Source organism: Dama dama, chromosome 9 (genome assembly GCF_033118175.1).
Source record: "Dama dama isolate Ldn47 chromosome 9, ASM3311817v1, whole genome shotgun sequence".
Lineage (NCBI taxonomy): Eukaryota > Metazoa > Chordata > Mammalia > Artiodactyla > Cervidae > Dama > Dama dama.
Window position 1 is genome coordinate 11,225,450 of NC_083689.1, and position 121,896 is coordinate 11,347,345.

Here is a 121,896-nt window from a genome sequence, read left to right on the forward strand (position 1 = left end):
GAGAACCCTTTGTCATGCCCACTCAGGTCCTGATGGCCTTCGCTGGTGGCTCAGACAGTAAAGAATCTGCCTGCAAGGCGAGACCTGGGCTTGATCTCTGGGTCAGGAAGAGCCCCTGGAGGAGGAAATGGCAACCCACTCCAGTGTTCTTGCCTGGAGAGTCCTATGGACAGAAGAGCCTGGTGGGCTACAGTCTATGGGGTCACAGAGTCAGAAATGACTGAGCAACTCACACACATACACGTGCTTATTCTGATAGTCATCAGCTTCTATGCCCATGGGCGTGGTCTTTCAGGAAAATATTGAAAAACATTGAATGTGGCTTCGGACAAATCTAACTTTGGGTTCCAGGGCTTCCTGCTTCAGCCAAGTGTGACTTTGCTGGGCTAAGTTCCCTCTCCTGTCTGTGCCTCGGCTTTCCTTTTCTGTAAAATTGGAAAGGCTTTGGGAACTCCCAAGGGCACTATGAGCTGTAGGGAGATGTTGTGGTCCAGTGGCTAAGACTCCACAGTGTCAATGTAAGGGGCCCCGGTTCGATCCCCGGTCAGGGAACTAGAACCCAGCTAAGAGTTCGCATGCTGAAACTAAAGATTCCGCTTGTCTAAACTAAGACCTAGCAGAAATATATATGTATATATTTAAACGGAGACGTTGATAGAAAGTGACTTAAAAACCCAGGCTCACTGTGGGCAACCCGCAGATGTGCTGGATCCCAGCTGCCGGTGGTTCTTAGAGGAAGATTGCTTTCCTTTCCTTGGAAGATTTGCGACGGTTTACAAGCGCTGGGCCTTGCCAACATATTTCAAATATGTGCTTGGCCTCCCAGCCGCATCCACATTCCCCTTATCACTCCGGTGGAGGAGTCGGAGATCCCAGCCAAAGCGTCACTTTCCCTTCTCCGCGTCCGCCTGTTGCCAGCGGAGCCCTCCGCCCCGCGCTCGCTCGCAGCCTCGGATGTGTGTCCAGGGGCCGGTTGCATAAACTCTGTGTTACGTAAGTCCTGAGCTGAATTCTGGAAAACTCCCACCCCCTCCTCCCAGCACCTTTTTTCTTTTTTTCCTTTCCCTCCAGATTTTCCAGTGTCACCCAAACACCCAGCTGCAGGAGGGGGATGGGGAAGGGGTTGTTTACACGTCTTGGACAGAACAGCGTGTCTGGAGGCCCGGCCAAGATGTGTGTGAGCGCTTTCGATTGTGGAAAAACAAATGTGATTTGAGAAATCGAAAAAAAAAAAAAAAAGAGGAAAAATGAAATGGAAAACAACTGCTGGCAGAACTGGAACTTGGAGGCACGGCCCCGATTGTAGGATTTCTAACGACCTGGGGAAGAATGTTCCGGAATACTCTAGGAGGCTCTTGTGCTCTTGGCAGGCTGACAGCTCGTGCCCCTCACCCCCCACACCACATCAGTCGGCCACTCCGGACGTGCTGAGGACGACAAACGGCTGCTTCTTTTCCCGGGTTGTGAGCATATGTCCCCAGGCGCTTAAAAATAGCCACGGTTTATTGCAGACCTGAGTCTAACAATCAGGGTTTTCTTCAGATGTAAAAACTTTTCCACCGCAAGGGCAGTTTTTTTGAAAATATGTGTAGTAAGAGTTTTCCTTTTTTTTTTTTTTTCCTCCCAAGTGTAGATATGAAGGCTTGAGTTTAAAATGGCCAGCCCAGTGTTGTGTGTGTGTGTGTTTGAGGGACCTACTAATATTGAAGACCTACTGTGTGCCAGTGCCCGTGTGGCACCCCCACTGGGCCTCAGGACTCAGACAGCCATTAGTTTTTCTGGGTGGGGGCAGGAATCGGAGGCACCGCTGACCCTCCGCTGAGCCAGGAGTTCCACTGTCTGAGTTTGAAGTCTCTGATCCTGACCCAGGCTTGTTTCCCTGTATGAACCTAGCCTCCATGGACCCCCTGAAACTGAAGGTAAGTTGCTGGCGTATGTCTACCATGAATAGTTCCAGCTTTCATCACACAGGGCCCCAGGACATCAAAAAGATACAAAACCAGTGAAATTCCCCTCTCAATGCAGGGAGCCTGGATTCAATCCCTGATCAGGGAACTAAATCCCACAAGCTGCAACTAAAGATCCCATGAGCTGAAACTAAGACCTGGGGCAGCTAAATAAGAAAATATTAAAAAAAAAAAAAATTCAAAACCACGCCTCCAAAGAGATTTTTTAGAAAACCATGGCCTAGAGCTTGGGTCAAGTTGCTTCTCTTATCCAGTCCTCAGTTTTGATATCTGAGAAATGGGTTTATCTCCTGATACTTGCTAGATACGTGGTCCATAGTCCCTCCCCACACTCCACCAGATACTGACATGTCCAGCAGAGGAGGCTTTTTCCTGCCTTTGTAGTGCAAACATGTAACGAGGCCACCTTGATCTTTGGGAGAAAAGCTCAGGGCTGAAATATTACCTTTGTGAGGGACTTCCTGGTGGTCCAGTGACTAAGAGTCCATGTTCCCGATGCAGGAGGCCTGGGTTCAATCCCTGGTCAGGGAACTAGATCCTGCATGCCCCAACTATTGATCCCATGTGCTGCAACTAAGACCCAACGCAGCCAAATAAATACTTAAAAAAAAAAGAAAGTTACCTGTTTATTTTTAAGAAAAAGAGAAAAAGAAAATGTCTTCAGGGGGTCTAAGGCGCATTTCCTTTTTTGTTAGTTTTCTGCCTGGCTAAGAGGTCTGAGTGTTACCAGATGATTAGGTCATCAGATTTAACATCACAGAAATGTAATGTCACAAATTTAACCTCGTCAGATAAAACATGAGGTACCCAGTTAAATGGAGATTCAAATAGCACATTTTTAGCATAAATATATACCAAATTTCATATGAAATGGGACATACTTCCTCCATTAAAAATTTTTTTTTTTAGGTTTTAGAACCTAAAAATTTCATTCTCACCCTCTGAAGAAAGAAAAGATAGAACTTCTCTTTTCATCTGCCCTAAAAATTTTTTTTCTTCTTATTTTAAAAGATATCAAGGGACTTCCCTGGCAGTCCCAGTGGTTAGGACTTATCCTTCCAATGCAGGGGGTGCGGGTTTGATCCCTGGTTGGGGAGCGAAGATCCCACATCCCCTGAGGCCAAAAAACTGAACCATAAAGCAGAAGCAGTGTTGTGACAAATTCAATAAAGACTTTAAAAAGAAAAATGGCCCACATTAAAAAAAAAAAAAATCTTAAAAAAAAATTTAAAAAAAAGAAAGAAAGAAATTACATTTCTGTGAACTCCTAAACGTACCAGGGCTCTGGACTTCCTGTCCATGATGTATCAGCTCGCCCTGGAGAAGGTGGCCTTCAGTTAAGTCCACATTCCCTGGGTGGACAGTGACCGCAGAGATTCCCTTAAGTGACACCGTCCAGCATCTCCCAGGCCTCAGGCCAGTTCTGGGAAAAGTCGAGGGGGAGAAGTGTCGCCGGTTCAGGCCGCTCTGCCCCTCGCAGAGATGCTTCCGGTCCTGAGGGGCTCTGTTTGAATACAAGGAAGCGTGAATCAGACCTCGGCGCCCCGGGAGGCAGACCCAGTGAGGTGTCTTTCCAAGGGGCTACCCTGAATGCTCACCCCTTTGCTCACTGGCCTTCCGGCAGCCTGGGGTTTGAGGACAAATTTAGATCATTGGTCATCTGACCGAAGTGGACCTTCAGCAATTTCCCAGGGTTTTAATAAGTTGTCACCAGACCTTTCTCAAGGAGCCAGTAGAGGATCAGAGCCATCTTGGAAGCTTGGGCCCCAGCCGGGTTTTGAGGAAATGAGCCAGGTAGATCAGATATTTGGGGCCCCAAATAACGAGAACCGCCTTTGATTTCTGTCTGGCTATGATGTCTATGATTTTTGCGTGATTTCTGCCTGATTGTGAGGAAGTTCAAGAGGGAGGGGACATACGTATATCTATGGTTGGTTCATGTTGATGTATAGCAGAAAACAGCACAATATTGTAAAGCAATTATCCTCCAATTAAAAAAATAATTTTTTAATAAAGGAAACAAGCTGTAACAAAATGCAGTCGCCAGATTGAGAAAATAAAAGGCAGGATACCCAATTAAACTGGGATTTCAGATAAACAACAATTTCCCCTCCCTCCACCCCCATCGCCACACGGCATGTGGGATCTTGGTTCCCTGACCAGAGACTGAACCCTCACCCCTTGCATTGGAAGCGTGGAGTCTTCACTGCTGGTCCACTAGGGAAGTCCTAAACAAAGATTTTAAAATGTAAGTATATCCTAAATTTTGCATGGAATGAGATATACTGAGAAGTCACCCAGTGTTTATTGAAATTCAGATGTAGCTGGGTGTCTTGTGTTTTGTCTTAGGACACTGCAGGGGAGGGGATGGGGGTGGGGGAGCACGCGTCCTAGCTTGAGGTGGCAGTGGGCGCCAGGCCAGCAGTGCATTTCCTCATCACCACAGCCAGTGAACAGATGAGGAGGCTGAGGGCAGCGGGATGCTGGTGCAGAGTGAAGGTCTTTCTGGTAGGCAGCTGTAGGTGTGTCCACACAGGCATGTAGAATTCAGGCTTAATCCTGCCAGGGCAGAACTCCTCAAATAATTAAATGTAGCATTACAACATGTCACAGCTATTCCATTCCTGGAGATCTACCCCACCCCACCCCCACCAAACTGAAAACAAGTGTTTTCATGAGTTTTTGCACACACGTGTCCCAATCGCCAAAATGTAGAAATAAAGGAATCTCCTGGCAGTGCAGTGGTCAGGGCTTCAAGCTCCCACTGCAGGGGGCTCGGTTCAATCCCTGTTTGGGGAACTGAGATCCTGCCGGCTGTGAGTTGTGGCCAAAGGAGAAAGGGAGAAGGTAGAAACAACCCCGATGTCCATCAGTGGATGAATGGATAAGCACAATGTGACCCATCCATACAAAGGAATATTACTCAGCCATAAAAAGGGATGGAGCGCTGATTCATGCTATGATGTGGATAAACCTCAAAAACATCATGCTGAGTGAAGGAAGCCCAGACACAGAAGTTTATATGTGATTCCATTTATGTGAAAGATCCAGAATAGGCAAATCCACAGAGACAGGAAGTAGATTTGGTGGTTGCCAGGGGCTTGGGGAGGGGGCATGGGGTGTGATTGCTAATGAGATGGGCTGTCCTTTTGGGGGTGAAGGAAATGTTTAGGGGTGAGATAAAGGCGCTGATTGCCCAACACTATAATTGTAATAAATGGCACTGAAACACACACTTGAAAATGGTTAGAATGGTAAATTTTATATTGTTTATTTGTTTGTTTGACCACGACTTTCTAAAAATATTAGAGAGGGGCTGGCTAAGAGGAAACTTGGGCTATCATCAGGCCTGTGGCCAGATTCCTGGAAAAGTTGTGGGCAGGGACCCTCTTTGGTGGGCTTTCCAGATGGCTCAGTGGGTAAAGAAACCACCTGCAATGCAGGAGACGCGGGTTCAATTCCCCCGGTCAGGAAGATCCCTTGGAGCAGGACATGGCAACCCACTCTAGTCTTCTTGCCTGGGAAATCCCATGGACTGAGGAGCCTGGCGGGCTACTGTTCACAGAGTTGAAGAGTCAGACATGACTGAATGACAGAGCGTCCATGCAGGCACGCGGCCGCTTTGGTTGGTTAATTGCTGTCAGGAGCCGTGCCGGATATAGATGTCAGGCTCCACTGAATGCTGGGAAGCAGGACCACTGGTGTGCTGCCCGCTTACAGAAGTGGCTACTGAGGCCCTTGAGGTCAGGGAACTTGCCCAGGGACTCGGTGTGAGCAGCGGGGGTTGCCTGTGGGACCTCAAGCCCAGCAGGTCGTTCCAGGGTAATACCATTTGCAGGCCAAGGGTGCTCAAGTCATCCTGGGGGTGGGCCCAGGAAAGTCTTCACGGGACATTATACTGGGGAGAGCCAAGGGCTTCTTCTCTGACAGCCCCTGGCAGGCCCAACATACAGGGGCTGACGGAGGATCAGAAAAAGGCCGGAATCCCCATAATCAGGAGATGCTTTGGTTAAGAGCCTGGTTTTTGGAACCAGGTAGCTGGCTTTGTTGGGCTAGGGGAAGGGCTTCACCCCTCTGAGCCTCAGTTTCCCCTCTGAACCTGACCCTCCCCCCCGAGGGTTGGCATTAGCAGAAGATGGTGCTATACGTGGGCTGGTGCGGTGTTGAACCCAGTCCCTGGAGAGTTCACCGTACCCCAGGGCATCTCAACCAAGCCTTGAAACCCCTCCCCCGAGGGACCTGGACATCTAGTTATCTGTATGAGAAATGAGAATCACAGAGAGGACACCGGCCCATTCTGAAATGTTTAAACAGGACCGAAGTCAGTCCGTCCACCCTGCTGAGAACTGGGGGCTGGCAGACAAGCACACACAGGGTGCTCTGGGTAGGAGATTTAGGATAATCCATCAATTGATGGATTGATTGATGGATAATACTTTCAAGAAAATGAGGTGGCAGATTGGGTCATCTTGTTCTTGCAAGAGAGAGTGGTTCCCTGCTCAGGCAGAGCTGAACAGAAAAGCATAGCATCCCATGGAAAGGAGAGTTAAAGGCAGAGAGAGAGAGAAACAGAGAGGGAGCTGCAGAGAGAGATGGGGAGAGATAGACAGAGAAAAAAAGAAAGAGAGCCCCAGAGGGAAAGAGTGAGAGACAGAGACAGAACTGCAGAGAGAGATGGGGAGAGAAAGAGACAGAGAAAGCAAGAGAGGGACCCTGAGGTTGGTTGATAGAATTCAGCCTTTGAGCTACTTTGAATTGAAGCCCCTGATGGGATTCAAACCTCCACCTGACAGATGCAGAAAGAAGCTGAGAGCTGGAGGGGGTACCCTCCATTCATCACTCACCCATGGACGCAGCTCTGGTGGAGCCCCCGACTGGCCTGCCACAGCCCCCAGCCTCACGGATGCCCTCTGTCCCCACTCCTGCATCCCCCTGGCCCACACATCCAGTTAAAAATAGCTAGTGGGGGACCACGGTGACTTCTGAAAGGGGCCTCAGCCCAGGCAGCCACGATGTGCAGGCCACAGCCAGTGACGGCATTCACTGTGGCAGCGCTCTGGGTACAAAGGCGCCTTCAGGGGAACCGGCATGTCTGGATCGGATTTCTGGAGAGCAAACGCTTCTTTCATTTCCCTGAGCCCCGGCAGGCATCTGCCCTAACGGCAGAAGAAAACATCCCCTGGAAGGGAACAGGATCTCTTTGGGGGTGTGGGGGGAGCCCCAGGGCTCTACTGAATGCTGGCACAGAGAGAAGCCCCTGGGGCACCCCAAGGCAGCCCCCTTCCCCCATTTAGAGTCAGTTGGGAAGACTTCCTTCTCCAGTGTTATGAAAGCGGCTGTGGAGCACTGGCATTCTTTCTTTCCTAAACGCTTGGGGAAATTTACCAGTGACGCTGTTCAGACCTGGCTTTCTACGCGGGAAAGTTCTTCACCAGCCCATGGGTTTCTTCCATAGATTGCAGGGCTATCCTGGTGATCTCTGTCTTCTTTTTAAGAATATTTGTTTATTTGGCTGAGTTAGGTCTTAGTGGCAACAGCCCGGATCTTTAGTTGCCACGTGTGAACTCCTGGTTGCCGCATGTGGAATCTAGTTCCCAGACCAGGGATCGAACCCAGGACCCCCTGCACTGGCAGTGTGGAGTCTTAGCCACTGGGCCACCAGGGTGGTCCCCTGGTGATCTGTTTCTTTTTGAGTAAGTTTGGGGCATTTGAGTCTTTCAAGGAATTTGTCCGTGTCATTTGAGCCATTGGATTGACTGGAATCAAGTTGTTTGTAGAATGCCCTGGTGAACCTTTTGATACGTGTAGGATTGCCCCAGGGTCCCCTCTCTCCTTCCTGACATTGATCATCTGTGTCTTCCTTTGTTTTTCTGATCCGTGTGGCTCAGCCCAGGATGAGAAGCCCCATACCTTGGTGTTGAGTTTGTCCCAAAGTTCGGGCAGTAGAGGGCTTTGTTGTCCTCACTGTTCTGACGGCACTGACATCAGAGGTCCTTTTGGAAAGGCCACCCCGCCTGTGTATGGGGTGTGAACAGCCTGCCTCTGTAAAGGTGATGGTCATCCGTCTTCTTGCTGCACCCCTTGTGCTCCCTGAGTTTAAATAGCTTCTAAGCATAGAACAGAAAGAACTTTGGGCCCTGGGAAGTCCAAAGTCCCTGGCTCAGATCTGTTCCTTTTTGTCAGGACTGGGCTAGGGTAAGGTGAGTGAGGCCTCCAAGTGTAAAATTGAAAGAGGTGTCCATCAGCAGGCTTGTGGAAGGCAGGGTTGGAAAAAGCTCCCTGAGACAATTTGGCTGCATCATCTTGGGTTACCATGACAACAGGTGATGCTAATTCCCTGCTTGCTACACCTGTGAAGAGGGGGAGGAGATGGAATTAGAACTGATGCATGGATTAAATGTATAATAATATAGGGATGCCACCCCCAGGAAAGTAAACATCCTGAAAATAACGATGGTGCGTGCATGCTCAGTTGTGTCCCAGTCTTTCCGGCCCCGTGAACTGTGGCCCTCCAGGCTCCTCTGTCCATGGGATTCTCCAGGCAAGGAATACTGGAGTGGGTTGCCATTTCCTCCTCTAGGGGATCTTCCTAACTCAGGGATCAAACCCGCGTCTCCTGCATTGGCAGGCAGATTCTTTGCCACTGAGCCACCTTGGAAGAATTCATAATAATTATTCAGCTTCCTTAGAGCCTCTGTGCTAAGTATTTGGTGCTTACAACAACGGAGGAACCATAGTTTGTTCCATTTTACAGACAAGAATACTGCGATCTAGAGCTCGTGGCAGAGACAGGATTCGAACCTTGGCTGTCAGCCCCCCAGCCTGTGTGCGCTTCGGTCATCATTACTGACTGAAATCACAGCTCCACCCGAGTTCCTCTCTGCTTGAGTTTGCATATTCGGCTGGAGAAAAGTGATTTAAAACAGGAACACCCACGGTGGCCCTGACTCTGCCTAAGTTCTGGAAGCAGGGCAGCCTCGGGACTCTGAATTTGGCTGGTGTTTTCCCCCAGCCCCAGGGGCCCAGGGACCAGGATTTGGCCTGTCTTAGGCCTCAAACCACCTGCTCGGCCCGGCATCCAGCCGGCCTGCGTGCGAGTGAGGGAGAGAGGGGACCCTCCGCCGTCCTTATATACCGGGGTTATTTTTAACCCGGCCTTCCAGAACATTACGGAGCTTCCTCTCTCCGACTCGCAGGAAGCCCTACTTGGCTGTGTTTCCTGCTAACACGCGGCCCCGAGATTGCTGAGAACAACAGGCTCAAGACTGCTCGGCTCCGGGGGGAGAAAAAAAAAAAAACCTGGCCCCCTTTCAAAGCCCTGACAAAACCCTTTCAGAGCCGAGAGCTCCCGCCAGCCAGAGCATGGCCCCCACAGCGCTGACAAATTAGTCCAGACTGCCCAGGGCCCGCAGGCAGAGGGCCCCCAACTCCATCACCCGTTCCCAAGGTGGGTAAAAAATGTGTGCCCTCCACCCCCTCCCACCCCCCTCCCCGTTGGATAGATGAATACTTGCCTCGGTGGATTTTTTTATGCTTCTGTATTTTTTTTTTTACCTGTGTATTTTTACTGAGGTGAAATTCACGTAACATAAAATTAGTCATTTTCAAGTGGAAAATTTGGTGGCATTGAGTACATTCACCATGTAGTGCAGCTATCACCTCTGTTGAGTTCCAAAACATTTTCACCACACCAGAATGAAATCCAGTCCCGATCAGCAGTCACTTTCCATTCCTCCTCCTCCAGAGCCCGGCAACCACTGATCTGCTTTCTGTTCCTATGGATCGGCCTGTCATGGACATTTCTTGTGGATGGAATCATGCACTGTGTGGCTTTTAGCGTCTGTCTTCTCCCACACAGCATCCTGTTTCGAGGTTCATCCACACTGCAGGATGAATCAGTGCTTCGCTGCTTTTAATGGCTGAGTACTATTCCACTGTACGGATGCCCCGTGTTTTGTGTTATCCACTCCGCTATGTTTTTTGTTTGTTTTGGCGGCAGCATGCAAGATTTTAGCTCCCCCACCAGCGATTGAATCCACGCCCCCTGGGTGGGAGCAGCGGAATCATGGAGTCCTGACTACGGGACTGCCAGGGAAGTCCCTACTTGTTGATGAATGGCTGTTGCTTTCCAACATACTTTGAAGGCTTAGGTTTGGAAGAAATTATTTTTGTCAGTGCTGTATCATTTTTTTCTTGGAAGTGTGGCCGTTTGAGAGCAGAGCGAGGCATCCGTGGTGTCTGCAATTTGGCAGCAGGTATGGAGGAGAAGTACTTGGCGACAGAGGCGTCTCAGCACTTCGTTCTGGTTTGACCTGTTCTTCCCGTGGTCTTCTGTGCGCAGTGATGGTTTCTCATGGGGAGGCAGTGAGCTGTGGGGGCAGCCAGGATCTGGCTCAATCCAGCCTCCTTCACTTAACAACCGTGCGACGCTGGACAAAGCCCTTTGGTTCTCCTAAAGCCTAAACCCCTTATTCTCTGACATCAGCCCCCAGTGTCCAGAGATCTTTGTGCTGGGAGGGCCCTCTCCTTTGCAGATGAAGGAACTGAGACTTAAAGAGGGCGTATGACTTGCCCAGGGTCTCAGGGGTACAAGAATCTCAGAGGTGGGGCTCCCCTGGTGCTCCGGTGGTTAAGACTCTGTGCTTCCACTTCAGGGGATGCAGGTTCGATCCCTGGTCGGGGAACCAAGATCCCACGTGCCATGTGGTGCAGCCAAAGGGGAAAAAACAAAAGGAAACAAACAAAAATGCCAGGGATGCAGCCCCAGCTTGATCTTGGGTGGGCTCCTCTCCTGGTTGGGGGCTGGCATCCTTGTGAGCAGCCCTTCTCCTGACCCTCCTGGGGTCCTTTCTTTGGCACCTCTGAGAAGCCACTGCCTTCTTTTCCAGCTTTTCTTGTCATCACCTCCAGGGGTCACCCATCCTGTTGTTTGCTCCTTTGTGGCTTTGTCTCAGATAAGATCTTGTCACCATGTCTAAAGACATTTGCCTGAGTCAGTGGTTCTTACCTGGGGGAGATTCTGCACTCCAGGGGATGTCTGGCAATGAATGTCTGGGGACAGTTTTGGTTGTCACAGCTGGGGGTAGAGAGTGCTATTTGCTTTGAGTGGGTAGAGACCAGAGATGCTGCTGAACACTCTACAGGGCCCAGGATGTCCCCTACCCACAGGGATGATGGACCCCAAATATCAGTAGCACTGACATGAGAGAGACCCTGCCTCAACATCTGAGAGACCCTGTTTGCTGTCTGTTTATCTATCATCAGTCTGTCATCTGTCAATCGATCATCTAGTTATCATCTTTCAATCATCAATCAGTCATTATCAATGATCTCTCTGCCATCCATCTAATTATCTGGCATCTATCTGTCAGTCATCTGTCTATGTCTGTCTACCATATTTATTCCTGTTGGCTCAGATGGTAAAGAATCTGCCTGCAATGCAGGAGACACAGGTTCAATCCCTGGGGAGGAAAGATCCCCTGGAGGAGGGCATGACAACCCCCTCTAGTATTCTTGCCTGGGAAATCCCATGTGCATGGGGTCCAAAAGAGTTGGACATGACTGACTATCACTTTCACTTTCACCATATCTATAATCTATCAATTATCTATCTCCTATCTGTCTACCTACTTAACCTATGACAGATAACAGTCCAGTCTCAAATATCAACAGTGCCAAGAAATCCCAACGCAGTGATGACTAGTGTGTCTGTAACAGAAAAGGCCAGGGTCTTCTGTGGGCTGGCTCCTTCCCACCTCCCAAGACTTGCAATCCTCCTACAGCCCTGTGAGGTGGGATCCTTTATCCCCAGGTGAGGAAACTGGGACCCAGGGAGGGGAGGGGCCTTGTGTGTGAAGTGGAGCTCAGGCTGCATTCTGAGGGCAGTAGGGAGCCTTGAGAGGTGTCAGAGCAAGGGAGGAAACCAGTTGAGTCTGTGTTGGGGAGATGGCTTTGGGGCCCGGATGTGGTCTTGACTGAGGCAGGGAGCCTCAAGGGGACCCCTTTGGGAGAGCTGAAGGACTCCAAGAGGGAGGGCCCGACCCAAGTAGGGTTCAGGAGAGGTACTGGAGAGAGAAAGAGAAGAGCAGGGCTGTTTCTGTAACACCAGCTGCAGGCTGTGGCCGCAGAAGGGAGGGGGCCAGCTTCATCGGGCTCCTCCACGAGAAGATGGGGGAAGGATGGCCATCTTCTGGGGGTCCAGGCATGGACTACCATATCTATCCCTGGGGAGAGAAGGTCCCCTGGAGAGGGGAACGGCAGCCCAGCTTGTCACCGAATAAACCTTCATCAGTGTTTATCTAGGCCAGGTATGGTTCAGTGGGGACACAGACTTCTGGTGAGGACCTGGCGTGGGGGGGCTCCAGTCTGAGGGGGCATCTGGACACAGACACCCCCAATTCTGTGGGATCAGGATGGGGCAGTGGGAAGGACCCAGAGCTGGGAGCACCCAGAGCGGGAACAGGGTCTCTGCCTGGGACTGGGGAGCAGCACCCAGCGAAATGGTATGTAGGTTCAGGCAGAACCTACAGACAGGCAGAGCGGCGTTCCAGGCAGAGGGCATGGGTCTGGAGGTGAGACTTTGGCAAATTTGGGAAACAGGAGGGATTCAGTGTTTCAGAAGGAAATCTAGGGAAATGAACCTAGATTAGAAAAGATCGTAATGTGAGTGGCTCTTCCCGGTGGCTCATCGGTAAAGAAACTGCCTGCAGGGCTGGAAACGTGGGTCCAATCTCTGGGTCAGGAAGATCCCCTGGAGGAGGACATGGTAACCCATTCCAGCATTCTTGCCTGGGAAATCCCATAGAAGCGCCTGGCGGGCTACAGTCCATGGGGTCGCAGTGAGTTGGACACGACTGAGTGACTCAGCACTGTGTTGGAGGTGGTGTGACGGGCAGTTGTGGGGACTGGATCCTCTCTCATCACCCCTCATCCCTGCCCCGGCATCTTGCAAAGTGGCAGCAGCCGTGGTTGGGAATCTCATCCCAGTAGGAACAGGGGACCTCAGCTCAGGGCAAGTTTAAAAGTTGCATCTAAATTTATACCCGAAGCAGCTTCCAAGCCTGCAGCTATTTCTCGTCACCCTATTTTGGGTCTGCTGCCCTGGACACCTAACCCTTTGTAGCTGGTTCTACCAGCCGGGTCCCAGCACTGAACTTAACCCTCTGACCTCGCATGGCCCCGGGTGGAGCCCCTTGTCATAGCTACGGGTTCCTGAAGTCACTCAGCAAACCCTCAGCCTTTGGGCTGTGTGAGGCTGGGGGATACAACCTCATGCAGGCCATGCCTGAGGAGCCCTGAGTCTGGGGAGAAAGAGCAGGACACAGACACCCCAGACTGTGCAGTCAGGGCTGGACCAGAGGGCGGGACGGGATGTGGGGAGGGGAGATAGCAGCCTCCATAATGGGATCTGACACATGGAGTTGAGATGTGGGGGCAGAGAGGCATCCCCCTGGTAGGGGAACCACATGTACAAAGACCTGGAGAGCTGAGGCAGCCTGGGCCAGCCAAGAGAGGTGGAGATGCCCAGGGCCAGGTCAGCAGTGCCTGAAGACTGGAAGCCTGGACTTGACCTGAAGGCAAGCAGATTTCTTTCTTTCTTTTTTTTTGAGTTTTTGTTTTATTTATTTGTTTATCTTTGGCTATGCCAGGTCTCTGGCGCTCAGCGCGGGCTTTCTCTAATTGCAGCGAGCAAGGGCTGCTCGCTGGGTGTGGTGTGCGGGTTTCTCGTTGCGGCGGCTGCTCTCGTGTTGGAGCACAGCCTCTAGGGCGAAGGGGCTTCAGCAGTTGTGGCACGTGGGCTCACTCGCCGTGGCTCCCGGGCTTGAGCGCTCTGGCTCAGTAGTTGTGGCCCAGGGGCTTAGTTGCTCCATGGCATGTGGGCGCTTCCTGGATCAGGGATTGAATCTGTGTCTCCTGCACTGGGAGGCGGATTCTTTACTACTGAGACACCAGGGAAGCCCAAGAGGGTTTCTTTTTAAAAAAAAACCAACAACTTTATTTGTATTGGGATATAGCCGATTAACGGGGCCTTTCCAGGTGGCTCTAGTGGTGAAGAATCCTACTGCCAATGCGGAAGAAGCAAGAGACTCAGGTTCAGTCCTGGGTTGGGAAGATCCCCTGGAGAAGGAAATGGCAACCCACTCCACTATTCTTACCTGGAAAATTCCACAGAGAGAGGAGCCTGGCGGGCTACAGTCCATGGGGTTGCAAAGAGTTGGACACGACCACAAGAGCACATGACTGACAGCATAGCGAATAGCAACGTTGTGATTGTTTCAGATGAATGGCAAAGGCACTCAGCCATACACAAACCTGTATCCATTCTCCCCGAGGGGCTTTCTTGACAGGGAGAGAGAGCTGGGTTCCATCCTACTTGGGAGGGTCCATGGAAGGGGATGGTGGGGGGGGCAGCTGAGCTGGAGGAATCTTGTTGCCTTCACCTAGAAGAGCTGCAAGCATCTTCTGGTTTCTCATTTCCATGACCCTCCAACCGTGGCTTGTCTAAATGAGGAGCATTTTACTCCATGATGGATGCTGGCAGCAGCCCCCTCTGCCTCCCACAATTTATCTCTGCACCCACTCACTCATTCCTTTATTCACTTACTGAGTCATCTCAGTCGTTCCTTCCCTGTCCCTAGGGAGCCTGGCACTCAGCCTGCTTTGGTCCTCCATGACCCCTGGCTCATCTACCAGAGCAGATGCGTTCCTCACCCAGTTTTGCTTCACGAGCAATTTCTCCTTTGATTTCCACTGGCCACCGCCACCTGGGATTCACACGCTGCTGATCCCAGTGCAACCCATGTGGGGTGGTCCAGGGGTCCATGGACAGAGGAACTCGGCGGGCTACAGTCCATGGGGTTGCAGAGCCGGACACAACTGAGCAACTAAGCCCAACACAACAAGGGGTCTATAAACAATAGCCTGGGGCAGAGGGCAATCCTGCCTGCTGCTTGTGTTTGTAAAGACTGGGAGCTTTGAATGTGTGTTATCTTTTCTTTTTAAAATTGTGGTAAAATATGCATAAATTGAAAGTGTTAGTCTCTCAGTTGTGTCCAACTCTTTGCGACCCTGTGGACTGTAGCCCTCCAGGCTCCTCTGTCCATGGGATTCTCCAGGTGAGAATACTGGAGTGGGTTGCCGTTCCCTCCTCCAGGGGATCTTCCCGACCCAGGGATCAAATCTGGGTCTCCTGCATTGCAGGCAGATTCTTTACCGTTCTGTCTGAGCCACCAGGGGAAGCCTGGTGCATAACATAAAATTCACCTTTGTAACCATTTGAAAATGCATGGTTCAGTAGCAGTATGTACGTCCACATTGCGGTGCCACATCACCATCATCCATCCTCAGAACTCCTTCATCACCCCAAACTGAAACTCTGTCCCCATTAAACTCGAACTCTGCATTCCCCCTCCCCCAACCCTGACACCCACCGTGCTCCTTCCTGTCTCTTGTGAGTCTGACTCCTCTAGGGACCTCATATAAGTGAGATCATTTAAGTGAGGTCATATAAGTGAGATCAGCATTTGTCCTTCTGTGTCTGGCTTATTTCATTTAGCGTAATGTCCTCCAAATTCATCCGTGTTGTAGCCTGTGTCAGAATTTCCTTCCTTTTTGAGGCTGAATAATATTGCATTGTACAGATGGACCGTAGTTTGCTTATTCATTCATTCATCAATGGACATTTGGGTTGCTTCCACCTTTGGCTATTGTGTGTTTTCTTTTTATAACAACTTTACTAAGATATAGCTCACATCCCATATAATTTCATCCATGATTTCTGTGTATTCACAGAGCTCTACCTCTGTCACCACAATTGATCTTGGAACATTGCCATTACCGTGAAAGAAACCCGTATCTCGTAACTGTAATCCCTTGATACAAAAGATTTTATGTTTTTTAATAGTTGAAAAAATACAAAAAGAAGCATACTATTTTGGGACACAAGGAAGCTCTCTGAAATTCAAATGGTGTCCATAAATAACGTTTTATTGGCACCCGGCCCTGCCCATTGATGTCCATCTTTTTTTTTTTTTAAGAAGTTTTTTTTTTTTTAAGTTTTATTCTTTTACCCACAGCATACTGACTTCTATCTCTCTCTCTTCTTCTGGTGGCATGGCATGTGGAATCTTAATCCCTTGAGCAGGAGTCGAACCCATATCCCCTACATAGAAGCACAGAGTCTTTTTACAACATTATTGATTTATTGGCTGCACTGGGTTTTCACTGCTGCGTGGGCTTTCCTCTAGTTGCAGTGAGTGGGGGCTACTCTTTGCTGTGGTGTGCTAGCTTGTCTTTGCAGCAAGTTCCCTTGTTGCCGCGCGCAGGCTCTAGAGCCCAGGCTTCAGTGGCTGTGGTTCACCGGCCTAGTTGCTCCATGGCACGTGGGATCTTCCCAGACCAGGGGTTGAACCCATGTCTCCTGCATTGACAGGCGGGTTCTTTGCCACTGGACCACCAGAGGAGTCCCAGATGTGTATCTTGTCCCCGGCTACTCTCAAGCCACAGTGGCAGAGTTGAGTTGTTTGGGCAGAGACTGTAGAGCTCACAAAGCTGAGCCTTGGTGCCGTGTGTATCTTTGCAGTGTGTACCTTTGCAGGAAAAGTTTGCCAACCCTGCAATTTCTCCTCACCTCATCATCCAGGCTCCAGTCCTGCTGTGTGCATGCATGCTAAGTCACTTCAGTTGTGTCTGACTCTTTGTGACCCTATGGACCGTAGCCCACCAGGCTCCTCTATCAAGAGTGGAGTGGGTTGCCATGCCTGCCTCCCAGGGATCTTCCCGACCCAGGGATAGAACTCATGTCTCATTATGTTTCCTGCATTGGCAGGTGGGTTCTTTACTACTAGGTCATGTGGGAAGCCCCCCAGTCCAGCTGAGCCCCCTCCATCTTGCCCAGGGATGTCAGCACCAGCCTCCTGCTTCCTTCCCTGACAGACCACATATGCCCAGGAGCGCAAGTGTCAAGTATGCCTCCTTCAAGGAGGCCCTGCAAACGTCACTGTGGATGGTGTGTTCAGAGTTCAATTCAGATGTCCCCTACAATGGCCCCCTTAGCTCAGGAATTCTTAGCATCAGCACCACTGACATCTGGGACTGGATTGTCCTCAGTGGAGGGGCCATCCTGTGCATTGTCAGGGTTCTTTTCTGAGTATTTATTTGTTTGGCTGCACTGGGTCTTAGTTGTGGCACTTGGAATCTTTGATCTTTGTTGCAGCCTGCGAGATCTTTAGTTTTGGCATGTGAACTCTTTAGCTGCAGCATGTGGAATCTAGTTCCCTGAGCAGGGATAAAACCCAGGCCTCTAGCCTTGGGAGCGTGGAGTTTTGGCCACTGGACCACTAGGGAAGTCCCAGATTGTAGGGTTTTAAGCAGGAATGTTGATGTCCGTCCACCACATGGCTGCAGCATTCTCCACCTGCCAGCGTTGATGACCAGCAATGTCCCCACGTAGCTAAATGTCCCTTAGGGGAAAAACTGCCCCTGAGCGAGGATCCCTGCACTAGAACTGCTTCATTTGTATGTAAGCAGTTTAATATTCAATATTATGAATATATGCACTGTAGATGTAGCTCTTTCCCTGCTGACAGATGCCTGTGCTACTTCTGGTTTTTCCCCTTTCTTAGAAATAATGTAACACACTTCCTGTGTGTAACATTGAGTCATATTTTAAATCAGAAAAGGACCTACATGAGACTCATCTGGCTGTTTGAGAAACACAGTATTCATCCCTGGTAGCATCTCAGCCCGGGCACTGCTGACATTTGAAAGGGGAGCCTTCTTTGCTGTAGATCTCTGTCCTGTGCATTGTAGGGTGCATTGCAGCGTTTCTGGTTTCCACCCACCAGATACCAGCAGCCGCCAATAAAACCTCCCCCACCAACATAACCAAAAACATCTTCTGACATTGCCCAATGTCCCCTGGGACTTAAAAATCACCTTCCCCTTTTGTCTGACCCCACCTGGCCTGGCTTGGTGGGTGGTTGAAAGGGAGTAGAGACCTCCCCCTCATCACACAGACACACCAGGGGATGGACTTTTCACACCTGACACCTCTCCCACTCCTCTGCGCCCTCCTGTGATATGTCCATTACTCGCCTCTTTAGCAGATGGGTAAACTGAGACCTGGCAAGGGAAGCCAGTAATCTATCCTCCTGCTCCCTCAGGTTTTCTCCAGGCAGCAGAAATTACAGGTCTCAGAGTCCCAAGTAGCTTGTTTCTCTCTCTCTCTCCAAGGCAGCCGCTGAACACACTAGCCTGTGGTTCAGACTCCCAGCTGCAGAGATTAAAAAAAAAAAAGATTCAATTCTCATCCGCTGGAGATCACAGGCTTTAAAGAAGGCAGAGCGGTCTGGTCCCTGATGAGGGGGCCCTGGTTGTGTTTGCCCACTGCAGTGGGGAACCATCACCACTGTGTGATGGGGGAAGTAAAAATGAGCCGCTGCCAGTGAACCCCACCCCAGGCAGTTCTGTTCAGTGAGCTCAGGAGGCTCCTTCAGACTTTTTGGTGAGAATGTGGGACCCTGAGATGGTGCTGGGTGCAGCTTTGGAGGCATGGCTTAGAGGCCACCTCCTCCAGGAAGCCTCCAGGAGTGCATTCCTTCCCTTCTTACCCGGTCTGCTTTACGAAACTCCTCAAGGTCAGGGAAGCCACTACCCCGGGCCCTGAGGGCTCCTCACCAACTGGCGAGACAAGATGTCAAGGAGAGGGAGCCTTGAGAAGGGCGTGGAGGCTCAGGCTGTTAGAGCTTCTCCACATTTTCAAAAACGAAAAGGCTGTTTGAGCCAGTTTAGGCCCGTTTAAGCTGTTTCCAACTCTGCCTGAGTATTCGAATGACCCCGGGGAGACATGAAGACCTCCGATCCCACCATCTGAACTCACTGAACATGGTATCACTGGCAAAGGGCTAAGCCAAGGTCAGGTGCCCTGGGATACGAGGGACCGTGGAGGACCAGCATGGCTCCTACAGATTCTGCCCCCAAGATGCACAGCCAAGCCTGGTCACCAGCGACCAGCAGATGTGCTTACTGGTGAATGGCTGTAAGATAACTGACTGCACCCTGCAAAAATGTCACTTTCTTGAAAGACACAGAAAGGCTGAAAAAAATGCTCCTGATAAAGGAGACTAGGTGCTGAAGAAGACTCTCGAGAGTCCCCTGGTCAGCAAGGAGATCAAGCCAGTCAATCCTAAAGGAAATCAATCCCGAATATAATATTCACTAGAAGGACTGATGTTGAAGCTGAAGCTGAAGCCACCTGATGTGAAGAGCCTTCTCATTGGAAAAGACCCTGATGCTGGGAAAGATTGAAGGCAGGAAGACAAAGGGGCGACAGAGGATGAGATGGTTAGATAGCATCACCGACTCAATGGATATGAGTTTGGGCAAACTGTGGGAGATGGTGAAGGACATGGAAGCCTGGCGTGCTGCAGTCCATGGGGTCGCAAAAAGTTGGACATGACTGAGCAACTGAACAACAACAGAAAGACATGAGAACAAAAGACAACCAGTGAGACACTTCCCTGGTAGTCCAGGGATGGAAACTCTGTCTCCCAATGCAGAGGATGCCGCTTTGATCCCTGGTTGGGGAGCTGAGATCCCGTGTGCCTCACAGCCAAAATACCAGAACATAAAACAGAAGCAATATTGTAACACATTCAATAAGGACTTTAAAACTGATGCATATTAAAAAAAAAAAAAAAAAAAAGACAACAGGTGAGTCTGGACCGGATCCTAAATGAGGAAAGAAAATGTTGCCATAAGGGATATTGACTTAGTCTGTGCAGCCATAACACAATATCAAGGCTTCCCAGGTGGCTCAGTGGTAAAAACCTGCCTGCAATGCAGGAGACAAGTGTTTGACCCCTGGGGTGGGAAGATTCCCCTGGAGAAGGGAATGACAACCCACTCCAGTATTCGTGCCTGGAAAATCCCATGCGTGGGGTCCTGGCGGACTACAGCCTATAGGGTCACAAAAGAGTCGGACATGATTGAGCACGCATGCACGCCACACAATACCGGAGACTCGGTGTCATATAAACACAAACTTATTTCTCACAGATCTGGAGGTTCGAAGTCCAAGTTCAAGGTGACAGCTGATTTGGCACCTGGTGAGGGCTTCCTGGCTCATAGTTGTTGCCTTTTCACTGTGTTCTTGCATGGTAGAAGGGGCGAGGGAGCCCTCTGGAATCTCTTTATAAGGGCGCTAATCCCATTCACAGGAGTTCCACCTACATGACCTAATCATCCCCCAAAGGCCCCACCTCTTTCCACCACACTGAGTGTTAGGATCTCAGTGTATGAATTTTGTGAAGACACAAACGTCAGACCACTGCAGCAGTGGGGTCATTTGACTACAAGATGTAAGTTTATTGTTTAGCTGCTCAGTCATGTCCAACTCTTTGCCACCCCATGGTCTGTAGCCTACCAGGCTCTTCTGTCCATGGGATTTTCCAGGAAGACTACTGGAGTGGCTTGCCATTTCTTTCTTCAGGGGATCTTCCTGACCCAGGGATGGGACCTGGGTCTCCTCCATTGGCAGGCAGATTCTTCCCTACTGAGCCACCAGGGAAACCCTAAAAAATGTGAGTAAGATCATGGCATTTCTCAATGAAAAATTTGGGGCATGCAACATTTGTCCTGGAGTTGTGTGGGAATCTCCTGGTTCTCAGGAATCTCAGGAATCTCCTGTATCTCAGGATATACAAACAGAAGAATTTAGAGGCCATGGAACATGATGGTCAGCTGTGTATTCTCAAATAGTTAAAAATGATACTATATTGCTATGAACTGAATGTTTATATCCCCCCAAATGCATGTATTGCAGTCCTAACCCCATGTACCTCAGAATATGACCCCATTTGGAGGTCTGGTCTTTAAAAAGATGGTTATATTAAAATGCTGCCGTACAGTGGGCTCTAACCCAGTCAGACTGGTGTCCTTATGCTTAGTTGCTCAGTCGTGTCTGACTCACTGTGACCGTGGACCATAGCCTGCCAGGCTGCTCTGTCCATGGAATATGGAAGCATCATGGTTGCAACAGCAGGGCCAGGGCCGGGGCCCTTCTCTGAGGGCCAGTGGGGATGGTGGTGCCAGGGTGGGCACAGGGTGCAGTCTGGGGCGGAGGTCCACACTGCCCCTTTCCAGCCTCTCCCCCACCTTGATGACCTCAGGCCCTTTCTCTGTCTGGCCTCTTGAGTTGTCCCTCCTGAGAGCAGTGTTTGCTCCATTTTGCAGAAGTGGGAACTGACAGGCCTGTTGGCCATACACTGATGTGCTTCTCACGCCTGAGGGCAGAGAAACCCCGTCCCTCCAAGCACTCACTCCTCATTGCTCTCCCCCCACACCTGGCACCTGCCAGTCTCTTTCCTATCGCAATGGATTTGCCTGTTCTGGATGTTTCATGTAAATGGAATCATGTACAATGTGGCCTTTCGGGTCTGGCTTCTATCACTCATCGGTTTTCAAAGTTCCTATGTGTTGGAGCGTGTATTAGTGCTTTGTTTCTGTTTGTTGTTGTTGTTCAGTCGCTAAGTTGTGTCTGACTCTTTGCAACTCGACGGACTGGAGCACACCAGGCTTCCCTGTCCTTCACTGTCTCCAGGAGTTTGCTCAAACTCAGGTCCGTTGAGTTGATGTTGCTCTCTAACCGTCTCATCTTTTGCTGCCCCCTTCTCCTTTTGCCTTCAGTCGTTCCTTTTTAGGGCTGACCAAATATGTTATTTTTTAAAATCAGGGCTTTGCTTATAGAAATGCAAAATGCTATATTTGGCAAACATCAAACGATGTTTGGTTTCATTTTTTTTTATCCCCTCCACAAATAGCTCAAAATTGACTCAAGCTGCCAAACATCACACACTCCCAACGCTCAACCACAAGCCCAAGGGTCTCCTATTGAAAAGATTTGGGGTTCGGGCATCCTTGGATGGCCCCCATGGGACTAACATTTTAATTAAAAAGGTCTTACAATGACAGACTTGAAATGTAAACTCCCAGGCAGCGAAGGCCCGGGCCATGCCTGACATTCCAGGCCAGTCTCCTTGGAGCCCAGCAGCCGCAGAAGTCCCCAAGCTGAGCCAGGAATAGTTCTGCCTTTTATTTGGAAAGAGAATTACAGGGCGTGCAGCCCAGCCCCAAGCTTGCTGCGTCGAAGCCGTATTTTTGAACACGACCGTAACCACACACTTGCCTTCGATAGTCCGTGCCAGGCTAACTGCTGCCAGCTGCCTAGACGCTCGGCTTGAGGCTCTAAACACAGGTTCTTTTTTATTCCTGTTTTAAGGTCTATCCGACTATTTCTGTGCAAAAACAGATTTAAAATCTCGCTGGCTCAGAGGCACTGGCAGCTGCCAAGGCCGCCCTGTTCTCTCAGCTCCCCCGAGGGGATCTCAGGTTCGCCTTGTCCATGGGGATTTTCCTACCTGGAGGAGCTGTCCCTGGTTCCCCAAATTTCCCCCTCCCCATCACCCCAAACCTGGGGAGGATGGGCCTCTAGGATTGACGGGCTGACTGGCTAGGACAAGATGAGCGATTTCTGGAAGGAGACCTGGGTGTTTCTACCAAAGAAAGCGGGATGCATGATGGGAATGAGAACAGTCAAGTGGTCACAGCGGTTGAGCCAAGATTTGAAGTTGGGTCCTAGTTAGGTGAAAGTCACAGGGTTAAACAGTGTTGAGCCCTGGCTGGTGGGAGTGTAAAATGGTGAAGTCACTGAAGTTTGGTGGGTCCTCCAAAAGTTAAAGTAGAATTACCAGCTGAGCCACAAGGGAAGCCCAAGAATACTGGAGTGGGTAGCCTAAGAATACTGGAGTGGGTAGCCTATCCCTTCTCCAGGGGGTCTTCCCAACCCAGGAATTGAACCAGGGTCTCCTGCATTGCAGGCAGATTCTTTACCAACTGAGCTATCAGGGAAGCCTAAAATTAGCTAATGTTCCATTAATTCCAGTCCTACTGCAAAGAATTGAAAACAGGGGTTCAAATAAAAAAGGACTTCCTAGGTGGCGCAGTGGTAGAGAATCGAATGCAGAAGACATAAGAGACAGGGGTTTAGTTCCTGGGTCGGGAAGATCCCCTGGAGTAAGAAATGGCAACCCACTCCAGTATTCTTGCCTGAAAAATTCCATGGACAGAGGAGCCTGGTGAGCTACAGTCCACGAGGTCACAAAGAGTTAGACACGATTGAGCGACTGAGCGTTCATGCACACGCTTCCTGACCTGGTCAGATAAAACTTGTACATGCGTGTTCACAGCATGGTCAGAGTCTCTGAAAGGTGGAAACCCAAACGTTCATCAAAGGATGAATGGATAAACAGAATGCAGTCCATGCATGCAATTGATCCTGGGTGGCACAGTGGTAAAGAATTCGTGTGCCAATGTAGGAGATGCAGGAGATGCAAGAGATGCAGGTTCAATCCCTGGGTTGGGAGGAGGGCATGGCAACCCACTCCAGTATTCTTGCCTGGGAAAGCCCATGGGCTGAGGAGCCTGGTGGGCTACAGTCCACAGGGTCGCAAAGAGTTGGACGTGACTGAGTATGCATGAGGTGAGGTGTACAGTAGAATATTACTCAGTCATCAAAAGAAATGAAACACTGATACCTGCTACTATGTGGATAAACTTTGAAGACATCATGCTGATTGAAAGAAGCCAGACACAAAAGGCCACATAGTGTATGATCCCATCTGTAGTCATTGTCCAGAATAGGCAAATCTATAGAGACAGAAAGTAGACTAGTGGTTGCCAGGGGCTGGGGGAGGGGGAGATGGGCAGTGACTGCTTGTGGAGACAGGCTGTCTTTTGTGGGTGATGAAAATGTTCTGGAACTAGGTGGTGAACTGGAGATGATGGCTGCCTAACCTTGTGAACCTACGAAACCCACTGAATTTACTTCAAAATGGTAAATTTCATGTTATGTGAATTTCATTGCAAAAAGAAAAAGCAACTCAGCTCTACCCTTGGGTTCAAGGAAAGGAAGTGTCTGGAAGCAGGTGGGGGAGATAACGGCATATCAGCAACACCTGTGAGAAAAACTTCGGGGTTCCGTTGGGTTGATATGACTCAGCAGGGGGAGGGGGCGGGGCCCGGGATGCAGTGAATCTCTGCCGCTCATCAGGGGTATGGGGTCCGGAAGAGGGAGGTGGGTTCCCTGGCCAGACCACAGCCGTGGAGTGAGGCAAAGACAAGGAGCAGGGGATTTGGGGAAGAGCTCTGCAGGGCTGAGAAAATTTCAAAACCCATCCCTTTGAAGAGAAATAGTGTGAACTCTACAGCTGGGCTGATTGCATTCAGATCCCAAACTCTGCCCCTTACCAGCTGTGGTGGCCTTGGGCAAGCCACTTGGCCTCTCTGAGTCTCAGTTTCCTCAACTGTGAAATGGGGTTAAGAATAGGACCTGTTTTGGTACGTCCCTGGTAGTCCAGTGGCTGGGACATTGCGCTCCCAATGTGGTCAGGGTTGGGGTGGAGGGTCCGGCTTCGATCCCTGGCTGGGGAACTGGATCCCACATGCTAAGAGTTTGCAAACCGCCACAGAGGTAGAGGATCCCAAGTGCTACAACTAAGACTCAGCATAGCCGAATGAATAAATAAATATCAAAAAGAAAATAAAAGAATAGGATCTGTTTCATAACAGCTGGGAGAACTCAGTGCCTTGGGGTAAATGCATTATTCCCAGCAGAGGGGATGGCAGAGGGAAAGCTCTGGAGATGTGAAGTTGTGTGGCAGAATGCTGATGAACCGTGAGCAGACCTGGAGAGAGGCTGGGTTTCCGTCTCAGATACACCCAGCACACAGTAGGCGTGCAAACGGCTTCAGATGCCTGCCCTCACCTGGAGGAGACGAGCCAATTCCATCCTCTTTGCTTCAGGTTGGCCCCTAGGAATTAAAGCCCCACCACCTCCCCCAGTTCTAGTCTAAAGAAGTTATACAAATGAGCAAGCACATAAAAAGATGCTCAACATCATTAATCATCAGGGAAATGCAAATCAAAACCACAAAGCAATACCACCTCACACCCATGAGGGCGGCTCCTATCAAAAACACAGAAAATAACAAATGTTATCGAGGATGTCGAGAAATTGGAACACTTGTGCACTGTTGGGGGGGAAAGTGAAAAAGTGCAGCTGCTGTGGAAAGAGTACAGGAGTTCCTCGAAAAATTAAAAATAGAATGACCTTATGATCCAGCAATCTCACTTCTGGGTAGATCCCCCAAAGAACTGAAGTCGGGGTCTCTAAGAGATCCTTGTCCACTCGTGTTCGTAGCAGCATTTTCCACAATAGCTGAAAGGTGGAAGCCACCCAAGTGTCTAGCAAAGGATGGATGAATAAGCACAACAGTCCATCCATACAGCGGAATGTTATTCAGCCTTTAAAAGAAAGGAAACTGTCGCACACTACATGGATAAACCTTGAAGACGTTATGCTGAGTAAAATAAGCCAGTAACAAAAGGATAAGTGGGCATGACCCTGCTTAGGTGAAGCTCCTAGGGCAGATTCAGAGAGACAGAAAGTAGAATGCTAGTTGCTTGGGGCTGGGGGAGGGGGAATGGGGAGTTAGCATTTAACCAGGACAGGGTTTCGTTTTTGCAAGGTGAAGGGCACTTGGAGATGGATGGTGATGATGGTGTGAATGTACTCAGGGCCACTGAGCTGTGCATTTAAAAATAGTTAAGATGGTGAATTTTATGTTACGTGAATTTTACCACAGTTTTTACCACAATTTGAAAAGAAACCACACACACTCCGAGATGTGTCTGTAAGAGAGTAGATAATTCATTTGTACCCAGGGTGGGGCTCGCTGGGTGATGCAGGGTGAACATCTCACTCTCTGGGTGACTGTTTCCTCCAGTGCAAACTGGGGGTGTGAGGCCACCCTCCGGTATCATTAGGAAGGTGAAGATGTCATGTGGGGAAGCCAGATGCGGTTGGGAAGGGGCGTCCCACATTTCGCAGGTCCTGCTTGGGAAATCAAACCTTGCATGTTCTGTTTTGGCTGATTGAGCACCATGCCTGCACTTCATGGCACAGAAAGATGCCAAGCACTTTGAGCAACCATAAAACTAAAACTTGGGGCTTCCCTGGGGGCTCCGTGGTAAGGAATCTGCCTGCCGATGCAGGAGACGCAGGTTCGATCCCTGGTCCGGAAAGACCCCACGTGCCGAGGAGCAACTAAACCCCTGCGCCATAGCTACTGAGCCTGTCCTCTAGAGCTTGTGTTCTGCAACAAGAGAAGCTGCCACAAAGGGAAGCCTGCATGCCCAGACTAGAGAGCAGTCCCTGCTCTCTGCAATGAGAGGAAAGCCTGGGCAGCAACGAAGACCCAGCACAGCCAAAAATAAATAAATAAAATTATTAAAAAAAAAAAAAAAAACCCCAAAGTTGCTGGTGTTTGTCCCGTGCCTGCCACGTGCCTGGCCAGCATTGTACCCGCCCATTTTACAGAAGAGGAAACTGAGGCTCAGAGAGGTGAAGTGTCTCGCTCCAGGTCACACAGCAGGATGTGACTGGGGTGGAACTAGAAGCCCTAATTTGCCTGAGCCCAAGCCGTGAAGGCCCTGAAAAACAAGGGAAGGCTCCCCTTGATGGGTCAGAGACATGGGCAGCGTTGGTTTCTTCTGACAACACAGCATGGTTGGGTGATCAGAACTCTGTTCTAGCTGTACAATGCTTTCATAAATGCAAAATATATTCATTTTCTTCACTATGGTGAGGAAGGGGGGGAGTGCTATTTTATAAAATGTGCTGCCTAAATGCTATCGTGGTGAGGAGGGATCATCCCTGATGAGCCCCTGGAACAGCAAAGGGGGACCTGGAGAAAATCCAAAAAAGGTCTGGAGTTTGGCAAACAGAATTGTTCCAAGGTTGTTGTTTAGTCAACAGTGTTACTCAAACTCATGTCCATTGAGTTGGTGATGCCTTCCAACCATCTCATCCTCTGTTATCCCCTTCTCTTCCAGCCTTTGATCTTTCCCGGCATCAGAGTCTTTTCCAATGAGTCGGCTCTTCAAATCAGGTAGCCCAGGTATCAGAGCTTCAGCTTCAGCATCAGTCCTTCCAGTGTGTATTCAGGACTGATTTCCTTTAGGATGGACTGGTTTGATCTCCTTGCAGTCCAAGGGACTCTCAAGAGTCTTCTCCAGCACCACAGTTCAAAAGCATCAGTTCTTTGGCACTCAGACTTCTTTATGGTCCAATTCTCCCATCTGTACATGACTACTGGAAAAACCATAGCTTTGACTAGATGGACCTTTGTCGGCAGAGTGGTGTCTCTGCTTTCTAATATGCTGTCCAGGTTTGTCATAGTTTTCTTCTAAGGAGCAAGCGTCCTTTTATTTCATGACTGCAGTCACTGTCTGCAGCTATGTAATTGCTCCATTTTGACAAATGGACTGCAGACATGAGGGAAGATGGCTTTGGGGAGGCTGAGGAGTAGAGGTAGGGGAGACAGAACTCTTTGTACATCATTGCAACTTTTCTGAAATAATAGCCTGGATGAGCTAAAATTATCCAAAGTAAAAACTTCCTTTTCATGAAGTCAACATGAATCTCGGCTCAGATAGGGCTGTGTCTGTGGGGGAGGCTTATGCTTCAGGCTGGAGGGTACATGGAGCCCTTTGTCACCCTCGAGAGTTGGTGATATCGGGTCAGGTGGCCTTGGCTCACAGACATGAGTGTGAGCCCATCTTGGGGCCAAGCGGATTGGAAGGAGGAGCAGGCTTGGGAACAAGAGGGACAAGTACCCAACCCTTTCTCTTTTCTCCCCCTCTCCTCCGGGTCACCGGAAAGTCTTGTTGGTTCTGCTTCCAAAATGCATCCTGATTTTGTTCTGTTACCTGGCACCACCCAGCCTTCATCCCTGCTCCAACCCACCCCTCTGGCCTCTTCACCTTCATCTCCTCCATCACTCTGTTCCAGCCACCCTGACCCCCTTGTCCAGGACTTTTCAGCCTCAGGGCCTTTGCACTGGCTGTTCCATCTGCCTGGAGCACCCTTCCCCCAGGAAGCCCGGCACCTCCTCCTCTGACTTCCCCCTGTTCTGTGTTCCAGAGTCGCCCTGAGTCACTCTGAATTAAACAGTCCCCTGTCATCTCTGTGCCGCTTTGCTGAATCATCTGTCTCTCCTGCCAGGTCTTCACTTTCCAGGAGGACAGGTGTTACCGACCAGGGTCCTTGGCCTTCCCCAGCCAATAGAAATTGACTAGGGGCCAGACAAAATACTCAGGCAAGGCTTGATCGGGGGCCCCTGCTGCAGCAGGAGAGAGCCGCCGCATGTACCAGTTTTCCTTGCTTACTTGCTCCCTGGGGCGGGGGAGTCAAGCTCATTCCGTTCATGGGATGAGGGCAGAGGATGTGTCCGGGGGTCAGGCTGGAGGGATGGCTTAGGTGGTTTGCCCACCCCTTAGGCGGTTCTGTGTGCAGGGTGCGTGCACAGTAAGCTGCTTTTGCCCAGACCCCTTGCTTTTGCTCCAGGCTCTTTAAAAGTGGAAGTTAGGTTTTTTGGTCTCTTTGCAGCTTTTAGAATTTGCCCTGACTGCTGGATGCACCCAGTTATTTTTAGTCCCACACAATTTCTTTGTATTTTGTTGCTTGAGGAGAGGTGCGTCCCGGTGCAAGCTTGGCAACACTGCTGCCAGGGGTCCCAGGTCCCAACCTGTCTCAGCTTGGTTGCCGCTTTCCTGTGATACAGTGGCTGTAGGAGGGATTGCCTGGTGGTTCAGGCAGTAAAAAAGCAAAAAAACGCCCTCAATGCAGGAGACCCAGGTTTGATCCCTGGGTCAGGAAGGGCGCCTGGAGAAGGGAATGGCAACCTACTCCAGTATTCCTGCCTGGAGAATTTCATGGACAGAGAAGCCAGGCAGGTACAGTCCATGGAGTCGCATAGAGTCGGACACAACTAACACTTTCAAACCATGCCCCTGGATGGGTTTTGGTAAAACTGCATGCACACAGTGGAACCGGTGAGCGTGTTTATGCCTGTAAAGTTCCCGAGTCTCTCGGTAATTCCTTTCTCCCCTCCCCTTCCTCACCCGGTCCCTCCCATCTCCACCCCTTCCCTCAACCCAGGCATCCACAGTCTGCTCTCTGTGACTATAGATTAGTTTGCACTTGCTAGGATTTCACATAAACGAAATCGTCCAAGAGTTTTCCTGTCCGGTTTTTTCCACTCAGCCTCACAGTCTTGAGCTCCCTCCAGGCCATCACGTGTATCTGCAGTCCATTCCTTCCTGTGGGTGGAGGAGGGTTCTGTGATGGCCACCGACACAGTTTCTCCCTTCACTGTTTGACGGGCATCTGGGTTGTTGCCGTTCTTGACAATTCTGAATAAAGCTGCTGTGAACATTCCTCTTAACATGTGTTTTCATTTCTCTTAAGTAAATACCTAGGCGTGGAATGACCGGGTCAAATTCTAAGTATGTGTCTAACTTTTTTAATGGAGGTAAAATTTGCACGCCATGAAATGAACCATTTTCAAGTGAACAGTTCAGCAGAGCATTCAGTACATCCACAATGTTGTGCAACATCACCTCTATCTAATTCTAGAACATTTCCATCGCCCCAAGATGTTTAACCTTTTAAAGCTGCCAGGCTGTTTTCCAAACTGGTTGTACCCTTTTTACATTCTCGCTGCAGTGTTTGAGAGTTCCAACTGATCCACCCGCTGAGAGTCGATGTTTTTTTTCTGCCTGTTTCACCCAGAGCCAGCCCTGGCTATTTGTTGAATATGTGAACGAATGAATGACTGAGAGGACTCCTGGGGTGGTTTCTGAAACACACAGATGGGACCTGGGCTGCGTCCGATGAGTGTTGAGCAGGGAGACGCCCTTGACGTCTGGAGACCTTCGGGCATCCGGGTCACAGTATAGCTCCATGATCTGGCGCCAAACAGCCCTCAGTTCATCCACAGCACAAGTCCCATTTTACAGAGGGGGAAACTGAGGCTCTGAGAGCAGCTCCGAGGAGGATGTGGGGTTAGCAAAGACTCTGCGAGGGCCCCAGGAACGAGGCAAGAAGGATCAAACTGCACAGAGGCCAGCGGTTGACCTGGTTTCAGGGGACTTGGTTCGAACTCTGGCTCTGCCTCTGTCATTGTGTGAGCCCGGGCAGGGCAGCCACCGTCCTGATCTTCCCTTTCCTCTGTTTTGGTTCAGACAGGTAAGAATCTGCCTGCAATGCAGGAGACCTGGGTTCGATCCCCAGGTAGGGAAGATCCCCTGGCGAAGGGAGTGGCTACCCTCTCCATTATTCTTGCCTAGAGAATCCCATGGACAGAGCTACAGTCCATAGGGTCACAAAGAATCAGACACGACTGAGCAACTAACACATGCAATTAATTAATTAGGCTGCACCAGGATCCTAGATGCAGCATGCAGGATCTTTTCTTTTCTTTCAGTTGTAACCTGTGGGACCTAGTTCACTGACCAGAGCTCAAACCTGGGCCCCCTGCACTGGGGTTCAGAGTCTCACCCACTGGACCACCAAGGAAGTCACCCTTTTCCTCTTCCATAAGGGATTTATTGACAGTCTTGTGCAAGTGGAGGTCATAGCTGTGACTAGGTCACTTGGCCCCATCAGGTCAAATTCTAGGAGGTGAGACCAAGAGGAGGGGCAAGCTGGGATATATCATGGCTCATTTATCTCCATTGTTTTTAACTAGCAAATATGCAACATCCCTGGTTTTCCTATACATATAGTATCAATATATAATTACCTAAACAAATATTTATAAGTATAAAATATATAAATATTTTCTTACATATTTATATATTTTTATATTTATATATTTTATACTTATATTTGTATATTTATGTATCAATATATTATATAAATTTTATATAACTTACTATATTTGCTGTTTTTGTTTAGTCACGAAGTCATGTCCGACTATTTGCAAACCATGGACTGCAGCATGCCAAGCTTCCCTGTCCTTCACTGTCTCCTGGAATTTGCTCAGATTCATGTCCATTGAGCCAATGATGTCATGCAACCATCTCATTCTTTGTCCTCCCTTTCTCCTCCTACCCTCAATCTTTCCAAGCATCAGGGTCTTTTCCAATCTCTTTGCATCAGGTGGCCAAATTATTGGAGCTTTAGCTTCAGCATCAGTCCTTCCAATGAATACTCAGGGTTGATTTCCTTTAGGATTGGCTGATTTGTTCTCCTTGGTGTCCATGGGACTCTGAAGAGTCTTCTCCAGCTCCACAATTATTACATGCAGATATAGATAGTCAATCCTCATTAGTCAAAGAGTCTGTGAATTCTCCAACTTGTTAAAATTTACCTGTAACACCCAAATCAATTCAAGGACACAAATCTGAATTCAAGGCGACAAATCTGAATCACTTGGTGCAGGATCCCATCCGAGGTGGGGCAAGGCGATGCTCTGCCTTCCTGTTCCAGACTGTAAACAAGCATCCTTTTCATGCCTTTTCAGTGCCACAGTTTCCCCACTTCTATGCTTCTTATTGATGATCCTGCTGTTGAGAAGGCCCCCAAGGGTAATGCTCACATACTGTCTGGTGTTCCTAGGAGAATAAAGGCTGGGATGATGTTGGGGAAAAACACATGTCACTTCATTCAGGTGTGAGTTCTGTTGGCCGTGAGTTGAGCGTGAACGAATCAACAATATATATTAAACAAAGTGTATTTAGGACTTCCTGGTGGTGCAGTGGATGAGAATCTGCCTGCAATGTTGTTGGACACAGGTTTGATTCCTGGTCTGGGAAGATCTCACATGCCTTGGAGCAGCTAAGCCCCTGCACCACAACTACTGAAGCCCACGTGCCTAAAGCCTGTGCTCCCCAACGGGAGGAGCCACCGCAACGAGAAGCCTGCACACCACAATGAAGAGGAGACCCTGCCCTCCGCACCTAGAGAAAGCCTTCTTGCAGCAACGAAGACCCAGCACAACCAAAAATGCCTTAAAGAAAAAACACCTATGACTGATTCATGTTGATGTTTGGTATAAACCAATGCAATACTTTAAAACAATTCTCCTTCAATTAAAAATTAAAAAATTTTTTAAAAAAATGCAAATAAAATTTTTGAAAAAGTATATGGAAATAGAAACATGCGGAAAACAAGGCTGTGTATTTACTGGTTGACAAAGATGTTGTGATCAGAGGCTTGCAGGAACCTAGCCTTGTATTTTCTTTAGGGGTATTGGTCCGGTATTGGCTAATTCAGTGTTTTTGGTGTATAATGAGAACTAACTATATGCATAGACACTATATGTAAACACGTGCAAATATATGAAAATACACGAATGTGTAATACATGTAAAGTTTTATATATAAACTTATATACATTAAAAAAATATATATAAACACATCATTGTATATGTGCTGCCGAAGCGAGCACTAAACACATCATTGTAAAGCAGCTATACTCCAATACAATTAATTTAAAAATTTATTTCTGCTTTGTTGACTATGCTAAAGCCTTTGACTGTGTGGATCACAACAAACTGGAAAATTCTTAAACAGATGGGAATACCAGACCACCTTACCTGCCTCCTGAGAAATCTGTATGAAGGTCAAGAAGCAACAGTTAGAACTGGACATGAAACAACTGACTGGTTCCAAACTGGGGAAGGAGTATGTCAAGACTGTATACTGTCACCCTGCTTATTTAACTTATATGCAGAGTACATCATGAGAAACGCTGGGCTGGATGAAGCATAAACTGGAATCAAGATTGCCAGGAGAAGTATCAATAATCTCAGATACACAGACACCACCCTTAGGGCAGAAAGCGAAGAAGAACTAAAGAGTCTTTTGATGAAAGTGAAAGAGGAGAGTGAAAAAGCTGGCTTAAAACTCAACATTAAAAAAGCTAAGATCATGGCATCTGGTCCTGTCACTTCATGGCAAATAGATGGGGAAACAATGGAAACAGTGAGATATGTTATTTTCTTGGGCTCCAAAATCACTGCAGATGGTGACTACAGCCATGAAATTAAAAGACACTTGCTCCTTGGAAGAAAAACTATGACTAACTTAGCATATTAAAAAGCAGAGGCATTACTTTGCTGACAAAGGTCCGTCTAGTCAAAGCTATGGTTTTTCCAGTAGTCATGTATGGATGTGAGAGTTGGACCATAAAGAAAGCTGAGTGCTGAAGAATTGATGCTTTTGAACTGTGGTTCTGGAGAAGACTCTTGAGAGTCCCTTGGACTGCAAGGAGATCCAACCAGTCAATCCTCAAGGAAATCAGTCCTGAATGTTCACTGATGCTGAAGCTGAAACTCCAAGATTTTTGCCACCTGATGCGAATAGATGACTCATTTGAAAAGACCCTGATGCTGGGAAAGACTGAAGGCAGGAGGAGAAGGGGACAACAGAGGATAAGATGGTTGAATGGCATCATTGAATTGATGGACGTGAGTTTGAGTAAACTCTGGGAATCGGTGATGGACAGGGAAGCCTGGCGTGCTGCAGTCCATTGAGTCGCAGAGTCAGATGCAACTGAGCCACTGAACTGAACTGATATATATATATATATATTTCTTTCTTACTGTTGGTTTGTTTGAATCCTGTTCCAGGCCGATGTGCATTGGGTTGAAATGTTTCTTTTGTCTGTTTAGCTTATAGTTTTTCCTCTCTCCTTTTATTTTTTATTTTCCCCTTTGCTTTCTATTTGTTGAGGAGCCGGGGTCACCTGTGCTGTAGTTTCCCACAGCCTAGATTTTGCCACTGGCGTCTGTATGTGTCACTCACTCTGCTGTGACTCGGTGTTGATTTCCCGGCACGGTTGACAGGCCCCCGGGCTCTGTGCCATCCGAGCGACCCGCATTGTCATGTCCTGTCCTCAAAGCCTCCAATGACCACCCACTGGAGCCCCAACCTCTGCGTGGGCCGCGTTTGGGGCCGGACCGCTGTCCCTCTAAAGCCAGGATTCCCCCTGGGACTGGGGTTAGGAGAGCAAGGTGAATCCCACCCCTGCTGGGTCAGACTCATCTTTATTTAGAAAGAGAATACTTTGTTCATCATGGATATTTTTGCACTCATTTGATTTTCAAAAAGATTGCATTACATATTATTGATCTCAAAGATGGAGATATTTTTAGAGCACTCTGGGCCCCCCACCTCCCTCCTCTGGACCCCCTTGACTTTGATCCTCATCTGCATGGGATAATAGTAATATCTTCCCACCTACCACCGTGGGGTTGGGGTGAGGTTGAAAGGAGCCCACAGGCAGGAGAGTGTTTTTGGCCCCCTCCCTCCCCCAGGATAAGGTGGTCCTGGAAGGGAAGTGGTTCAAACAGGGAAACTGAGAAAGAAGAGGGTCACCCGGTCACTGGGAAGAGGGGTAGGGGAGAGAGGACCTGGTCATCTTCCTGCCCTCCCTGACTCCGTTACTGCACCTGTAACTTGAGATGGCAGCCCTATTCTTCTGCTTCCCTCTCTGTCTACAGTCTTCAGGCTTCCAAACCTGGCATCCCCTGGTTCTCTGAGTTTCCTGAACACCTACTATGTGCTGAGCTCAGCCCCACCCTCATCCCAGGGCCACAGCAGTGAATAGGACAGGTTGAGTCCTGCCTGATGGTCCTGACATTCCAAGGGGATCACATCTGATGATTTGATGACAGGTCATAACAGAGATGGGGAATTGCATAAACAGGGTGTTGAGAGAGGGGGGATATGGGGACTATTTAGTAGCTAGGGGACCCAAGGGGGCCCTCTCTGAGGAGGTGACATTTAAGCTGAGGCCTGAAGGAGGTGAAGGAATACACTGTGTGAGAATCTGGGGGAGGGTGCTTTGGACAGAGGGAACAGCATCTGCAAAGATCCTGGGGTAGAGAACAAGCTGGGCTTTTGAAGAGCCTGTGGCCCAGGCAGGGAGGGAGTGGGGGTGGAGAGGTGGGTGGAGGTTTGCCAGAAACTTCAGGAAACCAGGAGATCAGTTTGGGGATAAACATTCGAATCAGGCTGTCAGATGTAATTTCTCATAGCATCTGCCTTTCTGGGGCCATTTGGCTGTGTAGTGCCTCTGAAGCCCTCCACCTACCCTCGCATCCCCATCTGCATGCCTCTCATCTTGGAGCTGTGCATTGGAGAGCAGAATCGGCTCCCCTGGCTTTGCAACGAGCTATAAATACTGCACTTAGTTAAAGCTTAGTTTTCAGTAGTTAGGTACGGATGTGAGAACTGGACCATAAAAAAGGCAGAGCGCCAAAGAATTGATGCTTTCAAACTGTGGTGCTGGAGAAGACTCTCGAGAGTCCCTTGGACTGCAAGGAGATCACACCAGTCAATCCTAAAGGAAATCAGCCCTGAATACACATTGGAAAGACTGATGCTAAAGCTGAAGCTCCAGTACTTTGACCACCTGATGCGAGGAGCTGACTCATTGGAGAAGACTCTGATGTCGGTGGGGGCGGGATGGGGTGTGGTTCGACAGAGGATGAGACGATTAGAGAGCATCACCGACTCAAAGGACATGAACTTGAGCAGACTCTGGGAGATAGTGGAGGAGAGGGAAGCCTGGCGTGCTGCAGTCTATGGGGTTGCAAAGAGCTGGACACGACATAGCGACTGAACAACAATAAATGCTCGAGGTGAGGGTGAGGGAAACAGTGAGCATTATGCTAGGTCCCTCCGGGTTTCAGGCGCATTTTGTGTGTGTGGCGGTGGGGGAGGGTGTAAGAACCACGGCAGAGCCCTAGAAACCCCCAACCTGACCCAGGATGAGCATGAGTATCCTAAGGGCGCCTCAGAGGCAGTGTCCAAACCGGGGCCTGCTCCCAAGCAGCCGCATGGGGTAGGGTCTTGCTAAGTGCTGTAGCTCAGGCCCCTGCCTGGAGCTCTGGCTGGCTTTGAGAGGCCCAGTGTTTTTGAGTCCTGGCTCTTCCTTCTTTCAGGCCTAGAGCTCCAGACAGTCCCTGAACCCCCAGGAGCTCTGAGGCACCCAAAGATCTGGAGGGAGGTGTCCTTTCCCATTGTTTTTTCCTTCCAGTTTTGGGACTATCTGAAGGCAGGGGCGAGACCAGGGCAGGCCTTGGGGGCTTCCCAGGGTTCTGCTGCTCAAACCTTGCCTCTTGGAGGTGGGAGGTGGGGGTGGAGTGAGGCTGGACCCAACCTGACCCACCTCAAGCAGAGAATTTCTTTGAGGTTTCAGGATGTATTTTGAAACATCTCTGAAGTTTTTGCTCACCCCCTTGACATTTTCTTGTTAACTTTGCTATAAAACCACATGCAGTTTTCTGTTGAATCTGTGCGTACACTTCCCCAGACGCAATCCTCTCGTTACTGAATGAATAGTCACTCAATCCGAGACAGGCCTGGGACCCGGGACCCTTTGCTGCAGTGAGGCATTCCTTCTACCTGGAAACACCTCTCTGCCAGCAACAAGATACAAAGAACCTGCATGGGAGAGGACTTCCCGCGCCGTCCAGTGACTGGGACTTCTCCTTCTCATGCAGGGGCTGTGGGTTTGATCCCTGGTCAAGGAGCTAAGAGCCTACCTGCCTCCCGGCCAAGACACCAAAACATAAAAACAAGCAATATGGGACGGATAGAGAGAGTAGCATGGAAACATATACGTTACCATCTGTAAAACAGGCAGCCAATGGGAACTTGCTGCCAGGACGCAGGGAGCTCAAACCAGTGCTCTGAGACAACCTAAATGGGTGGGAAGGGGTGGGAGCGGGAAGGAGGTTCAAGATGAAGTGGACAGATGGATACCTATGGCTCATTCCTGTTGATGAATGGCAGAAATCAATGTAATATTGTACAGTGATTACCCTTCAACTGAAAATAATTTTTTTTAATGTGAAGGAAAAAAAATGATGATAATAATCCTCAACAGCCCGTGAACTAGGTATCGCTATCATCAATTGTACAAATGAGAAAATCAACCTGTGGTCAATCTGTCTTCAAATTTGGTAAGAGAATGAAATGAGCTTTCTATCTTGCTTATGTTCCTGCCAATTGGGTTGTTCCTGTTCCTAAAGCCAAAACTAGAAGATATAGCAATCTTTGTTGCTATTCAGTTGCTGGGTTGTGTCCGACTCTTTGCGATCCCATAGACTGCAGCACTCTAGGCTTCCCTGGCCTCCACTGTCTCCATGAGTCTGCTCAAGTTCATGTCCTTTGAGTTGGTGATGCTCTCTAATCGTCTCATCCTTTGTTGCCCACTGCGCCCCCCGTCCCCCCGCTCCTTTTGCCTTCAGTCTTTCCCAGCATCAGGATCTTCTCCAAAGGGTCGGCTCCTCACATCAGGTGGCCAAAGTACTGGGGCTTCAGCTTTAGCATCAGTTCTTCAAAAGAATATTCAGGGTTGATTTTCTTTAGGATTGACTGGTTTGATCTTCTTGCAGTCCAAGGGACCCACAAGAGTCTTCTCCAGCCCCACAGTTTGAAAGCATCAATGCTTTGGCACTTAGCCTTCTTTATGGTCCAACTTTCACATCCGCGCATGACTACTGGAAAGTGTTAGTTGCTCAGTTGTGTTGGACTCTTCGTGACCCCATGGACTGTAGCCCACCAGGCTCCTCTGTCCATGGGATTCTCTAGGCAAGAATACTGGAGTGGGTTGCCATTCCCTTTCCTAGGGGATCTCCCTGACCCAGGGATTGAACCCAGGTCTCCCATATTGCAGGAAGACTCCTTTACCATCTAAGCCACTGGTAAACAGGCTCAGAAAAGAATTCTAGGTGTTGAGGCGCTTGCTCTTAGGGGCAGAGGGGGCTTTTTCATGCCTGTGGCTGGAAGGAGGCAGAAGGGCTTCTTCCATGAGCTGAGAGAGGTCAGAGGGAAGAGCCAGTGCAAAGGCCCTGAGCTCCTCACAGCCACCCTGCATGGCTGGCAATTAAAAAAAATTTTTTTTTTAATTTATTTTTTGGCTGTGCTGGGTCTTCATTGCTGCACGGGCTTTTCTCTAGTTGTGCCGAGCAGGGGCTGTTCTCTAGTTGTGGGACCAGGGTTTCTCATTGCAGTGGCTTCTCTTGCTGGGGAGCACGTGCTCTGGCATGCAGGCTTCAGGAGTTGTGGCTCAAGGGCTCAGTAGGTGCGGTTCCCGGGCTCTAGAGTACAGGCTCAATTGTTGCGGCCCACTGGTTTGGTTGCTCCCCACGCACGTGGCATGTGGGATCTCCCCTGTCCAGGGATCGAACCCACATCTCCTGCACTGGCAGGCTGATTCTTTACCACTGAGCCACCAGGGAAGTCCCCTCGTTGGCAATTTTAACCCCATTGCTCAGGTGAAAAAACTGAGGTTCAGCTATCCCAGAGAAGCTCTCCCAGGGGGTTTGTGGCAAAGCCGGCTCTGACTTCGGATCCTTTTTTCTGGAAAGAGGGTCAGGACTAGGCCTTCCTCTCAACTTGCCCCCAGTTCATTCTGGGAGGTCTTGCCAAGATGTCAGATGGAGGGTTGCAGGTGGGGGGCGAGGTGAAGGAGGGCCAGGAGAAGTCACACACCCATGAGCAGACAGACAGACAGGCGGGTGGCAGCCGGCAGCGGAAGGGGCTTAGCAGGTAGACAGGTAACAAATGCATGTAGACCGCAGGCCGGCCCGGCATTGTGGGCGGGCGGGGGGCCCGGGGCCCGCTGCCACATCTGAAGGGCAGCCCCTGGCACCTGCCACGCCAAGGAGAGGCAGGAACAGGTGTGGCGGCCGGGGTTCCCAGCGGAGGCTCACGTAGTCCTGGCTCAGGTGTCAGGGCGCTCGTGAGCTCTGTCAGCATCCCTCAAAGCATCTCATAGGAGCTTCACCGCTGCCTCCTGCATTTTCTGGCTCCAAGGAGGAAAAGGTCTCCTTTGCTTCTTATATTATTTGTTTTACTTTTGGCTGTGCTTGGTCTTCATTGCTTTTGTGTGGGCTTTTCTTCGGTTGCGGTGAGCGGGGCTCCTCTCCAGCTGCGATGCCCAGGCTTCTCTCGCCGGGAAGCACAGGCTCCAGGACCGCGCGCTTCAGTAGTTGCGGCTCCCAGGCTCAGTGGTTGAGGTGCGCTGATTTAGCCGCCCGGAGGCATATGGAGTCTTCCCGGACCAAGGGTTGAACTCACGTCTCCTGCATTGGCAGGCGGATCCTTATTCACCGCACCACTCGGGAAGTTCCCCTCCTTTGCTTTTAAGTTTTATTGAGATATAAATGCACATACCCTATAATTCGCCCATTTAAAGTATCCTATCCAACAGTTTCCAGTGTATTCACAGAGTTATGCATCTATCACCACTGTCCATTTTAGAACATTTTCATCACCTCAGGAAGTAACCCTGTATACTTTAGCTGTGTGCGTGCTTAGTTGTGTCCAACTCTTTGAGACCCCATGGACTGTAGCCCTCCAGGCTCCTCTGTCCATGGGATTTTCCAGGCAAGAATACTGGAATGGGTTGCCATTTTCTCCTTCAGGGGATCTTCCTGACCCAGGGATCGAACCCTCATCTCCTACATTGCAGGCAGATTCTTTACCGCTTAGCCACTGGGAAACCCTACTCTTTAGCTATCATCTCCCTATTGCTCCAGTCGCCTCCCCTGGCCCTAAGCAACCACTAATCTACTTTCCAGCCATATGGATTTTCCAGTTCTTTCATTCTTCCTTTCCTTTATTTATTTGGCTGCGTTGGGTCTTGGTTGCACCACGAGGGATCTTTGGTTGCGGCACATGTATTCCCGAGTTGTGGCTCGCAGGCTCCAGAGTTTGCTGGCCCAGTAGTTGCCAGTACAAGGGCTCAATTGCTCCCTGACATGTGGGATCTTACTTCCCCAACCAGAGACTGAACTGTCTCCTGCTTTGCAAGGCGGATCCTTAACCACTGGACTGCCAGGGAAGTCCCTGAAGTTTCCATTTCTTGACTGCGTCACCGGTCCAGCTCCCTCCAGCCTGTCCCTGCTTGGCACTTCTCCCTCCAGGCCACGTCAAGTGGTGTCGCTTTATCTTTACATCACCCGCACGGGGTGAGTGCTACCACTGTGCCCATTTCACAGATGAGAAAACCAAGGCTCAGAGACTACAAGCTCTGGGTCCTGTTACAGAGCCGGGGCTGGGATTCGAACCTTGCCCTCCCCAGCTTAAGCTCTGCGAAGTCCCCACTGCCCTTGAGATAAGGCCCAGCCTGTTAACTTCAATATGTCAAGTGGTCCTCACCTCTAAGCCTTTGCCCATGTGGGTCCTTCTGCCTGGAGCACCCTCCCCAGTTTCTGCAACTAACCCTCACTCTCTCCCGCTGAGACCCCCTTCCAGCGTCCTGTCCCCCAGGAAACCCTCTGGAGGCCCTGGTATAGCCGTTCCCTGCCCCCTCCCCAGCCCTGAGCCCTTGGCTGAGAGACCAGGAGGCATCCGGCTGAAAATTTGAAAAATAAGCCCTGTAAACAAGTCACTGGCAGCATTAAAGGCTCCCATAGGCCGGAATCGCGATGGGGGGGCCTGATAACCCAGCTGTTTTGTGCTAGCTGCCCTGTGATGACATGGGCCAACTCTTCTCAGAAGTACGCACATGGAGAGGCCCCCAAACCGCCCTCCCCCGCCCGGCGCTGATAGCAGATAACAGCGCCCGAGCTGTGGTTTTCACAGCAATCAGACTTGTGGTGCCAGGTCGACCGAACAGAGCGAGATCAAAACAGTATCTGGGCCCAGCCGTGGTCAGGCGTGAAGGGCCGCGCGTGGGGCGCTCAAGGACCCGAGGGGGAGGCAGGGGGCCCCTAGCGCCTGATGAAAGCAGTGGGTTGGTGTTATGCACAGTGGGGCTTTTTCCATCCATTTCACACTGAAGAAATTGAGGTCCGGGACTTCCCTGGTGGCCTGGTGGTTAAGAATCCACCTGCAAATGCAGGGGAGATGGCTTCCATCCCTGAAGATTCCACATGCCGCAGGGCAACTAAGCCCGTGTGCCGCAATTGCTGAGCCCATTCTCCAGAGTCCACGAGCCGCAACTACTGAAGCCGGTGCACGGAGAGCCTGTGCTCTGCAACAAGACAAGCCATTGCAGTGAGGGGCTTGTGTGTAGCAATGAAGAATAGCTCCACGTGCTGCAACTAGAGAAAGTCTGCATGCAGCAATGAAGACCCAGTGCAGTCAAAAATAAATAAACAAGTAAAAATAAAGTTATTAACACCAAAAGAGACATTGAGGTCTGGTTGGTCCACAAGCCACATCTCTTGGGTCTATCTTGGCCACGTGGGCATCCAGATGGGTCTCAAACACTCTTGGTTCATAGACAGGGTTCAGGAGTAGTGGAATGAGCTGCCATCAGGCCTGGAGCTGTCCAGGGGGACTGTGGATTGTCTAAGGGATTGGTAGGAAGTCCTAGTAACTTAGGAGACTATGTCTAGAATGGTGGCTTCTTTTCTGTCACACAGTTATGTCTCTGCAAAGGGGTGCTTCGGTCTTCCTGGGTTCAGGTTTGAGGATGGCAGTTGCTAGTCAAGGACTTGGGTCCTGGAGAGGCTGACTCAGCTGAACCCTGCTGGAAGCAGAACCTTGGCTCCAGAATGCATCCATGCTATTCCACACAGTTTCACACTGTTTCCCCCTTCTCAGGAAAACATGCTGCTGCTACTGCTGCTAAGTTACTTCAGTCGTGTCCGCCTCTGTGCGACCCCATAGATGGCAGCCCACCAGGCTCCCCCGTCCCTGGGATTCTCCCGGCAAGAACAGTGGAGTGAGTTGACATTTCCTTCTCCAGCACATGAAAGTGAAAAGTCAAAGTGAAGTCGCTCAGTCGTGTCCGACTCTTAGTGACCCCATGGACTGCAGCCCACCAGGCTCCCCTGTCCCTGGGATTCTCCAGGCAAGAGTACTCAAATTCCCTGCACCCTGGGGCCTCCAAGGATAGGCCTGAAAGCCCCCAAGCTCCAAAGGCAGGGTCTGTAGTCCATCCACCCACTTTGAGCAAATATTTCCAGAACAGCCATAGCATGCCAGGCCCTGTCCTAGGTATGTCCACAGGCATGTTTGGGAAAAAATCCAGACCCTGTGATCTGATCCCTAACGTCCTCTGACCCCATCTTCTCTCACTCCTAACACACTAGCCTCTCTCCTGTGCTGTGATCACACTGGGTTCAGTCTGCCTCTGGGCTTTGCATCAGCTATTCCTTCTGCCAAGAATGCTGTTCCCGTGGCTCACTCCCTCCAGTTCACTCCCTCACTTCCTGCAGGTCTGAGCTCAAACAGGGAGGCCTTCCTTGACCTTCTCAGCTGAAATAACCTCCCTAGTCCCGCCCACCTCCTTACCCTGATTCGTTTTTCTGTATTACAGAGATTTTTCCTGATGTTACGTTATGTTGACATGGATAATAAACCATGCAGTCCTAAAGGAAATCGACCCTGAATATTCACTGGAAGAACTAATGCTGAAGCTGAAGCTCCAGTCGTTGGCCACCTGATGTGAACAGTCGACTCATTGGAAAAGACCCTGATGGTGGGAAAGATTGAAGGCAGGAGGAGAAGAGGGTGACAGAGGATGAGATGGCTGGATGGGATCACCGACTCAATGCATATGAATTTGAGCAAACTCTGGGAGATAGTGAAGGACAAGGAAGCCTGGCGTGCTGCAGTCCACGGGGTCGCAAAGAGCTGGACATGACTTGGTGACTGAACAACAATGTTGATGTTGTGTTGCTTGCTATACATTTTTTTTTCCTCCGTTGCCAGGAATCTTACCTTTCTTGCTATCTGTGGTACCCCAGCCGGGCATGGAGCAACTGCATAGTAAATAGCTGTGAACAAGTCCAGGGGAGAATGGATTTATGTGTATGTATGACCGGGCCCCTTCCCTGTTCACTTGAAACTCTCACACCATTGTCTGTTAATCGGCTATACCCCAACACAAAATAAAAAGTTAAAAAAATAAAATAAATCGCTGTGAACAGATGGATAAAGTCAAGTGGAGGTGTGAGGTGGGGCTGATTTGGGTTTGGGAAGGTCTGCGGGGGACCTCTCTGACCTGACGTTGGAAAGGAGGCTTGCAGAGTTTGCTCCTGGGGAAGTTGGCCCAGGTGTGACTTGGGACAGGTACAGAGGCACCGGGAACTGCCAGGCAAAGGGGTCGCCGGAGTCCCCAGGCTTTGCTCAGGCCCCAAGTTCTGAGATTATCTCTTTCTCTGTTCCCCGCCCCTGTCCGTGGGATCTGGGCATTGATGTGTGTTCATGTCCAGCTAACTCTTTAGATAAACTTTTTATTTTGGAATAATTTCAGGCTTCGAGGCAAGTCACACAGGGAGTGCAGGGAGCCCTGCGGCCCTCCCCTCAACCTCCTCGATCGACGTTTGACATTTTCACAGTATCTTCGCCAAATGGAAGGGACGTTAATGTTTACCTTACTATTAATGAAACGCCACATTTTATTGGAACATCACCAGCTTTTCCACTGGCATCCATCTTTGGTTCCAGGATCCCATATTGAGCTGTTTTAAAAATACGGACACTAGGGCTTCCCTGGTGGTCCAGTGGTTGGGAACCCGCCTGGGGAACATGGGTTCGATTCCCAGTCTGGGAAGATCCCACATGCCGCGGGACAACTAGGCCTGTGAGCCACGACTGCTGAGCCTGAACACCTAGAGCTCCTGCCCCGCAATAAGAGAAGCCGCCACAATGAGGATCCCATGCTCCTCAGTGGTGAGCAGTCCTCCCTGCAACTAGGGAAAGCCCTTTTGCAGCAAGGAAGACCCAGCCCAGGCAAAAATAAATTAAAAAAAAATTAAAGAATTCTCTTTTCTCCCCGCAAATAAATAAATAAAATTAAAATATGGATTCCATGTATTGGAAGGGCTTCCTTGGTGGCTCAGAGGGTGAAGAATCTGCCTGCAATATAGGAGACCAAGGTTCGATCCCTGGGTCAGGAAGATGCCCTGGAGAGGGGAATAGCAACCCACTCCAGTATTCTGGCCTGGAGAATTCCATGGACAGAGAAGCCTGGCGGGCTACAGCCCATGGGGTCGCAAAGAGTCAGACAAATCTGAGTGACTCATACACACATATATTGGAAACCCAGCTGTGAAGCTGGAGAAGGTTTGAATGAAGGGCTGGGTGGTGTCTGTGGACTTCTGTGAGGCTGCCCCTAAGCAGGAAGTCCCTAAGGTCAAAGGCAGGCTGCGAGGAAGCCAGGGAAAAATTGAGGCTCCATCTGGGAAAGAATCTGCTAATCCTGGGAGCTGTCAGGGGTGAGAGTCCCACCAGGCTGCTCTGTGGGTAGTGAGTGCCCTGTCATGGGGGCATGTAAGGAAGTTCTGTTTGGGCTTCTGTTGTTGTTGTTCAGCCATCAGGTCATGTCTGACTCATTGAGACCCCATAGACCGCAGCACACCAGGCTTCCCTGTCTTTCACCATCTCCCGGAGTTTTCCCAAGTTCATGTCCATTGCATCAGTAATGACATCCAACCATCTCATCCTCTGTCACCCTCTTCTCCTTTTGCCTTCAGTCTTTCCCAGCATCAGGGTCTTTTCCAATGAGTCAGCTGTTTGCATCAGGTGGCCAAAGTATTGGAGCGTCAGCTTCAGCATCAGTCCCTCCAATGAGTATTCAGGGTCAATTTCCTTTAGGATTGACTGCTTTGATCTCCTTGCTGTCCAAGGGTTCCTAGAAGAGATTTTATGGCGCGCTCTGGCAAGCACAGGGAAGTTGGATGGGACGAGCAAATGTCCAATTCCCACTTGAGAAGAATTCCCTGGAGCACGTCCATCTTGTTCTCCTTGTGATCCACCCACATGCCTCTTTGCCTTCAAGTCTGAGGAGCTGAGTTTTCATGTTGGGCAAGCAGGTCCCTCTCTCTGAGCCTCAGTTTTCCCATCTATAAAACAGAGACTTCTCACACACTGGGATGACTATCTTCAAAAAGACCAAAATGATCAAGGGTTGGGGGGATGTGGAGAAATTGGAACACACGGAGGGTAAATTTTTTTTTTAATCTTTGGACTTCCCAGTGCAGCATGTGGGATCTTAATTCCCCGACCAGGGATTGCACCTGTGCCCCCGGCATTGGGAGTGCCGAGTCGTAACCACTGGACTGCCAGGGAAGTCCCCACACTGCGGAGGAGAATGTAAACTGGCTTAGTAGCTTGGAGAAGAATCTGGTCGTTCCGCAAAGTTAAACATCAAGTTGCCATATGACCCAGCAATTCCACTTCTAGGTACAGACCCAGGAGAAGTGAAAACACATGTCCCCGCAAACACTTGCACACACACGTCCACGGCAGCACTAGTCACAGTCACCGAAAAGCAGAAACAACTAAATGCCCATTGACAGGCGAATGTGGTCCCTCCATACAATAGAATATTATTCACCATGTGCATGTATGCGTGTACCTTCCGTGGTGTCTCTTTGTGACTCTGCAGACTGGAGCCCGCCAGGCTCCTCTGTCCATGGGATTCTCCAGGCAAGACTACTGGAGTGGGTTGTCACGCCCTCCTCTAGGGGATCTTTCCGACCCAGGGATCAAACCCAGGTCTCCTGCAGCTCCTGCGTTGCAGGCGGATTCTTTACTGCCGAGCCATGGGGAAAACCCATTATTCAACCATAAAAAAGGAATGAAGCTCGGATACATATTACGATGTGGATGAACCTCAAAAATATTACACCGAGTGGAAGAAGCCAAGCCCCAAATGCCACATAGTGTGCAATTCCATTTATAAGAAATATCCAAACAGGCAAACCCGCAGAGATGGAAGGCAGATGCGCGGTTGCCAGGGGTTGGGGGTGGGGCCATAAGGAGTGACTGGTGAGGGGGACAGGAGTTCTTTGTGGGGTGATGAAAATGTTCTGTAATTAGATAGGGGTGGTGATTGCATAACACTGAGTATGCTAGAAAACCACTGGATTGTATACTTTAAAATGGTTACAATGGTGCATTTTATGTTATGTAAATTTTATCTCGATTTAAAAAATCAGAGCTAGCCTCTATGACCATCCCTAAAGCAGGGGGCTGGTGGGGGGCGGACGGCCACAGGCACTGTCCCACCCCCCTTCCTTTGACTCAGTGACCAGGATAGATTTGGGGTGTCTATGACACCCCACCCGCCATGCCCAGGTGGCAGCCACTCAGGCTAGAATGGTAAAGGGGGAAGTGGGGCTTTTCGTGGTTCCAGGGCCCCTGGATTTGCATCAGTCACTTTTACATAAAAATCTTTCCAGGCTGTGCCCAGTGGGCCCTGAAGCCGGCCATGGGGAACACGGGCTGTGCACAAGGGGTGCTCGTTCATTTAGTTGCTAAGTCATGTCCAGCTCTTTTGTGACCCCATGGACTGTTCCCTGCCAGGCTCCTCTGTCCATGGGATTTCCCAGGCAAGAATACTGGAGTGGGTTGCTGTTTCCTTCTCTGAGGTTTCTTCCCAACCCAGGGATCGAACCCACAGTCTCCTGCATTGGCAGGTGGGTTCTTTACCACTGAGCCACCAGGGAAGCCCTCACTGCAAGCTTCTGCAATACCCAGTGTGACCCTCTGGTTCCTGTTTTGGGGGAATGTTATCACTACTGGCTTCTTAGAAAGAGCTCGAAGTGGAGGAGCCTGCCAGCCCCCACCGACTCTGGGCACCACCTTTGTCCTCTCTTTCCCCAGTGTGGGGGGGCAGATCGCAGTGATATCCTGGGGTCAGCAGGGGCTCAAGGCCAAGGGTTGGGGTGGGGGAAGGTCACAGGGCCCATTTACAGAGCACTTCCTATGTCCCTGGGTTTCTCTGTGCTGTGGGTCATCTCCTGGGACCCCCAAACGATGTGCTAGCCCCAGGCCCACAGTTCAGCCGAGAACATGGGGTTCCTAGAGGTGTGATGGACAGACCGAAGCCAGGCTGGGGTTTGAGGTGCTTGCCTGTTGCCAAGCCAAGGCTGATAAAGCCCCTGTTGAGATAAGCTGGGGAGACGGCCTGCCACCGTTTATTCAGGCAACAAATATTTACTGAGCTCCTCCCAGTGCCAGGGTCTGGGGCTGGGAGCCAGAAATTTGATGGGGAGCAAGCCAGAATGGTCTTACTCTCCCGATGACCAATGGCCTATGGCCAAGGGACAGATGAGAGAGAGACCAACGAGCAAAGTGATTCTAGACAGTTTGGTGGGCTGGTAGTGGGGTCCAAGAGCTGCAGTGAGGGCCTACCTGATGGGGGGAGACGGGCTGGGGGGGGTCTTGATGGTGACCCTCTGACAAGGGACCTGACAAGGCATCTCTTCTGTCGCTCTCTTTCCTGCTTTGGTTTCAGCCCCGCGGGTCTGAATTTGCATTATTGGGACATTTCTTCGTTTGAAAACTTCTACCTCCTGCCTTCTCTTGGTGCAGGCTGAGGTCGGGGGCAGTGTCGCTCCTACCACACGGTCCCCCATAAGCAGAGGAATTCCTCCTCAGCTTCAGGCTTCTCAGAAAAGCCACCTCCGCGGCCCCGGCTTGTGAAATGACTGCTGGGCTGGCCAGGAACACCCTGCTGGACTCGCCGCCTACCGAGCGCCCCCTGCAGCTGAGGCTGGAAAGGACACCTCCTCGCCAGCCCCATTTTACAGAGGAGACCCCGAGGCCAGCGAGCTCAGACCAGGACTCGAATCCAGGGAGCCTCACCTCTTGGGCGCAGTGAGCCTGCCTACCCTCCAGGCACACAAGGGCATCAGACTAGAAAGAAAGAGACCCTGGAAGGGTCAAAGAGGCTCACACTCCATTACATGGAGCCAAGTAGCCTGGCCTCACTGGGCCTCAGTTTCCCCCTCTGGCAAATGGACTGGGTACCACTTCTGCTTGTGGCTTTAGTGGCCTTTGCATGTGTCCACTCTATATCGTCAGCCTCCACTTTAACCTCCTGTTGGCATTGCATTGGTTTCAGAGTAATGTCCATGCTCTTGGTGGTGGCTATGGAGGTTCTATGGGGCCAGTCCCTGCCCCCACCTCAGACCTGGGTCTCTGCCAGATCCTCAAACACATCAGAATCCCCCCAGGACCCCAGGTGTTTGCATTTGCTCTTCCTGCATCCATCCATGTCTCCAAACCTCATCTAGTTATTGTCTACTTACCTGTCAGTCTCGGCCTGATGTCAAACTTTTCTTTCCTTTTCTTCTTTTAAATGTTTTGTTCAAGTATAGCATATAGACATCTACAGCTCGATAACTTTTCATCAAGTGAACACACCTGTGTAAGCAGCACCCAGATTAAGAAACAGAACATTCGCAGCCCTAATCCTTCCTGCCAAAATTTTTGAGTTGATGGTTAATGATTACATGACAGCCCTGCTGTCTGTGATGTAGCTGCCAGATAAACTGCTGGGTCCGTGGGTTGCATTAATAGAGCTATAGACTCCAGAACAAGGGAGGTGATTTCTCTCCTCATTTTGGGTTGATCAGAGCAGACAGACGGCTGCCCCTGCCACTTTGAAACGGGGTACACAGACAGAGGGTTCAGTGAAGACTGCCATGGTGTGTGTGCTTGTATGTGTACACTTCAGAGTGGTGCCCTGGGAGAAGACATTGGAGGCTTTGATGCATTTAACTTAGAGAAGGACAGGCCCAGGTCTTTGTCACCTGCTCCATGTGGCTCAACGGCAGAGCAAGGCAGGGCAGGGGCAGAGGGTCCCCTCTGAGGGATGTGTGGGTTTCCGGGATCCTTTAATGGTAGTGAGCATCCCGTCAGGAGAGCGATGGCAGCCTGCTTCCCCAGGACAGCAAGCTGATTAGGAGCTCATTACTGCAGGCTGGCCAAGACAGGGGTAGTCTAGCCTCTTACGTCACACCAGGCCTGGCAGAGAGGAGGGGGTGGAGGAGGTCTGCAGGAGACGTGTGGCTATGCTGGGACTTTTCTCGGGAGGAAGACAGGAGCCCAGAACCTACCCAGACTCACGGGGCTCAGACTGGCTTTCCAGGTATGGGCCGGCCTTGGAGTGCTGGTTTTGGGTGGAGTTCAGGTCGGGTTATATCTGGCGTGGCCGTTCCCGCTCGCCGGCTGCAGCTGCCCGGGGCGGGGGGCCACGGGCACGCTCCACCACCCGCACAGTCGGGGCGCTGCAGGTGCTGGGCCGGCCGCTTTACATAGCCACGCTTGGTCTCCCCCGCCTGGCTTGCCGGCCTGCCCCTCGACTCTCACCAGGAAAGGGCCCTGGGGTCTGAGAGCAGGAGCCGACTCCGAGCCCCAGTGAGCTCTTGAGTATTTTTATTTCACTTCTGCGTTTCACTTTTACTGGTCGTGGGTGACATGTACATGTTAGTCAGGCTGCAAGCAGTAGCTGCTGCGTCTGGGCTGGTTCCGTGGTGTGTCGATCAGGGGTAGGGATGGGGGGCGGGCACACAGCCCCAGGTTTGAATTCCGTCCCCGCCATTGGCTGGCTGTGTGGCCTCTGGAACGATCCTCAGCCTCTCTGAGCCTCCTGAGAGGGGTGTGGGGTGCAGGAGGGGACCTTGGGCCTGGGTTCTGATGCCACCCTGCTTCTGGCCCACCATGTAGCCTCAAGCAAGTCCCCTCTCCACTCTGGCCTCAGTTCTCTTCTCTGTAAGAGGGGAATAACTGTGACCACATCCTCGGAATGTTGCTTCTCTGATCCAGCGGTTGTTTGGGGTCTGGTTGGGTGGTTGTCTGGGGAAGGTGAGTTTGAACCAACGGTGCGTCCTTGAACTTGAGAAGCTTGAACTTGTATGAGGCTAGTTTAAAATGCAGATTCCTGAGCTCCCCCCTCACCAAAATCACATATATCGACCTCCCCACTCCCAGCCTCTTTGGAAGCAGATGTGCTGTCTCCTGGGCTGCAGTCCTCATTCTGTCCCCAATAAAACTTAATTCGTAACTCAAAAAATAAAAATGCAGATTCCCAGGCGCTTCCTGGGGTATGGAGGGAGCCGGGGACGGTTGGCCCTCAGGTGTTAGCAGATGCCACGTCAGGCCGGGAAACTTCAGGAAACGCTCTAGGACCCGTGTGTGTGGTTGGAGTCGGGTGTGTGTTTCCCGAGGGGCTTCCCTGGCGGCTCAGTCGGTGAAGAATCTGCCTGTGACACAGGAGATGCACGTTCGATCCTTGGGTCGGGAAGAGCCCCTGGAGGAGGGCATGGCAACCCACTCCAGTGTTCTTGCCTGGAGAGCCCCATGGACAGAGGGGCCTGGTGGGTTGCAGTCTGTAGGGTAGCAAAGAGCCAGACACGACCGAAGCGACTGAGGACACAGTTTCCTGGGACAGGACCGGGGAGGGCTAATGGGAGGGAAACCCCAGGGCCCGGGGAGGTGAAGTCGTTCGCCCCGGGTCGCTCAGCCAGCCAGGGGCCGCGCTGAGATTGAATGGGGTGGGGAGTCGCACACACGGGCCCTGGCCGCTCCCACGAGCCCGGCGCTCTGGGGCACCCCGCTCTGAGCATCTGGCCCAGGGGCCCCAGGGCTGCCGAGGAACGTGAAGCTTCGCGCTTCCCCCGGGAACAACCCGCAGCCCAGTCGGGGTTTATATAGAGGCTCCCAAAATATCAGGCCGCGGATAGGCTGAGGCAGTTGAGGGTGCGGCGGGCCAATGCCGTGGCTTCCTGTCCTGCCAAGATGTTTCCTGCCGATAGCTGGGCCCGGTGGCCTTATCTGTGACCCTGGGGCCGCCAGGAGGACACCCCCCCAATAGGGGGACAGACTGTTCTAGGCCCCAGGGAAGGGGCGTCAGGGCAAGCAGCCCTCTGAGGGTGGTGGGTAGTTAGGTCCACTCTCAGGTTTTGAGATGACGTGGAGCCCGACTGCCCGGGGTGGAGCTGCAGCTCTGCGCTCCAGCGACTGTGGGACCCTCAGGAGCTGGGTCCCTCTCAAAGCCACCCTCATCCATCAAATGGGGATGGTGGTGTCTCCATTTTCACTTAACATTCCCCACCCTAGCCCTCAAGGAGCCCCCAGTCTGGGGGAGATGCCCCCTGCACACACAGCCCTACAGTCTCAGGGCTCAGCTAGAAGGAGGCTGGAGGAATCAGGTGTCTATCTAGGGTGACTGCCTGGAGGAATGGTGTCATAGCTAGGGTTTAGCGGATATGTAGGAGTTCATCAGGCAGAAGGCATGGAAGGGATGACCAGGCTGAGGGAACAGTGTGTGTGAAGGCTTAGAGGCAAGTGACACTCTCCCTATGTCACAGAGAAGGAAGCTGAGATTCCAAGAGGGGGTGATTCCATGGCTCTGAAACCTGGCTCTTCCTCCTAGATCTGCCGACCAAGATCTGAGCTCCTGGGAGAGGACTTATTCCCTCTCGGTTGAGACCCTGGGATCTAGGGGATTTTTTTTTTTTAATTTCAAAATAGACTTTATTGCAACCAAAATAATAGAATTAGTTAATTCACACAATAAACTATATATATATATATGCACATTTTAAATTATAGGCAATTAAAGGAATAATATTTTCTAGGAAATAAAGTTCATTTTGGCAGAGGGTGTAAAACTAAAGTTGCCTTTAACTCAACATCCTCAATTTTGTGTAAGTGTGACACATTTTCTTGCCTTTCTGTGTCCTGCTCAGGCACTGTGTCTACTGCTTTGTCAGACTGATACACCGTGATCAAACATTATTCATTTCACTCTGATTCTCAAAAGAGTCTTTCACCTCTGACTCTCACTGGCTCCACCGTGGTCCTCTGAGCCCTGGTGCCTGAGTCTGGGGGTTCTGATGGGAGAAGCAGGGAGGGACCGGGGGCAATGATGCATCTCCAGGTTCCAGCTGAGGTCTGAGACAGGGTCGCTGGCCCTGCCGCTGTTTTGCTCTCTGGCTTCAGGGACGTGGTCCACACCTCCCTGCCCTTGGAGGCAGGGACCAAGATGCCATAGGACACCAGGGTCCCAGGACTGTTTCTCCAGGAGGACACAGCCCCTGCCTGCTGGGCCCATATCTCCCTTACTGGCTCAAGTTTAGAGCTTTTGTGCAAACACAGGGAGGGTCAATGGGGTGAGAGGTGAGGGAACTGCTGGCTTTCATCTCCTCTTTCATTTTTAAGAGACATGAGTGAAATATGGAACTTTGTTCATAAATCAGTGCTACCTCTGTGGGGCCTCAGCCATTTGGGTCTCCTGGTTGGATGACTCAAGCAAACGTGTGTGCGTGCTCAGTCATGCCCGACTCTTTGTGACCCCATGGACTGCAGCCCGCCAGGCTCCTCTGTCCATGAAATTCTCCAGGCAGGAATACTGGAGTGAGTTGCAGTTTCCTCCTTCAGGGGACCTTCCTGACCCAGGGATTGAACCCAAGTCTCTTGCATCTCCTGCATTAGCAGCTGGATTCTTTACCACTGCGCCACCTGGGAAGCCCCACTCAAACAAATACATGTACATGAATATTCACAAGAGCATTTTCACAGTAGCCAGAAAGTGGAAACAAACCAAATACCCATTGATGGGTGAAAGGTAAACAAAATGTGGTGCATCATACGAGGAAATATTACTCAGCCATAAAAATGAATGAAGCCTGATACATGATACAGTGTGGATGAACCTCAAATTCATCACCCAGAGAGAAAGAAGCCAGATATAGAAGGTCTCATAGTGCATAATTCCATTTATATGAAATGTCCAGAAGAGGCAAATTCATCAAGACAGGAAGCAGCCTAGTGGCTCCAGGGGCTGAGGGAGGGGTTACGAGAAGGGACTGCTCATGAGAACAGGGTTCCCTTTTGGGGTGATGAAAATGATCTACAATTAGATACTGCTGGTGGTTGCACAATTTTGTAAATGCACAAAGTGCCCCTGAAGTGTTTGTTCACTTTAAGATGGTTCGTTTCATGTCATGTGAATTTCAGCTTACTTACAAAAAAAAAAAAAAAAGATTTTTTAGCTGTGTGGCAGTGTCCTGGGGCTGGTTTCTGGGGGGAGGGCGGGTGCATAAAGTTTCAGATGGTGAAGCCTTGTGCTATGATCTGATTTTCTTGGTCGAGGACGGGATGTGCCCCTGTCCATTAGACAGTAAGTGCTCCGTAGGGAGAACTGCTTCCACAGCTGGGGCGAGGTGGTCCCACCCTGCTGTAATGAAATGCCTGCTTGCTTTAGCTCTGCCTGCCTGCTGGACCTTGCACTATACACACGCCACCCCTCACCCCCCGCCCAGCTCCGTCCCCTTACAGAATCCTCCTAAGGGCCATTGTGAGCCCATTTCCCAGATGATGAATTGAGGCTCAGATTCCCTCGGTCATCCAGACAGACGGCATGCAGCCGAGCCCCGGTGCATCAGGTCTGGCTGGCTCCAGCGCCGTGTGCTCGGTATACCCCCAAGCCCTTGCTTTCGGACCTAGGATCCCTCCCTCCCACAAGGGCGGTGTGGCAGGGGCTGGGGTGCGGCCACACGCCTCCGCACACACCCACTCACGTGGCTGGGCTCCTGCTGCCCTGGGTCTGCTGGGAAGCCGTGCCAGGTGCAACCTGTTTCCCTTGGAAGGGAGCCGAGCCGAAGTGGGATGGGAAATGCTCTCAGCGTCTGATTGAGGCGGGGTGGGCGATAGGCTCTGCGGGAACTGCTGGGGGAGCAGCGGGGAACATTCTGAGCTTCACGGGGAGGGGGGCCAGGGCAGCCCCTGCTGGGTGATCGCTAGGCACATCGCTCCTGCTCTCAACCTCAGTTTTCTGCCGTGAAATGGGCTTTATGAGAGCTACTGCCTCTCGGAGCAAATCTGAGGGATTACTGTTGTTGTTTAGTCACTAGGTCGTGTCCGACTCTTTGCAACCCATGGACTGTAGCCCGCCAGGCTCCTCTGTCCATAGCATTTCCCAGGCAAGAATTTTGGATCCCCTTCTCCAGGGGATCTTCCTGATCCTGAGATCAAACAGGTGTCTCCTGCATTGGCAGGTGGATTCTTTACCACTGAGCCACCTGGGAAGGCCAGTGTGAGGGATGGATGAGAGAACTAGGGCTTCAGGCAAGGGGGAGCCCTGCTTGGCAGGTGCAAGTTGGGACAGGAAGGACTGTTTGGAGCCTAGATGCGACAAGCAAGAAACACTCTGGGCTCCAGATGGTAAAGAATCTGCCTGAGATGCAGGAGACCTGGGTTCAATCCCTGGGTCAGGAAGATCTCCTGGAGAAGGGCATGGCAACCCACTCCAGTATTCTTGCCTGGAGAATCCCATGGACAGAGGAGCCTGGTGGGCTACAGTCCATGGGGTCGCAAACAGCCGCACACTGCTGAGCAATTAACACTTTCCCTGGTGGTCTAGTGGTTAGAACTGCACTTCCACTGCAGGGGCCCGGGGTTCGATCTCTGGTCAGAGGAAGTTCCGCATGCCTCACGGTGCAGCCAAAAAGAAAAAAAAAAAAAAAAAAGCCAACAGTATGTTTTGGCAGTTCCTCAAAAAATTGAAGATAGAGTTGCAACAGATGAATTGATAAACCCAATGTGGCATATATGTTTGATGAGCTATTATTCAGCCTTTAAAAGGAAGGAAATCCTGACACCTGCTGCAGGTGGAGAGAACCGGGAGGATGTCTCACTGAGTGGAAGAAGCTGGTCGTGAAAGGACAGATACTGTGTGATCCCACTTCTGTGGGAGCTCGAAGGTAGTCACGTTCGTAGAGACAGGAAGTAGAATGGGAGTTGCCAGGGAAGGAGGGAAATGAGGGGGGTTAGCATTTAATGGGGACAGAGTTTCAGTTTTGCAAGATTAAAAATTCTGTAGATGGACAGTGGTGATGGTTGCACAACAGTGTGAATGTACTTAATGTCATGACCTGTGGTCTTTAAAATGGCTAAGACGGCAGGACGGCCCTGGGGGTCCAGTGACTGACTGTGCTCCCCATGCAGAGGCCCGGCCTTGGGCCCTGGTCAGGGAACTCGATCTCACGTGCCACAACTAAGAGTTCCCACGCTCCTAAACCAAGCGATTCTGCATGCCACAATGAAAACTGAAGATGCCACATGCTGCAACTAAAAGCTGGCAAGCCGAACAAATAAATAAGTGCATGTGTGCATGTGTGTGCGTGTGTGTGTGCGCACGCGCTAGTCGCCCAGTCGGTTCCGACTCTCTGCAGCCTCACGGAATGTAACTCCTCTGTCCATGGAATTTTATAGGCAAGAATACTAGAGTGGGTTGCCATGCCCTCCTTCAGGGGAATCTTCCCAACCCAGGAATCGAACCCTTATCTCTTGCATCTCCTGCATTGGCAGGTGGATTCTTTACCACTAGTGCCACCTGGGAAATTTTACAAATTGGCTAAGCTGGTGAATTTTGTGTCTTATCATGATTTTAAGAAAGAAGAAAAGAGCCCAAAGTTCTGTTGGAGCTGCTCTGGGCTCAGACTGAACCAGGTTTGTCTCTCTGATTAGAAGACCACCAAACCATCTGCCTGCCAAGCTCCAGCACATCCTACAAAACCCAGCTCGAACACCCCCTCCTCCAGGCAGCCCTCTCGGATCCCCCAAGTAGATCCTGCTTTGCCACTGGCCCCCCAGCCCTCCCCTCTTCTGGCTCATCCCTGACCTCTCTGAGATGGGGTGTCTGTCTGGCTCAGTCAAGGGATGAGGCTGAACTGATGAGAAGTCGGGGAGTGGGGAATCCTGCTTTGAGGATAGGAGAGTACAGGGCGACAGTGCGGGAGAGAGGCTTGGGAACCAAGACCATTTGCTCAGTAGGCATTGACCGCCCCTCCCACACCTGCCACGTGCCCTGGGGAGCTCCCGCTGTGGGGGACACAGTAGGACACACAGCGTGTGGTCAGGACTGGGCCGGGGCTGAGCGGCAGGGAGGGACCTTTGGCTCTGCCTCAGTGATGCCGGCACCTGGCCTGGCCCTGCCAGAGGGAGCTGGAGGCCCCGGCCGGGAGAGAGAGAGGCAGAAAGGACTGTCCCTTCGAGGCTGGGCTGGAGAGGGTGAATGCGTGTCTGTGTCCTGTAGGTGTGAGCTGTGTGTGTGTATCCTTCTGTGCATCTGTGTTGTAGGTGTGTCTCTCCATGTCTGCCGTGTGTATATCTGTGTGTTGTATGTGTCTCTGTGTGTGTATGCATGTGTGTGTGATGCACCCGTGTGTGTGTGTGGGTGTGTGCACATGCACACGTGCGTATGTGGCAATTTTGAGGAACTGAATCCCCTGCTCAGATGCGTTTGCTGCCCAGAGACTACAGGAAGTCTCTCCACACCGTCATCACCCCTACACCCTCCCTATCCCACAGTCCCGTGTCCCCAAGCCTTCTTGGCTCTTGGGCCACACTCCAAATCCGACCTCTTCTCTCCGTCACCCAGCACCTCTGGCCTCCCCACCTCCCTCCTGCCTGGCTTCACCCCTCTCCCATCAGCCACCAGGGGAAGCTGTGAAAACCTCAACCTCTCTGGGACTCCCCATCCCCTTCCCCTGGGGCTCCTGGTCTTTGTTCTCCCTGCCACGCCCAGCCTCGGCCTCAGCCCTGAGCTCCCCGGGGATGTCTCCCCAGCCCGTGCCAGGCTGAGGCGTCCCTGCCCTCACACGACCCCCCACATGCTGTCAGTATGGAGATAACTGTTGTCCCCGCCCCTTACCTCATGCTCTCCAGAGTAGAGGTTTTTTGGTCTGGTACCGTTGCCTCTCTGCATTGAGAATGAGATCTGGTACACAGCAGGTGCTCAATAAATACCCAAATGAATGAATGAATGAATGAGTGTGGGAGGAGGGCCTGGAGAGGTCAGAGGAGCCAGATCCAGCAGGCACTCACCTGAGGGCCTAGGCAAGGGACTGATGCTCAGAAGCTATCTGAACACCTAAGGGGGGCCACAAGTGGTCTTAGAAGCATTGTTTTGGTGTGGGCTGGACAAAAGGCAAATGCCAGGTATGTGGGGTTGTGTCAGGAGCCGGGCTTGTCCAGTGGAGATGGTGGAGATGCAGGGGCTTGGGCTAGGTGGGGATGGGAGGCAGGGGAGAAGCGGGGGAGCTGAAATTCGGGAGGTGAAAAGGGCAGGACAGTCAGTGATACATGCTCCTTTAGTTCCCGTTTGTGCCTTGAGTTGGCTGGGCAATCGCTCACTCAAGCTGAGGAGGCAAAGTAGAATGTTGAGTCCTTCTGGGGATCCCTTGACTCTGTGGCCATTTCCTGCGAGGAGGGAGGACCTGGAGACTTTGTTTCCAGATCAAGCTGAGATAGAGGATTCCCCTGAGGGAATGGAGAAGAAACAGTGGTAGACAAAACACAGGAGATGGTGGCCTTCGGAAGCCAAGGACAGAGGCCCCCCACCTTCAAACAGGTGGGTGTGGTCTGCACTCCTGTACTTCCCAGACGGGATCTTGGCATAGAATCCAATGGGCAAGGACTTCCCTGGTGGTCCAATGGCTAAGACTCTGGGCTCCCAATGCAGGGAGCCTGGGTTTGATCCCTGGTCAGGGAACTAGGTCCCAGATGCTACTAAAGATCATGCATGCCACAGTGAAGATCAAAGATCCCATGTGTCTCAACTAAGACCCGGCACAGCCAAATAAGTAAATATATTAAAAAAAAAAAAAAAGAAAGAAAGAAAATCTGGTGGGCACAGAGTCCCAATGCAGTGGAGTTGGAACATGCATGAACCACAGCCCCACCTGCAGGCATGAAATGGAAAAGACTGGCCCCTAAGTGCTGGTGAAGGCGTGGAGCAGCTGGAACTCTCTCTCACTGCTGTGGGAGGTAAAATGGCCCAGCCACCTTGCAAGATGGTTTGGCAGTGTCCACGGAGCATAGGTCTCCCCCTCCTCTATAACCAAGATTTCACACCCTTCGGTATTTACCCGCAAGAGATGAAAACACACAGCAGCCACAAGACCTGGGCACACGTGCTTGGAGCAGCTCTGAGCACAAGCCAGACGCCCAGTGACAGGACTGAGCCCACAAACTGCCAAGTCGCTCCATCCCACAGTTGTGCGGTGGGACAGTATACAGCGAAGAAAAAGGATCGGGTGATGTGGGTGAGTCTTGAAGTTATGATGATGAGCAAAAGCAGACAGATCCCAAACAGGACACATGGTGTGAGGCTGTGTATCTGAAGTTCAAGAATAGGCAAAATGAACCAATGGTGTTGGCCAACAGGATAGTTCCTTCTGGGAGGCAGCATGAGAGATACGGCCCAGGGGATGGAGGGCTGCTATGTGTTGATTTGAACATCCACAGAGTTAAAAATGCATCAGGCTATGCACTCAGATCTGAGGATTTGAGTATTTGGCACAAACTTCTGTGTATCTCTCAATCCAAAGGTAAATATATACAGTCACTAAAAACTCAGATGGTAAAGAATCTGCCTGCAAGCAGGAGACCTGGTTCCCATCCCTGGGTCAGGGAGATCCCCTGGAGGAGGAAACAGCAACCCACTCCAGTATTCTTGCCTGGAGAATTCTATGGACATGGGAGCCTGGCAGGCTATAGTCCATGGGGTCGCAAAGAGTCAGACATGACTAAGCACAAACAGGCAAAAATAATTTGGTCAGCACCTGAAATACATGAGATTTGCTGGGGTAGGGAGGTTGGGCAGTGATTACTGAAAATAACTTGCTGGAAATTTCCAAGCATGATATTCCCAGCTTGGCCAAGAGCCGTGACCTTTTAGTCATAAAAAAAAAAAAAAAAACAAAAAAAAAAAACAACCAGTTAAATGCCTCAAAAAAACATGGAATTACCTTATGATCCAGAAGTTCCAGTCCTAGGTACATAACCAAAAGAACTGAAGGCAAGGATGCAAATAGATATTTTTGCACCCATGTTATTAAGAGCACAATTCCCCTTAGCCAAAAGGTGGAAACAACTCAAGTATCCGTCGACAGATGAGTGGATGAACGTCTGGTAAGTCCACCCAATGGAATATTATTCTGCCATAGAAAGGAAAGCAGTGACACGTCCTACAGTGTGGATGTATCTTGAAAACATCATGCCGAGTAAAAGCAGCCAGACAAAAAAAGACCACACAGTGCGTGATTCCATTTACATGAAATGAAGAGAACAGGCAAAACCACAGAGATGGGAAGCAGATCGGTGGTTGCCAGGGGCTGAGGGAGGAGGATGGGGAGTAACCCTCATGGGGACAGATTTCCACTTGAGGTGGTGAAAGTTCTGGAATTCGATAGAGGTTGCGGTTGCACAAAGTTGCTTGTCTCTGGTTCTTTATTTCTTCTAGGTCCTTGTTAGCTCTGTTAGTGTCCTTCCTTATCACATAATATTCTTTATTTTAAGGTCTATTTTGTCTGATATGAGAATTGCTATCCAAGCTCTTTTGAGTTCCATTTGCAAGGAATATCTTTTTCCATCCTCTCACTTTCAGTCTGTATGGATCTCTAGGTCTGAAGCGGGTCTCTTGTAGACAGCATATAAATGGGTCTTGTTTTTGTATCCAGCCAGCCAGTCAGTGTCTTTTGGTTGAAGCGTTTAACCCATTTACATTTGAAGTAATTATTGACATATGTGTTCCTATTGGTATTTTCTTAATTGTTTCGGGTTTATTTCTGTAGGTCTTTTCCTTCTCTTATGTTTTCTGCCTACGGGAGTCCCTTCAGCATTTGTTGTAAAGCTGGCTGGGTGGTGCTGAATTCTCTTAACTTTTGCTTGTCTGTAAAGCGTTTGATTTCTCCATCAATTTTGAATGAAATCCTTGCCAGGTAGAGTAATCTTGGCTGTAGATTTTTCCCTCTCAGTACTCTGAATATATCCTGCCACTCCCTTCTGGCCTGCAGAGGTTCTGCTGAAAGACCAGCTGTTAGTCATACAGGGTTTCCCTTTTCTGTTGCTTGTTTCTGCACAGTACTGTGCATGCACTAGGTGCCCTGGGATTGCCCACTTCAAAAGGGTATGTGAATGGTGAGATTATGTGAATTTCACCTCAGCTGAAAAAACAGCACTGCCTGCCAGTGCCGGAGACTCAGGTTCAATCCCTGGGCAGGGGAGATCCCCTGCAGGAGGAAACAGCAACCCGCTCCAGGATGCTTGCTTGGAGAATGCCATGGACAGAGGAGCCTGGTGGGCTACAGTCCACGGGGTCGCAAAGAGTCAGACAGGACTGAGCACACAGCACACACACACAAACAACAGTGCATTGGTAACACCGAGGTCTTACACCTTCTAAAAGGATCCTGGCCCCCAGGAAAGGGCAACGAGTCATTCCTACTTGGTGGACAACAACCTAGAACTGATTTCTTCTAACAAAATGGCATGTAGAAGCTCCCTGTGGTCATGGACTCAGGCCCAGAGAGGGTCGGGAGTCTGCTTGAGGCCACACAGCAAGGCTCGGCTTTGGACCGGGGCTCCCGGGTGAGCGTGAATGAGGCCCAGACCCAGCTCCCCACCTGTTGAATGGCTGGAAGGAAGTGGGTGAGGGGTACCCTGCCTGCTCTCCCCCAGAAGCCCCCCACGCGCCCAGGAGGCAGCACTGGGTATAGAGCACATATGCAGTCCTGGTGCCCTGGGGACTGCTCCAGCCTGTCTTTGGGTCTCAGTTTCCCCATGCGGGGCTGCGAGGTTCAGGCAGGTACGGGGCCACCTACATGAGCTAAGTTCCCCTGAGTTTGGGAGAGTCGGCCTGAGCCCTTGGTGGCCCTGACTTGATCCTTCCAGCCAGGACAGGCTGCTCAGTGGGTATCACAGGCCCTGCCTGAGATCAGAGTCCCCGCGCCTCTGCCCACCCTCCATCCGTCCGGGGCTGAGAGGGCACAGCCAGGCCATCTGGGAGCAGTCAGAACCCGAGACCTTTCCAGGACGCACCCAAGCCTCAGTCTCTACGTCTGTCCTGCTCAGGCGGAATAAGAATCCCTCACACAGGATAACAGGCGCTTGGGGGCAGCTCTGTGCTCAGAGACGGCCTGATCCTTCCCATCCCCAGGTCTGTCCCGCCCGCCTTTCTCTGGGGCCTTGGACCTGCACTATTCGAAGGTATCCAAGCATTTACTTATGACCTGTGGGTGCCTCCTGGTGGTCATGGCTGGCAGAGCCTTGTGGGAGTGTCCACAGGCTTGAAGCTCAGCTCAGCACTGCCCGGGACCCTGGGGACACAGCAAGGATAAACCAGACAGGGGATCCTTCCCTTCGGGGGGCTTCTAGGCAGATCAGGGACACAGGAAATGTGGAACAAAGAACTACTGTTTGTAGGAACAAGCTGGCGTGGCTGGGGGAAGTTGAGATTTCAGTTAACCTGTGTCAGGAAAGAGGCAGCCAAGAGATGGGTACACAAGGCAAGGCGGGGGGAACAGCGGGTGTACGGGTTCCAAGGCAGAAACAAACCTGGGGCAGAGATGTGGGGATGGAAGAAACACAGGGGAGGAGGGGAAATCTGGAGGGAATGGGGCCGGACACTCAGGACGAGAGGGACGGTCTTACTCTGAGGGCACTGGGGAGCCATGGCAGGATTTTGAGCAAGGGTGGGACATGATCCCAATTACAGTTTTATTCAGAGTGATCTTTGGGGACTTCCCTGGTGGTGCAGTGGATAAGAATCCACCTGCCAATGCAGAGGATGTGGGTTCAATCCCTGGTCTGGGAAGATTCCACATGCCAAGGAGGAATGTAGCCCCTGAGCCACAACTACCGAGCCTGCTCTCTGCCTTTCTCGCAACTAGAGAAAACCTGTGAGCGGCAATGAAGACCCAGCACAACCAAAAATAAATCTTTTTTTTTTTTTTTAAAAAAAGAGTGAGCCTAGGCTTGTCACAAAAACACTGGTGATAGTTTAACATGTGTGCACCACTGACCAGAAGAAATAAAACTTGACAATTGCAGTCGAGGTTCATGGTCCCCAGCTCAGCCCTGGACACTTCTGTCACTGCCCTAGAAGGTGATGTTGTCTAGAATTTGGAGTTAGTCTTTCTCTTGTGTGTGTGTGTGTGTATTAGTCGCTCAGTCATGTCCGACTCTTTGCGACCCCATGGACTGTAGTGTGCCAGGCTCCTCTGTCCATGGGATTTCCCAGGCAAGAAGACTGGAGTAGGTTGCCATTCCCATTCCATTCCCTTCTCCAGGGGCTCTTCCTGACCCAGGGATCCAACCCGGGTCTCCCGAATTGCAGGCAGATTCTTTACCATCTGAGCCACCAAGGAAGCCCGTCTTTCCCTTATATGATTTTGCATTTTATTATATACTATGTGGCCCTAAGGGCTTCCCAGGTGGTACTAGTGCTAAAGAATCTGCCTACCAATGCAGGAGACATGGGTTCATTCCTTGGGTTGGGAAGATCCCCTGGAAGAGGAAATGGCAACCCGCTCCAGTATTCTGGCCTGGGGAATCCCATGAACAGAAGAGCCTGGCGGGCTACAGTCCACGGGGTCCCAGAGAGTCAAATGTGACCGAGCATGTGAATCAGTGAACCACGTGGCTATAAATGTTGTAGTGCTGTTTTACGTGATTTTAAACTTTGTATGAATGGTGCGGGGGGGGGGGGGGGGGGACACATCCTCCTGCGGTTTGCTCGTTTCATCAACAAGGTTGATGGATTTCTAGTTGTCAGTGTGTTTCACTGGTATTTAGGCTTTGAAAGACCTAGGTACAGTAGGTGTACATCAAGGGTTAAAGCGCATGCCTCAGTGCACATGAGCTGCGTGCCCATAAGCAGCACCCAGGTGACTCTGTAGAAATCTGCCTCCCATCATTCCAGAAGGTTCTGTCTGGTCAGCAGCCTCCTGGCCCCAGCAGCTGCTGTTTTCGCGCGTGGGGTGATTCTGTGATGTTACGGGCGAGCTCCTGTGGCTTTGTCATTGCTGTAACTCTTCCATTGCCTGGCTCGTCCACACCTTGCGTTTCCAGTCTGACGCTCTCGTGTGTCTGGCTGCTGTGAACTTTGGAGCCCCTCTCTTTTCATGATATGTGTGCTCAGCTGTCTGGGATGAATGCCCAGGGGTGAAATGGCAGAATCGCAGCCTGGGCAAACAGTCAACTGTGGTAAGACTACTGGGCGGAGCGGAGAGATGTGTTAGCATTCCCAGCCCTGGGCCGTTCACTGAGTGAGCAGAATATTCACGTGTATGAATTGACAACAGTTCTGCCATCATCTCACCAGTTCCCATTTGGTTGTTTTCCATTGTTAGCTCTTACATGGCCATGGTGAGTGTTCTTGGACCGTTTGTGCTTGTGTGAGGGGCATGGGGTGGGGGGGCTGCGATGGAGTTTGGGCCTGGGCCAGGGGAAAACAATGGCATCCTTACTTTAAGTTAATTAAAATTAATGAAAATTCAGGCTTCCCATATGGCTCGGTGGTAAAGAATCAGCCTGCCAAGCAGGAGATGCAGGTTATATCCCTGGGTCAGGATGATACCCTGGAGGAGGAAATGGCAACCTGCTCCAGTATTCTTGCCTGAAAAATCCCGTGGACAGAGGAGCCTCTAGGGCTATAGTGCATGTGGTCGCAAAGAGTCAGACACCACTGCACTCAGCGACTGAGCACGCAATTAAAATTCAGCATTTCTGAGCCAGGGCTATGAAATCTCAAGCGGCTTGTGGGGGTATTGATTCCTGGCCCTTCTTCCCTGCTCTGAGCTCCTGCCAGAGAAGGCCATTAATGCACATTTACTTCTGTGCTTCTTGAAGCGCAGAACCTCCAAGGACTTCCAAGACGAGCGTTTTCTGATGTGCGTATTTAGATGCTCAGTCGTGTCTGACTGTTTGTGACCCCATGGACTGCAGCTCGCCAGGCTCCTCTGTTCTTGGGGATTCTCCAGGCAAGAATGGGTTGCCACGCCCTCCTCCAGGGGAGCTGCCTGACCCAGGGATTGCACTCATCTCTTAGGTCGCCTGCGGTGGCATGTGGATCCTTTACCACTAGGGCCACCTGGGAAGCACTTTCTGATGCTTGATGGTAAGCAGCTTCTGTCTATTCCTACACCTGTTCCTGTTAGAAATGTCTGCTATATCTAAGCGTTCCCTTCCCAAATTTACTGATGTGGTTCAGTTTGGTGGTGGGATGAGTTACGTGGCTCAATTAGACTCTGTGGGGAGATATCTTCCTAAGAGTAAACCCTGCTTAGTCATGTTGTAATACTGACTGCCGCTCAATTCTGATTGCTAATATTCTGTTTGGAAGCTCTAACTAAGGCTCGTCTACAGTTGCCTTTTTTTTTTTTTTTCTATCTTTAACTTGAGTATTTGAGTACTCAAACTTTAATTTGAGTATTCAAGTGCTGGCTCCTTCAAAGAATGAACTGGGGAGCTTTCCACCATTTTGACTGCCTGGAATTAGAGTCATCTGATTTTAATATGGACCTTCGTTGGCAAAGTAATGTCTCTGCTTTTTAATACGCTGTCTAGGTTGGTCATAACTTTCCTTCCAAGGAGTAAGCGTCTTTTAATTTCATGGCTGCAATCACCATCGGCAGTGATTTTGGAGCATAAAAAAATAAAGTCAGCCACTGTTTCCACTGTTTCCCCAACTATTTGCCATGAAGTGATGGGACCGGATGCCATCAGCAAAGGTCTGTCTAGTCAAGGCTATGGTTTTTCCAGTAGTCATGTATGGATGTGAGAGTTGGACTATAAAGAAAGCTGAGCGCCGAAGAATTGATGCTTTTGAACTGTAGTGTTGGAGAAGACTCTTGAGAGTCCCTTGGACTGCAAGGAGATCCAACCAGTCCACCCTAAAGGAAATCAGTCCTGAGTGTTCATTGGAAGGACTGATGTTGAAGCTGAAACTCCAATATTTTGGTCACCTGATGCGAAGAGCTGACTCATTTGAAAAGACCCTGATGTTGGGAAAGACTGAAGGCAGGAGGAGAAGGGGACGACAGGATGAGATGGTTGGATGGCATCACCGACTCAACGGACATGAGTTTGGGTAAACTCTGGGAGTTGGTGATGGACAGGGAGGCCTGGCGTGCTGCAGTTACGGGGTTGCAAAGAGTCGGACACGACTGAATGACTGAACTGAATTGATTTTAGTACATTAAATTGGGGGGATTTTAATATTATACTTGTAATGTTCCTTTAAAAAAATGTACAATTTAACAGAATTATGAGGCAACCATCTGTGTCACCACCACCCACTTGAGAAATAGAATATGGTGTTGTATGAAAGGAGAGAAGGTTAGCACTCCCTTTAACAAGGATGGAAGAGGCCCTTGGGCCTGACAACATCCATACCGTTAAGGCATTGCCTCCTACTTCATGGCATCTAACCACTGTTTTTATTGGACCTAATTAAACTTAAAAGTTTTTGCACAGCAAAGGAAACCATAAACAAGATGAAAAGACAACCACCAGAATGGGAGAAAATAATTGCAAATGAAGCAACTGACAAAGGATTAATCTCCAAAACATATAAGCAGCTCATGCAGCTCAATATCAGAAGAATAAACAACCCAATCAAAAAAGTGGGTTAGAAGATCTAAACAGATTTTTCTCCAAAGAAGACATACAGATGGCTAATAAACACATGAAAAAATGCTCAGCACCACTTATTATAAGAGAAACGCAAATCAAAACTATAATAAGGTGTCACCTCACACCAGTCAGAATAGCTGTCATCAAAAAAATCTATAAACAATAAATGCTGGAGAGGATGTGGAGAAAAGGGAACCCTCTTGCACTGTTGGTGGGAATGCAAACTGATACGGCCGCTATGGAGAACAGTATGGAAATTTGTTTAAAAACTAAAAATAAAACGACCATATGATCCAACAATCCCACTACTGAGCAAACTCCAAGAAGACCATCATTGAAAAACACAGATGTACACCAGTGTTCACTGCAGCACTATTTACTGCAGCCAGGACATGCACAATCTAGCTGTCTGTCTACAGATGAATGGATAAAGAAGTTGTGGTGCATATACACAATGGAGTATTACTCAGCCATAAAAAGGAATGGATTTTAGTTAGTTTGAGTGAGGTGGATGAACCCAGAGCCTGTTATTACAGAGTGAAGTAAGTCAGAAAGAGAAAAAACAAATATTGTATATTAATGCATACGTATGGAATCTAGAAAAAATGGTACTGATGAACCTATTCGCAGGGCAGGAATAGAGACTCAGATATAGAGAAGAGATTATGGACACAGTGGGGGCAGGAGAGGGTGGGACAAATTGAGAGTAGCATTGAAATATATATATTACCATACGTAAAATGGATAGCTAATGGGAAGTTGTTGTATAACACATCAACCCGATGCTCTGTGACAACCTGGAGGTGTGGAAGGTGGGTGGGAGATCCAAGAGGGATGGGACATATGCATACCTATAGCTGATTCATGTTAATGGATGGCAGAAACCAACACAACGTTGTAAAGCAGTTATCCTCCAACTAAAAAAAAAAGAAATAGAATACAACCAGCATCCCAGCCCACATCCTCTGGTCCTTCTCCTCTCCTCCCCACTCCCCCAGTAGCTGTGCTCTGACTTATCTTCATCTCAGTCTTCAGAGGTTTTCTCTTACCCTAGAAGCATCCCTGAAGAATACAGTTTAGGTTAAGCCTGTTTTTAAACTTCATCCCAAAGGAATCACACTATGTTATTTTGTGTCTGAATCACTGCTCACTGAGTAGGTCTAGGTGCCCGGCTAAGAAAGCCATCCCATCTTATTCAAGATTCCTCTTCTTGGCCCTCTGATCTTCTATGTACATTTAATTAGTTAATTTTTGGATGCACTGGGCTTTCCCCAGTTGCCACGAATGGGGGCTCCTCGCTAGTTGCAACAAGCGGGAGTGTCTCCTAACAGTGACTTCCCTTGCTGTGGAGCACAGGCTCTACAGTGTGTGGGCTTCAGCAGTTGTGGCGCATGGGCTTGGTTGGTCCAAGGCATGTGGAATCTTCCCTGACCAGGGATTGAACCCATGTCCCCTGCACTGGCAGGCGGATACTGAACCACTGGACCACTGGAGAAGTCCTTCTATGTCCATTTCCGGATTCATTTGTCAAGTCTCACAGAAACCTGATGCAGATTTTATTGGGAAATGCATTTAATCTGTAATTCAATTTGAGGAGTGTATTAGTTTCTCATTGCTGCAGTAACAAATCACCAGGTTAAAACAACACAGATGGATGAACGTAACAGTTCTGGAGGTCAGAAGTCTAAAATGGGTCTCACCAGGCTAACAAGCAAGGTTATCAGAAGGAAAGTATCCTTTCTGGGGTCTCTACAGGAGAATATGTCTCCTCAGTGTTTGCAGCTTCTAGAGGCTGCCTGTGTCCTTGGCCCATGACCCCTTCCTCCATCTTCAAAGCCCAGCAGCACTAGGCAGAGTCCCTCACACACGGCCACTTTCCGGTTCCTCCTCTTCTGCCACTTTCTTCCACATTTAAGGACTACTGTAATTATGCTGGGCTCACCTAGGTTATTGAGGGCAATCTCCCTACTGAGCTCAGCTGATTAGCAATCAATCCCACTGGCAAACTTAACTCCCCTCTGCCATGTAACTTAACATATTCATAGATTTGATGGTTTAGAACATGGGCATCTTGAGTCGGGGCAGGGGGAAGCACTCTTCTGCCTTCCACAAGAAGTGCTGCTGTTTAGTCAGTAAGTTGAGTTCGACCCTTTGAGAACCCACAAGGAGTGCTGGTGTCTTTGATATTGTGACTCTATACTCAGGGTATATCTAACCATGTGTGTGTGTTAGTCACTCAGTCGTGTCAGACTCTTGGTGACCCCATGGACGGGGGCGCACCAGGCTCCTCTGTCCATGGGATTCTCCTTGCAAGAATACTGGAGTGGGTTGCCATTCCCTTCTCCAGGCCAGAACTCCTGACCCTTCATGGCTGAGAGTTCAGTCTCAGTCGTGTCTGACCCTCTGTGACCTCATGGACTGTAGCCCACCAGGCTTCTCTGTCCATGACATTTCCTAGGCAAGAATACTGGAGCGGGTTGCCATTTCCTCCTCCAGGGGACCTTTCCGACCCAGGGATCGAACCTGTGTCTCCCGTGTCTCTGGGTGGGTTCTTTACCACTGAGCCACCAGGGAAGCCCTGTAGTTTGCTTAAGGGTTGTTAATTCATTTAAATCATGAATGTATGTTTAATTTCATCAACTACTTTATACATTGCCAGTGGATTGATACTCCAGTATGAAGCCAACTTTGCCTTCCCAGGATTTAACCTGAACTTAGTCACAATGGTATGTCTTTTCTATACATGACACCACCTGCCCTGAACCCCTGGAATTTTATTTAGGATTTCCACATCTCTGGTCACATCTAATCTCACTGAGAGAGATTATAATTTTCTTGTCTCATATTACTTCAGGGACATGCTAGTCTCATAAAATGAGTGTTTCATATTTATTTATTCTTTGGGAGAGTTTGTGAAATTTTTTTCTTTTTTCTTCGTAGAACTTTCCCAATAAAGTCATTTGGATTTGGAGTTCTGACTAGCTTAATTTCTTTAGTAGTTATAGTACTATTTAGATTTTAACTTCTTTTTGAGTTTATATTTTTTCCCTCCAGGAATTTACCCAAGGTATCTAAAATTTTCAAGTTTGCTTGCATAAAGTTGTTCATAATCTCTCTTTATTCAGTGTTCTTCTTGCCCATGTGGTTTAATTCAGGAGGATCAGAAAAACATACCTCTCCCCAGTGTGGATGAAGTCCGAGCTGGGCACACAACTTGGTGGCCAGAAAGTGGACTGAGTGTCTTTGTGAAGTGGCACATGCCCTGCGCTCATCTTTTTAATACTTTTAAGCTGTAATGATGTTTCTCCCCCATTTCCAATAACAGCCTTAGTGCCTTTATCTTGCTCAAAATTTACAGCAGATCTTCAATTTTAAATAGCCGGCTTGTTTTGTTGATTCTCTTTATTGAAAGCTTTCTATTTCCCTCATATCTGTTCTTTGTTATTTCCTTTATATGCTCGTAGGTTTATTTTTCTAACTTTTTGAGATGGATGCTAAGCTCATTCTTTTCATTCTTTTATATTTTATACACAGTGGGCTTTCCAGGTGGCTCAGTGGTAAAGAATCTGCCTGCCAATGCAGGAGATGTGGGTTTAATCCCTGGGTCGGGAAGATCCCTGGAGAAGGAAGAGGCAACCCATTCCAGTATTCCTGCCTGGGAAGGCCCATGGACAGAGGAGCCAGGCAGGTTACAGCCCATGAGGCTGCAACAGTCTTTCTGTTTTATACATAATGTCATAGTATATGGGAATCCAGGTGGCACTAGTAGTGAAGAACCTGCCTGCCAATGCAGGAGACAAAAGAGATGCCATTCCTTCCCTGGGTTGGGAAGATCCCCGGGAGGAGGGCATGGCAACCCACTCCAGTATTCTTGCCTGGAGAATCCCAGGCACAGGGGAGCCTGGCGGGCTACAGTCCATAGGGTCACAAAGAGTTGGACATGACTGAGGTGATTTAGCGTGCAGCATGCATTATATATTACATATATGCAACATACATTACATAAGCATATATTGTAATATCTAGTATTTATAAACCTAAGGCCTCACAAATTTCCTTCAAAGTGCTAGTTTAGCTGCATTGCACAAGTTTTGAAATGCAGTATTTTCATTACTTTTCTGTTAAAAATCTGTACTTTTCCTAGAATTCTTTCCTTGATCAATGGATTATTTAGAACTGGTTCCCAAAGAATGGATATTTCTCTCATTGTTTTTGAAACGGATTCCTAACTAAGCAGCATTTGGCCAAGGGATTATTTCCTTCAGTCTTGCTTTATAACACTGTGTGCTTCAAAGGAAAATGTATTCTGTAGTTGCTGAATACAGTGCTCCACAAATACAGGTCCGTTACATAAAATTCACTGTACGGTTCACATATTCTTTTTACTTCTTTGGGTTTACTTGTTCTATCAATTGCTGAGAGATAAATTTAAACTGCTCATTTTTACTGTGGACTTAACTATCCTTGTGGTTCTGTCAATTTTTGCTTTACGTATTTTGAGACCATGTTATTAGGGACACACAAGTTTAAAAAAGTTTTATCTTCCTAATGAAGTAAATCTTTTATTATTTTTATTATGATGTCCCTCTTTATCTCCAGCAAAGATTTTGCCTTAAAGCATATGTTGTCTAATATTAACTTAACCATTCCAGCTTTCTTTTGGTATTTCTATGGTTATTTTCCCCATCCTGTTATTTTTAATTTGTCTGCATCTTAATGGTTTTGCTGCATCTCTTATAAATAACAGAGTTGGAATTTTAAGAAATCCAGCGTGACAAACTGACCTTTAGCTGGAATATTTAGCCCATGTAAATTTAATGTCAGAACTGATCTGACACTTAAACCTAGGTTTAAATCTACTGTATTGTTTTGTTTGCTGTTTGTACCCCTTATGTTCCTTTTTATCTTCTCTGGCCATCTTTTAGGTTGTTTTGTATGTGTGTGGCTTTAAAAAAATCATTGCTTTCCCTCGGAACATTTGGAAATTGCAATTATTTTCTTATTTTAGTGATTCCCTTAGAAAACATAATGTGCTGCGCTTAGTCTCTCAGCCGAGTCCGACTCTTTGTGATCCCGTGGACTGTGGCCCACCAGGCTCCTCTGTCCATGGGATTCGCCAGGCAAGAACACTGGAGTGGGTAGCCATGCCCTTCTCCAGGGGATCGTCCCACCCCAGGGATTGAACCCAGGTCCCCCACATTGCAGGCGGATTCTTTACCAACTGAGCCACCAGGGAAGCCCTTAGAACGATAATGCATGCTTATAAAAATGCAGATTTCATCAGTGTTTTTACTGGCCTCCCTCACAATCATGCACTTGGAAAACTTTAACTCCATTTACTACCTCAGAACGTTTTTTTCCTTGTGTATATTTTAATTCTATCATTTTTCTTAACTTCAGGAAACATTGTTTTACACAATCTAGGTTTACATTTTCACATGTATTTACTTTATTCCTTGCTCCTTCTTGCATTACTTTTCTCTTGGCTGAAGTAATAGAACTTAATATTTTCTTGAGCGTGAGTCGGCTGCTGGCAAACTAACGGTTTTGTCTGAAAAAGTTTTTATTTCAACCTCAGTCTTGAAATGTTTTTGTTGGGTGGGCAGTTTTCTTTCAGCACGCTGAAAATGTCGCTTTGCTTTCATCTGGCTTCCTTTGTTGCTGACGTAAAGTAAGCTGTTTACCGCACTGTCACTTTTGAACTTAATATTTTCCCCCCTGGATGCTTTAAAGGTTTTAGTTTTTTCTGTAAACATTTTACTGAAATGTTATATACAGAAGAGTGAGTAATCATAAGTGGTTGATGCATTTTCAAAAGTAAGACTACTTTTGTAACCTGCATCCAGATTAAAAAAGTTCACTAATATTTTCTAATTTCCATTACATTTTCTTCTTTGACACATGGTAATTCAGAAGTGTTCTTTAAAAACTAATTATATTTGGAAATTTAAAAAAAAACTAATTTGTTGTTAATTCTAACTCAATTCTCTTGAGAATTTCTTAGAGAATGTAGACTCTAATACTAAGAATTCTTACAAATTTGTGAAAACTTTTTCAGGGTCTATCACTTTTTTTTTTTTGCCTGAGGTCTGTTTGATCTGATAATAATATAACTACGAGATTTATCTTGGTATGTTAGCATCTTTTTACTTTTAACTGTGCTGTTTTACGTAGTGTATTTCATAAATGGGCTTCCCAGGAGGCGCTAGTGGTAAAGAACCTGCCTGCCAAAGCAGGAGACATAAGAGACATGGGTTTGATCCCCGGGTCGGGAAGCTCCCCTGGAGGAGAAAATGACAACCGACTCCAGTATTCTTGCCTGGAGAATCCCATGGACAGAGGAGCCCAGCGGGTTACAGTTCATGGGGTCACAGAATCAGACACAACTGAAGTGACTCAGCCCATATTTCATAAACAGGGCATATAGATGGATTTGGAATTTTAGTTCAGTCTCTTTAACAGTATCTTATACTGGCACAAAGACAGAAATATAGATCAATGGAACAGAATTGAAAGCCCAGAGATAAATCCACGAACCTATGGACACCTTATCTTCGACAAAGGAGGCAAGGATATACAATGGAAAAAAGACAACCTCTTTAACAAGTGGTGCTGGGAAAATTGGTCAACCACTTGTAAAAGAATGAAACTAGAAGACTTTCTAACACCATACACAAAAATAAACTCAAAATGGATTAAAGATCTAAATGTAAGACCAGAAACTATAAAACTCCTAGAGGAGAACATAGGCAAAACACTCTCCGACATAAATCACAGCAAGATCCTCTATGACCCACCTCCCAGAATATTGGAAATAAAAGCAAAAATAAACAAATGGGACCTAATGAAACTTAAAAGCTTTTGCACAACAAAGGAAACTATAAGTAAGGTGAAAAGACAGCCCTCAGATTGGGAGAAAATAATAGCAAATGAAGCAACAGACAAAGGATTAATCTCAAAAATATACAAGCAACTCCTGCAGCTCAATTCCAGGAAAATAAATGACCCAATCAAAAAATGGGCCAAAGAACTAAACAGACATTTCTCCAAAGAAGACATACAGATGGCTAACAAACACATGAAAAGATGCTCAACATCACTCATCATCAGAGAAATGCAAATCAAAACCACAATGGGGTACCATTACATGCCAGTCAGGATGGCTGCTATCCAAAAGTCTACAAGCAATAAATGCTGGAAAGGGTGTGGAGAAAAGGGAACCCTCTTACACTGTTGGTGGGAATGCAAACTAGTACAGCCACTATGGAGAACAGTGTGGAGATGCCTTAAAAAACTGGAAATAGAACTGCCATATGATGCAGCAATCCCACTTCTGGGCATACACACCAAGGAAACCAGATCTGAAAGAGACACGTGCACCCCAATGTTCATCGCAGCACTGTTTACAATAGAAGCAGCACTGTTTACATGGAAGCAACCTAGATGCCCATCAGCAGACGAATGGATAAGGAAGCTGTGGTACATATACACCATGGAATATTACTCAGCCATTAAAAAGAATTCATTTGAATCAGTTCTAATGAGATGGATGAAACTGGAGCCCATTATACAGAGTGAAGTAAGCCAGAAAGATAAAGACCAATACAGTATACTAACGCATGTATATGGAATTTAGAAAGATGGTAACGATGACCCTATATGCAAAACAGAGAAAGAGACACAGATGTACAGAACAGACTTTTGGACTCTGTGGGAGAAGGCGAGGGTGGGATGTTTCGAGAGAACAGAATGTATATTATCTATGGTGAAACAGATCACCAGCCCAGGTGGGATGCATGAGACAAGTGCTCGGGCCTGGTGCACTGGGAAGACCCAGAGGAATCGGGTGGAGAGGGAGGTGGGAGGGGGGATCGGGATGGGGAATACGTGTAACTCCATGGCTGATTCATGTCAATGTATGACAAAACCCACTGCAATGTTGTAAAGTAATTAGCCTCCAACTAATAAAAATAAATGGAAAAAAAAAATCAGAAAGAACTTAAAAAAAAAACAAAACCAGTATCTTAAACTAGCAGGTTTGCATCATTTACATTTATGTTATGATTCCTAATGTTTGGATTTATTTTTACAACCTTATTTTGCAGTTTCTATGGCACAAAATGAAAAGTTGTAGTGCAGTTTTTTCTTTTTGGCCACGCTGCATGGCATGTGGGATCTGAGTTCCCCGACCAGGGATCAAACCTGTGCCCACTGCATTCCTGCGCTGGAAGTGTGGAATCTTAACCACTGGACCACCAGGGAAATCTCATGTGGTGCAGTTCTAAGTGCTGTTTATCATTAAAAGAGTCTTAAGACATGTGCATTTATTCTGATTTTCCTATGCTTCTCCTGTTGGTTCGTTAAAATTTTCTTTAAATCCTTTCCCAACCGCTGGTTTTTTTAGACTTTAGTCCATCTTCCTCCCAAACAGTATAAAGACCTTGGGAGCCACTGATGTCAACCACCTAAGCTGTGCAGAATTTTAGTTGTACCTTAGGTTACTACTCAGACATTACTTCTTCAATATCACGACTGCTTTATATACAGTCAATGATAGTTTAGATATTCCCAATGGCTTCCAAGTTTTTCAGCATTTCTCGTCTCTTTCCTTCCTTGTGCGTTCAATCTTTTTAAAAATAATTTTATATGCTCTTGGCTGTGCTGGGTCTTCGCTGCTGTGAGAGGGCTGTTCTCTGGTCAGAGAATGGAGGCTACTCTTCGTTGCAGTAAGCAGGCTTCTCATTGCGGTGGCTTTTCTCGTTGCAAAGCATGGGCTCTACAGCACAGCGGCTTCAGTAGTTGCGGTCCCGGAGCTCTAGAGCACAGGCTCAACAGCTGTGGTGCATGGGCTTAGCTGATCCTCAGCGGATCAGAGATTGAACCTGCGTTCCTGCAATGGCGAGCGGATTCTTTACTACTGAGCCACCAGGGAAGCCTTTGAATCTCCCTGAAGTACACACGTTGCTTCATTGAGGGTCTGTAACCGCTGAACGTTTCAACTTGCTCTCTTGCAGCTTAGCCGGGCACAGAATTGGTCATCAAGATGGGTCATCTTTGAGCAATCTGAGCACTGTTGCCATCATGAAGCCAGCTCTCAGCCTGTTTTTTTCTTCTTTCTTTTTTGTGTTCTGTGTTTTTAATCTTCTTTGCATTGCTTTTATATTCTTCACTGAGTATCTGATGTTCTGTGTTTTGACTGTGATGTGTTTTAGTTACAGACTTAGGTTTATTGATCCTGATTTGGGCTCACTGGTTTCCTGAATCTGAGAATTTAAAGATTTTCATTCATCTGGGGAAATTCTGGCCACTGTCTCTTTGTACGCTGTGGTTCCCCAGGGTCTTCTTGAGGGGGTCGCCAGGGCTTGCTGCAGATGCGGGCATGGCAGTGAGGGGTGGGGCATTAGGGGGTGCCCATAAGGGCTTTGGCCTGAGCCCTGGGCCAGGGCAGCGTCCCTTCCTCCATGTGGTGGACGACCAAGACTCCACTCGGGCTGACGCCCACTAGACATCCAAGGGGGAGCTGGGAGATACGGGAGAGGGAAAGGAAAACATGGTCCTCGGAGGCAGGAGGGGGCAGGCCTGTGACCGCAGTGGGAAGACAAGCTGTCTTCTGCCCACGCCCCTGCTGAGAACCCCCTCTACGGACCACGCAGCGGCCCTCAGACTCACATGCAGAGCCTGTTAGCCGGCCTCCTGGGTCCCATCTCCAGAGATGCCTCGGCAGATAAAGGGGGGCGCCTGTGAACCTGCACGTGCTGTGGGATGTTAATGCTGCTGGCAGCAGGACCACACTCTTGAGGAAGACCCCTGGGCTGGGGAGGGGAGCAGGCTGCTGGTGATCTGAGGGTTGAGGGCTGTAATGGTCATCTCAGATGAGAGGGGAACGTTGTGCCCGTGTGCCTTCCCCTCTGCAGCCCCTCTGGGAGGCCCCTGGGCAATGGCTCTGCTTGCTCATTGCCTGGTCCCGTCTTCCCCAGGGGACGTAGGGGCCTCAGAACTGGTGCCACACCCAGGCTGGCGTGAGCCCGCCCCTCTCCCGGGCACCCAGGAGTCAGCACAGCGCTGCATCAGAAGGAAGGCATGTTTAACGGATGGCGTTTAATGTACTCATGACACAAACACGGACCGGGGGTGGCGGTGTCCAAGCACACATGGGGATGGCCTGTGGCCCCACCCTCTGAGGCTGGGGGCCCGCGCCGGAGCCCGCTTCCCCTGGTGGGACAAACACTGCTGTGACTGAGGGACAGCGTCACGTGGCACGGGCCTGAGAAGGCGTCCCTATTCAAAGCTTCAGACCAGGAGCCTCCAGGCGGAGGGCCAGGTGCTGGGAGGGCGGCCCGGCGACAGCCTCACGGGGGAGGAGGGCGAGGACGGGGAAGCCTGTCCTCGCTAAGTGCTGCCTGAGAGCTTTAGGCCGGGGGAGGGAGGTGCAGACGGTGAGGGTCACGTAACCAGCGACGGACCGAGACAAAATCTAGGAATGCTCGATAAACCCACAACGTTCAACAGAATGGCAACACAATGGCGGCCCTGCCAGCCTGGCCGAAGAGCGGCCTGGGCAGTGCTTCCCAGTCTTGTGTGACTGGGAGCTGGACAGCACAGAAGGCTGTATTTGACCTCTGGAGGGAACGGTCTTTCCTGCCCCCCAGACTGACTCGGGCTGAGAGACAAGACCTCTTGAAGACGAGCCTCTTCTGGGAAAAGGGGACCCGGGAGGTGAGTGGAGATGGCAGAGCAGGTGAGCCTGGAGAAGGAGGGGCCCCTTGGTGGGGCCTAGAGGGGCGCCAGGGTCCAGGGGGGCCCCTCCTCCTGGCAGGCTGGGCAGGCGCTTCCACCAGGGGCCCCGTGCTGGGAGCGTGGGTCACCGCGGCCCCTCACTGCGTCCGGAGCTGGTAATCTAGAAAGAGGGAGGGGGCGTCCATTGTCTGCTCTGACCCTGGAGGAGGGGCCGCCCCCACCTGCCCTGACCCTGGGGCTGCTCCCCATGCCCACCAGGGACCTTTTCAGCACCCCCACCTGCCCCACGGGCAGGTCGCACGTACCTCCGTTCTGAGTGATATAACGGACCCACGGTAAGGCCTGGTAGCCACTCTTCTCGATGATCTTCAGGTAACGCACCTGGGGCACAACATCAGGGCCCTAAGCATGCACATACCGCCCCCGCTCCTGGCTGCCCACCCAGTCATTCCTCCTGGGGCTGGGCTGTGACCAAGAGGGCCAGGGAGAGGGTGAAGCACCTTAGCCTGTATCACACTCAGGCCGAGGGACAGTGGAGATGCTTCTAGAAGGTGCGGCAAAGAGCCAGATGTGCATTCGCAGGCACGACCCTCTAGCAGATTCCTAGAGAAGGGGCCAATCCCAGGGTTTTTCACCCCATACAGGTCTTCTGTGGAGGTGCCCAGGAAAATGGGCCCCATGGTGGCAAGTATGTGAACATTAGTTTTGGGGGCTGAATGCATCTCTGAGCTTGGAGCACAGCTCAGGTCTGAGTAGAACACTGCGGGCCTCTTCCCATCAGGGCCAGGCTGCCCATGGAGATGGGCAGGGCTGGGAAGCAGCTCAGAGCCCCAGGACAAGTCAGCTAGCACCCTTTGCTAACTGGCTGACTGGTGTCTGTCACCTTCAACCCTCTGAGCCTGGACTGATGCCTGGTCCCTGAGAGGCCCCACTGGGCCTGTCCATGACTGCTCCGGGGCTCCGGCAGCCCTGGTCGCACGTACCTGGATGCCAGAGGTAGTGAAGTAGGGGATCTCGAACTTGACGCTGATCGGGGGCTTGCCCTCCTTGTCCTCTGCCTCCACGCTGGGCAGGCCAAAGTGGGCCCGCATCAGGTACTCCTTGCCGCCCTGGGGGAGCAGACCACAGAGGAGATGGTCAGGCGGAGGCCCTGGCAGGCTCATCTAACAGCTGCCCCTGGAGAATGCCAGGTTGCAGGCCTGGCCAACGAGTCCCTTCCTGCATGGTCTGCGGTCACCCAGTGCCTTGGCTCCTGCAACACACTCATACTTATCCTCCAGGCTCCCTGGGCTGCCCACACCAGCCCCGCTGGGGAAAATTAATCCTCTAATTCTGAGGATGAAGAGAAACTTCTACAAGTTCCCAGGCACAGAAGCCTAGTTGCTTCAGGGAAAATAAGAACACTAGGCCTGGGGAGGAAGAAGAGAGGGGAAGAGCGAGCGCTGACAGGGGGCAACAGGGCTGTCTCGGGCTGATGAGCTGGCCCTAGGTCTTCCCCTGGAAGGGAGAGGCTCTGGTTCTGGAAGCTGAACAATGATTGCAGAGATGGGACTTGTAGTGGCAGAAGGAATGGCTTCCCTGCTGGTGCAGTGGTAAAGATCCATCTGCCAATGCAGGAGGCGCTGGTTCGATCCCTGGGTCAGGAAGACCCCTGGAGAAGGAAGTGACAACCCACTCCAGTATGGCTGCCTGGGAAATCTCACGGACAGGGGAACCCGGCGGGCTACAGTCCATCGGCTGCAAGGAATCGGACTCGACAGAGAGACTGGACTCTCAGCCGTGAGGGGTCAGGAGTTCTGGCCTGGCGGTCCCAGTGCCTGGTAACACAGAACTGCAGGGGGCAGTAGGAAATGCAGCTCTCATCACAGCAGGACACAGACGGTTTCGATCCTCAGGCCTTTGGCAACAGGAGTCAATGCTGACCAGGGCTGCCTCTGCATGGCCTCGGCAGAGCAGGGCAGAGCTCCACCTCCCCAGTGCTGCGTTCACCCTCCCCTTCCTGGGATGCAGTGAGTGGTCAGGATCTGCTCATCAGTGCAGGCGTGTGGACTCTGCCTGACTTGCTGCTGTGTGCTCAGTGGAGATTCTGGGACAACAAGGGGAGAATAATGCAGTCTCAGCAATAGACAAAGCAGGGCTTCCCTGGTGGCTCAGTGGTAAAGAGTCTGCTTGCCAATGCTGGAGACACAGAACCGATCCCTGATCTGGGAAGATCCCACAGGCTGTGGAGCAACTAAGCCCACGCTCCACAACCGTGGAACCTGTGTACAGCCTAGGAATTGTGACTGCTGAGCCCACACACCCTAGAGCCTGTGCTCCACAACAAGAGAAGCCACCGCAACGAGCAGCCCAAGCGCCACAGCTGGGGAGGGGCCCCCACTCCTGCTTACCGAAACCAGAGAGAAGTCCATGCAGCAGCAAAGACCCAGCACAGCCAAAAACAAATAAAATTATATAAAGCAACAGACAAAGCAGGCAGCAAAGGAATAAAACCAGCTCCATCAGTCTGTCTATGAAACAATAACCAGGCCAAAAACCTAAGCTTCATAAAAACCAAGTGGAAAATGAAAGCAAAAGAATATGTAGAGAGGGAGGCCCTCCACGGTGGGTGGCAGAAGTCTGCAAGGCTACCTTGTGTTGATCATGTCCATGTAAATAGGTTTAATTTCCTCTATTAATGAGGCTTGGAGACTGGCTCACAGACCAAAACCCAACTCTACACTGTGAAAGCAGAGTCAGAAAGACTAAGCCAGTAGAAAGAATGGGTGAAGGCACGCCGGCCACCATCAGACAAAGCAGAGCAGGGCTGGGCCTCCCTGCGGTCCAGTGGTGAGGAACCTGCTGGCCAACTCAGGGGACACAGATTTGATCCCTGTCGGGGAAGGTCTCATGTGCTGCAAGGCAGCTGAGCCCAAGCGCCACAACTACTGAGCCCACATTCTACAGCCTGCAAGCTGTATTAAACTACTGAAGCCTGCACACCCCACAGCCTGTGCTCTGCAACAAGACAGAAACCCCTGCAATGAGAAGCCTGTGCACCCCACAGCCTGTGCTCTGCAACGAGAGAAGCCCCTGCAGTGAGAAGCCTGCACACAGCAACTAGAGGGTAGCCTTGGCTCACCATAATTAGAGAAAGCCCATGCATAGCAATGAAGACCCAGTGCAACCAAAAAAATTTTTTTAAAAGATTAAAAAAAAAAAGCAGAGCAGGACTGCTGCCACTGGGGAGAATTAAGGGCAAAGAATTCCAGGTGCAGAGGACAACAGTTCACAGCCTGAAAGGCTACTGTCCTACAAATCCACAGGGAAGACACAATAGTTATGAGTATCTATGCACCAAGTAACAGGGCAGCACCTTCTGTTAAGCAGATGCTGCAAGAGAGGAGACAGGAGCCAGAGGAACCAGAGGAAGGCAGAGCTGACCCAGCCCCCAGTGGGGCTGATGCCGACACAGCATAGCAGACCTCATGCGCTTGTGTCAAGTTCTCTACCCCAGGTACAGAGGCCTCATCTTCTCAAGTACATATGGGATATTCACAAACTTTGACCTTACCTCAACACACAATGAATAAGTCAATAAATCTTATAAGCAGAATAGCATGAATAACCTCTGACCTCAATGCATCAAACTCAAAGTCAAGGTAAAATGGAAGAGAAAAGGACCTTTGACCAGAAAAACAGAAAACAAAACGAAAAAATACTCATTCGATTACAGAATTTCTAGATAATAGTATCAAATATTACATGCCCGTTCTATGGGTTATACAGCTAAGGCAGGGTTCAGAAGAATATCTGTGGCTTAAATATATCAATACAAATTTTAAAAGAAAATAATAAAATTTAAAAAACTTGAAAATCAGGTCAAAGGATGAACAAATTAAAATTAAAGACTTGTAAAACTGAAAAATATGGCAAATAAAATAAAAAGTGAATCTGGAAAAAATTATCAAACCACTAGGTAACCTTACCAAAGAAAAGAAGTAACAAAAATGCAAAATAAGATATAACAAGGGAGAAGTCACTGTCATAAGAGAAGAGGAGAAAGAGACCCCTTTCTATAACTCTGTGTAGGCAAATCTGAAACCCTGGTTAGGATGGATAATTTTGTAGGAAAATACAAATTTACCCAAACTGACTCCAACAGAAATAGAAGCTCAAAATGGCCTAATTTCCACAGATGAGTTAGAAAAAGTAACAGAGATACAGATGGTCACACACAGCCAACCAAATTTTATCAATCCTCTCAAGGCCAGATGATCTCAAGGCTACTTTAAAGCTGTTCTGCAGCATGGAAGAGGGAGACCAAAAAAATTACAAAACAGGTACAATATTGATACCTGAGATAGAGGTACCAAAAAAAAGTCAATCTCAGTCATGAATCTCAATGTAAAAATACTACATACAATATTAACCAACAGAATTAATGGCACATCAAAGAGAAGACATATCATGATCAACTGGAGTTTGCCAGAATGCAAGGATAGTTCAAGATCCATTCTGAGTTAATAGCTGAACTGACAGACACTGAAGAGGCATTTGGTTAAATTTGTTGCCCCTTTGTGCTAAAAACACAGCAAAGTAGAACTGGAATGAATTGCAGCCCAAAGCAGCAAGACACTGAAAAGGGAAGCCCTAGCAGTTCCGGTTGGAGGCAAAGCCAGGAGGCTGCTCTCCACCACCACGTACAGGCATGGAGACAGCAACGGAAGCAGGGAGATGCCAGGAGCCATAAGGTGCCCAAGAATAGGAGAGGAAAAGGGGTAACTGCAGCTGCCTGCAAACATATGAAAGAATATCTGAAAACCCATGAGAATTGAAAGAAAACTACCACAATCAAAAAAGATTACAAAGCAAAAATACTCCAGAGCCAAGGCTGAAAGACAAACACCAAACTAAAGAAAACCATTTGCAACTGCTATCAAAGGAAAAGTACTAACCTTGCCCATGTACAAACAGCTTTTGGAAACCAGCAAGAAAGTGACCAAACTTGACAGAAAAGTGAGCAAAAGGACAGCTACTACAGTTTCCAGAGCAAGAAACACAAACAGCCCCCTGAGACAAAAAGAAAAGGCACTACATCTTTTTATCACGAGGAATGTGCAGTCCGTGCAGCCTCCTTCCTGCCTTCCAGTCCCCGGGCACTCTGCCCACAAACCCAGACTCAAGTGCTCGAAATCTTGCACACCAGCCAGGTGGCCACACCAGCTTGTGGGTCGGGCAGCAGGCGCTGTGTTCCTGGAGCTGGTGCTGCTCTGGCCCAGGGCAGTCAGTCTGCTCCCCTGGAGGCAAGCTGAGGTCCAAACAGGAGCGGCAGGGAGAGAGAGAAGGCCAGCGGGAGGGAGGGGCGGGGGGCGCTAACCTGACTTTGAAGACAGGCGGGTGCACACACACGAGGAAGGTGGAGCACCCCCACCCCACCCCGCCCCTGTTCTCCACCCACCCTCCCTGCTGAGCCTCCCGGAAGCCCCAGGCGGGGACCGGCCCTGCAGCGGTCAGGTACCACACTGCGCGGGACCCAGCGAGCAGGTGGGTGTGGGTGGGGGTATGGGGGCGCCCGGCAGAGAAGGTGCTCACCGGGAAGGACTTGATGGACCACACGATCTCACTGTTCTCGGGCACCCACTTGACGCTCCCCACTGTCGTCTTGAACTTGGGTGAGTCGGCATCGTTGGGCACAGGGATGTGGATTTCCACGTTGTTGGCTGTTGATCGCCGCTTGAACTGGCTCTTGGCCTGGAGATGAGTGGGGCCAAAGATGCAGAGGGTGAAGGTAAGACAGCCCAGCTCCCACCCAGCCTGCTCCCACAAGGGCCACAAACCCCTTAGCCTGGCCTTTGAGATTCTCCACCCTCTCCTGACCCCTGAGATTTCCTTTAAGCTCAACTTTGGGAGGTCATCTCTGTCCCACTGTCTCCTCAGCCTTTGGGGCTTCCCATCCTCTGCGGTCCTGGCCTCCAGGGACAATGTCTGCATCACCAGGACTGGCCTGGGATGGATGAGGTCACTGGGTGGCAGAAACGTGCCGCCTGGATACTTGGTCACAGCCTGCTTCCACGGCGGCTGCACCTAGGACCTGGCCAGTGTGTCCTGTGTCCCAGGCCCACTCTCGATGAGCTCACGGGGAGACAACACGGGTGACAGCCACAGGTTTAGCTCCGAGGCAGGGGTCACAAGAGCCCCAGTGTGCCCCCAGTCCTGGGTTAAGATCTGTGTCAGAGGCCCAGGACAGGCCAGAGAGTCCGGAAGGCCCGTAGCGGGCGGGGCCACCCATGTCCCCCTCTCGTATGCCCTGCACACCCGGCGGACGCTGCGTGCAGGACGCACACGTACCTTGATCATGTACTCAATGCGGCTGTGGGAATGCTTTTCAATCACGGACTCAATCCAGATCAAGGGCTTGACCTGTCGGGGAGAGGGAGGACGGCGCGCTCGTTTTACAAAGCTCCCTTTCACAGAGGGGAAACGGAGCAAGTGACCACTGGGCCTGGTGTGAGCCCAGTGCCCGGCAGCAGGGGCTCTTGGGAGAATCCCAGCCGGTGCCAGGATGGGTCAGAACAAAGACAGAATGCAGAAAGCATTCCAGAGGACACTCTGGGGGTGCTGCCTGGGAGAAGGGGCAGTGGTGCCAAAGGGCCTGCCCCCTTCAGAGTTTGGAGCCTCGTGTTGACAAGCAGGCCCCTTGGAGCCTGGGCTGCCCCTGGGATGCTGTGCCCACCCCATGGGTCACCTCACAGACCCGAGACTCAGCACGGAGGAGGCGGCTCCCACCCAGAGGGAAGGGGGGGACTGCCGGGGCGAGGCGGGGGTGGGAGCCTGGGGCCCAGGCGCTGGCGCCTGTGCACTCACGTGCGTGTTGAGGCGATAGGACATGAGCTCGAACTCGCCGTCGGGTGGGATGAAGGAGATGGTGCGGTCATTCTCAAAGCGCGACAGCCGCACGCACTGGTGGAACTTCACGTCCTCCAGCTCCACGGACTTGCTTTTGCCACCTGCAGGGAGCAGGAGTGTGAGGGCGTGACAGACCGACCCTAGGTCCCCGGGCCACTCGCTCAGCGACAGTCCTCCGCTGTCTGGGGCCCAGGCTTGCAGAGCCGAGCAGCTTCCAAATCTGCAAGAGCGTCTTGGGCCCCGCATCCCCCCCTCCTCACCCCAGGAAGCCCCATCATACCCCGACGCTGGGCTAAGGGCAGTGCTGGTGGGCCTGCTCGCTCTAAGCCCCAGCCTGGGGTGCTGCCTGGGACGTGTGTGCTGAATGACCAACAGACCCCACTGGGGGTGCCCGGGGATGACTCGGGGTCCCCTGAGGGCCCTGGGCCTGTCATCCCTGGGATCCTATCTCAGTTTCTCAGCCCAGAGAGGCTGAGGGTTGGGCCCAGTCCTGGGAGGGGAGTTGCTCTGCTGGGAGGACATCTGAGAGGCCCTCAGAGCACTACTGCTGATGTAACCATGACAACCTTCCTGTGGGTGGGAGGGAAGGCTGGAGGTCCAGCTTGTGAACACCAGAGCTGCAGCAGCCCTGGGCTTCTGAGGCCACCCTGGCCGCCCTACCACAAAGTATCACATCCAGGACAGGCAGGGAGAGCTCGAGCCGCTGTGTGTGGTTTCTGCACAGCCCAGACCCAATGTCAGAGGTGAAGACAGAAACTGGGCCCAGGAGGAGATGAGGTCTGCAGTCCCTGCAGGAGGGCGGCGCTGAGGACCTACTGTGTGACCATCTGGGTGCTCATCTGCACCTCTGGCCCGAGAGGTGACTGGACTTGAGGATTTTTCACTCTCCCGTGTCCTCCAGGCCCAGGCGTCAGCTGATTAGTTTTCACCGTTGTAAACAACACGACAATGTTCCTAAGCCAATATGCTTAAGGTGAACTTGTTCACCACTCTGGCGGACACTCCCGGGCCTGGGCGGGGTACTCACGGCCCGTGTTGTCGAAGAGGACCTTGTCGTTGAGGCCCAGGCGCAGCTCGGGCATGCCGGACAGGAAGACGCGCATCTTGATGGAGCCTACGATCTCACTGCGCAGGACATTCCCGTTGGCGCTGACCTGCGGGGCGGGGGCGCCGGGGGTGAGGGGAGGCCCCGCGGCCACTGTCCCCACCACGCTGTGTGACCCTCCCGGCCTCTCCCACTCGCAAAGCCCTTCTCTCTGCCCCCTGAGCTGAGGAGGCAGTGTCAGGGCAGACCCGTGGGCCCCGCCCTCTAGGTCTCAGGCCACGCCAGGCTCCTCCCTCTTGGATGGGCCCAGGTGATGCTGTGTCTGTGATCCTTTTGAGGGCTCTTTCACGCACTGACCCCTCTGAGGTGCGCCTAGGATGGCCAGGGCAGACCTGGTGGCTGGCCTGGGCAGGGATCCTATCAGTGTCTGCTCATCTACTGAGATCTGTGAGGTTTTCTCGGAGCAGGGCGGACTCATTTTCCAGAAATCTATTTCTTCACTTGGGGCCAGGTGAGGCTACTTTATGCTCTAGGTGAGCCTAGGGCTTGTTGAAGATGGAGCTGCCTGGGTCCTGCTCCCAGGGCTGCTCTGAGGTCTGATGCAAAATTACACTTAAGCAAATACAATCCCAGCTCTAACACTGCCTGGGCTGTTCCTCCTTGACTGGGCGGGGCTGTGACTCGGGCGACTTTTAACTCCTGTGCAGACTGGAAAGCATCTGAGAATGCAACTGAAAATCACAGCACATACAGAACAGACTTGTGGACACAGTCGGGGAGAGAAAGTGTGGGATGAATGGAGACAGAAGGGAAACATATACACTGCCACATGTAAAATAGAGAGCCAGTGGGAATTTGCTGTGTGATAGAGGGAGCACAAACCACTGCTCTGTGACAACCTAGAGGGGTGGGACGGGGTGGGAGGTAGGAGGGAGGTTCAAGAGGGAGGGGACATAGGAAAACCTATGGCTGACCCATGGGTTTGCATATGTATGGCGGAAACCATCACAATACTGTAAATCAATTATCCTTCAATTAAAAACACACACATTTTTATAAATAAATAAAATAAAAATCACAGCAGGATGATGGTTAACCCAGGGGCTGTCCTGAGGGAGCCGAGCTGCTGCGGCACGTCTCCATGGCCCCATTTCAGAGACGAGGACACTGAGGCACGGAGCAGCTGGCAGAGGTTCTGGGGCTGCAGCCCGGCCCGCCACCCCCACAGCGCCGTTCTGTGAGGATGCCACATCCACACCAGCAAGCAAAACAAACTCAGAGACCCAGGGCTATACGGGCCACTCCCTGCAGGCCCTGACTTCCTGATTTCTGCGGAGAAGCAGGGAAATCTGTCCAGTCTTTAACTCAAATATCTGGAAGTGCCGTGGGCAGGCATGGAAGACCTTCAGCTCTGAGGGAAGTGGAGAACTGAGGCACCGAGTGGATGATGGCTCAGAAAAAGGCACAGAACAGCATGGAAGGCCCTGCCACCTCCTGTCACTCACTACCCTCTGACCTCGCTGTCCTTGCCTCAGCAGGCAGGGAGTGGCCTGACCCCCATCTGCCTGTCCATCTGCCTCCATCCACACTCTGGTGAGGGGTCGGGTCAGGCTGCTCACTGCGGGGTCCAGCCTGAGGACAGTGCCTGGGGCAGTGTGCACTCGTGAGTCCATGCAGACACGGTCCCGGGCCCTGAGCTCTGGGCAGCTGGCATGCCGACCGCCTCACTCTGCGGGTTCTCAGTGCTCCCCCCGACTGCCCTTAGTTCTCCTTCTCTGGGGGGCTATCCCCGCTGGGGGAGGGGGGGCTGCACAGCCCTCTAGAGCTGAATGATGGCAAGGGAGGCTTGGGAAGTGGAGACAAAAGCCACGCAGCCTTTAAGGCCAATGCTGGCCGTGACAGGCAGCCCAAAGCCAGCGCTGTCCCAGGGCAGGCATGGAGGAGATGAGTGTCAGCAAAACAGCTGCTAATTATACCCGTAGAACCAGATTTTCAGAATCTGGAGGCCAGTGTTGATTTTGGAGGCCGCCAGTTCTGCAGTCAGACTCAGGAAGGTGTGCTCTAACATGCCTGGGATGTCCACACCTGCCTCGTGCTGCCCCTTGTATGAGAGGACAGGGGTCCTTGGACAGTGCCCTGTGTGTGGACATAGGGGCTGGGGCAGCCCTGAACTCCCAGTGCTCTACTGGGCAGCTGCTTATAAATTGCTCCCTGGGATTTGCTTCTCCACCTCAGGACACCCGAGAACATGTTCCGGGCTCAGATCCAGATGAAGGTCCTCAGGCAGGAGGGGAGCGCAGTGAGCTCCTGTCGCCTCATGGCTTAGAAAATAAGATGGCAGATACATTTACATTCAGTCCACTGGAAGAATATTTTGGAAAGTGCTCTCACTCAGGAATTCCATGCCTGGGCACTCAGCCCTCCAGAGATCCTACCTAGGTAAGGGAGATGCCCAAACACACATGAGGATGAGCAATCATGCTCATTTCCGCACTGGCTGGAACAGCCAAAAATGGGCAAACCCAAGCAGCCCATGTGACGGGCAGCCCAGTCTGCCCTGGTTTGCCCAAATACTGGGAGTGAGGTCTTCTGTGTGGAGACAGGCAGGCTACAGGTGAGATGGAATTGGCTCGTATCACCCGTTATCTGCCACCAACCACAGCTATAAAATCTGGGCAGGGGGTTTCCCTGATGGCTCAGTGGTAAAGAATCCACCTGCCAATGCAGGAGACGCAGGTTTGACCCTTGCTCTAGGAAGATCCCACATCATCCCTTAGTTGCGGAGCAACTAAGCCCATACGCCACAACTGCTGAGCCAGTGCTCTAGAGCCTGGGAACTGTGACTACTGAAGCCCACGCACCCTAGAGCCTGCGCCCCATGACAAGAGGAGCCACTGCAGTGAGACGCCTGCGTGCTGCAACTAGAGAAAAGCCCAAGCACTAACAAAGACACAGCACATTAATTAATTAAAATTAAAGATCAACAGCAACAAAAAACCTGGGCAGAATACATGGGCACCTATTGGGAGACCAAAAAGGTGGATCCAGAAGAGCTGGCTAAATGAGCAGTGTCTTCCACCCGCTGTGATGTGAGCATGCAGCAGAAACCTGGCAGTGGAAGTGAGCGGTGGGGCGGAGCCAGAGCTTGCAGAAGCCTCTAGTTCTGACTCCAGGGCCAGAAGGGGAACTTCTGCCGCTCAGAGGGAGTATGGAAATCCCCCATTTCTCCCCCTCTTCAGGTTTTTCACGGCTGTCTGGGGCCCAGGCAGCTGAGCTGCTTTTCCAGGGGTGGCAAACCTAGGATTCCAGCCCAAGTGCAGACCAGCACAAGAGTGGGGCTCTAGAGCCCCAAATTTTTGGCCACAGAACCAAGAAAGGAAGCCCCAGGCAGCCAGAGAGCACAGGTATACAGCAGACAGTGAAAGGTTCGGGAAAGCAACCTCAGGAAGTTGTTTATGTCTCCAGACCTCTCTAGAACCAGGTGTGCACAGACAAGATCCTACGGCCAAAGGCCTTGAGAACCAAACTGTTCCCAGTCTCGGACGGACCGCTGGGCACTGCATATTTGGAACAGATGCAAATAGCAAAGGGCACAAAGGCTTTGAAAACTGAACTGATACTCATGGCTCATAGACTGGGGGTTGAAACTTGTGGCCTGAACCTAACCAGGTCAACTGTCAGCTAAAACAAACCAAAACAACATTTTCTATATAATTTAAATAAGACCTAGAATCCTACCCCAGGATATAACCTAAAATTACTTAGCATACAAAGAACCATGAAAATTTCAGCTCACATGTCACCAATACTGACATGGATGTTGGGATTCCATGAAGAAGACTTTAAACTGCTATGGGAAAAATCGCAAATACTCTTACAACAACTCTTACTCTTAGAAAGTCTCAGGAAAGAAATAAGGCTATAAGGAGAAGGATCAAATGGAAATCTTAGATCTGAAAAGTACAGTAACAAACTAAGAACTTACTGGATGGGCTCAAGAGCAGAATGGAGATAACACAGTAGGGAAAGGTCAGTGAACTTGAAATCTGAACAACAGGAACTATCCCATGGAATCAACAGAACGAGAGATGGAGCGGGATGAGCGGGAGTTATCCCACCTAAACAACAGAACGAGAGATGGAGCGGGATGAGCAGGAATTATCCCGTCTAAACAACAGAACGAGAGATGGAGCGGGATGAGCGGGAGTTATCCCATCTAAACAATAGAAAGAAAGATGGAGCAGGATGACCAGAGGCTCAGAGGCCCTGGGGACAATCATAAAAGGCCTAACATTTATGTTGCTGGGTCCAGAAGGAAACGAGAATGAAACAGTAAAAACATATTTGGAGAAATGATGAATAAAAACATCCCAAGTGTGGTGAAACGTAAGTCTATAGATCCAAGGAGCTGAACAAAACCCAAACAGTAGGAACTCAAAAATATCCATACCTAGACACATCATAAACTATCTGCTGAAAACTATGAAGAAATGATGAATGGAAACATCCCAAGTTTGGTGAAATGCATAAGTCTGCAGATCCAAGAAACTGAACAAAACCCAAAGAGCAGGAACTCAAAAATATGCAAACCGAGACACATCATAAACTATCTGCTGAAAACTAAAGACAAAGAAAAAATCTGAAAAGCGGCCAGAGAGAAACTACGTATTATTATTACCTACAGGGGAATACTGATGTGAGTGACTGTGGATTTTCATCAGAAATCATGGAGCCCAGAAGGAAGTGGTACAACATTTTTAAGGTACTAAAGGAGAACTGTCAACCCAGAATTTGATATCCAGTGACAGTATCCCTCTGGAAAGAAGGTGAAATAGACATTCTCAGATGAAGGAGAACCAAGGGAATTTGTAGCCTGTTGCCCTGTTCTGAAAGAACTGCTAAAAGAAGCATTTTAGACAGAAGTAAAACTGTACCAGAAGGAAACCTAGAAAATTGGAAGTGAAGGAAGAGCAACAGAAACAGTAAATACCTGGGAAAATATGGTAGAGAGTCTTCTTTTCCTCCTCAGTTCTTTAAAGTGTGCTTGGTAATTGAAAGCAAAAATGTTTAACACTGACTAATATGGTTTTCAGTATAGAGAGATAATTATATAGGACAACTCTACAATGGGGTAGTAAAGTTTCTAAATTTCAAATGAAGTTGTAAAATATTAAGTCTAAGTAAATGATAAGAAAGTATGTATTTTATAGCAACCACTAAAAAAAAAACTATACAAAGAAAAAATGGTAAGAGTAAAGAAACAAAACGGAACATGACAAGTGTTCAAGTTTAACTGGTATTTACAGAATACTCTATCCAAAAAGGGCAGAAAGTGCATTTTTTTCAAATGTACATGGACATTCACCAAGGCAGATCATATTCTGGATCATTAATCTTAAAAAACTTTAAAGAACTGACAGTAATATAAACTATATTCTCAGACAATAACAGAATTAAAAGTCAATGACAAGATAACAGAAAAATCTGTAAACATTTAGAAATTAAACAACACACTTTCATTAAATAATCCATGGGTCAATGGAAGGCTCAAGGAAAATGTGAAAATATTTTCAACAAAAATGAAAACCCAACATTATCAGTGTAGAATACAGCTAAAGCAGTGCTTAGAGAGAAATTTATAGCATTAAATGTCTGTATTAGAAAGAAGAAAGGCTTCAAATTAGTATCTTCAGTTACCACTTTAAAAAACTAGCAAAAGAAGAGCAAAGTGAGCCAAAATCACAAGGAAGACAAAAGCAGAAATCAGTGTAATTGAAAACAGAAAAACAATAGAGGAAATCAATGAAATCAAAGCCGATTCTTTGTGTAGATCAATGAAACAGATAAACCACTCATAAGACTGACAGAAAAGAAAGACAACATAAATTACCAATATCAGAGATGAAAGAGCGGGTATCAGTACAGACCTTGCACATGTTAAAAAGCTAATAAGGGAATACTATAAACAACACTATGCATATAAACTCAGTGACTTAGATGAAATAGACCAATTTCTTAAAAACTGCAAACTACCAAAACTCACTCAAGATGAAATAGAAAACCTAATCAATCCTATAGTTGTTATATAATTGAAATCTGTAGTGAAAAATATTCTGAAAAAGAAATCTCCAGGCTCAGCTAGTTTTACAGGTGAATTCTACCAAATAAAATTAAAAATAAGCAATCTGTGATAGCTTCCAAAAAATGAAATACTTAGGTATAAATCTAACATGAAAATTTGTACATGGTAAAAACTATAAAATGTTGATGAAAGAAATAAAATATTATCTAAATATATATAGAGAGACATATATTTCTCATGGATTGTGAGACTTAATATACTAAAGATATCAAATCTCTCCAAATTGATTTAACAGAGTTATTTAACTCAATACCAACCAAAATCCCAAGACTTGCGGATTCTAAAAGTCTATAAAAGGAACTAAAGAACTAAACAATTTTGAAAAAGAAGACTGTTAGGAAGATCACATTATCTGGTTTTCAAACTTACTAAAGGAACAGTTATCAAGACTGTGTGGTACTGGTGAAGGAACAGATATACAGATCAATGGAAAAGAACAGAAACTACAAATAGACCTGCACAATATAGCAAACTGATTTTTGACAGAAATGCAAAAGCAATTCAATGGAGAAAGGATAATCTTTTTTAAAAAAATGATGTTAGAACAAGGAAAAAAATTGTTCAATGTGCAAAAAATGGACATAAGCCTCATACCTTACAAAAAATTTAACCAAAAATTGATCATAGATCTAAATATAAAACTATAATCTTTTAGAGGAAAATTTAGGAGAAAAATCTGTGTGACCTTGGGTTTGGAAATGAGTTCTCAGACATGGCACCAAAAGCATAATCAGTTTAAAATTTTGATATTTGAGGTTTTTTCCCGAATATTTTTTTCCTGTGGACCATTTTAAAATCCTTTATTGAATTTGTTATAATACTGTTTCTATTTTGTTTTGGTTTTTTGGCTGAAAAGTATGTGAGATCTTAGATCTCCAACTCGGGATCAAACCTGTACCCCCTTCATTGGAAGGTGAAGTGTTAACCAACTGGACTGCCAGGGAAGTCCCTAAATACTTGATATGTGGACTTTCTCAAAAACTTCTGCTCTGTGAAAGACAATGCCACAGAATGAAAAGTGACAGACTAGGAGAAAATATTTGCAAATCACACATCACATTGGATAAAGACAAAAGACTTTATCCAATACAAAGAATTTTCAAAACTCAACAATCAGAAGACAAACTCAACTTAAAAATAATCAGAGACATGAAAAGACACTCCTCCAAAGACATATGGATGACAAAGAGGCATACAGAAAGATGCTCAACATCATTAGCCATTAGGGAAATGTACATTAAAGCCTAGCAGGATGACAAAAATAAAAACGCTGATCAAGGATGTGGAGCAACTGGAACTCTCATCCACTGCTGGTGAAAATGCACAAATGTTACTGGAAAATAGTTTGACAGTTTCTTAGAAAGTCAAACATACACTTACCATATGACCCAGCAATCCCACTCATGGGTCTTTGCCCTAGAGAGATGGAAACTTCTGTCCACACATAAATCTATACATAAAATGCTCATAGCAACTCTTTTCACAATTGCCAAACACTGGAAACAACCAAGATGTCCTTTGATGGGTGAATGGATAAATCAACTGTGATTCAGAATATAAAATAAATGAACCTAAGAAGACATAAACTTTTGATAAACAGAGCAACTTGGATGAATCTCAAAGCCATATATTGAAAGAAGTCAGATTCAAACACACACTGTACGATTCCACTCATAAAACAATCTCAAAAAGACAAAACTACTGTGATGGAGACCACAGCAGCACTTGCCAGGGGTTGGCAACAGGCGGGAGGGTGTGACTACTGAGAGGCAGCGTAAGTGAGGATTTTGAGGTGATGGAGCTGTTCTGCTTCCTGGTTATGATCACGAGTACACAAATCTGTACATGTGCTAATTCACAGAAAATATGGTCAATTACCAAATAACAATAACTTAATAAATAAAACTAAAGAAACAAACATGCAGAAAACAATAAAAACCAAAACCCAAGCAACTCCAAAAGCCAGCTGCAGGAGAACTACAGCTTACGCCGTCAGTTTTACACAGAACGTCTGTCTGTGAACCTACAGCGTGAGGGGCCAAAAGATGACGATGAATCCTTCTGTGATGGGGCCTTTCTGATTACGGAGCCCTGTGCTTGCTTGCTTGCTTTCTAATTATTGTTTTACTTTTGCCTGGAGGCATGCAGGATCCTAGTTCCCCAGCCAAGGTGGAACCCAGGCCCCCTGAAGTGGTAGCACAGGGTCAGCAGCTGGCCCACCAGGAAGTCCTAGAGCCCTTGGCTTTCTAACCCTATACATATATATACTTTTTAATGATATGCATAATTTGTTCTAAATAAGAACAAAAACTAATGAAGGTAAAACAGGCTCGTGTTGCAATGAGTAGCCCAAACATAATACCACTGATCTGCTATCACACAGAAACTGTTTCTCAGGGCCTTGCTAATTTTAAAAGTCAAGTTGCTTTTACTTCCAATCACAAAGAAGACAACATTTTTTAAAAAAGAAAAGGAAGCCTACCAGGAGATTGACGGACTCGATGACATCCAAGAACACCTCATTCTTCCGGTACTTGATGCCCTCGGAGCGCCAGGACACTGCGTTGGTGACAGTGGCCGGGGGCCGCGGGGCCCCCGTTTCCAGCTTGTGGCCTTCCTGAGTGATGTACCTGTGGGCCCAGGCTCAGAGTTAGGTGGCTCAGGCACTGACATTTTTGAAAACAGCCCCTCCCTATAGCAGGTGCCAGGAGAGGCAGGCTCTGGTTTCACCTGGGGCCATTTAACACAACAACATCACCATTTCCAAAACTCCAACAAACTTTCAGTTACAATGAATAGAGTGTTCTCAGTCTCAGGGCAGCAAGACAGCGTTGGTGAGTAAAACAAGCAGTGGGCATGAAATGCTTCCCTGCTGGGCATGCAGAGGAGACTGACCTCCCTGGGAGAGGAACCTGGTGACCCCGATTCCACTTGCTGTTATGTCAGGAAGTCATGTGCCACCTGACCCCAAGTCAGCAGCCCACCAGGCTCCTCGGTCCATTCCCAGGCAAGAACACTGGAGTGGGTTGCCATGCCCTCCTCCAGAGGATCTTCCCAACCCAGGGATCAAACCCACATCTCCTGCATTGGCAGGTGGATTCTTTACCACTGAGACCCCTGGGAAGCCCGTTTGCTTCTACTTGGGGAACAACAGATGTGGGGTGTGCTGAAGTTACACAGCTTCTCTGAGTGTCCCTCTGCTCCCCTGTAAAAGGGGAAGACAGCACCTCTGACTAACTGAAATGGAAAAATGTGCTCACAAAAGGCCTGCTTCCCAAGAAGTGCTTAATCAATGGTAATCATTATTTGGTGCACAGGATTCCAAAGGAGGGAGATTTTTCATCACAGTCTCATTTATGACAGTAAAAACAAAGGCAGTAGGACTTCCCTGGTGGTCTAGTGGTTGAGAATCTGCCTTCCAATGTAGGGGACGCAGGTTCCATCCCTGGTCAGGGAACTAAGATTCCACAAGTCACGGGGCAACTAAGCCCATGTGTTTACTAGAGAGCCTTCGGGCCGCAAACTACAGAGCCCACTCGCTCTGGAGCCCACGTGCCACAACTACAGTGAAGCCTGCAGGCTGCAAGGAAGACCTCGCGTGTCCTAACTGAAACCCAAAGCAGTCAAAACTAAACAAACATGTATAAAAAAACAAACAAACAAAAAAAAAACAGAGCAGTGGCAGGTGACTCCCTAAAAACAAGGCATTGAGCGCACGTCTGTGGATGGAAATGAAGACCTAGCAACAGGAAAAGTGCTCATGCCACGCAGTGATGCTGAGTGGAAAAGGACCCATAGCTGCCCCAGGAACTTAGAAAACTTCTGGTGGGCTGGAGATAGGCATGGGGCCAGCAACGTGAGTACACATTTGCCTCCTGCACCTCCAAACCTGCCCATGACATCAACACAGGGACGTTGCCCTGGCCTGACCCCCACTCACCCCTGTCCCCGGGCCCCATCCCACCCACTCACTCCTGTAGGATCTTGCTGTCTGTGGTCTGGGGGTAGCCGAAGTCCATGAGCTCGTCCAGCAGCTCGTAGATGATGACGAAGTTGTCTCGAATGCTCTCCTCCTCCAGCTCCTTGAAGTATTCTGAAAATACCTGCAGTGTTGCCATGGGAGGCAGATCGGTGAGATGAGTGACGAGGAGGGGATGAACACAAGTTCATTTGCACTTCTTGCCCTGAGGCCCCTGCCCACAGCCCTTCTGTCCACCAGCTGTGTTTGCCCGCTTCCCAGGAGTGCTCGGACGAGGGGCTGGGCTCAGGGAACGTGGGCAGGAGGACAGCAGCGGCTGCCTGGGATGCGGGAACCACACTGGGGGTGTGCAGGGGTCCTCTGAGACCTGCTCAGAAGCCCGAGTTCCCACCCCTGCAGGCCCACTCTCCTCCTCTCCCTGACAGACACCTCCAGGCCTGGGGCCCCTTCCCAGCTTCTCTTTCACCCTGACCCTTTGCCTCTGAGTCTGGAGTGATTCAGATGAGGGACAAGGGCCCCCGCGGACAGGACAAGCAGCTCTTTAGCCTCTCATGACCTCCCTGAACCCCGGTCTGTACAGTTGTGCCTGCAGATAAGCCTGCCCCATTTCAACAGAAAATTCAGAGATGAAAGCCGGGGCACCAGGGGAGCCAAGGGGAAGAGGAACTCAACAGAAGGCCTTTCAGGAGCACAAACACGGAAGCAGGAAGGCAATGCCAGTCACTGCAGGGAGGAGAACCTTCCTCCTTCCTGCTTCTCCATCTCTACACCCCAGGACTGCAACTGCTGGGCTGCTCCTTGGAAATCACAAACAGCGCCGATTGGCCATCCCCAGGGGATGCCGGCTACCCCTCAGCTGCACTTGGGGCCTCTCCTGCCCCATGTTCTCACCACCCTGCCGCCCTGTGTAGTGGAGGTGACTGCTGAGTGAGCTGCACACGGCACCATCTGGAGTATGAAAGCTTTCCTGGGCACACCCCAAGCCTCCTGGGTCAGACTGTCCACTCTCTTCAACCCCATGAAGCCCCCACTTCACCAGGCCCCTCCTTCCACCTCCTCTCTGGCCTCCCTGCTGCCTTTAGGTTCTTTTCCCACTCAGCTGCAGAGAGGATCTTAAATCAGGTCTTGCCAGTCTCCTGCTTAAAGCCTTCCACCATCTCTCATCAGACTTGTAATGAAATCTAAACGCCTCACTAGGCCCTGTGCCGCAGCCCCCACCCTGAGGTCCAGCCCAGCCACCCTACTGACAGAGCCACACTCTGTCCTGGGAACGCCGGGCACCACAGGCACTTCTGCCCCAGGGCCTTTGCACATGCCGCTGTCTCCCCGTCTCGTGGCAGCTGGGCCTGGCATGTGTCACCCCTCTCTAAGGTGGGGCCTCAGGCACTGTGCCTTTACAGCCCCCCCAAGGAGATTCTGAGCAGAACTTGGCTCCACCCTCCTCCTGGTTAACCCACCTGCCTAAGCCCTGACTCAGCGGGTCACTCTCCAGCCTTCCACAGCCAGCTGGGGGCACACCTGTCCCTCTTGGAAGCAGGGCACACCCCTAGCCTGAGCCTCTCCTCCCATTCCTTCCCCACTCCTCACCAGGCAGAGGGGCAGATAAGGCCGTGGCATCCCCCTCTCGGGTCTTCCTCCTGGGGTTCCAGCCCCCCCAGGGGCGCTGTGGCCCTCGGGTGGCCCAGACTGGGAGGCACGCTGCAGAGCCGGGTGAGGAGACCCTCTGTGGCCCCTGGGGCCCGACTCACCTGCACCACCTTATAGAGGAAGGAGAACACCAGCGACACGCACGCGTTCTTCTTGGAGGTGGCGACCACTGCACGGCGGCCAGTTAAGGAGCGTTCAGAGGGGGGCGACGCCTCCTGGACCCCAGCGCCCTGTATGCTTTGGAGCTGCCCCAGTCACCGACTCGGCCCTCAGGGTTCCCGAGCTCCCGGTCTGAGCTGGGCCTGGGCACCATGGTCACAGACAGGGGCGGTCCCGGCTCCCAGGGAGCGCTCAGCTGACAGACGGGCAGCAGGGGCGCAGGAAACCCACCCCAGCTGCTGGGTAAGGGGCACTGCCCGGGGAGGTGACGCCTGAGCGGAGGGCTGAAGCCCGAGGTGTGGTAGTGGGCACTTCAGTAAGGTGAGCAGCCCCGGGAGAGCAGTGCGCCTCATCCTGGAGCAGAAACCAGAAGCACCATCTGCCCTTCTCCAAAGCCCATCACCTACAGGACCTTCCTGACGCTCAGGGCCAATTCTGGCTCGAGCCTGTCTTTGAGTCTTTCCCCCTGAAGCAAACCTTTTGAATGAAGCCTCCTTTTTCTTACCCATGGGCTTCCAGATGGCTCAGTGGTAAAGAACCTGCCTGCCAAGAGGAGTTGTGGGTTCGATCCCTGGGTCAGGAAGATGCCTGGAGTAGGAAATGGCAACCCACTCCAGTATTGTTGCCTGGGAAATCCCATGGACAGAGGAGCTTGGCAGGCAACAGTCCATGAGGTCACAAAGAGCCAGACACGGCTTAGCAACTGAACAACAATAACCATGTAATAGGGGCTTGGGAGTGGATTCACTGAGGTGATGTGTGTAAACTGGCACACACTCCGGACACGGGGACGTGTCCCCAGCTCCTGGGGTCAGTGTGTACTGGGAACTTCCCGTTCCTCTTTCCCTAAGGGCTTGATCATCTGGGGAGAACAGTTCCTCTGCACTGCACCCTGGCCACCTGAGTGCCAAGCTGTGGGCTCCAGGAGGGAGAAAGGGGCCATCTCCACCCCACTTCCAGCCTCATCCCGGCCTAGCACAGGGCCTCAGGAAATGGACGCAGGGCCAATCGGGGAGTGCTGGCTTCCCTAGTACAAGCACCATAGGTTCCAGTGCTTTCTAAGGAGGGGCAACGGGCACCTCCAACTCTTTGGCTGGGCTTGGAAACTGCCACCTGACAATGGAACTGGGCTGGAGGTGAGCAGGCGTCCACTCGGCAGGACGCACGGAGCACTGGCATCCGGGGACGAGCCCTCGTCTCCTCGCCGGCTGCCCACGCATCGAACACCAGGGCCCCACCGGGAACTGGTCTGACGGCTCCGACTGAGCCGGCACCGCTGCTCCCCCACCCCCCACGGCGAGGCAACCATGCCCAGACCCAGGGCAGCTTCTCAGACACTCTCTTCCTGGCTCACGGGCTGCCTGCCGCACTCTGCAGAGAGCCAGGCCTCAGGGCCGTGGATAAGCGTCCCGGGCCAACACCTTCCACCCTGCAACGTGCACATACCTCATGAGGGATGGCCCTGCTCTAATGTAGCTTCTGACCTGGCAAGGCTGTATGGATCCAGGATTCTGCATTCCCAGAAAGCTCCCAGCATCCCAGGGGTGCTCTGGCCCGTGGACCACACCTTCACTAGCAAGGTCCCGTGTGTCTCCATGAACGTGAAAAGGGGACAGAGCCCATGTTGGCTGGGCGCGATGCACATGCACAGCTCAGCTGACCCCAACAGTGCTGCGAGGAGAGGATCACTGCTCTCACTGGACCAGGGCGGTGAGGAGCTGCCTCCAGTCACATGGCGACCGGAGCACGGGCTGTGGGCTGCAAAGCCTGGCTCTTCCTGCAGCAGTGTAGATGCCAGAACGCACCTAGAGGGGTTGACCAAAGCCATGGGATGGCCGGTCAGACCTCCTGAATGGGAACTGGCTGAGCCAGGCCTCCCCATGGGCCTGAGCGCAGAGGGCTCTGAGATCTGGGCAGAGTGGGGAGGGCTCCCTCCCCTTCTCTGTATCCCACCACCCCTCACAGTCCAGGCTTCTGTCCCCTGCACCCCACTTGCCTGCCAACCCCCACCACCTGTGGCAGACACCTGGCCTTCCTGCAGGTCTCCTCTGGGATGTTCCCTCCCCAAGGAACCCGTCCTGGCTCCTTGGACCTCTGTGACACTGGTCATCCTTAGGCAGCAGGGGGTTCCAGAAGACAGGGCTGTGCCTGGCAGCCCCCCGCTGGCCTAAGCCAGCCAGCCCTGGGGACAGCGGCTCTCAGTTGCACGTGTGTGTGTGTGTGTGTGTGTGTACTCACGCACACATAAGCCCACAGAGAAGCCATCGCCCCCACCCCCAGACAAAGGGATACGATACAGGTTGTTGTGCTTGATCCACATGAAGCGCACTCCCCCGTGGGCCAGGATGGGCGACAGCATGCCCTCCTCCTCCTTCTCCATCAGGATGGGCATGAAATGCTCCACCTCTGACATGTCCACGTCGCCGCGGTAGTTCCGGCAGATGAGCACCTGCGGGAGGTGGGAGACAGGGAAGGCGCTTTCACCTTGAGTTCCACCCGCCTCCTGCCCTCCAAGGAACCCCAATCACGCCTGTCCATCAAAGGGCCATTCGGTCTCCACGCCCCAGGGAATTCCTCAAGGAAAGCACTTCCCCATGTGAACATCTTCTGGGGCCAGTGAGAGTCTTCGTAGAGGGGCTGTGGGGCAAGAGTCCAGGACTGAATCACGTGGGTGACGCCAGGGTAAGCAACGTCCTGCAGGCTCTCAGTGCAGACCCTCTCCACGCCTTTCTGCGTTCATGCACCCTGCTCTTCTGTCTCTGCCAGCAGAGGGACACTGCTGAGTGTGCACACCTACTAGATCCCGCCTGTGGCCTAAAAAGAAACCCATCTCCTCATCCCTCTCTCATGGGTCCAGATGTGCATCACTGCTGATGGGAATGTAAAATGAGACAACCACTTTGGTAAAGTTTGACAGGTTCTCAGAAAGCTAAAATCAGCTTATAGCCCAGCCATTCCTCTCTTAGGTATTTACCCAAGAGAAAGGAAACCAGACATCCACCTGAAGACACATGTGTGGATGCTCACAGCGCATTATTTTAAGTAGACTCAGGTTGGCAACAATGCCAACATCCTCCAACAGGTGAGTGGAGACAAAAATTGTGTCCATCCACACTACAGAAAACTGCTCAGCTATGAAAAGGAATGACTATTGACACTGGTGACAGCACGAGGGAATTTCAGGATCACTGAGTCAAGGGGAAGAAACCAATGGAGACCATAACTGTGATTCCACTTAAACACACCCTGGGAAACGGTAACAGAAAATACATTAGTGGCTGTCTGGGGACAGGCTGGACATGGATGGGTGTGGGGAACCTTTAGGAAGTAACAGAGCGTGTGCCTATGGTTTTCTGGGTGTATACAATGACTGAATTCATCAAACAATATGCTTTATGTAAGCACAGTCTATTACATGTAACTAGCTGAAGGAAAGAAAAGGAGGTGTGAAGCTACGCCGTGGTGAGCACTGCTCTATTTGGAGATGCGGCCCAGGGCAGCTGCTGCTCCCGTGTGTCCCTGAGCACAGCCAGCTGCAGGACGCGGTAATGCGCAAATATGACACCACTGCGCCGACCAGCCTGGGGACTGCCTGCCTCAGAACCTTCGTTGTTGTATGCTTGCTGAGTCCTGTCCGACTCTTTTGTGACCCTCACGGACTGTAGTCCACCAGGTTCCTCTGTCCATGGGAAAATACTGGAGTGGGTTGCCATTTCCTTCCCACAGAGTCTTAGCTTCATAAAATACATCGTCTTACTGCTGCAAGCCAGAGAGAGAGAGTGGTCAAGTGAGTGACTGAGAAAGAACCTTCCTTTCCTAGTTTCTCCTTTGTGGCCTGTGGGCAAGGGACCCTGTGCACTCACTGCTGTTCGGAAGGCCCCTTAGAGACCCAGCACCCAGTGGGTGAGCTTGTGGGTACCTGGCCCAGGGACTACGACATACCCTCTCGTATATTCTTTGCCAGGAGTATATGCCGCCTCATAGAAATCCCCACTATGATGTAGGACTGGTATTTTTAAAGCGATGAACTGTGATGTCCAGAGAGGTGGGACCACCTGCCTGAGGCCACACAGTGAACAAAGGTGAGCCCAAGTTCTAACCCCACTTCTCACTCCCTGCAGGGCCACTTCCACTCGATAAACGTTGCTCCCCTGGGCTTCCCAAGCCTACCTTCTACTCCAGGTTATACAACTTTGGGGGATGCAATTGGCACGGAGCCCCTCGGCCCCAGTATATTCTGAGAAAAGAGCAGGGAGCAATATATTTTGCTCACCTTCATCACACGGGCTGCAGAGGCCCACTTGCTCATGCTCTCTACCATACACTGTGCTGGGCCTGGGAACACCAGGGTGACCAAGATAAATGGGTCCCTGCACTGAGCTATTTGCTTCAAGGGAGAGACTCTGCAAGGGTGTGACCTTCAAACTGAGGCCTTAGGATACAGGTGGGATAGAGCCAGAGGGACCAGGGGAGCTAAAGCCATGGGATGGGAGGTACCCATGGTGGGTACCTAGGAGCACCACTTAAGGAGAGTGAGGGCAGCCTTGGATCCTGGCCCTTAACAGCTACTCAGTAAACATCTCTGCAGTGAGTGTGGCGGTGAGGCAAATAAGGGCAGGATAATGCCCAGGTCTCTAAACGGGCAGTGTGGTTGGCAGTGTCACTCCAAGATGGAGAGAGACAGCAGGGCTGGGGGGTAGTGCGGAGCTCATCTGGGGAAATGCCGAGTTTGTGATGGCTGTGAGACTTCCAGGGTGTCCTAAAGGCCCTCAGATCTCCAGATGAGTGTTCCGGACTTTGATACAAATTCAGAGGTCATTGGCACAGTGACAGAAATCAAAGCATGCCCCTTGGGACTTCCCTGGCAGCCCAATGGTTAAGACACTGTGCTTGCACTGCAGGGGACACAGGTTCAATCCCTGCTGGTGAAACTAAGATCCTGCAGGAGGTGAGGCATGGCCAAAAAATAGGAATGAATGAATGAATGAATGAGTCAAAGCCTACCCCAAGTAGAGCAACAGTATGTGAGGCATGCCAGGCCCAAGCAGGAGGAGCCGACATCCGAGGGGAGGGCAGGAGAGAAGCAGGAGCAGTGAGAGAAACGGGGGAAACAGAGGCACAGCAACCTCGAGGCCGATGGAAGCCTGCTGAGGAGGAGCACAGTAGTGGTGTTAGAAGCTGCAGAGAAGAAAGGTAAGGGCAGAGAAGTGTCCTGGAGGGCTTTCCATCAGCTGAATGTGGCCGCGCTGGTTTTCTTGGAGATCAGAGGTGCTGGTTGGCAGGTAGACGTGTGGTTGTGAATTTCCTTGATGTGCCATTACCTTCCTTTTTTATTGAACGCAATTTCTGTAGAAGGCAGACTTTCAAAACATGAGGTCCATGGGGAGTGGAATAATAAACGCGGGATGGTCAGGGAGGATGGGAGGCAAACCCACCCACGGCAGCCTCTTCTGAAAGACACGTATAATCAGGCTTCTCCCAGGCTACAGTCTCCTCATGGCAGCTGTTCCTCCTTGGGATCAAGGTGGTCTCCTCTTGCTCTCCCACCTGAACGCCCTTCACCCATGGCCCTCTGGGTCCCTCCTCTGGCTCCAGCATTACCCATGGCCACCCAGCCTCAGCGGGCTGCCCCTCACCCTGTGGGCCTCTTGTGACACCTCCTCGTCAACCTGACTGCCGCCTGGTCACCTGCCCAGTGCTGGCATCTCTCTCCTCCAGGAAGCCTTTTGTAACCACTTCTCCTGCCAACCCACACTGAGGTTGGGCAACTGCATTACCTGAGGGCCTTGACCTTGCTGTGGTGGCTAACTGATCATCGGGATCCATGCATCTGCTTGAATCTGTCAGTTTCCACGCGCCTCTGCTACAAGACCTCAAGGGCACTGTGGACCATGGGTGGTGCTGCGCTTGTCTCATGTGCCTGCTCAGCGAGTTCACACGCTTGCCCGAGGTCATGCAACTGAGCAGCAGGGGCAGGTATTGAGCTCAGCCTCTGAGCTCATGCTGCATGCTAGGTGCTCATGAAATGTTTGCTGGAGAAATGAGTGATCTGAGGAGGCAGCCTGCGGGACTTCTGGTGACACGGTAGCCAAGGAGGAATCAAGAACACATGCTGCATGGGGTGGGGGGTTGGAGGTGGGTGGGAAGTTCAAGAGGGAACATGTGTATACCAACGGCTGATTCATGGTGATACATGCAGAAACCAACATAACACTGTAAAGCAATTATCGTGCAATTAAAACTGACTAAGTAAGAAAAAAAAACATGCTACAAAAACTCAGGGAATACTGCACCTTCCTACCCCTGGGGTGTCCTGTGTCTTTCCTTGACTCCAAGGACTCAACCTTCTCAACCTCCCATCCTCAGAAGGGAGCCCAGCACAGGGCCTCACTAGTTGTTGACTTTGGGTGGCATCCAAGGAAGGCAACCCACTTAAGGGAGGTTTGGGAAAGTACTGGGGGTGGGGAGTGAGGCAGCAAGGGGCAGGCATTTCAACCCTTCACTCCTTACTGCTTCTGGGCACACTCCTGCCCACTCCACCTAGGACTGGCACCCATGTTTCCCTCACTCACTGCTGTGGGGCTGGTTAAATGTTGTTGGTCCTGTCCTATTATAGGAAGCCCTGGTGGCTCAGTGGTGAAGAATCTGCCTTTCAGGCCTGCCAATGCAGAAGACACGGGTTCAATCCCTGCATTGGGAAGACCCCCTGGAGGAGGGCAAGGCAACCCACTCCAGTATTCTTCCCTAGAGAATCCAATGGACAGAGGAGCCTGGTGGGCTATAGTCCATGGGGTCACAGAAAGAGTTGGACACGACTTAGCGACTAAATGACAACAAACTGTCCTATTCTTGTTACTCCTCAATGCAAGAGACCAGATACTCACTTGCCCTCTAGCCAGGACAGACTTGGGGGAAGGCAGCAGGCCACTTCTGAAAGACTCCAAGCTCCCTCATATAAAAAGCTTTCTTAGAAACCCCCCAGGGGAAGGCCCCCTGGGAACAGGTCCTAGGGTTCTATTGCTCCTTCCTATTTCAGCCAGTGTGTCACTCCCCCTGGGCAGTGCTTCCTTATCCCCAGTGGAGGCTGACTCTATTAGATCCTCACTGCTCCACCACTGCAATTTACATTTATTTGTGCTTTTTGAGATCAGTGTCCCTCCCACTCACCAGATCGTGGGCTCCGGAAGGACCAGGTTCAGGAACGGACTCTGATTTCTCTCACCAAAGGCAGCCTGAAGCTTAGCACCCTGCTTGGCATTTAGTAAGTGCTCCTCAAATATCAGCTAAATGAACAAACGACTCTGGGTTCAGCTCCTAGACCTGCCACTTTTCTGTGACCGATGTGACCCTGGGCACTTTGTATCACCTCTCTGTGCCTCAGTTTCTCCCTCTGCGAAAACAGCACTCCCTGGAGAAGGAAATGGCAATCCACTCCAGTGTTCTTGCCTGGAGAATCCCAGGGACGGCAGAGCCTGGTGGGCTGCCGTTTATGGGGTCGCACAGAGTCGGACACGATTGAAGTGACTTAGCAGCAGCAAGTAAGTCAAACAGAGAAAGACAAATATGATTTATATGTGGAATCTAAAAAATGATACAAATATACTTATTTACAAAAAAAGAAAAAAAGAAAATAGCACTCCCGCCAACCACCTCACCTAGCCCTGGTAACTCAAGTGTCACAGTGAACATTAAGAAATTGCTTCAAGGGACTAAAACACAAAAATCTTTGGATAAACAGAACGGGCCAAGCTCCCAGAGGGCGGTACTGGCCCAAAGGTACACTGTCCCCGACACGCTTCACCACCTCTGGTCAAGGGTCGTGCAGCCCCTTGGCGCCAGGATTGGCTTCTCAGCCGGCTGCGGCCCGCGCTCTCCACCGCCTCGGTTGCCCCGGGCCTCACAGAGGCCTAAAACCCCCAACTCACAGTGGTGGGGATGAGGGTCGTGCAGTCGGTTGTCTGGCAACTGCGGCAGCCCGCCGCGTTACCTAGCAGCAAGGCAGGGCTCGCGGACCTAAGACCCCTTCCTGGATACCTAGGAAAAGGGTGGAGTCCTCAGGTGAGGCCAAACGGCTTCCTTGCCTAAGACCAAGGTGGCTCCCATTGGACGGTCACCTAGCAACAGGGTGGGTCCCCACGGGGAGAGGCCCCCGCCGGTTGCCTGGCAACGCGGAGGGTTGGGAGCCCTTGGTACCTTGCCCTTCAGGTCCAGCACGTAGACGGCACTGGCGGACATGGCGGCTGCGGAAAGCCTCGGCAGTAGCCGAGGGCGGCGGCGACAGCGGGGGCTGCCAGGCGGTGAGCCGGGCCGGGCGCACCCCGCGACAGCTCGTCTCCACTTCCGGTCGGGGGAGCCGCGCGCGGACCGTTATGTCCGGCCGAGGCGAAGCGGTCAAGAATGCGCCGGCGCAGGGGGCACTGTGCACAGGCGCAGTTTGTCCGAGGTGCCCTATTTCCCGCTCCTCCCTCAAGCATCCCGGAAGTAAGCCTAGAGGGGCGGGGCGGGGAGAGGCCTGGAGGCGGCGGGCGGGGCCCACTGAAGCAGGGCACTGTGTGGTGCCCTGCTGGGTGAAGCCATAGCAGCTGGAAATTCCCACTCTGCAGGCCAAGTTAGATGAGAGATCCTGGTGGTGGAACCCACCTAGAGCCATACGGAACTCACAGTCTGGTGGGGAAGTCTAGGAAACAAATATACAGTCACCAATTGGAACACCCTTTATCAGTTTAGTCGCTCCGTCGTGTCCGACTCTCTGCGACCCCATGGACTGCAGCAACGCCAGGCTTCCTTGTCCATCACCAACTCCCGGAGCCTGCTCAAATTCAGGTCCATTGAGTTGGTGATGCCATCCAACCATCTCATCCTTTGTTGTCCCCTTCTCCTCCTGCCCTCAATCTGTCCCAGCATCAGGGTCTTTCCCAATGAGTCAGTTCTTCGCATCAGGTGGCCAAAGTATTGGACCTTCAGTTTCAGCATCAGTCCTTCCAATGAATATTCAGGACTGATTTCCTTTAGGATGGACTAGTTGGATCTCCTTGCAGGTCAAGGGACTCTCAAGAGTCTTCTCGAACACCACAATTCAAAAGCATCAGTTCTTCGGTGCTCAGCCTTCTTTATGGTCCACCTCTCACATCCATACATGACTACTGGAAAAACCAAAGCTTTGACTATTCGGACCTTTGTTGGCAAAGAAATGTCTCTGCTTTTTAAAATGCTGTGTAGGTTTATAGGGAGCAGTAAGATGGCTGGATGGCATCACCAACTCAATGGACGTGAATTTGAGCAAACACTGGCAGACAGTGAAGGACGAGGAAGCCTGGTTTGCTGCAGTTCATGGGGTTGCAAAGAGTTGGATATAACTTAGCAACTGAACAACGGCAACAAAGCAGGTGGTTTCTTGGAAAGAGTTCAGACAAACTCTCTTAATGGCCCTAAGTCGAGTCTTATAACAGTGCCTGACACCTGTCAGTGTTAACACTTGTCAATGAACAAGTGTGCCAGTTTACTGCCTGAAATGATCTCTTGAACACCACAACCCACTGAACCTAGGCAAAAAAAAGTGATTACTATCGTTGGCGGTTAGTGTGGGTAATGCAGATTGTGATTCCTGATTAATCTAATTCAATTATATCTCTTTTGCTTTATGAACACTGGAAAATCCCTGCATTTCATCCCAATGAACCATCACAGTACCCTGGGCCCAGTCCAGCCAGCAGTGTCAGAACCATTTACCCAGGCTGCCTGCCTCTCATTTATCTTTTTATCTTCCCTATTACCTCCATTTTGGGTTTTGAAAGAGAGTTTTTGCAACTCTGTGATTATATATACTATACTTGGGGTAGAGATGTAATTACAAGAAAATATAGAGAAGAAAAGTAGAATTGATGCTGAGCAGGGCCCTGTGGGACTCCAGGGCATGGAGGTCCTTTTGTCCCCCATTCCTTGTAGGCAGAGCTCTTGGCCTCCCTGACCTTCTCTGAGTTCCAAAGGGCAGAAGAGTTGCTAATCAAAGAAGCAGCAACAAAACCACCTGAGACAGAGACTCAACAAGATTAGAAGATGAACCACTAGGACCCTGAAGAAGAAAAAATACAAGACTGTTACTGCCTTGATCCTTATCACATACTCAGCCTGACTATATAACCTTTCCCTGCTCACTGGGGGCCGGTGGCGGTGGGGTGGGACACAGTTCTTGAGATGCTAGCATACTGTGTTCCCCCTTTGCCTGGCAAAGTAATAAAGCCACTCTTTCTTTCTCCTCCATAACTGTCTCAGTATTTCTGTTTGGCACTGGTACGCAGACAGCCAAGATTTTGCCGACAAATCTTTAAAGATTATCAAGTGAATCCTGGGCTGGAAGAATTCTTGCACAATGCAGACAAGAGAGCCTTTTTGACACCAACTGTCTTAAGAAATCATATTTTACCTGGCCTCATTCTTGCCTAATTTATTGCAGTGTTTTAGAAAAACATGTCTCTTTTCTAATTACAAATATCTCACTGAAAAAAAAACTGAGGAAATGACAAAAACATAAGGCAAAAAGAAAAACCACCCAGGAGAGGTAACAACTCCCATTATGGAGCATTTTGTTTTCAGGCTTGCTCTGGGCTGACAAAGATCCATACAGTCAAAGCTATGGTTTTCCAGTAGTCATATATGGCTATGAGAGTTGGACCATAAAGAAGGCTGAGCGCTGAAGAATTGAAGCTTTCGAACTGTGGTGCTGGAAGACTCTTGAAAGTCCCTTGGACAGTAAGGAGATCAAAGCAGTCAATCCTAAAGGAAATCAACCCTGAATTTTCATCAGAAGAACTGATGCTGAAGCTCTGATACTTTGACCACCTGATGTGAAGAGCCAGTTCACTGGAAGAGACCCTGATGTTGGGAAAGGTTGAAGGCAGGAGGAGACGGGGGAGGCAGATGAGATGGTTGGATGGCATTATCGACTCCATGGATAGGAGTTTGAGCAAACTCCAGGAAATAGTGAAGTATAGGGAAGTCTGGTGTGCTGCAGTCCATGGTGTTGCAAAGAGTAGGACAGGACTGGTGACTGAACAGTGGCAACTGGGCATTTTAGATGTTTAATACGGTGTCAGCAGGGCTAGGAGGACAAAATCTTTTGAGCAAACAGACTTCCAGGTGCCAAAAGTACTGTCACAGCACGTGTGCTGGGCTTAGTTGCTCAGTGTGCCTGACTCTGCAATCTCATGGACTGTAGCCCCCAGGACCCTCTGTTCCTGGGATTCTCCAGGCAAGGATACTAGATTGGGTTGCCATGCCCTTCCCCATATCTTCCCAATCGAGGGACTGAAGCCAGGTCTCCCCCATTGCAGGTGTTCTTTACTGTCTGAGCCACCAGTGAAGCCCCCAACACTACACATAAATTACTTGTAACCTACTTTTCTCCATATGTGGAGGAATTTGAATCACACCTGAATTTCATCCTTGGCAGTGAATGTATAGGACCATAGTTGCTCAGTTGTCTGACTCTTTGCGACCGCGTGGGCTGTAGCCTGCCAGGCTCCTCTGGCCATGGAATTTTCAAGGCAAGAATACTGGAGTTGGTTGCTATTACCTTCTCCAGGGGATCTTCCTGATCCAGGGATTGAACCTGGGTCTCCTGCACTGCGGGCAGATTCTCTACTGTTTGAGCCCCCAGGGAAGCCGCAGTCAATGAACTGTGTGAACTCTGTGACATCTCAAAAAAAGACCATGCTGATTGTGCTAGACTGGAAACTCTCAAACTTTGCTGCACACTGGGGTCACCCGGGGAGCTTCAAAAACCTCAATGATGGAAGCCCACCCACAAAGCACCGGAGTGTTTTCTGACTCTGGCTGCCCTGGGTCTTTCTTGCAGTGTTTAGGCTCTTTGTTGGGTGTGTGCACTTCTCTAGTTGTGGCGCTTGGGCTTAGCTGCCCCAAAGCATGTGGGATCTTAGTTCCCCAACCAGGGATGGAACCCACGTCTCCTGCACCTGAAGGCAGATTCTTAACCACTGAACCACCAGGGAAGTCCCAGCATCAGTGGCTCTTAATGCTCCCCAGGGGAGCCTACCATAGATTTTGAGCCACTGTAGTAGACTGTGGGGCCTCAATAAACCACATCTCCTGGTTGTCCATGCCCTGTGTAGTTCCCTCCCAGAGAGGGTTTGGCAGTGACTTGTGTTGGCCCCATGGAATACGTTACGAGAAGAGACTCTGGAAGATCTCTGGCACCATGCAAGTCACTGTAACCTAGACGAAGTAAACTACACCTCATGAAGCAGAACCTCCCAGCTGAGCTTGGTCAACCCACAGAATCATGAGAGAAATCCCGTTGTTTTCAGTCTCTCTGTTTTGGAGTGGTCTGATGGGCAGGGAGAATTGGAATAGCTGTCTTCCCCACTGTCAATGCACCCTTTTCACAGCACCACCACATCATGCTTGAAGACCCCAACTGCTGACCCATGGGTGGTAAAGGCCTGAAAGCGCCTTCCAGTTAATGGGGGAATCTGCCCCAAAGAGCCACTGCTAATAAGACAGTAGGTCACCTCCCTTAGGTGGGTTGCAAACCACAGGTGAAAACATGTGTCATCTAATTTTTCCAAATTGAAGGGGGGATAGTTTTGTACATACTGTACATTCTTTGTGAGTGATAATACAAGAGGCAACATTTCTAGTGATACTCAGACAGCCTATAATTAAGCTACTCAGACTTATATTTAATAACTTTTTTGTTTTATTCTGCATTCCACATGTGGCAGTCCTCAATACTTGGTTTTTCTTCCCTTTCTTATTCTTTCAGCATCTCTGTCAGCACACTCTCTCCTAATAGCAAATGCAATTTGATCCTCATGTGGTGGGCACACAGAGGCCCTTGGAGATCCTGGCTCTGCAGCATGGGGACCCGAGTCCTTCCTTTTGGCTGTGTGCACGTCTGTCTGTGCTGGGGCTCTGCCTTGGTGAATGCCAAACGTGTAATGTACCAACTCTGAATAAATACGGGGGGGCTGCTTGGAGCCCACAGTTGCGGGTAAAATGGCAGGCTGTGTCTGGCTGGGTTCCCTTACAAAGAAAGTTGTGTTGACCAGCAATGTCTGCCATGGTGACACCCACTAGACCCATGTCTGGAATGGGGATGCTGGGAGAAGAGGCTACATGCTGGCCACAGGATCAGAAAGGGACAAGGTGTGTGTCCCATCGGTGCCTTAGGTGGTGGTTCTGTTTCCCAGGCTGTCTTCTCTCACTGGCCAGGAGGAAGCAGTTTGAAGGCTATGGAGCGCCAAGTGGCTTCTCCAGGCCCTAGGAGAGCACAAGCTCCCAGCTAGAAGGAACTTAGAAGGGCAGGCCATGCAGGGCCCTCCAGAGATGTGCACACTCAGGGCTGTGACGACATCGGCTCTTTGTTCTCTGGAGTCAGTTTTATCCACGCAAAGCCAGCTGGCTGGCTGTCAAACAGCCAGAGGCAATTTGGGGTTAAGAACACTTTTCCACCGCACTTACCCAGAAATAACCTTCATCTCTTTTTTTTCTTTTTTTTTTTCTTCATCTCTGGATAAACCTTCCAAACTAAAGAGGTCTCTCTTCTATGTGCTACTGAGAAATCAAAACTGAGGAAAAGGACAGTCTTACTTTAATCAAGTTCCAGAATGAGGACACACAGCTTTGAAAAGCACTGTCTCAGCAGAAGACGCAAGGATGTGTGCACAAGAATGTTTCTAAAAATACCAAGACCCCAAACATAACTGCGACGTTGCCTTCTGCTCCTCCTCGATGCCATCCGGTAGGTACCCGGGGTGGGCCTGCTACTTGGTCCAGCTGACTTTGGGAATGTCATAGTGCTCCGTTAGTGTGTCCAGGTGTCTGTTGAAGTCCTGGGAAAACCGAGGGGAAATGCTATGTCAGCAGTGCCCAGTCCCCTTTCTCCACGTTCTGTCTCTCCACAGTGAATCCCCACCCCCTCTCAAATCCACCCTGCCAGGCCTTCTGGATGCCCTGCCCTTAAATGACCCTGGGGAGGCTGGGTAAATCTGCCAGCACTCCAGTGGCTCCTCTGCCAGGCTCCAGCCTCTCGGCCTGGCCTGGCCCCTACGTGGCCCAGTCTCCCCCAGCAGCACGTGACTCACCTCTACTCTCTGCTTGTGGGTTTTGGATGCTTTCTTCAGGATCCTTTCCATTTGCTGAAGAGAGGAGAGAAGTGGAGGTGAGTCACACGCCTGGTGCAGGCCAGGCCAGCACCGGGTGGAAGACAGGAGCCCAGGCCAGCCTGGCTCTGACACTCAGCATGGCTGGAGGTCTCAGGATGTACACCCCGCCCCTCCCTCGACTCCACTCAGGAGGGTCCAACAGGGATGCCTGGCCATCACATGCCCCACTAGGAACTCACATCTGCTGCCCTTTGGTCTGAGTGGTGGGAGACATACTAGCACTGACTTAAGGAGACCCTGCTGGGAGCTGTATATGCACTTCCTGCGTCCTTGGGCAATTGACTGCTTTCCCAGTTTGCAGAAAAAGAAAAGTCTCAGAAGGGGTCTGAGGAAGGATGATAAATGAGGAAGGTAATGTGTGTGTGCTCAGACGTGTCCAACTCTTTGCGACCCCATAGACTATAGCCCACTAGGCTCCTCTGTCCATGGGATTTTTCCAGGCAAGAATACTGGAGTGGGTTGCCACTTCCTCATCCAGGGGATCTTCCCAACCTAGGGACTGAACCCGTGTCTCCTGTATCTTCTGTACTGGAGGTGGATTCTTTACCACTGAGCCTCCTGAGTGATGGTACACAGTGTCAAGAGGCCTACAAGATCCAGATCACCTTGACAAGTGTAATTCTGGAACATCCATCCTGTACCACCATGACCTCCCCCATTCCTTGTCCTTAACACCAGTGGTAGCTGGTATGAGTTAAAAGCATGGGATGCAGGGTCAGACAGACCTGGGCCACATCCGGCTTTCTCACTTACTAGCTGGGTGATTGCGGCCAACTCACTGTGGTAGTCCCCACCTCCCCTGCAAATGAACCCAGCTGCCTGGTACTGGTGTCCTGGTGCAGTCCCCTACCATGCTGACTCTGGGCTGGTCCCGTGACACAGTTTACTTAACAGAATTCAGTGCCAGTGCCGAAGCCATAAGAAGACTTAGCAGCTTTTGCTTTGTGTTCCTAGAAGCTAGTCATCATGCGGGACGTCTGATGACCTTGCTGGAAAGAAAGGACCTGGAGAATGAGATGACATGTGGGGAGGCATGTCCTGGAAGGAGCACTGAGGTACCAGACATGCCATGGTGAAGCATGTTCCAGCCTGGCTGGGGCTCCAGCTCCGGCTGCCATCTGACTATACCAGGTTCCCAGGGAGGCCAGCAGAACAACCACCCCACTAAACCCAGTCTACCCAGGGAAGCTTGAGATAGACTGTAGACTGCCACCTGGCTGTCTCCTTTGCTGCCTCCTCATCCCACTCTACATCCAGTTGGCTCCCATCTAGCTGACACTCCCGCTCTCTCTCAAGTATCTGCTTTGTCCATCCCGGCCTCTTCCTGCTGTGAGCCTACGTGGGGTCCATGTCTCCTCACAAGAGGCCATGCTGACTTGACCAGCTATCACCAATACCAGGCACTTGGCGGGGCTCTGCCCTCACTCCTCCCACTCCATGCACCAAATTCACAGGCTATTACGGGTGCTGCCACATACCCCACTTCATAGACAAGAAAAAGCCAGGACCAGAGTGAAGCGTGGGTGATGGAGGGAGATGCCAAGCCTTGACCCTTTCCACCAGGCTGGAGCCTTCGTTCTAGGAGCTGTCCAGTCTATAACGCCCACTGTGCTCAATCCAACACTCTTCCACGAGGGAATCTGCATTTCCCAACCATCCTTGCTTTGCCCGCACCTGCTCCCCCATGCCCCTCTCCACCAAACAAAACCCTCAGGAGTACTTCATTTCCAACAAGAAAAATTTCACCTTGATCTTCCACCCTCCAGCTGGAGGACTGTTTCTCCATTTCCTTTGACAGCAAATCTCCCGAGACTTGTTTCAAATCTTTGTCTCCACCTCTGCCTTTCCCCACCCCCATTTGGATCCACTCAAATCAGTCTTCCTTCCCTCCCCATCACAAATGCCAACTAATGGCTCAGAGTGCAGCTGATCACTTCTAATTAAAAAAAAAATTTTTTTTAAGGAATTCAGGGTAAATCAGATTTATTTATGGCTGTGTGAGGGTGGGCTCTTAATGGTGGTATACGGTCTTTCTCTCTAGTTGTGGCACTTGGGTGTAGATCCCACAGCCTGTGGGATCTTAGTTCCGTGGATCTTAACCACTGGACCACCAGGGAAGTCCCACTTCTTCCTCTTGGAACACTTTCTCCACTCAGCTCCTAAGGGCATGCTCTCTCCTGGTATCCTTCCATCCTGTGCTCCTTTGCAATTTCCTCTCTCCCACCCTCTGATCATCAGAGGTCTGATCCTAGACCTCTTCTGTCATTATGCCTCCTCGAAGGAGCTCATGCAGTCCCAGAACAACTACCCAGACCTTTCCTCCAAAAACAGATTCAGGTATCAAACAATGTCCATGAGAATTCTCTACTTGAACTTTTAACAGGCACTCAAATTTAACTTCTAAAACCAAGATCTTTTCTTTTTTCGGCTGCACTGGGTCTTTGTTGCGGCATTCAGGGTCTTCACTGCCATGCACGTTGCCTTCCCGCACATAGGCTTAGCTGCTCCAAGATATGTGGATCTTAGTTCCCTGACCATGGATGAAACCCACGTCCCTTGCACTGGAAGGCAGATTCGTAACTGCTGGAGAGAGAGAGTGTGTGTGTGTGTGTGTGTGTGTGTGTGTGTGTGTGCAGGCGCACACTCTGTTGCTCAGTTGCCCCATGGACTGTAGCCCAACAGGCCCCTCTGCCCATGGAATTTTCCAGGCAAGAATACTGGAGTGGGGCAATAAGAGAAGCCACTTTAATAAGAAGCCCTCACAATACCAGGAAGAGTAGCCACTGCTGGTCACAACTAGACAAAAGGCCCTCACAGCAATGAAGACCCATTACAGTCAAAAATAAAAAAATTATATATATATAAAGAATACTAAAGTGGGGTGCCACTTCCTGCTCCAGGGGATCTTCCTGACCCAGGGACTGGGTCTATGTCTCCTGTATTGGTACCACACCTCCTGCAATAGCAAGTGAATTCTTTACCACCAGTGCCACCTGGGAAACCCAACAAGTCCCTAAAACTAAGATCCTGCTCCCCCACTTTATAGAAACCTGCTTTACTTACAGTCCTTCCAATTTCAGTAAACCAGCACCTCCATTCACCCAGCTTCTCCCACCAAAATCTTGATCACCCTTGATTCCTCTTTCCCAACCTACACCCCACCCAACAGCTTATCTGGCTGTTCTTCCTTCAAAACCTATCCCAAACCTGATACCTTCCATTACTTCCACTATGACTGCCCTACTCTGAGGGGCCAGTATTGGTCACTTTGACAGTTGTATGAGCCTCTCTCTCTCATCCCATCCCAACTCCAGCAGTAAAATCCCAGCCCTGCCTCTGACTAGAACCTTAAGGAAGCGGCTTACGTGCATTCACTTGTTAAATCCTCATCACTAACCTATTTGTTTGAGGTTGAGACTTGAGTCCACCATAGAGATGAAGAAATTAAGGTGTGGGAGGTGAGCCAGCTCACCCAGAGTTACATCATCAAGAGCAGCAGAGACAGAATGGGACGCAATCTTATCAAAGCCAGTGACTTCTCGCTCTCTCTTTTCTCTCCTATGACTCAATTAGGCCTGGAAGTAATGAGTTAACTTTTCCTGATATTACTGGGCCAAATCACCAAGACCAGGGTTAGTGTTTCTCAGCCTGGGCACTAATGACATTTTGGGCCAGAACAACCTTTGCGGGGCGCACACTGCCTCAAGCACTAGCAGCACCCTTCCCCACCCCCCAACTCATCCAAGTTGTAAAAAAAGAAAAGAAAAAGTCTCTAAACACTGCTGAAAGTCTTCTTGAGGGCGGAGGCGGGGGAGAAAACAGCATCCCGGTGGTTCGGGACCTAGACTGATTACTTCCTCCCCCAGGCATAATGGGCAGAACTTACCTATCCCACGCTGACCTATCCTTCCGTCACCCGAATTTGTTAAATAGTTAACATTAAGAGAAATCATTCATCAGATCTTGAAAATACAACATATTTGAAGCTGCCAAAGTTGTCATGGAAACACTATGTGGTGACTTACAGCAGCGAGTATGCTCATTTAACGTCAACTGTCAACATCAACTGAGCACTGACTTTATGCCAGACGAAGTGCCATTTATCTACCTTACCTCATGCAAAGTTTCCATCCCTCTCAGGAGACAGCATTATCCTGACCCTTATATTTGTGGAAACAGAGGCACCAAGCGGTGAGTCACTGACCCAGTGTCACGGGGCAAGTGAGCGACAGCGCTGGAATGCAAACCTGGGTCTCTGTCTCTCCCCTTTGTGGTCCGCTCTGGCCGAAGAACCTTCTTGTCCTCGGAGCTTTCCCGCCGTGAACTCTTCCTCTCTTACTCACGCACTGTCTTCTCCCCGGAATTAAGGTCCTCTCTGACCGCCCTCCCTCCCCTGTGCGTCCCGGGTCTTGCCTCTGAATCCATCCAGGGAGACCCCGATCCGCGATGCGGGGCATCCCTAGGCTTCCCACCCGCCTTACCCGCTTCTCCTGCATCTTCTCGAATGCCGCTTGGGCCGGTGTCCGCTTGTCCAGTCCGCGCCGCTTCTCCTCCTCGTTCTTTTTGCTCGTTCCCATCGCTTCCAGGAGTTTCGCCTTGTCTTTGTCTTTCTTTTTCTTCTTCCTAGAAGATGAGACGGGTACGAAAGGTGGATAACGGCGCGTCAGAGGGCAACACCCGGAGGTCTCAGGGAGAGGCTTAAAGAAGAGAATACAGGGTCTCCTGGGACCTCAGGACTTACCGCTTAGTCACTCCGAGCTCTGCGATGCCTTTCAGCTTCAGGGGCCCCCTTTGGACCTGCTCGTAGGCCTCCATGGCCTCCTGGAAAGCTCGGGGCGCAAAACGCCACACTTCCTGTTTGATAGCCCCGCCCCCATTCCCGCCTCCCTTCGTTTTTATTGGTCATCTAGGCGGTGCGCATGCGGTCTTGGAACCTTGACGTAAGCCACACTTCCGGGTTCCGGGCCGCTGGCCGGGGGAGTCAAGCTCGACCCAGTCTCTGTGTCCTGTCTCCTGCCAACATTGCCGACTTTGGCTCCCGCTTCTGATTTCCCCCGCCTTGGTCGCCTGGACCTGGGAAGCCAATTGAACACAGCCCGTATTTCCTAGAACCCAGCGTTTTCTTGGCGCTTCCCGGGTGGCTCAGACTGTGAAGAATCCGCCTGCAATGCGGGAGATCTGGGTTCCATCCCTGGATTGGGACGATCCCGTGGAGGAAGGCATGGCAACCCACTCCAGTATTCTTGCCTGAAGAATCCCGATGGATAGAGGAGCCTGGTGGGCCACAGTCCTTGGGGTCGAAAAGAGTCGGACGTGACTGAGCGATTAAGCACAGCACAGCAACGTTTTCTTGAATAGTTTGCGCGTATTTGGATGTTGTGTTCTCTGTCACTGCCATATTTGAGCGTTCAATGGATAAACTAATTTTGTAAACCGTATAAATAATCTTTAGTTTTTCAGGTAAATGAGGATAGTATGTGAAATACTTTTGTGGTATTTAAAATATTTTTTAAAATCGATTTAATTGGGGTACAATTTATAGACAGTAAAATGCACCCATTTAAATTGTACCCTTTCACGAGTATTGTCACTTTTGTGTTGTTTTGTTGTTCAGTCACTAGGTCGTGTCTGACTCTGCCACCTCATGGACTGTAACACACCAGGCTTCTCTGTCTGCCGCTATCTCCCTGAGCTTGCCCAAACTCATATCCATATCCATGGAGCCTATGATGCCATCCAACTCTCTCATCCTCTGTCGTCCCCTTCTTCTCCTGCCTTCAATCTTTCCCTGCATCAGAGTCTTTTACAATGAGTCAGTTCTTTGCATGGAGAAGGCAATGGCAACCCACTCCAGTACTCTTGCTGGGAAATTCCATGGACAGAGGAGCCTGGTAGGCTACGGTCCGTGGGGTCGCAAAGAGTCAGATACGACTGAGCGACTTCACGTTCACTTTTCACTTTCATGTACTAGAGAAGGAAATGGCAACCCACTCCAGTATTCTTGCTTGGAGAATCCCAGGGATGGGAGCTTGGTGGGCTGCCATCTATGGGGTTGCACAGAGTCGGACACGACTGACGTGATGCAGCAGCAGTTCTTCGCATCAGGTGGCCAGAATATTGGAGTTTCAGCTTCAGCATCATTCCTTCCAATGAATACTCAGAGTTGATTTCCTTAAGGATTGACTGGTTTGATCTTGCTGTGCAAAGGACTCTCAAGATTTTTATCCAGCACCACAATTCGAAAGCATCAGTTCTTTGGCACAACTCATTAGCATTAAATACGTATAAGTGTTGTGCATCTGTTTATTTTTATTATCAGATTACAAAAGATACACAAACATTAATTGTGGAATATGTAATTTAAAAAAATACAGAAAAACCCACAGTAGAAATCACACCCATCTAGGGGAAAAAAAAAATCTGTTGCTGTGTTCATTTCTTTATTTCAATCTCGTATCTCTAATTTAAAAAAGTAAAAATGGGATCTTACTCCATGCTTGCTTTCTCTTTGACTTTTTCTCTATCAGAATACCATGACTGCTTTTATGGATTTTTTTTCTTTTTTGTTTTCATGTATGAGTTAAAATTTTTTATTGTTGAATTTTTAATACTGAGGAAAACAGGGAAGAAACCTAAAATCTCCCATAATTTTTTGCTAACATTAAAAATAAATATATGTGTATATATATATATATATACACACACACACACACACATATGTGTGCATGCTCCATGTAAGAAAACCATGCAGTACAGAAAAGGTTAAAAGAAAGAAAGAAAAAGGAAAACAAGAGTAGAAAAAACAAACAAAAGAGAAGAAACTGCCCATCTCCTTCCAAACCGATTAACACGTTCATTTTGATTCTTTGCAGCACAGAAATGTGTGTTGGTTGTTGTATAGTCACTAAGTCATGGCCGATTCTTTGTGACCCCATGAACTGTAGCCCGCCAGGCTCCTCTATCCATGGGCTTTCCGAGGCAAGAATACTGGAGTGGGTTGCCATTTCCTTCCCTCAGGGAACTTCCCGACCCAGGGATGGGACCCACATCTCGCACACTGTGGGTGGATACTTTACTGCTGAGCCACCTGGGAAACCTAGAAGTGTGTATATATATCTATCTTTCTGTGTGATATTCTTTTATTTCTGTCTCTGATATTTCATTTATCAAATGTCTCTAAACTCTTCACAAGAAAGCGGGTACACCTCTACTCCACCTTTCTCAAAGCTGGATGTCTGGTGGCTGAGTGACGCCCTCCCGGATGACCATCTACGTGCAGATAGACTTTACCTGACTTTTGCAAGTGGCCTGAATCTGTAGCAGTGGAATTGCTGAGTCCAAGAGTATCTGCGTTTATGCATTTAAATTTGTACTTCTGCTGCCCAAACCGTGCCAGGGACTTTTTTGGGAGGGGATTAGCAGTGTGGAGAGGGAGAAAAAGTGAAAAGAAGTAAGAAGCAAGCTCCCATAAATCTAGAGGGGGCCCGACTAAAGAGGGCAAGATGCCAGCCTTTTCCCGTTCTACCTGCAGGGGGCAGCAAACGACTGCCCAATTCTCCAGCCATAGGCTCAACCTTTGGCTAGCTGGAATTGATGAGATCGCCAAGGAAGGAAGAGTTTTCCCATGCCAGTGGATGGGGGCAACCAGGTAGCACCAGCTTCTCAGGGAGGGACAGGACAGACTCAGGTGGGAAGATCTGTCCTCCCCTAGGCAACCTGGTGACTTAGGAGCTCCCTTTTTGTCACTTCCAAGGCTGTGTGTCCTGGAGCAAGTGGCCTGACTTCTCTGAACTTCTCTTCCCTCTTTTGTAAAATGAGAATGATGATTACAACAACAGGTAATACTTATAGGAACTCATATGGGTAACCTCATTTACTCTTACAGTCACCCTTTTATATAAATCATCCTCAGTTCAATTCAGTCACTCAGTCGTGTCCAACTCTCTGCAGCCCCATGGACTGCAGTGTGCCAGGCTTCCCTGTCCATCACCAACTCCTGGAGCTTGCTCAAACTCATGTCCACTGAGCCGGTGATGCCATCCAACCATCTCATCTCATCCCCTGTCGTCCCCTTCTCCTCCTGCCTTCAATCTTTCCCAGCATCACGGTCTATTCCAATGAGTTAGTTCTTCATATCAGGTGGCCAAAGTGTTGGAGTTTCAGCTTCAGCATCAGTCCTTCCAATGAATATTCAGGACTGATTTCCTTTAGGATTGGCTGGTTTGATCATCCTAATTATATATTAATAAAACCCTAACCTTAACCCTAATTTTAATTAACATCCTAATTTTATATTAATAGGTAGAGAGAGAAACTGAGGCACAAACGTAATCCAATGCATACGGAGTGTTCGACCCTTGTCACCCACTGTGAGGCCATCCTCTCAAATAAGAGGATTACTTTTATAAATCTTTTTATAAAGATTATGCATTATTTTATAAATCTTAGGAAAGTGTTTCTCAACCTTTGCTCCCCATTATTACCTCCTAAAGAAACCATTTTAATTTAATTTAAAGAGAAAGTTAAATACTGATGAATTAAGATTTTGTCAGGGAGGTTTAAGATTTGGAGGGCCACTTTGTGGCCTATTGAAATATTTGTTTTCTTGTCCCCCACTCCCCCAAACCAATTTTCATCCTCTTGAGGGTAGTATTAACTTCACCGATAATTTGTGTTCTAAGGGGGTAAACATGGCAAATAAACTGAGACAATGCTTTTGATCACTTAAAATTTTTATTTCATTTCTTTTAGTTTATATTTTATTTGGCTTTGTCGGGTCTCAGTTGTGTGGGATTTTTTGTTGTGGTGCATGGACTCTTCAGCTGTGGCAGGCTGGCTCAGTAGTTGCAGCTCATAGGCTCCAGGGCGTGTGTGTTTCAGCAGTTGCAGTGTATGGGTCTGGTTGCTCTGAGGCCTGTGGGATTGTAGTTCTCCCACCAGGGATCAAACCCAAGTCCTCTGCATTGCAAGGCAGATTCTTAATGACTAGACCACCACCCCTTAATTTATATCCTCTTAAAGAGTCTCAAGATTTTCATCATATAATGCTGCTTTGTCTACAAACAAAGAAATACAGTGAATCAGTTAAGGCTTCCTCAGCGTCTTCATCTTCAAAGCATATTCTTCAAAATCACTTTCCAACTTTTCCAGGTTGTCAGTGTCTTTGCTTTATCACATGACACCTCCGTCCGTGCTATCAAGGACTCTCGTAAGGAGCATTTCTTTAAGACAATCTGCATTGTTTTCAAAGAACAGGGTTTGGAGAGGGGGAAGAAAACATACAGTATGGTGGGAAAACATGGGAAATAGTGCCTTCAGAGCAAGACAGAGTTGTCGATAATGTGGCACAGCCCTCAAGTAATCCCTGGTGGGACTTCCCCGGTGGTCCAGTGGTTAAGACGTCACCGCCCACTGCCAGGGGTGCAGTTTCGATCCCTGATCGGAGAGCTAAGATCCCAGGTGACTCATGGCCAAACTACCAAAACACAACACAGAAATAATACTGTAACAGATTCAGTGAAGACTTGAAAAAAAAAATGGCCCACATTAAAAAAAAAAAAAACTTTTATAAAAAGTAATCCCTGGTATGACATGATAATGAAATTGAGCAGGATCCCATAGGGCCTTGCCTGAGACAGACCCCCTTGCCTTCTGCCTTTTGTTTTTAGAAAAGTTTTAGTGTCCTAGGCCTTTCTCAAGTTCTGAAGAGTGAACTTAATCAGAGAAGTGAGAAAATGTAGAAAGAAAGGAAAACAGTCGAGTAAACAAAATAGTAATAGTTTAGTCATTGACATAGTGAAAGACCTTTCAATTCAGTTTAGTTCAGTCGCTCAGTCGTGTCCGACTCTTTGCTACCCCGTGAATTGCAGCACGCCAGGCCTCCCTGTCCATCACTAACTCCTGGAGTTTATTCAAACTCATGTCCATCGAGTCGGTGATGCCACCCAGCCATCTCATCCTCTGTCGTCCCCTTCTCCTCCTGCCCCCAATCCCTCCCAGCATCAGGGTCTTTTCCAATGAGTCCACTCTTCGCATGAGGTGGCCAAAGGATTGGAGTTTCAGCTTCAGCATCAGTCCTTCCAATGAACACCCAGGACTGATATCCGTTAGGATGGACTGGTTGGATCTCCTTGCAGTCCAAGGGACTATCAAAGAGTCTTCTCCAACCTTTAGTTCCTCCTCAAAAACTATAGATGATATTCCGAGCCCTAATTGAGCTGTTTTGGTTTCCCTAATGGCTCAGATGGTAAAGAATCTGGCTGCAATGCGGGAGACCTGGGTTTGATCCCTGGGTTGGGAAGATTCCCTGGAGGAGGGCATGGCAACTCACTCCAGTGTTCTTGCCTGGAGAATCCCCATGGACAGAGGAGCCTGGTGGGCTACAGTCCATGGGGCTGCAAAGAGTTGGACACGACTGAGCGACTCGGCACAGCACACACAGCAGATACTGAAAGTCCCAGCAGGTGGAAGAAGTTAACTGTATGCTGCCCACAAGCAGGTAACCCCAGAATGGTTGGAATCAGAAGGTTGACAATCGAGATTCCTCCAAATAACCACCTTGACGCCTCACCACCAGCCAATGAAAAGGACATAAAAGAGCTGATCATTCACCCCGTGACTCGCTCTTTCACTTTGCTTTTAAAAACCCTTTCCTGAAAAGCATTATGGTTTTCAGGTCTTTTGAACATGAGCTGCCCATTCTTCTTGTTTGGCCCTGCATTGGGCACCTTGCCATAAACGTTGAAATTTCCTTCCGCACAATCTGGTGTCATTAGATTGGCTTTACTGCACGCAGAGGGGCAGTTCTGAATTTTGGTTCAGTTCCAATGAGCTGGGTACATCACCTCTGAGGTCTTTCCCCCACCAACCCATAAATTCAGTCCAATCATAAGAAAGCATCAGACAAATAAAAATGAGGGCCATTCTACAAAGGCTCTGACTAGTACTCCTCAAGGCTGTTTTTGTTTTTGCTGTTGTTGTTCAGTTGCTAAGTCGTGTCTGACTCTTTGCAACCCATGGACAGTAGCACGTCAGGCTCCTCTGTCCTTCACTGTCTCCCGGACTTTGCTCAAATTCACGTCCATTGACTTGGTGATGCCATCCAGCCACCTCATCTTCTGCTGCCCCCTTCTTGTTTTGTCTTCAATCTTTCCCAGCATCAGGGTTTTTTTTTCCCAGTGAGTTGGCTCATCACATCAGGTGGCCAAAGCACTGGAGTTTCAGCTTCAGCATGAGTCCTTTCAATGAATATTCAGGGTTAATTTCCTTTGGGATTGACTAGTTTGATCCAGACTATCAAAGTAATGAAAAAAACCCACCAAACTTCCCCCAAACTCAAAACCACAGACTGGTGATCAGGGGCTTAAAGAGATATGGTGATTAAACACAATGTGGAATCCTGCAACAGAACAGAGGAAGTAACTGCTGCGTGCACTAGTGTTCACAGCAGTATTATTCACAATAGCCAAAAAGGTGAGTGAAAGAACCCCAAGTCTCCATCGGTGGATGAATAGATGAACAAAACGTGGTAGATCCAGGCCATGGAATATTATTCAGCCTTAAAAAGGAAGGGGATTCTGACACATTCTACAGCACGGGTTCAATCCTTGGTCCGGGAGAATCCCACATGCCATGGGGCAGCTAAGCCCATGTGCCACAACTGCTAAGCCTGCGCTCTGGAGTCTTAGAGCAGCAACAGGAGAAGCCACCTCAGTGAGAAGCCTGCACACTGCAGCTAAAGAGTAGCCCCCACTTGCCACAAGTACAGAAAACCTGCACACAGCAACAAGGACCCAACACAGACAAAAATAAAATAAAAATTTAAAAAGGAGCCCTGTGCCATTAACAGTCATTCCCCATTCCCCCTCCCTCAGCCTCTGCCAACCATGAATTTGTCTTCTCTCTCTGTGGATTTGCCTGTTCTGGACATTTCAAATAAATGGGATCATACAACATGTGGCCTTTTCTATCCGGCTTCTTTAACTCAGCATACTGTTTCTGAGGTTCATCCACGATGTAGCAGGAATCAATGAATCATTCCCTGTTATGACTGGATA

The 121,896-nt window shown here is 49.9% G+C and overlaps 2 protein-coding genes and 1 non-coding gene across 4 annotated transcripts; 1 reads left to right on the top strand and 2 right to left on the bottom strand.

The window, feature by feature from the left end:
• The first annotated feature begins 64,741 nt into the window (after nucleotides 1-64,741).
• On the top strand, nucleotides 64,742-64,867 carry LOC133063033 (U6atac minor spliceosomal RNA). Its single transcript, XR_009694342.1, has one exon. It is a non-coding gene; the product is annotated as a U6atac minor spliceosomal RNA (small nuclear RNA).
• Nucleotides 64,868-75,139: 10,272 nt separating this feature from the next.
• On the bottom strand, nucleotides 75,140-104,060 carry AP1M1 (adaptor related protein complex 1 subunit mu 1). Of its 2 annotated transcripts, XM_061149970.1 has the most exons (13): nucleotides 103,851-104,059; nucleotides 103,583-103,691; nucleotides 97,950-98,106; nucleotides 95,600-95,667; nucleotides 93,845-93,975; nucleotides 92,355-92,502; nucleotides 83,713-83,839; nucleotides 82,644-82,786; nucleotides 82,128-82,199; nucleotides 81,372-81,530; nucleotides 76,781-76,906; nucleotides 76,103-76,178; nucleotides 75,140-75,957 (listed from the first exon to the last, which is right to left on the bottom strand). In XM_061149970.1, the coding sequence occupies exons 3-13, from the start codon at nucleotides 98,068-98,070 to the stop codon at nucleotides 75,935-75,937; spliced, it is 1,194 nt and encodes a 397-aa protein (XP_061005953.1). In that variant the 5' UTR covers nucleotides 98,071-98,106; nucleotides 103,583-103,691; nucleotides 103,851-104,059; the 3' UTR covers nucleotides 75,140-75,934. The 2 variants fall into 2 exon arrangements, with proteins under 2 accessions (XP_061005953.1, XP_061005952.1); XM_061149969.1 differs by lacking the exon at nucleotides 103,583-103,691 and having other exon boundaries at nucleotides 103,851-104,060.
• A 5,189-nt stretch (nucleotides 104,061-109,249) lies between these two features.
• Nucleotides 109,250-114,733, bottom strand: FAM32A (family with sequence similarity 32 member A). The gene is made up of 4 exons (XM_061149971.1): nucleotides 114,582-114,733; nucleotides 114,322-114,463; nucleotides 109,760-109,813; nucleotides 109,250-109,507 (listed from the first exon to the last, which is right to left on the bottom strand). Exons 1-4 carry the CDS (start codon nucleotides 114,653-114,655, stop codon nucleotides 109,439-109,441), a joined length of 339 nt encoding a protein of 112 aa, XP_061005954.1. The 5' UTR covers nucleotides 114,656-114,733; the 3' UTR covers nucleotides 109,250-109,438.
• Nucleotides 114,734-121,896: the final 7,163 nt, after the last annotated feature.

What these genes read in the sequence shown, in the direction of transcription:
- AP1M1 (XM_061149969.1), bottom strand. Translation starts at nt 103,892, where the DNA reads ATGTCCGCCAGTGCCGTCTACGTGCTGGACCTGAAGGGCAAG. An exon ending in GACAGCAAGATCCTACAGGA is followed by an intron (nt 92,503 to 93,844) that starts GTGAGTGGGTGG and finishes CTGGGCCCACAG; the next exon opens with GTACATCACTCAGGAAGGCC. An exon ending in CCTCTTCGACAACACGGGCC is followed by an intron (nt 82,787 to 83,712) that starts GTGAGTACCCCG and finishes TGCTCCCTGCAG; the next exon opens with GTGGCAAAAGCAAGTCCGTG.
- FAM32A (XM_061149971.1), bottom strand. Translation starts at nt 114,655, where the DNA reads ATGGAGGCCTACGAGCAGGTCCAAAGGGGGCCCCTGAAGCTGAAAGGC. An exon ending in AGAAGATGCAGGAGAAGCGG is followed by an intron (nt 109,814 to 114,321) that starts GTAAGGCGGGTG and finishes TCCTCTCTTCAG; the next exon opens with CAAATGGAAAGGATCCTGAA. An exon ending in CCCACAAGCAGAGAGTAGAG is followed by an intron (nt 109,508 to 109,759) that starts GTGAGTCACGTG and finishes CGGTTTTCCCAG; the next exon opens with GACTTCAACAGACACCTGGA.